The sequence below is a fragment of the Anomaloglossus baeobatrachus genome, chromosome 2 (genome assembly GCF_048569485.1).
Source record: "Anomaloglossus baeobatrachus isolate aAnoBae1 chromosome 2, aAnoBae1.hap1, whole genome shotgun sequence".
NCBI classification, from domain to species: domain Eukaryota; kingdom Metazoa; phylum Chordata; class Amphibia; order Anura; family Aromobatidae; genus Anomaloglossus; species Anomaloglossus baeobatrachus.
Window position 1 is genome coordinate 282,583,863 of NC_134354.1, and position 144,179 is coordinate 282,728,041.

Here is a 144,179-nt window from a genome sequence, read left to right on the forward strand (position 1 = left end):
CCATTAATTGGAACAAGTGATAAAAGGCATTTTTCCTATTTGATTTGCTGCCTGGGACTAGAGATGAAATGTTAATTCGGCCTGTAAGCAAATCTTGGAGACATCTTGGAGTTGAACTCCTTGGCAGGAGTTAGGAGAGAGCTGGACATTTAAGCTGTTTTGTTTGTCCTTATCTTGATTTGTATGCCGGAGAAAGTCCATTTGTTTTTCTTTTTTTTTTATTGGAGATTTATGGACTATAATAAATTTACCTGTTTTGAACCAAGCAACTTAGCTGCTGCCAGAGTGACACTGCCCCCTTACAATGTATGTATGGATATGACTGCCAGGACCCAACAACCACCATTTTTCCCCCCCTAGAAAGACACAACACCGTTCTCTTATAAATTAAAATACTTTTATTTGAATTTTCCATTTTTTGGAGAGAGGTATGGGGAAAAAACCACTCTCATCTTTTGGCATAAAATTTGGTCGCAGCTTTTAACCAGGCATTAACTTGCCAACATCACGGGGTTCAGGCAAATGTACCGCCATCCGGCCGTCCGGCGCGGGTATTTCACCAACACTTTTCCTACCCCTTCCGCTGCTGCGACTTAAAACACAGTAAACTCCAACAAACTTGGAAAACAAAAGGGAGGGAGGGTGGGAAACAGGTCCGGGTCCTGCAGCCGAGAGGCTGGAAGCTGGGCAGCACAGTGATATGTATCCAGGAGGCGGGGCTTAGGCCAGTCACACCACAGGAGGCGGGGGCGGCAGGTCAGTGTCTTTCCAGGGGGGAGAACTCTATTTTAACATGCAGAGGGGCCAGCAGTCAGGGGGCAGCATCTCAAGTTTCTGGCTGCAGTGCCCCTCAGACTGCCAGGACCCAACAACCACCATTTTTCCCCCCCTAGAAAGACACAACACCGTTCTCTTATAAATTAAAATACTTTTATTTGAATTTTCCATTTTTTGGAGAGAGGTATGGGGAAAAAACCACTCTCATCTTTTGGCATAAAATTTGGTCGCAGCTTTTAACCAGGCATTAACTTGCCAACATCACGGGGTTCAGGCAAATGTACCGCCATCCGGCCGTCCGGCGCGGGTATTTCACCAACACTTTTCCTACCCCTTCCGCCAAGGAGCAGCACCGCGCCAGCAAGCTGCGACCCCCCCCCAAAAACTGAAATACCTGAGCCGTCCCAGGCATTTCCGAAACCACCATATCCATAACATCATCATTTTGGGGTGTACCCATCCGAGCTTAAGGACAGCCAAATATTGCCTTCCAGCTGGCGGTGCCAGACCAACAACCTCTTTTTTTTTTTTTTTTTCTTTTTAAAAAACACTTTATTAACAGCACAACTTGGGTAGGCCCTGATCGACCATGCGCCAGGAGAGATCCTTATCACATTCTTCCATAGCTCCAATCCCCCTGGGCCAGAGGGTAACCTTCGACCGGATCGTTGTAACACTCCGCACTAAAACAGGGAAACCTGTACCTCTCTGACCAGATAAGGGTAAGAGGCCTAGCTAGACGGCCTTGGACCAGCTACTTGAAGCCTATGTGTATCACCAAGTCGGTTGTAGAAAAGAGAGGTCACGCAATCTTGATCGCCTCTGATAGACCCACAGCTGAGCCAAGCTCCGGCAACCTTTCCAATTACTTTCACTGTAACAGGAACCAAGAACCGACCACCAAGGCGAAGAGGCGAAGATCCGCTCTCCTCGCAGACAACATACATGGAAGTAACCTCGGACCCAATCACTGGGCCGACTTGGATCTGAAAGGCAGAAACACTGTCAGAACAGGGAATTCTCGTAACCATCAAACACCTCGTCTCTCCAAGGTGGTACTGACAAAAACCCACAAAAATTTTTTTTTTTTTTTTGGATAAACAAATCACAATCATGTCATTTTACATTAGCCCTGTACGCTGTTCTGAATCTCCTTACGTGTCGAATAAAACCCGATTTCAAAAACCAACTCCGACCTGACGTCCCTCATAATGCATTTCCATTGTCGTTACCTGATCCACTGAAAACTGTGCTCATGTATGCTGGCTCCTGAAGCCTTGTAGCACCCCAACTCTGGGAGAGTACGTGCCGGGTACCACGGCTGGCAAACACCAAAATAACGAGTAACCGTCGCATTACCAACCAAAAACCAGCCCACAAAATGGAGGACCAACTACGTAACGCTAAAATGAAGGGCCGTCGTCATGGGTAAAAACTGGTCCCATACACCCGCTCGCCTAAGAGACATAAACGACAACGTCGGGACACCCGCCGAGTGAGGGAAAAAGATCCAAAATATCAATGTATAGATTTGCAATGGGGCGAACAATCCAAACCCCCACTTTTTTCTTTTTCTTTTTTTTTTTTTTTTTTTTAAAAAACAAAACAAACAATCTTCGGCTAAAAAAGAATAGGCCTACTGTGCTCCACTCGCTTACCATAATCATCCAACCCTTCAATACCTTTCACCCCACAAGACCCTCATCGCTTCAGTACCGTTCCGCAATTTAAAAATGGGAAGACCGACCTCGTAACAGTTTGCTTGCAACCGAAATTGGTGCACATTCGCTGAATACTGCAGGGCGTGTATTACTAGAGGGTGGCTTGTAAAATCGTCACGCACATCAACCACCAGAGCAACACCCGCTGAATAACGTACCATCGAACCGTCAGGTCAATGCAAAATGGAGGCCCGGATCATAGGCCTAACTTCACCGAGCACCCCACCATCTAGCTGAGAACTCCAACCTTGATCCTGCTGGTGGGTTGAGTTACCAAAATACCTGAGATTGAGATTGCAATAAGGTGCCCGATACAAACCCGGAACCCAGATGCCTGTTTTGCCTTCAACCCTGCATTGACCCATAATCATTCCAAGCCACAAAAACCTAATCAGCCTGATTACTTATTCGAGGAAAGGGCTGTAGTTGGTTAAGGCTTTTACCCACCGGCATCGTCGGACCACTGGTCATTCTCCTATTTCCCAGTCCACCCCCCTTTTTGTGTAGCCGGAACCGAAATAGGGGGAAAGGCGCAATCAAAGTTAGGTTAATGGACCATGTCCCCCCGGGCCCAGCATAAGGAGCATTTTTTTTTTTTTTTTTTTTATATATAACTATATAAACACTTTGTATCGCAAATGATCCCAAACAGCTGGCCCTGCAACGCCGTAATACTCCATCTACAAATCTGTCTGTTCCTGCTCTTGAAACTATTATGGCATGGCACGGTGGCTCAATGGCTAGCTGCAGCCCTGGGGACCTGGGCCCAAATCCCGCCAAGGACACCATCCGCAAGGAGCCTGTACGTTCTCCCCGTGACTGCGTGGGTCTACTCCGGGCACTCTAGCCTCCTCCCACACCCCCATAAACATACAGATAGGGAATCCAGACCGTAAGCCCCGATGGGGCAGCGTCCCCAATCCATGCAACGCACACAAAAACTAAAAGTGACTTTCTACCTTTTAGAATATGTATGTGGAAGTAATTGTCCAGAAAATATTAGCGGGCATAATTATTCTGCGAATAGCTAACATTGCCGGTTTTCCCATCTCACTTGTTTATTTCCGGTTCTTACGGTAAGGAAAACCAATTAAAACATACGTAATTAACCAAAGAGGGAAAATCTAGTACAAAAGGATGAAAATTACTTCACTACAAAAAAGAAGCAGTTTTAGAAAAACAATCAAACCATGCAACTGTACAGAAATATACTTCTCACATTTCGATAAAACTAACTGTGGCCAATATCGATCCCTTCTTTCAATTACAGCATGACATTAGGGGTAAAACAGGGGGGTTAGATCCCGTGATCCCATCATATTGTCACTAATCACTAAATCACTTGAAGGGTCAGTTAACCGGTGGCAACCAGATTATTACAAGGAATGGAGGCCGCCTGTATTAAACTAAGGTTGAAAAATTAAGATATGTTTAATTTTTGAAAGACGTCTCAGAGGATATCTCATTTGTACCTCTTCCGACAGGCCTACAAGCTGCCGTAACCCTCAGTCTGATACAGCGCCGCACAATCAGCTCTGCCCTCATCTACTGTATCCTCACCTATCCCCTGTAGACTGTGAGCCCTCGCGGGCAGGATCCTCTCTCCTCCTGTACCAGACTGCGCCTTGTATGGTTTATGATTATTATACTGGTACCTATTATGTAAAACCCCTTTCGCATGTAAAGCGCCATGAATTATATGGCGCATAATAAATAATAATAATTTGTATAAATACCCTCGTGGTCAATATAAATAAACTGCCACCAAACTTAATCCTCCGAAATAGGGAAGGCTTCTTTACAGTTAGAGCAGGTAGATTGTGGAATGCTGTCTACAAGGGGTAGGAATGCTAGATACCATCACAGCTTTTACCAGAAAAAAGGGGGAGGGCGATTCCCTCAGCACCAATAACATTGTTTGTTATAAATAACTTAGTGACAACATGTAGAGCTGGGCGGGAAGCCTGTTACCTGTGACATCACATTATCCTCCCTAGGGGCACTTATCCCACCCCGCACTCCCCATCAGGGTACTCACCTGGTGATTCAGGAAATGACAAGACGACTGGATCTAGATCTACCCACGTAACGCCTGCTACGACGACGCTCACACCTATCCAAGGGTTAAGATGACAGACTCCGGACATGGTGGCTACCCATGCCAAAGCTTGCTACCGTGACCCCTGCACATGACCGTACAACGCGATAGTCGGCACCGCACCCACCGCCGCCATAACATGCTGAAATCCACTGTGTGACAACGGGGCGGGGCAGTTAACAGTCACCATTGTCATAATGTCAAATGGAGTGTGTTTTGGCCTGGGAGGAGGCTTGGTGTAGGTGTGGTATCAGCAGGAGGGAAAACACGCCACCTGCTGACTGTTGCTTCTTGCCCCTGTTCACTACCAGCCCCCCTCAATTTGAACATTGAAGTCCTAACAGAATCCCTTAACCCGCCCGCTCACTGGGAGACCCACATGGTCCCTGCTTCATTCCCAGGCTAGCCCCCTTGGCATTCCCGGGGCATACAAACGGAGGGGAGGGGAAGTTCAGTGCGTGTGGGATGGGATGATTTGAGCTCTTGCAGGTTAGTGCCTGCATACTACATTCCCCCCCAACGTGCCTCCAACCTGCGCTGTGACAGGGACTGCACTGAGTCTGCACTTCAATTAGGCTGTGTGCGTAATTCATGCGTCGTTCGTCCCCTGCACAGTCTATGGAGACTGTGCAGAGGCCGTACGCACGTTGCATAGTAGAACGCAGCGATTCAGCTGTTGCCCGAATCGCTGTGTTCTAAGAAGTGACATGTCACTTCCGTGCGCTTTGCCGGCAGCTCCTGCTCTGTCTATTGCAGGAGCTGCAGGCTGAGCGCACGTTCTCTACCGGCACCATGCGCCTCAGAACGGAGCTTTTCAGCTGCGCTCTGAGGCACACCTTTTAGGTGCCGTGCAGAGCGCACACAGCCCTACCCAGCTCCTCCTCGGCACTGGCGACGGTGTCTGGTCGGCGGTGGCTGGGCGGCGGGTGGGCGGGGCCAATGACAAAGAGCGCGAAGCGCTCTTTTTCAAACTTAATGGCGGCTCAAGCTGACCGGCGGGCTGGTAGTTCCCTCAGAACGCCGCTCGCCGGCGCACGTAGCTTGAGCCTCAGCAGGGAGGGAGCTGCTCACAGCAAACAGCGCCGTGAGCAGAACGCTTTCCTCCATGCTGATTTTAGGGGAGGAGGGGGGGGGAGGTGAGGGGGGGTGAGGGTGTTAAATAATGGCGAGCACAAGCGGACCAGCGGGCGGGTAGTTCCCTTAGAACGCCGCGCTCACCGGCACACATCGCTTGTGCCTCAGCAGAGAGGGAGACGCTCACAGCTAACAGTGCTGTGAGCTGAAACGCTTACCTCCCTGCTGATAGCTCTCTTACCGCCTCCAGGAGCGGGTCTCTGTGTCCGGCTGCCCAAACAGGTCCGGGTCCTGCAGCCGAGAGGCTGGAAGCTGGGCAGCACAGTGATATGTATCCAGGAGGCGGGGCTTAGGCCAGTCACACCACAGGAGGCGGGGGCGGCAGGTCAGTGTCTTTCCAGGGGGGAGAACTCTATTTTAACATGCAGAGGGGCCAGCAGTCAGGGGGCAGCATCTCAAGTTTCTGGCTGCAGTGCCCCTCATTATATACACAATTTGTGTGTGTGTGTATCTGTGGCGCCCCTGAGGCTTCCGTCGCCACAGGTCATTGCACCCCATCAGCGGTGTGATGCCCCATTCTGGGAGAGGAAGAGAGTGAACTCCGGTCCCCTGGTAAATCCACACTACGCCCATTGTTAGGTACATACTGGGACCAGGGAAAGTGGCAGGCGGCAACCCTCCCATGCTGCATGCTGAGAGGGGCTGTAAGACCCATCCCTGCTCCCATAGGGTGGTAGCTTAGCAACTGGGGAGGTGAGAGGAGCCACCAGAGAGCAGATAGAGAAAGGAAGGTCAAGTTAGTTTCAGTTTACCTCAGGGAGTGAGAGAGTGAGCATGTAGTTGGAGAAGAAGAACGAGAGAAAGGAGGGAGGAGGAGGCCTGCTGGAGGCAGGCAAGGAGTAAGAAAGAAAGACAGGAAAGAAAGCTCCAAGTCAGACAGGAGCAGAGAACCAGAAGGAGATGCTTCCTGGTGAAGATCCTGGGGCCCAGAGGTCCAGGTGACACCACGCAGAGACAGAAGGAGTCGCAGGGCCACGGGTAGTCCTGGAGGTACCACGAGCAGTCCTTGTTAGGTACCGAAGAGAGGGCCTAGAGGCGCCACGGGTAGTTGCAGGCTGCGGTGGCCTGTTCCACATTAACATCGGTGGAGTGATTAAGCTGCGACAGGGGACGGTCCCTAGAGACTGGAGGAGTGCAAAGACAATCTCCAAACAGTAAAAACCGAGGCCCAGGGAACGTTGTAAACTCCCAGGGCCAGAACCCATAGCAGATCTTCAGAAAAGGGGTAATCAGCCGACAGGTGACCCCCCCAGCCTGGAGGCTGTAGTGGAGGCCGAGCCAGGTCCACCCTAACAAAGGCAAGGCTAAGGGAGACAGCAGAAGAAAGACACTAAGAGAAGGGCACCGGCATTCACTCTCAGAATCACCCAGAAACGGCGGAGGTCCCTGACAGTGGTCCCAGCAGCCCGAGGGTCCCTGCAGAACTGTGAGTAAAGAACTTGAACTGCTCCCTTGAAGTGGTCTCTGTTATTTCAGCTGCATAGACATTCACAAGCACCAACTGTGCCCCGGGCATTGCTTCACCTGTGGGGAGCAGTATCACCATTGCTGCCATAACACCATCCCGGAGGCCTCACATAGCAGCGGCGGCTTAATAGCCGCATACCACAGGTGGCGTCACGAACACAACCTTTATTCACCTAGCCACATATTCCACTGACACCCACCAGGGTCACGGAGCCGGGCCCAGCCACCACTGACTACCACCGGATTAGTCCGGCCCGGCACCGGGTGTCCCATAGCCCTGGGGTGGGCGAGTCATATCTATAAAAAGTTAGGAATTTTTGGCTTTCGGTTGAAATTTCAGGATGATCTTAACATGCACTGTAACCTTTTCAGGTGAACTTAATGTGACCTCCAAACATTTGAATACACTTGTACAACTTTCAGTGTTTCAGTACATTTTGCACAACTTGCTATTCTTTAACAAGGAGCTTAATTAGAATGGTCACAACAGGTGTTTAATCCATGAATAGCCCAATACATTTTGGGGTTCAATTATAATTGGTTTTTAAACAGTCCTCCTCATCATGCTGTTCACATTTTGACATCGTAAGACCAAGACGATACCTAACAATTGATCAACAGCACCTCGGTATTGAGAGACTTCAAGCAGAATGTTCTCAGACAGAAGTGGCCACAGAGCTTAAAGTGTCACACAGTGTCATCAGCAGGTTGCAACAGAGAAACAGAAAGACTGGGAGAGTCACAGAAAGCCATAGAAGTGAATGTCCTTTGGCCGCATTCTACACTGATGACCGCTTCATTGTCAACAATGCCCTTCAGAACTAAATGATGAATGCCACACAACTCCAGGAAGTGGAATTAAGGGAGGTGAGAGGCACCCAAGTGTCATGGCAGAACATTTGAAATCATCGTTTACATCAATGGTGGTCTGTGTGCTTGAAGACCTGCAAGGGTACCTGACCACACCAATGCCTTTAGGGGTAGTGGTGTGGGCAGGTGTGTCTAGTCAATACAGAACTGCCTATACTTTGTGAATGCTACAGTGACAAGCCCCTACTACTTGAATAACCTGATTAATCCAGTCATTGTGCTTCACAAACAAGCTGTAAAATTTGTAAAACAGCTTGTAAACCATGCCAATGCATTCTATATCCATGAAATCTTTCAAGGAGGGTAGGCAGCATTTCCACTCCTTTAGACACCCTCCAGAAGCACAGTTTGATGACCCTACATAACCCCCCACCCCGCAAAGTATGATACCCTTACAGTAACCCCAACACAATATGATGGCCTCAACACAGCATTCCATACAGTATATTGGCCCTTACACCTCTCCACAAAGTATGATGACCCCTACACACAGTGATGGTCTTAACACAACACTTCACATTGTATAATGACCCACAGACAGTATAATGGACCCAACTAGCCCTCCAAACTGTATAATTGCCTTCATATAGTTCTCCCAACAATCTAATAGCTCACACATAGCCCTCCAAATAGAAAGATGGCCACACATAGCTCTCCAAATTAGGATAATGGATCCCACATAGCCCTCGAAACAGTATAACAGCCCCAAATAATCCTGCAAACAGTATAATGGCCCCCATACAACCCTGAAAACAGTATAATGACTACTACAAAGCCCTCCAAGCAGTATAATGGCCCAACATAGCCTGCCAAACAGTATAAATGGTTCCCACACAGCCCTTCAATGGCCTCCATATAGCCCTCCAAACCATATCACTCCGCTTACACAGCCCTACTCTATAATGGCCCCCCACATAGCCCTGCAAACAGTATAATTGCACTAAAAAATAAATCGCTCGCCAAATAGTATAATGGCCCCCACAGCTCTCCAAACAGTATAAAGGCCCCCAACATAGCCCTCTATATAGTACAATTGCCCAACATAGTCCTGCAAACTGCATAATGCCCCCACTTATCCCTCCGATATATATAACGGCCCATACAAAGCCCTGAAAATTGTATAATGGCCCACCTGTAGCACTGAAAACTATATAATGGCACCCACATAGTTCTGCCATCTGCATAATGGCCTCCACAAAGCCCCCAAATAGTATAATGGCCTCACATAGCCCTGCAGACTTTTTTAGGGCGCCTACATAGCTCTGCAAACTGTTTTAGGGCCACCACATAACCCTGCACACTGGGGAGGAAGGAGTGTCAGCTGACAGCTCACGTTTCCATTATTGCTTTCAACTGTATTGGCATCCAGGATGTGATATTGGTCATCAAAGTAAGAAAAAAAAGAGCAAGCAATCTGTGTGTGTTAGGAGAAGAATGTAGCCTATAGAGAAGCCTTAAATCAGGGGTGGCGAATTTCTGGCCCGCGGGGCCACGATGTTTTTTTCTGCAGCCCCCAGGGAAGATTTCTGAGCAGGTAGCCACATTTTGCGAGCTGCTGGCCCTTTAAACCCCCATGTGCACTGCAATGACACGCACCCAGTGTTCACTGATGAACGCTGTGTACGCATACCATTAGGTCCTCACTCTGGCCAGTGCCAGCATGCTGAGGATGTACTTTGTGGGTGGGGTTTGTGCAAAAGAGTAGCAGCCTCACCATTCTCAGTGCTGTACATGTGCTGTGAGATACCCCTCAGTGCTGTGTACCCCAGTGATGTCCATGCTCCCCTAGTGATGTCAGTGCTGCACAGTGATATTTGTGTTTCCCCCAATGTTGTCTAAGGCCCCCATTGTTGTCTATGCCCCTCAGTGATATCTGTGCCTTCCAGTGATGTCTGTGCACCAACATCTCCTGTGATGTATATGCCTCCAGAGTCTCCTGTGATGTTTGCTTCCCTAGTGTGCTGTATATTCTCCCAGCCCCTCCTGTGATGTATATGCCCCCAGCCGCTTCTGCAATGTGCATGCCCCAGCCTCTCCTGTTATGGCTATGCCCCAGACTCTTCTGTGATGTATATACTGTAGCCCCCATGTCTCCTCTGATGTATATGCCCACCTGTGATGTATGTGCCTCAGCATCTCCTGTGATGTCTAAGCTTCAGGCTCCCCTGTGATCCCTCCAGTGATGTACAGTGGGTACAGAAAATATTCAGACCCCTTTAAATTTTTCACTCTTTGTTTCATTGCAGCCATTTGGCAAATTCAAAAAAGTTCATTTTTTTCTCATTAATGTACACTCTGCACCCCATCTTGAAAGAAAAAAAACAGAAATGTATACATTTTTGCAATTTTTTTTTTTTAAAAAACGGAACTATCACATGGTCATAAGTATTCAGACCCTTTGCTCAGACACTCATATTTAAGTCACATGCTGTCCATTTCCTTGGGATCCTCCTTGAGATGGTTCTACTCCTTCATTGGAATCTAGCTGTGTTTAATTAAACTGATAGGTGTGTGCCTTTCCAATTCAAGTCCTATCTATATAAGACCTTGCAGGTCACAGTGCATGTCAGACCATATGAGAATCATGAGGTCAAAGGAACTGCCCAAGGAGCCCAGAGACAGAATTGTGGCACAGCACAGATCTGGCCAAGGATAGAAAAGAATTTCTACAGTAAAAAAGGTTCCTAAGAGCACAGTGGCCTCCATAATCCTTAAATGGAAGACGTTTGGGACCACAAGAACTCTTTCTAGACCTGGGCGTCCAGCCAAACTGAGCAATTGTGGGAGAAAAGCCTCGGTGAGAGAGGTAAAGAAGAACCCCAAGATCACTGTGGCAGAGCTCCAGAGATGCAGTTGGGAGATGGGAGAAAGTTGCAGAAAATCAACTATCACTACAGTCGGGCCTTTATGGCAAATTGGCCCAACAGAAGCCTCTCCTCTGCCCAAGACATATGAAAGCACGCATAGAGTTTGTTAGAAAACACATGAAGGACTCCCAGACTATGAGAAATAAGATTCTCTGGTCTGATGAGACAAAGATAGAACTTTTTTGTGATAATTCTAACCGGTATTGTAACGCCTGCCTGGATCCACAGACTCAGACGGGCTGTAATGGACAGGCTAGAGGGAAACCACTTCACCAAGCAGGACCCCCAGAACCCTGAAACCCTTTAACCCCTATACAGGGATTTAGAATTACACAGGGCCCTGGAGATCACTACCTGTGGAAGGCAACAGTCCGAGAAAGTAGTCGTCAGGATGGGTCAAACCAGGAATTGCAGAACAGGAACAGAATCGGTAGGCAAGGACGTAATCAGAAAATGTAGCAGAGGTCAAATCCGGATTGGGCAGCGAGTTACATAAACAGCAGGCAGGAGAGGTAGTCAGGAAACAAACAGAAGTCATAACACCAGAATCACAATATAGCACAGGGCAGAACAGGAGCCAGAATATCAGAACTATCTCTGGCAGTGGTCAGCAGACAGGAGGGGAATTAAGAAGGGTGTGGTGTCTTCCTATTGGTTGTAGCTGAATGATGGTAACTTCAGCTGGAAGACACACGTCACCTATAGTCAGCCAGTGGTACTGCAGATCCCAAGGAAACCCAGCCCAGTGGATGAGTGGAGCCTCTGCCCACCGGCGCCGCTGGCATCGACTCCTCTCCCATCACCAGCACCATCCATGGTAGGAACACGGCATTGCCTGGCGATCGGAGTAGATGTCGCTGGAGTGGACTCCGGTGGTGACGTAACAGGTATGTGTGGAGAAAACCAGGCACTGCTCATCAGCTGCCCAATACAATCCCAACAGTGAAACATGGTGGTGGCAGCATCATGCTATGGGGGTGTTTTGCCGCTGCAGAGACAGGATGACTGGTTGCAATCGAAGGAAAGATGAACGCGGCCAAGTACAGAGATATCCTGGAAGAAAACCTCTTCTAGAGTGCTCTTTTCCTCAGACTTGGCTAAACGTTCACCTTCCAACAAGACAATGACCCCAAGCACACAGCTAAAATAACAAAGGAGTGACTTCAGAACAACTCTGTGACCATTCTTGACTGGCCCAGCCAAGCATTGACCTAAACCCAATTGAGCATCTCTGGAGAGACCTGAAAATGGCTGTCCACCAATATTCACCATCCGACCTGACGGAACTGGAAAGGATCTGCAAGGAAGAATGGCAGAGGATCCCCAAATCCAGGTGTGAAAAACTTGTTGCATCATTCCCATGGCTGTACTAGCTCAAAAGGGTGCTTCTACTCAATACTGATCAAAGGGTCTGCATACTTATGACCATGTGATATTTCAGTTTTTCATTTTTAAAAAAATTGCAAAAATGTTAACATTTCTGTTTTTTTCTTTCAAGATGGGGTGCAGAGTGTACATTAATGAGAAAAAAAATGAACTTTTTTGAATTTATGGCTGCAATGAAACAAAGAGTGAAAAAATTAAACGGGTCTGAATATTTTCTGTACCCACTGTATGTGCCCCAGCCTCTCCTGTGATGTCTATTCTACATGTTCTGCTGTTGTGTTTATACTGTAGCCCCCATATCTCCTGGGATGCATATGCCCCAGCCTCTCCTGTGATGTCTATGCCCCAGCTTCTCCTCTGATTTCTATGTCTCCAGCCTCTCCAGTGATGTATAGATGCCCCAGCTCCTCTCGGGATGTATATGTCACAGCCTCTCCTGTGATTTATATTCCCCAGCCCCTCCTCTGATGTATATGCCCCCAGCATCTTGTGTGATGTATATACCAGCAGCCCCTCCTGTGATGTGTATGCCCCAGACCCTTCTTTGATGTGTATGCCCCAGTCCATCCTGTTCTGTATATGCCCCAACCCCTCCTGTGATGTAGTTGCCCCAGTATCTCCTGTGATGTATATGCCCTCAGCCCCTTCTGTGATGTATGTGCCCCTGCATCTCCTGTGATGTTATGCTCCAGGCTCCCCTGTGATGTATATGCCCACAGTCCCTCCAGTGATGTATGTGCCACAGCTTCTCCTGTGATGTCTATGCTTCAGGCCCTCCTGTGAAGTATATACTATAGCCCCCATATCTCATGTGATGCATATGCCCCAGCCTCTCCTGTGAGTTATATGTCCCAAGCTTCTCCAGTGATGTATATATGCCCCAGCTCCTCTTGTGATGTATATGTCCCAGCCCCTCCTGTGATTTATATGTCCCAGCCCCTCCTTTAATGTGTATGCCCCAGCCTCTCCAGTGATGCATAGATACCCCAGTCCCTCCTGTTCTGTGTATGCCTCAGTATCTCCTGTGATGTGTATGCCGCAGCCTCTCCTGTGATGTCTATGCTTCAAGCTCTCCTGTGATGTATACAGTCATATGAAAAAGTTTGGGCACCCCTATTAATGTTAACTTTTTTCTTTATAACAATTTGTGTTTTTGCAACAGCTATTTCAGTTTTATATATCTAATAACTGATGGACTGAGTAATATTTCTGGATTGAAATGAGGTTTGTTGTACTTACAGAAAATGTGCAATCTGCATTTAAACAAAATTTGACCGGTGCAAAAGTATGGGCACCTCAACATAAAAGTGACATTAATATTTTGTAGATCCTCCTTTTGCAAAAATAACAGCCTCTAGTCGCTTCCTGTAGCTTTTAATGAGTTCCTGGATCTTGTATGAAGGTATGTTTTACCATTCCTGTTTACAAAACAATTCCAGTTCAGTTAAGTTTGATGGTCGCCGAGCATGAACAGCACGCTTCAAACCATCCCACAGATTTTCAATGATATTCAGGTCTGGGGACAGGGATGGCCATTCCAGAACATTGTAATTGTTCCTCTGCATGAATGCCTGAGTAGATTTGGAGCGGTGTTTTGGATCATTGTCTTGCTGAAATATCCATCCCCTGCGTAACTTCAACTTCGTCACTGATTCTTGCACATTATTGTCAAGAATCTGCTGATACTGAGTTGAATCCATGCGACCCTCAACTTTAACAAGATTCCCGGTGCCGGCATTGGCCACACAGCCCCACTAAACCTCCACTAAATTTTACTGTGGGTAGCAAGTGCTTTTCTTGGGATGCCGTGTTTTTTTGCCTCCATGCATAATGCCTTTTTGTATGACCAAACAACTCAATCTTTGTTTCATCAGTCCACAGGACCTTCTTCCAAAATGTAACTGGCTTGTCCAAATGTGCTTTTGCATACCTCAGGCGACTCTGTTTGTGGCGTGCTTGCAGAAACAGCTTTTTTTGCATCACTCTCCCATACAGCTTCTCCTTGTGCAACAAGCGCTGTATTGTTGACCGATGCACATTGACACCATCTGCAGCAAGATGAAGCTGCATGTCTTTGGAGGTGATTTGTGGATTGTCCTTGACTGTTCTCACCATTCTTCTTCAATGCCTTTCTGATATTTTTCTTGGCCTGCCACTTCTGGGCTTAAGAAGAACTGTATCTGTGTTCTTCCATTTCCTTACTATGTTCCTCACAGTGGAAACTGACAGTTTAAATCTCTGAGACAACTTTTTGTATCCTTCCCCTGAACAACTATGTTGAATAATCTTTGTTTTCAGATCATTTGAGAGTTGTTTTGAGGAGCCCATGATGCCACTCTTCATAGGAGAACAACTTGCAAGTGGCCACCTTAAATACCTTTTCTCATGATTGAATACACCTGCCTATGAAGTTCAAAGCTCAATGAGGTTACAAAACCAATTTAGTGTTTTAGTAAGTCAGTAAAAAGCAGTTAGGAGTGGTCAAATCAAGAAATTGATAAGAGTGCCCAAACTTTTGCACCGGTCAAATTTTGTTTAAATGCAGATTGCACATTTTCTGTTAGTACAATAAACCTCATTTCAATCCAGAAATATTACTCAGTCCATCAGTTATTAGATATATGAAACTGAAATAGCTGTTGCAAAAACCCAAATTGTTATAAAGAAAAAAGGTTAACATTAATAGGAGTGCCCAAATGTTTTCATATGACTGCATATTGTAGCCCTATGTCTCCTATGATATATATGCTGCAGCCTCTCCTGTGATGTTTATGCCCCAGCCTCTTCAGTGATGTATAAATGCCCCAGCTCTTCCTGTTGTGATGTATAAGCCCCAGCCCCTCTTGTGATGTAGTTGCCCCAGCCCCTCTTGTGATGTAGTTGCCCCAGCCCCTCCTATGATGTATATGCCCTCAGCATCACCTGTGCTGTATATGACCTCAACCCCTCCTGTGCTGTATATGCCTCATTATCTCCTGAGATGTGTATGCTCCCAGCATTTCCTGTGATGTTTATGTCCCCAGACAGTTCTGTTATGTGTATGCCCCAGCCTCTCCTGTGATTTCTATGCCCCAGGCTCTCCTGTGATGTATATAATGTAGTCCTATGTCTCCTGTGATATATATGCTCCAGCATCTCCAGTGATGTATATGCTGCAGCCTCTCCTGTGATGTTTATGCCCCAGCCGCTTCAGTGATGTATAAATGCCCCAGCTCTTCCTGTTGTGATGTATAAGCCCCAGCCCCTCTTGTGATGTAGTTGCCCCAGCCCCTCTTGTGATGTAGTTGCCCCAGCCCCTCCTATGATGTATATGCCCTCAGCATCTCCTGTGCTGTATATGACCTCAACCCCTCCTGTGCTGTATATGCCTCATTATCTCCTGAGATGTGTATTCTCCCAGCATTTCCTGTGATGTATATGCCCCCAGACAGTTCTTTTATGTGTATGCCCCAGCCTCTCCTGTGATTTCTATGCCCCAGGCTCTCCTGTGATGTATATACTGTAGCCCTATGTCTCCTGTGATATATATGCTCCAGCATCTCCAGTGATGTATATGCCTTCAGCCTCTCCTGTCATGTCTATGCTCCAAGCTCTCCAGTGATGTCTATACTGTAGCCCCCATGTCTCCTGAGATTATATACCCCAGCCCCTCCTGTGATGTATATGCCCCAGACCCTAGTGTGATGTACACTGGAGATCAAAATTAGATAACAACACACAATTTCCTAAATGATAAAGTCAGTGTAGTCCTATGTGATTATATCCTAACATGAGTAAACTAGCAGTATTTTAAGCTTATTTCATAAGTTTAATTTATTGAAAGCACATAATAAAAATGTAAATGATATAAATGAAAAAAAACACTGATCAAAATTAGACAACACTTTCAGATATCTGGAAATTATTGGTATCTGGCAACTAGTGCTAATTTCCTTAATTATCTGACAAACCCTATTTAACTGGCAGCAAAAATGGTGTGCCATTCCAAAGTGACTGAAACTCTTCAACAGCAGGTTGTCCAGATCAAGGCTAAAGGGATGACCCTATCAGCCATAGCAAGAGAAGTTGGTCATTCCAGGTCTGTGATTTTGAAAATATTTCATCTTTACAACATCACAAACTCTTTCAAGTCCCCCAAGAAAGCTGGTCACCTCGAAAGACAAATGCAAGAGAGGACAGGATAATGCGGAAAGTCTCCATGGGTAATCGTTTCAACCCTGTAGCTGAAATTGGTCGCCAGTTCAGTACTGAACAGGGTAAGGACCTGTTTCGTCATACAGTGTCACAACGTTTAAGAGCATGTGGACTGAAAGCCGTGGCCAAACCTCTCATTAGCAGAAAGAATCAAAAGGCTAGACTCACCTTTGGTGAGGATCCTGTTGTGTGGACAGAGGAGAAGTGGTCCATAGTTGATTTTAGTGATGAAAGCAACTTTAATTTATTTGGGTCTGATCGGAAACATTATGTTCATCGACAGACTGGGGAAAGACTGAACCCAAAGTGTGTTAAGAAGTCAATGAAAAGTGGTGGACACAATGAAAGGGCCAGCCCAGAGTCTTGATCCTAACCCAATAGAAAACCTCTGTATATGCTCCAGCGTCTCCTGTGATGTATATGCCCCAGTTTCTCCTGTGATGTGGCATGAGCCATGGAGCAATGAGAGAAGGTGGTTTAACCTAATTAATCAGACTTTCTTCTTTAGTGTATAGCTTTGCTCTTAATTGAAACATTCTCCAACTGAAATGGCAGCAGCAATGAAGTCATGACTACACAAGACTGCTGCAGCCAATCACTGGGCTCAACTGTGCCATCTACCTTGGCATGACTACTGAGTCTGGTGATTGGTTGTGTGCCGCCCCTGCAGCGGTCGAACCGCTCGGATCCGGGGGTGATTACTCGTGGCTCGAGGGTCTCCGGACCCGGGTACTAGGGGCCACACTCAAATGAAGAAGGGGGTATTTACAGGGAAAGATATAGATAGTTCGTGACGCCACCCATGGTGTGCAGTAATAGGAAATACCGCCACTGCCGTTAGGAGTACCCGGGGGTGATGGAGTGGGGCAGCTAGAAGACGTTACCCTCCATGGGTAGGGAAAGACCCCGGGACCCCAGATCATGGGATAAGGGTGCAGGGGGAGTGCAGGCTCGTTGGTTGCAGGGGTTAATCAGGTACTCACTCAGCAAGAAAGCAGATGCTGAAAACGTAGTAAACCAAGTCTCTGGGTGCCGCTGCCCTCTTGGGGAGCTCCTCCGGGTCCCGTCCCCTGCAATACCGCCTGGTGGTCAGTGGCCTGCCTCCTGGCACCGTATTTTAGAGTGTCCTTTGTGGCCCATCAGCTTGGAACTTTCTGGGCCCCACTCCCTGCTATGAGTATCAAGGGGAGCTTGCTCTCAGGAGCTCACGCTTGGGATTTCAGTGGCCTGCTTTCCTTGGAAAGCCCTATCCCCCTTATTGTGCTAGTGCCTCCGATCTCTGAGCTTCGTGGGAACAACCCATATAGGCCCTGTCCTCCGCAGGTTAATTGCCAGGTTGCTTGAAGCTTCTCCCCGACCTAGGGTCCATGTACGCCGACGAGCCTTCAGTCCCACCTCGGCTATTGAACTGTGGCTGCTGGCTATCCTCCAAGACTAGCCAAGCACCCAGTCCCAATCTCCCGTGACCGGGTCTCCGACTACTCCGGGTCCAGACCACCGCCTGCGATATAGTCTCCTTTTCCCCTGCGAGCTCCAACTCCCAGCTTCCACACACTTCGCTCCCCTGGAGCCAACTCTGGGGAGCTGCTACTCCCAGCTCCTCACTCACTGGGAGCTACTTCTGTTCTCTTTGCTCCCCTGGAGCCAACTCACTTGTCACCTCGCACCTCCCTGCCTGACCACTAGGTGGGCGGCCCTATTCCAGCTTAAGCAGCCCACTGGTGTGCCTGACAGGTGTTGTTTGAGGTGTAACTAGAATTTGTGAATGCTGGTAGAGGCAGTAGCGCAAGATGGGGACCCAGAACCATGGGGGTTTGAGCCCTGCACGGGAAGAGAAAGATTGTGCAGAACCCTGTGACGACCTGACTAGTCCAGGGCGTCACAGTTGCAGCATCACATTGTGTAAATGTGATATCGCCACTGCAGCCATGTCAACAGAAATTAAGGTATGGGCTTAGAGGCAGCATTGGTTCACCAGGGGGTAAGTGAGGCTTGGATGTCTAGAATGGCTAGAGCAGTTTTGGTGGCATGGTGGAAAGTTATTTTGTTACAGCTGTTTGATTTGTATACCAATGAATAAAACTAAAATTTACTCCTCCCAACTCCTGTGAAGTTGAATTTAGCTAAAAGAATAAAAAAACATACACCATAAAAATGTTATATAGAAGATACAAGACATGCAGTGGCTAGCATATATGTCTATATGGCAGCACATATCCAGTGGTATCTGATTTAACATGGTATTGAGGATAAGTACAAAACAGTTGGTGGTGCCTGGGGCACTAATGGGTCTGTGACATTTTTACTGTTACCCAAACAGCTCTGATTTATTCTGAAATATTCTTGGCCTCAGAATATGTTTACACAGTTGCTTCGGTAGACCTTGTCTCATATATTGAAGATGACAGCTATTCTCCTAATATGCAATGCATTTGTTAGAAGAAGATATTAGTCTTTAATGTTTAATTCATTGCTTGATATTTTCCAAAGTAAAAACAATAACATACAGGAATTATTTCAAAATTCTATTATTTAAATGTCTTTATTAAGCTTTTTATTGTTTGGAAGAAAAAAAACCTGTTACTTTTATTTAAATGAAGGCTCTCAAGACAAGAATGTGCTATTAAATTTCCAAGGTCTATAATAAACTGTACAATCATTCCTTAGACACAAACACAACCACACATTCTAGAATGGTTAACGTGTTTATTCATCTGTTTGCCCTACCCTCATAGACTTTGCCATCTGGTATCTGCATTTAGGGTGAGATATAGTGAATCATCTGTTAGGGCAATCACTGTTAACTCCTTGCCCATGGTTACACTGCCCTTTTCTTCCATTGAAAACTTCCTGGTATGAATATTTACCTTCTGAATGTATTTTATCTTATTTTAGGGTTCTAAAGTCCACATGTAAATTGACCATTTCACGTCACAACAATTTCAGCAGAAAAGTGAACAGAAAAAGAATATACAACAATATACTACAGATAGTAGAAGTAATAAAGTCAGGAAGAAACAAACTCCTTATTTCAAAAAAACAAATACATTCAGTGATCTTTTCTGTAAAACCGTTGTTTAGCATGTGGTGGAACACGTACGATGTGAGTCGCTTTAGTGGTTAAAAAGTTTATAGGGTGATTGAGGAGTTAACATCCATAGCCGTCAACAAACGGATGAGAAAGGAGACTATGTCTGGAAAGGGTGGAGATTTCCTTGTGTGACAAGCACACACATTCACACTTTGCACTATGACACAGTAGGTAACTTATTGCACTCTCTCACGCACTCACACTGTACTTGCAACCATCTTTGTAATCCCCACAAAAAGAAACAGGTTTTGGGTCTATCCCATATTACCTGTCCTTTCATGTACATCTGGAAGATGTGATTCCTAGACGGTTTGAAGACTCCTTCTGCAACAGCTGTTTGAGGTGAGAAGTATGTCTGTGTGTGATTTGTCCGATATGTATGTGTTAACATTCAGCAATGGCGAGTGCCTTTTACTGCCCGCTGTCAGATGACATATTAGCTTATTCCGATATGTGGATAACATTGGAACGTGACATTTTATTTTTCCTTATTACACAAGGATTTATTCTTTGATTCTGTCTGTTGTGTCTTAGATAAGAAATGTCAGGTGCTTGTTTAGTGTTTTATTTTCTATAGTATAAGTTTCTCTAAAGTTTCCGTGTATTTATTCTTACTTTTCTGCCAAATCACAAACTATAGCTAAATTCATCCTGGGCTCAGCTACCATTTAGCTGGTTGTGGCCTGGCATCTCGTGGAGACTTGTATCTATTTCTGGCTGTCTCAGATGTCTGTATTTTTAGATCTCTAAATTATTGGTTGGATAAGAATACAGTCAACGTGTAATATGTGTGTGCGTGTGGATATAGCTGTCATCATATTATGTGTGTGTGTGTGTGCGTGTGTGTGTGTGCGTGTGTGAAGTTTGGTACAAGTAGCTGGTATAATTATTGTCACTTGCTAGAAATTGGCTCAGATGTGTTTACTGCTTTGGGTAGCATCTTTGATAACGCTGAAAAGGGTTTGCCTTCTGTATAAAGTTCATTTTACCCTTATGTATCTAGGGAAACCTAGTTGAAAGCTACGGTATGTAGACAAAGCATTTTCCTGGCTACCTAATTAAATTTACCAATAGATATTTTGTTCTACATAACATCAGGTATCCATGTCATCCACTTCTCATTTTGTAACTTCTATCATGACTGCTGAAAAAATTAAAATTAGTTACATTTTATATATATATATATATATTTAATTTATATATATATATATATACACACTGTGTGTGTGTGTGTGTGTGTATATATATATATATATATATATATATATATAGCTATATATATATTATATATATAGATAGATAGATGGATATATACAGTGCCTACATGTAGTATTCAACCCCCTGCAGATTTAGCAGGTTTACACATTCGGAATTAACTTGGCATTGTGACATTTGGACTGTAGATCAGCCTGGAAGTGTGAAATGCACTGCAGCAAAAAAGAATGTTATTTCTTTTTTTTTTAAATTGTGAAAAGTTTATTCAGAGGGTCATTTATTATTCAACCCCTCAATCCACCAGAATTCTGTTTGGTTCCCCTAAAGTATTAAGAAGTATTTCAGGCACAAAGAACAATGAGCTTCACATGTTTGGATTAATTATCTCTTTTTCCAGCCTTTTCTGACTAATTAAGACCCTCCCCAAACTTGTGAACAGCACTCATACTTAGTCAACATGGGAAAGACAAAGGAGCATTCCAAGGCCATCAGAGACAAGATCGTGGAGGGTCACAAGGCTGGCAAGGGGTACAAAACCCTTTCCAAGGAGTTGGGCCTACCTGTCTCCACTGTTGGGAGCATCATCCGGAAGTGGAAGGCTTATGGAACTACTGTTAGCCTTGCACGGCCTGGACAGCCTTTGAAAGTTTCCACCCGTGCCGAATCCAGGCTTGTCCGAAGAGTCAAGGCTAACCCAAGGACAACAAGGAAGGAGCTCCGGGAAGATCTCATGGCAGTGGGGACATTGGTTTCAGTCAATACCATAAGTAACGTACTCCACCGCAATGGTCTCCGTTCCAGACGAGCCCGTAAGGTACCTTTTACTTTCAAAGCGTCATGTCAAGGCTCGTCTACAGTTTGCTCATGATCACTTGGAGGACTCTGAGACAGACTGGTTCAAGATCGAGATCTTTGGTGCCAACCACACACGTGACGTTTGGAGACTGGATGGCACTGCATATGACCCCAAGAATACCATCCCTACAGTCAAGCATGGTGGTGGCAGCATCATGCTGTGGGGCTGTTTCTCAGCCAAGGGGCCTGGCCATCTGGTCCGCATCCATGGGAAGATGGATAGCATGGCCTACCTGGAGATTTTGGCCAAGAACCTCCGCTCCTCCATCAAGGATCTTAAGATGGGTCGTCATTTCATCTTCCAACAAGACAACGACCCAAAGCACACAGCCAAGAAGACCAAGGCCTGGTTCAAGAGGGAAAAATTCAAGGTGTTGCAGTGGCCTAGTCAGTCTCCTGACCTTAACCCAATTGAAAACTTGTGGAAGGAGCTCAAGATTAAAGTCCACATGAGACACCCAAAGAACCTAGATAACTTGGAGAAGATCTGCATGGAGGAGTGGGCCAAGATAACTCCAGAGACCTGTGCCGGCCTGATCAGGTCTTATAAAAGACGATTATTAGCTGTAATTGCAAACAAGGGTTATTCCACAAAATATTAAACCTAGGGGTTGAATAATAATTGACCCACACTTTTATGTTGAAAATGTATTAAAATTTAACTGAGCAACATAACTTGTTGGTTTGTAAGATTTATGCATCTGTTAATAAATCCTGCTCTTGTTTGAAGTTTGCAGGCTCTAACTTATTTGCATCTTATCAAACCTGCTAAATCTGCAGGGGGTTGAATACTACTTGTAGGCACTATATATATATATATATATATATATATATATATATATATATATATATATATATATATATATATATACTGTATATAGATAGATATATATAGTGTAGTCAAACAATGTAAAAAACATTTTTCCTTATCCCCTCTCTCTTTATAAAAGGTTATATATTCATCTTGAACCTATTCTATGATATTGTACCATCTGTAAACCCTTTTTGTGATTGTCTTTGATATACAGATCTTGCTTGTTGCAGGATGTATTTTTCATATCTATATGTACAACTATCTTGTTGCAGTTGTCCTATATCATGGTTTATTTATTATTAAACATACGAATTATTTGTCTATGTATAAAACATGTTCAATATATGTACAGTATTTATCTAACAATACTCTTGAACTGAGTCTCAACCATCTACTCAGCTGTTTTTAATTGGCCTGTTTCACTGCTTTTAATTAAGGGTCATTTGAATATGTTCCACAATAGAGGATATATTGCCAGTGTTGGAGCTCAGTTTAAGTAGGACCGTGAAGAAGGCACATAGTGCTGAAACATGTAGTCCCTTGCTGGAGTGCTATTATTTGATTGGAGTTCCTTATACTTTTTTTTATGACATAATGGATCAATAAAGCAGAAGTTTTTTATAAAACTTGTGAAATTTCATCTTTTTGCTGGATCCCAATCCTCCTACATTTCTATATATATATATATATATATTTTTTTTTATATACACTGTGTGTGTGTGTGTGTGTGTGTGTATATGTATGTATATATATATATATATATATATATATATATATATATATATATATATATATACATACATACATACATACATACACATATATATATATATATATATATATATATATATATATACATATACACATATATATATAATATATATATATATGTATATATATATATATATGTGTATGTATGTATGTATGTATATATATATATATATGTGTGTGTATATATATGTCATGGCTGAAAGTGTTGGCACCCTTTGTTCCAAAAAATTGAGTATTTCTCCAAGAAAATTATTGCAATTACACATGTTTTGTTATATACAATTACGTGTGTCTCGGTGCAACACAAAAAAAACATAGAATACAAGGCAAATTGAACATAAATTCACACAAACCCCCAAAAACGGTTCGGAGAAAATTGTTAGCACCTTTCCAATATTGTGAGTAAACAACTTTATTTCAAGCATGTGATGCTTGTTTAAACTTACTGTGGCAAGTTGTTACGATTGAACCCTAACACTTGCACATGGATGGACAAACATGGGGAGATGTAAAATCCAAATTCTATAGGTCCCAAAACGGCCTACTTCTTGCCGTAGACCTGACCCCGATTTGTCCCTGCCTGAGAGTGGAGGTTGGCACCCAAAGATCTCGTAATGACACCCCCATTCATCGATGACCCTGAGTGTCCTTAACTGCACCCTACGCTATAAACTAAGTGTAACACAAAAATAGCAATAAACATAAATGAAGTGCACACAAGCAGAGGGTGAGACACAGGGCTAGGAAAATGCTAATACAGTCATACAGGGATGATGGAATAAAAGAAACTAAAAAGAATAACAGAATAAATGGAAACCATCGCAAACGTAAAGTAAAGAACATAGGAGATAACTTGGAAGGGATTCATACAAACTGCAGGGAATATCAATCACAATGTTTCAGTAAGAAAACCTTAACAGAGGAGCTGGTACTCTAGACAACTATCCATCCAGAAATATAGCCAGCACTGAGGCATGTGAGTAGTGAGTATAAATAGCCCCTCCCAAAATGTGATTGGGAAAACCAAACAAGAAAGTGCACACACCTGAATAGAAGTGAAACAGAAAGTCAGAAAATAAGAACAAGAGACAAAAGTTCCATCAGCAGTTGGACCAACACAAAACAGGCTGTAGTCCAACCAAGTTGGAAATCGACACACTAGACATTGCCAGTTTGAAGACCGGAGAGGAGCCATGACACAATTAACAAGTGTGGGCAATATAAAAATCTCATCTGAAACCAGATAAAAAAATCTTTGCATTGTGTGTGCCACACTAAGCATGGAGAACACAAAGAGGAGGAGAGAACTGTCTGAGGGTTTGAAAACCAAGCTAGTTGAAAAATATCAACAATCTCAAGGTTATAAGTCCATCTCCAGAAATCTTGCCAACGGTGCGCTACATAATCAATAAGTTTACAACACATGGCACTGTAACCGTGTAGCTAATCTCCCTGGCAGAGAAAAATTGATAAAAGATTGCAACACAGGATACTTTGCACATAAAAGAAAAGCTAGACTGCCCTTTGCCAAAATATTTGTGCGTTAAGGTGGCTTTACACGCTATGAGATTGCTAAAGCAATCTCGTTGGGGTCACGGAGTTTGTGACACACAGCTGGCCGCTTTAGCGATGTCGTTGTGTGTGATACCTATGAGCGATTTTGAATCGTCGCAAAAACATTCAAAATCGCTCATCGGTGACATGCCCCCCTCTTCCCAATTATCGTTGCTGCTGCAGTAACGATGTTGATTGTCATTCCTGTGGCAGCACACATCGCTGTGTGTGACGCCGCTGGAACGACAAACATCTCCTTACCTGCGGCCACTGTAAAAGGAGGAAGGAAGGAGGTGAGCGGCATGTTCCGGCCGCTCATCTCCTCCCCTCCTTTTTTATTGGGCGGCGGTTCAGTGATGCTGCTGTGACGTTGCTGTGATGATGAACGAACCGCTCCCTTAGAAAGGAGGCGGTTCACTGGTCACAGCGACGTCGCAGAGCAAGTACGTGCATGTGATGCTGCCGTAGCGATAATGTTCGCTACGGCAGCGATCACCACATATCGTGCCACCGACGGGGGCGGGTGTTATCGCACGTGACATCACTAGCCGATGCTAGCGATGTCGCAGCGTGAAAAGTGGCCTTTAGCCAAAATCCTTTTGGGAAAGCATCTTGCTCACAGATGAGACCAAGATAGAGCTTTTTGGTAAATCACATCATTCTATAGTTTATCAAGAAGGGAAGGAGGCTTACAAAGAAAAGAACACAGTACCTACACTCAATTATGGAGAAGGTTCAAAGATGTTTTGAGGTTGTATTGCTGCCTCTGTGTCACGACCTCACTGCCAGCAGATTCAGGAAGATGGTGAGTCTGTGACAGTAGAGGAGTGGACCCACTGGACCACTGGGGGAACCCAGACTTACTCTTTTGCAGAGGGAGGGGCTCTACTAAGCGCCTGCCACAAGGCAGGATGCCAGGTTCCACTCTCAGGGCAAACGACTGTGACAGCTGAGCAGGCCAGGGTGACAGCTGGACTGGGGAAGCAGAAACACAAAGCAGGGACCTGAACAGGAACAGGCAGGGTAAGCATCAGCAGACATCTGTTACGTCACCACCGGAGTCCGCTCCATCGACTTCTACTCCGTTTGCCAGGCGACGCCGTGTTCCTGCCGTGCATAGTACTGGTGATGGGAGAGGAGTTGATACCAGCAGCGCTGGTGGGCGCAGGCTCCACTCATCCACTGGTCTGGGTTTCCTGGGGATCTGCAGTGCCACTGGCTGACTGTAGGTGGCGGGTGTCTCCCAGCTGAAGTACCATCATTCAGCTACAGCCAATAGGAAGACACCACACCCTTTTTAATGCCCCTCATGTCTGCTGACCTCTGCCAGAGATAGTTCTGAAAATTCTGGCTCTTAGTCCGTCCTGTGATTTCGTGTGCTGATTACCGCTTGTTTCCTGACTACCCTCCTGCCTGCTGTTTTTGTATCGTGCTGCCCGATCCGGTTTTGACCTCTGCTTGTTTCTGATTACGTTCTTGCCTGCCTATTCTGTCCCTGTTCTGCAATTCCTGGTTTGACCCTGCCTGATGACTACTCTCTCAGACTGCAGCCTTCCACAGGTAGTGATCTCCAGGGCCCTGTGTAATTCCAAATCCCTGTATAGGGGTTAAAGGGGTTCAGGGTTCTGTGGGTCCTGCTTGGTGAGTGGCTTCCCTCTGGCCTGTCCATTACAGCCTGTCTGAGTCTGTGGATACTGGCAGACGATACAACATCAGGCACAAGACACCAGGAGTATGACCTCAGGCATTGGTCATCAGGCATAGGTCATGGACATTGGGTCAGACCCCTGATATCAGGTAGAAGTCATCAGACACAGGACATCGGGTAAGGCTCCAGACATCGACCAGAGGTCATCAGACATTGGGTACAGCAGGCACGAACCACAACAGAGCAGTGCAGACACAGGCGTGGACCACAGCAGATTGATGTCAGCGCAGCAGGTACATCCAAACTTTAGGTTACATAAAACACGACTTTATTCACAGGAAATGGATGGACTTCGGGTACATCAGACAGCAGGATAACAGGTAACACAGCAGGGCATCAGGTATATCACACGGCAGGATATCAGGGTACATCACACAGCAGGAACACAAATATAGGACACAGGACCAGACTGGAGTCCAGGGGGAGTGCCAGTAACCAGATACGCCGGTCCCTAAATATGCAGATACCCGAAGACCCGAGACAATAGTTAACCGGACTGCAAACAGGATAACAGCTTCAAACAGGTGACCGGACTCAGGGAGTATACAGGACTCCGGAACAGAAGACATCAGCCCTTCAGGAAACAGATATCAAGACACATACACTGTGTGCAGAATTATTAGGCAAATGAGTATTTTGATCACATGATAATTTTTATACATGTTGTCCTACTCCAAGCTGTATAGGCTTGAGAGCCAACTACCAATTATGTAAATCAGGTGATGTGCATCTCTGTAATGAGGAGGGGTGTGGGGTAATGACATCAACACCCTATATAAGGTGTGCTTAATTATTAGGCAACTTTCTTTCCTTTGGCAAAATGTGGCAGAAAAGAGATTTGACGGGCTCTGAAAAGTCCAAAATTGTGAGATGTCTTGCAGAGGGATGCAGCAGTCTTGAAATTGCCAAACTTTTGAAGCGTGATCACCGAACAATCAAGCATTTCATGGCAAATAGCCAACAGGGTCGCAAGAAGTGTGTTGGGCAAAAAAGGCGCAAAATAACTGTCCATGAATTGAGAAAAATCAAGCGTGAAGCTGCCAAGATTCCCTTTTGACACCAGTTTGGCCATATTTCAGAGCTGCAATGTTACTGGAGTATCAAAAAGCATAAGGTGTGCCATACTCAGGGACATGGCCAAGGTAAGGAAGGCTGAAAAATGATCACCTTTGAACAAGAAACATAAGATAAAACATCAAGACTGGGCCAAGAAATATCTTAAGACTAATTTTTCAAAGGTTTTATGGACTTATGAAATGAGAGTGACTCTTGATGGGCCAGAGGCTGAATCAGTAAAGGGCAGAGAGCTCCACTCCGACTCAGACGCCAGCAATGTGGAGGTGGGGTACTAGTATGGGCTGTTATCATTAAAGATGAACTTGTGGGACCTTTTTGGGTTGAGGATGGAGTGAAGCTCAACTCCCAGACTTACTGCCAATTTCTGGAACACATCTTCTTCAAGCTGAGGTACAGGAAGAAGTCGATATTGTTCAAGAAAAACATGATTTTCATGCAGGACAATGCTTCATCACATGCATCCAACTACTCCACAGCATGGCTGGCCAGTAAAAGTATAAAAGATGAAAAAATAATAACATGGCCCCCTTGTTCACCTGATCTGAACCCCATAGAGAACCTGTGTTCCCTCATAAATTTTAAGATCTACAGGGAGGGAAAACAGTACACATCTTAGAACAGTGTCTGGGAGGCTGTGGTGGCTGCTGCATGCAATTTTGATCGTAAACAGATCAAACAACTGACAGAATCTATGGATGATAGGCTGTTGAGTGTCATCATAAAGAAAGGTGGCTATATTGGTCACTAATTACTGGGGGGTTTGTTTTTGCATGTCAGAAATGTTTATTTCTAAATTTTGTGCAGTTATATTGGTTTACCTGGTGAAAATAAACATGTGAGATGGGAATATATTTGGTTTTTATAAAGTTGCCTAATAATTCTGCACAGTAATAGTTACCTGCACAAACAGATATCCTCCTAAGATAGCCAAATCTAAAAATAAAAAAAACCCACTCCAACTTTCAAAAATATTAAGCTTTTGGGTGGATTGAGAACATAGTTGTTCAATAATAAAAAAAAATCCTCAAATACAACTTACCTAATAATTCTGCACACAGTGTAGAAAAATGATACAAAATCCTCTGCACCTCCTATCAGGGGGGAGGAGCCTAAAAGAGCTGGTGCCTCCCAGCAATAGGCTGGGGACACCTTAGTAAAGTGCTCACAACTCCCTAAAAAAGATGAGGAAGTGTGCGCATGCGCCCCCTAGGCTGGAGAGCAAGAAACTCCACACAACACGTGCAGAGCCTGCAGCCTATGTGGGAGCAGAGACGATCGTCACGTGGGCATCCACCGGGAACAACAGCCGGAGACTGCACTTATACGTAGACTGCAGAGAAGAGGGAAGCAGGTACACTACACAAGGTACAGAGGGACGCAGGCATCCGTACTATGCCGGCATGACACTCTGGCACTGGCAGTGTGGAAGACATCATGAAATCTGAAGATTACCAAATAATTTTGGATCACAATGTAGTGCCCAGAGTCAGAAAACTGGGTTTGCGCCCTAGGTCATAGGTCTTCTAGCAAAAAAATGACCTAAACACACTTCCAAGAAGCACCCAGAAATGGATGGAAACAAAGCGCTGGTGAGTTCTGAAGTAGCAGCAATAAGTCCAGATCTAAATCCCATTGAACACATGTTCAAATGTTCAATGGAATGTTTAAAATTGTTGTTGGAAGAAGACAGCCTTCAAATGTTAGAGACCTGGAATAATTTGCAAAAGAAGAGTGGTCCATAATTCCAGTTGAGAGTTGTAAGAAGCTTGTTGATAGTTATAGGAAGCGATTGATTGCAGTTATTCATTCCAAAGGGTGTCCAACCAAATATTAAGTTGAGGGTGCCAACAATCTGGCCTAGTTTGGGGGTTTTGTGTGAAAATATTTCTAATTTGCCTTCTTTTCTTTGTTGTTTTTTTGTTTTTTTGTTATTCCAATAAACAAAGGAAATAAACAAGTCTATAACAAAACATGTCTAAATACAAAAATTTTGTGGCAGAAATACTACAGCTTGACTTAAGAGTGCACTATGTTACGAATTTTGAAGATTCATGATTCATGATGCAAGCAAAAATGTGAGTTATGAACAGCTTATACTCACCCTCTTTCTGATTCCTCTTAGCGTGGCATCCTCATCTCATGCAGGCAGCTGATCAGCTGTCTGCATCATGATACACACTTAAAAAAAACTATTATACTCACCATTCCTCCGATCCCTCTCAGTGTGGCATCCTCATGTACCAGAATGGTGGGGAACACATACCAGGATGGAGAACATGTACCAGGATGGGGTATCATATGTACCAGAAAGGGAGGCCATGCACCAGGATAGGCGTCATGCACCAAGATGAGGAGCCATGTACCAGGATGGAAGATCATTTCTACCAGGATGGGGGATCATATGTACCAGGATAGGGGGAACATGTATCAGGATGGGGGATCATATGTACAAAGATGGTGTGCCATGTACCAAGATGAGTAGCTATGTACCAGGATGGGGGTCAAGTACCAGGATGGGGGAACACATACCAGGATGAAGGCCATGTACAGGATGGGGGATCATATGTACCAGAATAAGGAGCAATGTACCAGGATAGGGTGACATGTACCATGATGGGAATCATGTACCAAGATGAAGAGCCATGTACCAGGATGGGGGGTAAAGTACTAGGATAGAGGGTCATATGTACCAGGATAGGGGCCATGTACCAGGATGGGAGGCCATGTACCAGAATGGGAGGCCACATACCAGGATGGAGGGGCCATGTACCAAGATGTGAGATCATATATACCATGATGGGGGCCATGTAACAGGGTGGGCGATCATATGTACCAGGATGGGGGCCATTTACCAGGATGGGGGATCATATGTACCAGGATGGGGTGCCATGTACCAAGATGGTGGTCACGTACCAAGATGAGGACCATGTACCAGGATGGGGAGCCATGTACCAGGGGAGGGGCAAAGTATCAGGATTGAGGATTATATGTACCAGGATGGGGGGGGCATGTAACAGGATGGGGGCCTATGTAAGAGGATGGATGGCCATGTACCAGGATGGGGGATCATATATGCCAGGAAGCAGGCCATGTAACAGGATGGGGATTGTATATATCAGGATGGGGCCATGTAACAGGTTGGGTGATCATATATACAGTACCAGGGTGGGGGCCAGGTACCAGGATGGAGGGGCATAAGTGGGGTATGGAACAGATTAATAGCATTTCAGTGTACATGGTCCCCCATGTAAGAGGATGGGGGGGCCATGTACCAGGCTGGAGGATCATATCTACAGAGATGGGGAACATATATATCAGGATGGAAGCCATCTACCAGGTTGGGGGATCAAATACACAGTACCAGGATGGGGGCCATATACCAGGATGGGGAGCATAAGTAGGGTCTGGAACAGATTAATAGTATTTCAATTAATTTTAATGGGGAAATTGAGTTAAGAGCTTGGTAACAGAACAAATTATATTCGTAAGTCAAGGTAGTATTGAATAACATAAATATAACATAAAATATATGTATATACATAGTATATCACAAAAGTGAAAACACCACTCACATTTTTGTCAATATTTTATTATATCTTTTCACGGAACAACACTGAAGATATAACACTTTGGCGCAATGTAAAGTAGTCAATGCCCAGCTTTTATAACAGTGTATGTTTGCCATGTTAAATGTATATTACTATTAATATTTGTATAAATGTATATTACCTATATTTTACAGCTGCTGTTCTTAACGAGATTCTGGCAATCCATGACTGACCAAAAATTACCATGACACCAGTGGTGCACCTTGTACCTCACAGTGGATCCAATGGGAGGGTAACCGCATCTGACCGTCTTGAGGCAGATAAAGCCAAGTATGTGAAATCTCCACAAGTAATTCACCGCAGGCAAAACCCTGCCATCAACACGAACTTCACCCCTGTGCTGTCAAGGAAATCAAAGGTGTTACCTTGTAGTTTACAAATGCAAAGTGAAGACACTTTTAACAATCTCCGTAGCTCAACTGAACAACAAGAATCCCAAAAGCAAAACTACTTGAATTTTGATAAGTGTAATGAAGAGTTTCAAACTTGTGCATCAAAGCCTTCCTTGCTGGAGCAAACGTTTAAGCCGAAAACTGTCCTTTCTCATTGCAGTAGCCTGTCTCCTAGCATGCCGAAAAAGCAAGCACACCTTGAGCCTAAGAAAGAACAGATAAGTAGTCCATATGACAAATATCCTTTATCCCAGAGTTTTTTAACATCCAATAATGACAATAACCCACAAAAAGCTCCCAATTCTCCAACAGACAAATCTCACTGTTTAAGGAGATTGAGTGGTAAAAGAATGAACCGACCGGACTCCCTTATTATTTATAGACAAAAGCGTGATGTGGCATCATCTAGCAAAGAAAACAATAATGAGGAGGCAGGACTGGTCATTCGACTTCTCCAAGGGACACCACTCTTAAGAAGAAGCGCTCGCTTCTCACAAAATCCAGCACAAAACAACCATCCGGAGGAGCCAGTATCACCTCGGTTGCAAAGAGTAAAAGATAAAACATTTGTTTGCCCGACTCCTAGCCCCCCATCCTCTAATGTGAAGGAGATCTCATTAGCAGAGCAGATGACTTTTACTGATTTGGAAGCTCAACATTTTTTCGAGAGCTGTGGGCTGGAAGGTAGTTTGTTGAACTTGCTTAACAGCTACCAAAAGGGAGAAAATACACCAATGGGTAGCCTGGAATCCATGGATAGAGCGAGTTGTGCTCTTGGTGTTGCAGAAGAAGAGAAAGAAGATAAAACCCCTGTATCTGTTATTGAGCGAAATGCCCGTGTGATAAAGTGGATATACAGTTGTCATCAAGCGCGTAACATTGGAGGGCAAGGAAGCAAGCAGCTGACAAGGGAATCTACAGTTTGATATGGTTTATGACCCAACTGAATGCTATTACAAGCTATTGATAACTCTAATGCGGGCGTCACACGGTACAATATATCGGGCGATATGTCGGCGGGTCACGTTGTAAGTGACGCACATCTGGCATCGTTTGAAATATCGTAGCGTGTGACAGCTACGAGCGACGGTGAACGAGCAAAAATACTCACCTTATCGTTGCTCGTTTACACGTTGCTCGTTTTCAAAAAGTCGTTTCTTCTGTGTGACGGTTGTTCGTCATTCCCGAGGCAGCACATATCGCTGCGTGTGACACCCCGGGAACGACGAACACAGCTTACCTGAGTCCCGCCGGCAATGCGGAAGGAAAGAGATGGGTGGGATGTTTACGTCCCGCTCATCTCCGCCCCTCCGCTTCTATTGGCCGACCGCTGTGTGACGTCGCTGTGACGCCGAACGTCCCTTCCCCTTCAGGAAGAGGATGTTCGCCGCCCAGGGCGACGTCACTCAGCGGGTAAGTGCATGTGACGGAGGTTAACGACTTTGTGCGACACGGGCAACAAATTGCCTGTGACACACAAACGACGGGGGCGGGTACGATCGCTCGTGCGATCGCACGATAGATCGTACCGTGTGACGCCGCATAACATTCTCTGAACTGAAAAGTAAACAACTGTAACTTTTTACTCTCTACCAATTCTGCTTTAAAATCTTATCAAACGTTATGAAAATCTTATCAATAGTTTTAAAAATGAAAGTTGAACCTTTTATACCAGTGATTCCCAATCTTACTGCTACGCTTTAATGCCATTTTCTGCCTCAAAGAAGTTGGGTGTAGGTAACAGATAGATTCATTGTCCTGTGCTATAATTTGGCTCAGATATGTTTATTGCTTTGAAAACATCTTTGAACAGGCTGAAATGGGTTTGCCTTCTGTATAAAGTTCATGTTACCCCATGGCTTAAGGAAACATTAGTTAAAGAAACCCCATAAATATAGACAAAGTATTTCCTGGCTGCCTAATTAAAATTTATGGCCAGCTATTTTACATCACATCTCATCTCCATGTCACCTACTTGTGTAACTTTTATCGTGGCTGCTGGTAATATTAATGTATTGTCAAAGTCAAAATGTGCAAATAAATCATTTTTATAGAATTCTCCATGTTCATAGGATATGTAAAAAATCTATTTTGATTAATCTGGTTATTTATTTTTTAGCCAATTATCCATTTTGCAGTTTCGTTTGTTATCTTGAGGGCCACATTGATGATGGGTACAGATGAACGGACTCATTGAAGTTCAGTTCAGTGGGTTCAACCAGACTTTAGATAAAGTTCGGATCAGGACTCGGACTTGACCTGAACCCTTTTGTAAGTCCCGGACTGGGCAGTTTGAGTCTCCGCCCACATGCAGCCAGCCATACACAGATCACTTCCAGAGGAGGGAGGACGGGTTTTTTTATTTTCTTGTGGACAATTGCACTGAGTAGAGGAGGGCACCACAAAAATAAATACAGGGGATCTAAACCAAATAGTACATCCTGGAACACATGGAATGACAGAGAAAGAGCAAGTGGGATGTGCAAAAGTATGGGGCCACCCAAATATATTTAAAATGAAGTTTTATTAAGTAGATCATAATACAGAGAAAAATGGCACACAATAAAAACACTTAAAAAGCTAATATATAATAATCAATATTGCACCTACAACCGAACCCCAAACATAATAACAAAGTTTGACTCACCAATCTACATAAACCATAGAGACATGGGGAAGGAAAATACCATAAAAGGTGTGATACCACATGCAATAAGATGGACAATTGGTATATAGAAAAAAAGCATGCAGATATACACAGAAAATGCAAGTATCATCAAAGCAAAATTATAATGCACCATATGAGACATTGAACCAGGCTTTTACTACTACCATCTTTGACTCCTTGTTCAATGGCCCACATTTGGGGTATGCATGTTTCCTCATGCCCTTTGTTGCATTCCAGCCCTGATAGGTTTTTGTCGTCTCATATGGGGTATTATACCTTTGCTTTGATGATACTTACATTTTCTGTGTATATCTACATGCTTTTTTTCTATATACCAATTGTCCATCTTATTGCATATGGTATCACACCTTTTATTGTATTTTCCTTCCCCATGTCTCTATGGTTTATGTGGCTTGGTGAGTCAAACTTTGTTATTATGTTAGGGGTTAGGTTGTAGGTGCAATATTGATTTGTATACTCTGTGTGCAGAATTATTAGGCATATTTTTTATACATGTTGTCCAAGCTGTATAGGCTTGAGAGCCAACTACCAATTAAGTAAATCAGGTGATGTGTATCGCTGTAAGGAGAAGGGGTTTGGTGTAATGACATCAACACCCTATATAAGGTGTGTTTAATTATTAGGCAACTTCCTTTCCTTTGACAAAATGGGTCAGAAGAGAGATTTGACGGGCTATAAAAAGTCCAAAATTGTGAGATGTCTTGCAGAGGGATGCAGCAGTCTTAAAATTGCCAAACGTTTGAAGCGTCATCACCAAACAATCAAGCGTTCATGACAAATAGCCAACACGGTTGCAAGAAGTATTGGGCAAAAAAGGCGCAAAATAATTGCCCATGAATTGAGGAAAATCAGGCGTGAAGCTGCCAAGATGCCATTTGCCACCAGTTTGGCCATATTTCAGAGCTGCAACGTTACTGGAGTATCAAAAAGCAATAGGTGTGCCATACTCAGGGACATGGCCAAGGTAAGGTAGGCTGAAAAACGACTACCTTTGAACAAGAAACATAAGATAAAATGTCAAAACTGGGCCAAGAAATATCTTAAGACTAATTTTTCAAAGGTTTTATGGACTGATGAAATGAGAGCGACTCTTGATGGGCCAGATGGATGGGCTAGAGGCTGGATCAGTAAAGGGCAGAGAGCTCCACTCCGACTCAGACGCCAGCAAGGTGGAAGTGGTGTACTGGTATGGGCTGGTATCATCAAAGATGAACTAGTGGGACCTTTTCGGGTTAAGGATGGAGTGAAGCTCAACTCCCAGACCTACTGCCAGTTTCTGGAAGACAACGTCTTCAAGCAGTGGTACAAGAAGAAGTCGGTTACATTCAAGAAAAACATGATTTTCATGCAGGACAATGCTCCATCACATGCATCCAACTACTCCACAGCGTGGCTCGCCAGTAAAGGTCTAAAAGATGAAAAAATAATGACATGGCCCCCTTGTTCACCTGATCTGAACCCCATAGAGAACCTATGATCCCTCATAAATTATAAGATCTACAGGGAGGGAAAACAGTACACCTCTCGGAACAGTGTCCGGAAGGCTGTGGTGGCTGCTGCACGCAATGTTGATTGTAAACAGATCAAGCAACTGACAGAATCTATGGATGGTAGGCTGTTGAGTTTCATCATAAAGAAAGGTGGCTATATTGGTCACTAATTTTTTGTGGTTTGTTTTTGCATGTCAGAAATGTTTATTTATAAATTTTGTGCAGTTATATTGGTTTACCTGGTGAAAATAAACAAGTGAGATGGAAATATATTTGTTTTTTATTAAGTTGCCTAATTATTCTGCACAGTAATAGTTACCTGCACAAACAGATATCCTCCTAAGATAGCCAAATCTAAAAAAAACCCACTCCAACTTCCAAAAAATTAATCTTTAATATTTATGAGTCTTTTGGGTTGATTGAGAACACAGTTGTTGATCAATAATAAAAAAAAATCCTCTAAAATACAATTTGCCAAATAATTCTGCACACGGTGTATATTATCTACAATTTTGGGGTCTCCTTAGCTTTCTAAGTGTTTTTATTGTGTGCCATTTTTCTCTGTCTTATGATCCACTTAATAAAACTTCATTTTAAATATATTTGGGTGATCCAATCCCACTTGTTCTTTCATAACCTCCTTTGTGGGTGGCTTTTAAGGCCATGATAATCGCTAAGTGTTTTCCTTTATAAAACATCAATAAAAGTATTTGAGTCTGTAGATGGAAAAAAGTTTTGGGAAGATTCACGTTTTTAATGTCTATTCTGTAGTTAGACAAATATGTGTTCTAGATTGTAGATACAAGCCATGGTCAAAAAAATTGTAAAAGTATTTGCTAGCAAGATTGTTTTTATATAAAGGGCGCGGAGTGGCTTAATATATAAAATAACATAAACGATACTCACTCTCAGCAATCCCCTGAAAATCCCATTCTGACACTTATCCTGGGATTTCTTGAATGTAGAGAAGGAATTATAAAGTAGAGCCCACCGTAGACTAGAACTGGAGCAGCGGGGAATCATTGAGGATGGGTATCGTCTTTTTATGGGGTTTTTTAACCACTCTGAGGCCTTTGAAAAAAAATAAATTCTGTAACTGCTTTTAGTGGATTAAGAAAAAATTGTTACCTTTATTTTAGAAGTTACAAAAAAATTGAGACAGTTGCAATTCCAACCCTGGTTATATCACACAGTTCTGTTAAGGTAATATCTGTTCAGTTTGGGGACAGAATGATAAAATACAGAGTTCCTGAAGAAAGCATCTCTATGTTCCTTTAGTTCTAGTTTTTACTCATTCTTGCTTCTTAACTCTGATATTTTTTTAGTGAGGAAACTCCACTTAAATGGTGTCTCCTCGACATGCTGAGCTTCGTTGTATTCTTCTGGAGGCTCTGCCAGGACTCCTCTTGCTTCAGAGCGTTGCACAGTACTCTGTTGCCACCTACTAGTGAATACATTCCAGAGTGGTGAGGAACTTTTCTGTGGATGATTGTCTGAAGTGCATGAAGATGGTGTCCTGCAAAAAAGCAGTAAACCTTGTTAGTCGTCCCAACCATTACCAACAATGATTTACCTTAGTCATATCCACAAAAATTAACATTTACTGTTCAGTTGTCATCTCCGGTTCTTGTTCAACTCTCTGATCTGTTCCATGATCTTCTTCTTTAGTGAACAACGAAGTTACAGTTTTCCAACCAAATGTTCCTTGAACCTGGAAACAATATGTACAGTACTGAAACATTCATCAATATATAATATATGAACGCCATACTGCTGGCAAACATTCACATCCACATTGGGCTAAATTCACGTCATGTAGTCATCCATTAGAACGGATCCATTGCGAAACTGATTTCTGATCTATTCTAATCAATTTTTTTAACATGGGAATTTATGGACAACGGATTCATTTACGGATGTTATTTAGCCATCCGTTGTACTTGCATTTGTTTTATTAACGGATTGATTACAAATGGACGATAAATAGCAATCCGTTAACGGATCTGTTGTCGGTAGACTCCACATGTTACAAACGGATCAGGCCGACATCCGTTATTTAACAATGCATAAAAAAAATTGTGTTTGCACAACTTTTTTGCACACAGATCTCTTACGGATCCGTGATAATGGATGACTGCAGGACATGCGAACCCAGCCTTACTGCTTTAATCTTAAAATAACACCTTGCCTCAGTTTCCATCCTTACTGTTATAATCTTCATTGTGTGTACAAATTGTATGTTTTTTTAAAGATATCACCAAGAAATTGTCAATAAATTTTAAATGGAGACAAAAATTAAAGACAGAATAAGACTTAACACTTCCACATACTGATCTGTGAATATGTAATATGTAAATAGTTATTCTTGTAAGAAAAATCACATTTCAGCTCTATATCAAGTCACTGGGTAACACCTTATAGTTATAGTCTACTGTGCTATGGAGACAAATTAAGGCCCCCATAAACATAAACCCACTTTTATTGGCTAGATTGCCAACAGTCTAATGTATATGATGCCTCCCAGTTTATTGGCTGATTGTCTAATGTGATTGAGGCCCTCCAAATGTTTACCGAACAGATGATATCATGTAGAAAATTTAAGTGGCCCATCCATTTGTTCTCCTAGAAGACTAGAAGATAAGCCGGGCCGGAAGAGCCTGCCAGTGGCTCTGTGATAGAGAGCAAGGAGCATTCTCTCGAGACCAACAGTTATCTAATGTGTATGACGTAGTTTTTTATAAGTTTACAACAATATGCATGACTTGTCACTGAAAGGACAACCATAGCCCATTTGTTCTCAAGCCCTTTCAGACTGGGCCAATTTTTATTTTGGCACTTGTTTTGGCCACCTCTTCTTCCAAGAATTATTACATTTGTCCTCCATCGAAAAAGCCAAAAGAGTTGTTAATTTTAAGGTTGCAAGAAAATACAAAATCCATCACGTTCAACATATACTCATGGGGCAGATACTAAATGACCCATATTAGGGGAAAAATTATTTTATGACTCCACATATAGTAATCTGGATAATTTCCAGGATCAACATCCCATTATAGAATTTAGTAACTTAAATCTGTAATATTATATTTTGCCAGAAAGACAGCTAGGTTCACCCTGTACTTTTTTAGTGAATCCACCATTACATCATCATATGGAAGAGAGTTCAATAATCTCATTGCTCGCAAGGTAAAGGACTGCTGTCTGTGATGATGCTTAAACCCTCTTAACCCTTTTACGACATATAACCTATATTTATGTCATAGGTCGTGTCCATGCATTTGATGCGGGCTTGCACTTAGAGCTCACATTTTGCCGTGCACATATCGGTTGATCTGATTAGCCAACATGTGCCTCTAACAGCTCGGAGATATGCCCGCTGCCGTTAGCCGTATTTAACAGGCGCCGGTGGGATGCGCGCCATTCCCTGCTCCCATCAGCAGCCCGGTGATATGATTGTGGGGCGCTGATAGGATGTCATCAGGGCCGGCGTCACCACCCGACACACCCGGACAAATGCCGGGGCCCCGGAGAGTCGGTGGGCCCACTCGGCCTCATGAGTTCTGCTGGCCCCGGGCCGAGTTCCGGGGACCGCAGTCCTCGGCAGGAATCTGTGGCTGCCCCTTTAAGGCGCGCAGAACACAGCGCGAACGGTCTGGTTTGAACTTCATCTGTGGGCTGAGCTACCGCACGGCATCTTGCTCAGTCCCACAGATGAGTAGGCGCAGTGCCAGCCAGCGACCCCCAGCACAGCGCTTCTCTACAGCACTGTGTGGGCCCTCTCTCCTCTGTGATCGAGCGGTATGTGCTACACCCCCCCTCCACCCTTCCACCCTCGATCTGTATGTGCCCTCCCCGCCCCTGATTTATGGGCCCCGGTGAGCTGTCTGGGCTTCTCCCCCCCCCCGAGATGTATGCCCTGCCCCCCCGGAGCCGCGTGTGTGGGCCCCGCAGAGTCACATGTGTGGGCCCTGCAGAGCCGCGTGTGTGGGCCCCCCAGAGCCACGTGTGTGGGCCCCCCAGAACTGTCTGTGTGGGTCCCCCAGAGCCGCGTGTGTGGGCCCCCTAAAGCCATGTGTGTGTCTGTCTGTATGTATGTATGTATGCAGAGCAGTGTGTGTGTCTGTATGTATGTATGTATGCAGAGCAGTGTGTGTGTCTGTATGTATGTATGTATGCAGCAGAGCAGTGTGTCTGTCTGTATGCATGTATGTATGTATGTATGCAGCAGAGCAGTGTGTCTGTCTGTATGCATGTATGCATGCAGCAGAGCAGTGTGACTGTATGTATGTATGCAGCAGAGCACTCTGTCTGTATGTATGTATGCAGCAGAGCAGTGTGTCTGTCTGTATGTATGCAGCAGAGCAGTGTCTCTGTATGTATGTATGCAGCAGAGCAGTGTGTGTGTCTGTCTGTATGTATGTATGCAGCAGAGCAGTGTGTTATGATCCGGACCATGGAAGACCACCATAAATCATTGTTAAAGGTGACAAGAGCATTGGCTACTAATCTGGCCCCCATCCCCTTACTAACCATCAACACTAGTAGTTAGGCGAGGGGTGAACTAACATCCTGTGCACCGCGAACCCAGCTGGAGAACTAGCTATCCTAAAGGAGGGAAAGATGATTAACTCTCTGCCTCAGAAAATAGATAAAGAATAGCAAGCCCCCCACATTCAAAGACTGCGGTGATATAGGAAAACACAATACACAGACATATGATAGGATTAGCAAAAGGTGAGGCCCTACTGACTAAATAGGACAGGATAGGAAAGGGACTGATGGTGGCCAGAGAAAAACCCTGCAAAAATAAAAAAAAACCTGATAGTACAAAAAGCCCTCAGATCGCTAGATCTGAACTCCGTCCTATATCAGGCGCTCTTGTCATACCAATGAACAGAAAGCAGGAATCATCACAAATTCAAGAAGCAACAAACACATGGACTAAAAGGAGCAATACTCCAAACATAGCTGCAGGGAGCTTCCCTGCTAAGCAACTGAGAGGGAAGATCCCTGCATGCAAATAAACTGAAAACAACCACAGCAAATGACACACTCAGATAAGAGCAAAAAAACCAAACAAACAACAAATAAAGAGCCAAGCACTTATCTGGGGTAGATGTGGTGTGGAGCAGGATGAAGCAGGCTGGTGTACAAAGAACAACTGACATCCGGCATAGCCTGCTATCAGACCAGGGTTTAAATAAACAGAGAGTTAGCAATGGAAACGCCCATTGCGCAACACACCTGGTCTCTGACCAAACCATTCCTGGCCACAAGAGGGAGCCCCACAGCAGCAGTAAAAGCATAACTGACACTCACAACAGCAGTGTGTCTGTCTGTCTCTATGCATGTATGTATGTATGTATGTAGGTAGGTATGTAGCAGAGCAGTGTGTCTGTCTGTATGTATGTATGCAGCAGAGCAGTGTGTCTGTATGTATGCAGCAGAGCAGTGTGTCTGTCTGTATGTATGTATGCATGCAGCAGAGCAGTGTGTCTGTATGTATGTATGTATACAGCAGAGCAGTGTGTCTGTCTGTATGTATGTCTGTATGTATGCAGCAGAGCAGTGTGTCTGTCTGTATGTATGTATGCAGCAGAGCAGTGTGTCTGTCTGTATGTATGCAGCAGAGCAGTGTGTCTGTCTGTCTGTATGCAGCAGAGCAGTGTGTCTGTATGTATGTATACAGCAGAGCAGTGTGTCTGTCTGTATGTATACAGCAGAGCAGTGTGTCTGTCTGTATGTCTATGTATGCAGCAGAGCAGTGTGTCTGTATGCAGCAGAGCAGTGTGTCTGTATGTATGCAGCAGAGCAGTGTGTCTGTATGTATGCAGCAGAGCAGTGTGTCTGTATGTATGCAGCAGAGCAGTGTGTCTGTATGTATGCATGCAACAGAGCAGTGTGTCTCTGTCTGTATGCATGCAGCAGAGCAGTGTGTCTGTCTGTATGTATACAGCAGAGTAGTCTGTCTGTATGTATGTATGTAGCAGAGCAGTGTGTGTGTCTGTCTGTATGCATGCAGCAGAGTTGTGTGTGTCTGTATGTATGTAGCAGAGCTGTGTATGTATGTATGTATGCAGCAGAGCAGTGTGTGTCTGTATGCATGCAGCAGAGCAGTGTGTGTCTGTCTGTATGCATGCAGCAGAGTTGTGTGTGTCTGTATTTATGTAGTAGAGCTGTGTGTATGTATGTATGCAGCAGAGCAGTGTGTGTCTGTCTGTATGCATACAGCAGTATGTGTTTGTCTGTATGTATGCAGCAGAGCAGTGTGTCTGTCTGTATGTATGCAGCAGAGCAGTGTGTCTGTATGTATGCAGCAGAGCAGTGTGTCTGTATGTATGCATGCAACAGAGCAGTGTGTCTCTGTCTGTATGCATGCAGCAGAGCAGTGTGCCTCTGTCTGTATGTATGCATGCAACAGAGCAGTGTGTCTCTGTCTGTATGCATGCAGCAGAGCAGTGTGCCTCTGTCTGTATGTATGCAGCAGAGCAGTGTGTCTGCATGTATGCAGCAGAGCTGTGTGTCTGTATGTATGCAGCAAAGCTGTGTGTGTCTGTATGTATGCAGCAGAGCTGTGTGTGTCTGTATGTATGCAGCAGAGCTGTGTGTCTGTCTGTATGTATGCAGCAGAGCTGTGTGTCTGTCTGTATGTATGCAGCAGAGCTGTGTGTGTCTGTATGTATGCAGCAGAACTGTGTGTCTGTCTGCATGTATGCAGCATAGCTGTGTGTGTCTCTGTGTATATAAATCCAGCAGAGATATGTGTGTGTGTGTGTGTGTGTGTGTGTCTGTCTGTATACAGTAGAGCTGTATGTCTGTCTGTCTGTATGCAGCATAGCTGTGTGTGTCTGTCTGTCTATATGAAGCCAGCAGAGCTGTGTGTGTTTGTCTGTATGCAGCAGAGCTGTGTGTGTCTGTCTGTATGCAGCAGAGTTGTGTGTGTCTGTATGCATGTATGATGTGTATCTATGTATGTCAGTGTATATGACTATAGATTTGTCTGTTTATATGTATTTTTGTGAGTTTGTCTTTAAATATGTATATGTACATATACGTATCTGTGTATCTGTGCATGTCTATGTGTGGATGGGGCCCACTGGGACTCTTCCGCCCAGGGCCCACAAAAACCTGCAGCCGACCCTGGTTGCCATCATGACAGCTGGGGATAAGCTGATGACTCCTGTATCTGTCATGACAATCTTCCTGTGGGCACCACCTGCATGCCAGTATTCATAGGAAGACATGATTTCTGCTATACTAGGAAAAACAAAAAGCGGGGAAACAAAAGTTTAAAAAAATCTGAAAAAAAAAATCTCTAAAGTTCAGACCACCCCCTTTTTTCCCCACTGAAAATAAAGAAATTTAAAAAAGATAAAAATACACATTTTTGGTATCACTGCTTTCAGAAATGCCAGATCTATCAAACTATGAAATAAATTAATCCAATTGACAAACGGCATAGCGAAAAAAAAAAAAAATCTAAATGCCAGAATTAAATTTTTTTGGTTGCCACAACATTGCAATGAAATATTAAAAAAAAATGGGCAATCAAAACATCGCGTCCTCTACACCAAAATGGTATAATTAAAAACAGCAGTTCAGGCTGCAAAAAAGACCCATAACTTAGCCCCAGATGCTGAAAAATAAAAACGTTATGTGTTTCATAAAATTGCGCCATTTTTTTTTTTTTAAATTCTGATTTTTTTTCACCACTTAAATTAAAAAAAAAATAAACATTTTTGATATCTATTAACTCATACTGGGGAATCATATTGCCGGATCAGTTTTCCAACATAGGGAACATGGTAAATATAAAAACACAAAAAACCCATTATGAAATTGCACTTTTTTTTTTTTTCAATTTCACCCCACTTCTAGAATGAATGGTGTCATTCAAAAGTAAAACTCATCCCACAAAAAAACAAGACCTCATACGGTTATGTTGACGGGAAAATAAAAAAGGTATAGCTCTTGGAAGATGGGGTGAAAAAAACGAAAATGAAAAATCGCCAGGTGGTGAAAGGGTTAAAGGGAACTTATCATAAAAATGCAGTCCAATCTATAGACATCTGTGACGCTCTGGCGCTGCCAGGTGGTCACAGTGAAACAGTACACCCCACACAACACCATCCCACATCAGGTACCATCTGCCACAAAACCCTAGCCCCTCAGGGTAGGAAGGACACACCAGTGGGCGGGACCAGGCGGATTGGGAGCGCCCACCTAGGGGTCTTGAAGATCCGGGGGAGGGAACCAAAGAGGAGAAAAAGAAGAGTGGAGAGAGTTGGAGTGGAAGAAGAGAGTGGCGTTGGAGTCAAGTCTGAGCCTAGTGAAGGGTAGCCAGGATAGTGGCCCTGGTCTACTGGCTAGGTGGCAAGCAGTGGACCGTGTCCAAAGGCAACGGGAGTGTGGTCGTGGGAAATCCAAAGTGGACCGGTGCAGGGTTGGAGCCCGCCAGTACCGACAGTGGAATCCGGTCCGGAAACTGGACCTGGACCCTAGTTAGAAGACGGTTGCATGCCCCTTCTCTAATTAACCAGGCCGTGGACAAGGTTGCAGACGTTGTTCCAGTGTGTTAGCCCAGATACAGCGAAACAGCAGCCCACCGTGGGGGATAGGGTATCCTTAACAACCCACTGAGTTCCCACGGGTCAGTTTTCGCGGGCACATCTCCCAACCAAAACAGAACCAGGAGAGGCCTTTGCCATTCCACACGAGGTCGTCCAAAGGAGAAAAAGTACATAGTGCCGGAGGAAGGGACATTGGTACACCAGCCGGGTGTGGGAACAGTATACACCCGGAAGTGGCAGCCGGCCACTGACAACTTGGTTTACCAGCGGACTTGTGTGCAATCATTTAATTGTGAGTACACTAACACCCTCCGGTCCGGCCCGGCACACCACCACCGGCAGCCATCACCTCCCGTGTTCTGGACACTGAGCCCCGGGGCATCCACCCCTACCCATGGAGGGGTCAAACACCTAGCTGCCGCTCCATCGCCCCCGGGTGCTCCCCAACAGCAGCGGTGGTACTCCACCTTACCACACACCGTGGGTGGCGTCACGAACTATCTACAACAATCCCCTGTACATATTCCATCCCTTTTTTGAGTGTTCGCACGACCCCTGAGTCTGGAGACCCCTCGAGTCACTGCGGATCCGGATCCGAGCAGCTCGGCTGCTGACGTGGGGGCGGCACACATCATGTTATAAAGCAGGAGGAGCTGAGAATGTTGATATATAATCTACAGAAAATAGTGGGGACCACTGGGTAAAATGTAGATGTACTATGTAATAACAATTGCTGGTAGGGCAACAGGCCCTGTGTGTTGTTCTGTTAGTGATAGTAATAAAAAAAGATGTGTTCGGTTCTGCTGCGTTATTACCAATATGATGACCCATACACCTACAGTGGGGTGTAGTGGTGCTATTAGCAGACAATAAAGCAAAACATCCTCTTGTCCCCACTAAATACGCTCAAAACTCCACTCAGTGCAAGACGTACAAGTAGAGCACAATTCATTGCAATGTAACAATTCACAACCTAGTCATAGCTCTCTTCCAACCATGTCTCTGATATCCCCACAACATCATAATTGTTTTCCAATAATATTAATTCTAATTCCTCTATCTTGTTGGTGAGGCTTCTGGATTAGTGTACATACACTTTATATATTTTTATGTACCTCTATTCTTCCTTAGTGTATTGACTGTCCTAACCCCTCCCCCATTCCACCCCAAATTTCATTACTTACAGTATGCCCAAGTCACCATCTTTCCCTGCTGTATAGTAGTTGCCCTACCCCCAGTGCCTAGTTTAAACACTCCTCCAACCTTCTAGCTATTCCCCCTCGCTCAGTTGCACCCTCCCTATTGAGGTTGAAGGTGCAGTCTATCCCTAGTGTAGAGCCTGTAGCCAACAGAGAAGTTGGCCCAGTTCTTTCATCCTACATATTCCTGAGTCACTTATTTTTGCACGATAACATGTAATTTGACTGGGAATATTCACTTTACAATGTAATGTACAGAAAAACAGAAAAAAAAAGACTAGTGACAAACAAGCAAATCTGGCATTGTTTTTTATGCTTTTGTCTGTTTGGAGCACAGCTAAAATTGTAGAAGTTTTTTAAAAAGGAATTGGCTAGTGGTACTATTTTCTAAGATCCATAACTTATATCTTTCCATTAATGGGGTTCTTTACCAACTTGTTTTTTTTGTGGAGTGAGCTCTCATATGCCTTTTTTTATTGCTTTTTACTGCATTTTTTCGGGCGCCAAAGTATCCGAAAAAAACTCAGAATGTTGGATTTTTATTCTTAATGGCATTTACCATATGTGTTGAAACATTTTACATTTTGAAAGATTTCACTTTCAAAAATGCAGCAATACCAAATATAACTATTTAATAATTTTAGATTTGGAAAAGTCAGGGGTTATTTAAACTTTATATTTTTTTTTGTAACTCTATTTTATATAAGTTTAAACCTATTTTTAACCTGTGACTGATTGCTTATACAGTATACTATACTGCTCAACATGGAAATTGCAACACCAAGAAGAAAAAGTAATTGAAATATGGAAATCACTTGACTAATATACATGCTGATTGTATAAAAAATATGAAATCATGGGAACATTTTTTAAAACATTTCAATTTATTCAGTATCCATGAGCAACATGAGCAGAAATACATGCAGTTCACACCTTGTCATGCTATCAATGAGTTTCTTATTGTTAAAGGTTGTCTGAGGAATGTTCTGCAGTGCTGACTGCTGAATACAGTTGGACACACAAATCATCAAGATCTACTGCTGGCAGCTCACTTTACATTTTCCAACAGATGATGTCTCAGATCTTGTGATGTTGTAGGCCATGGCAGCCTGTTTATACCATGCAGATTGCACACATTAACATAAACAACATGTGGTCTGACGTTGTTTTCAAAAATGTCTTCTTGGACACTTACATGTGCTGCCAATGAAATTTGGAGGTCAACTACAAAGCCTAAGGAATGAAGCAGTGTCTACACAAGCCATTAAAAGGCATTTGCATGACATTGGGCTACATCTCAGATGTCCCACTCTATGTGATCAATTGACTTCATGCCACAGCTCTCAAAGGATATCATTGTACAAAGAAAAACAGCAATTGAAGCTGGAATGGATATTTTTTTCAGCTGAGTCCCGCATTTGTCTTGGACACAATGACAGCTGGAAATTGGTCTAGTGTGGGCAGCACCAAAAAAGCCCTTCTCAGGGGACGTCATGTCGGTCCCACCCACTTATGGTAGCTGAAACCCCCTAGTCTTCATTCCAGGTACATCACATACACTAACTGCTTGATATTACATTTGGTGATTTGGTCATAAAATCGGTGGGAAAGCCGTTTCCCCAAAATTTTCAAAAAGACGTTTTTCACATGACTTTGCCAGGCCACATGTTATTTGTGCTACAATGAACAGCCTGCAGAGCTTAAAGGGAACCTGTCAACCGTTTTTCAGTATTAAACCAAAAGTATCACCTTCTGCAGATCCTGGGCTGCATTCTATGAAGGTGCACCTTGTTGCTGACTCCCCTTGCAGACCTCAGACCTATAAAATCTGACCACCACGTATGCTAATGACCTGTTCGGGTCAGATGGGCGTGCTCATTTTCGGCTCCTGTCGCTCCTTCTGGCCTTGTTCGCCGTCCTCCTTTCATGATTGACATGGATGATGCCTCCATCATCATCCATGTTGCTCTGCCAAATCTCGCGCCTGTGCAGTGTTATTCCCGGTTCCCGCAGGCTCAGATTGCTCTGCCCCATTGCATGCCGAGCCGAAAACATAGTTACTTTTGCGTGAGCCAGTGAGGTCTTTGCGCAGGCGGGAGATTATGGTCATGCATAGGCTATAAGAAGACTGCCAACACCCTGAAACTGCGCTACAGCATGGTGGCCAGGATCATACAGTGGTTTAACAAGACAGATTGCACTCAAAACAGGCCTCATCATGGTCGACTAAAGCAGTTAAGTGCAGATGCTCAGTCACATATCCAGAAGTTGCCTTTTCAAACTAGAAGTATGAGTGCTGCCAGCATTGCTGCAGAGGTTAAAGGGATGTGGGGTCTACATGTCATTGAGCAGATCATATGCCGCAACTGCATCAAATTGGGCTGCAAGGCTGTCGTCCCAGACTGAAGCCTCTTCTAAAGATGATGCACAAGAAAGCCCGCAAACAGTCTGCAGGAGACAAGCAGACTAAGGACATGGATTACTGGAACCATGTCCTGCGCTCTGATTAGACTAAGGTAAACTTATTTGGTTTAGATGGTGTCAAGCATGTGTGAGTGGTGTTCAACCAGGTGAAAAGTACAAAGACAAGTGTGTATTGCCTACAGTCAAGCATGGTGGTAGGAGTGTCATAGTTTGGGGCTGCATAGGTGCTGTCTGATGTGGGGAGCTATAGTTAATTGAAGGAACCTTGAATTCCAAGATGAAATGTGACATATTGAAGCACAGCCTCCCTTTAGAAACTGGGCAGCAGGGCAGTATTCCAACATGATAATGACCCCAAACACATCTCCAAGATGAACACAGCCTTGCTAAAGAAAAAGAAGGTAAAGGTGCTGAACTGTCCAAGCTTATTTCCATACCTAAACCCTATTAAGCATCTGTGGGGCATCTTCAAATGTAAGGTGGAAGAGGGCAAGGTCTCTAACATCCACCAGCTCCATGATGTCATCATGGAGAAGTGGAAGAGGATTCCAGTGGTTCCTGTGAAGCTCCAGTGAACTCCATGCCCAAGAGAGTTAATGTATTGCTAGAAAATAATGGTGGTCACGCAAAATATTTACACTTTTGGCACAATTTGACATTTTTCCTTAGGGGTGTAATCACTTTTGTTGCCAGTGGTTTAGACAATAATGGATGTGTGTTGGCTCATTCAGGGGGCATACCGAATTTTTATTACATACAGTATATACATACTGTACACTGACTACTTTATATTTTATCAAAGAGTGTTGTACCATGAAAAGATATAATAAAATATTTCCAAAAAATGTTGGGAGTGTACTCACTTTTGTTATATACTGTGTATGTAATAATAGATACTTTCCCTCAAGTATATATTCCAGACTGCAGTTTTCTGAATTATTGTAATTGCTCATATTTTCTTAGTTAATCAGACTGAACAGTGCCCAGCTTTTTTAAAAATATGAAAAATATAGGATTTGTAGGATGCTAGTTAGAAAATACCATTTAAAATGACAGTTGCCCCAGAAGTAACTGTGTGGAGCATTAATTTTTTGTTGAAGAACTTTTTACCTGAACTTATCAAAATAACATAACTTAGCATGTGTATGGTTGACACACTACCACCGGATAACATTTAGCAAACGTTGCATTTTATGAAAGGTAGCCTGTAAGTCAAAAACACAAATGAAATTCTGAAGTGCAGAAAATCCTTGAGAATCCAGAGACCACCCAGGCACACTTTTTGAATTTTTTTAGCTTGAAATCAGAGAGCAGCATGATGTAGATATCGAGGCTCTGATTCCGATGATGTGTTACTTACTGTCGTGGGTCGCTTTGGATAATTCGATCCAGTGAGCTGTTGTTGCATGGTTGTATGGTTGGTTCCTTTGTCTGCTGAGCAATAGCTTTTTCTTGCCTGTCCAAATGCTGACAGTTCCAATTGTGAAAGGGCCAAAGCCTCTAATCAATTTCCAGTTGGTTATCTCTTGCTTAACGATTTTCTGTTGCAGCCTTTGACCCACTTTTCCACAGATTTTATTACTGACTTGCTTAAGTCTGGCGGTCATGCAGTCGTATGGTTAATGTTGGTTCTTTTTAATAAAATGGTTCATTTGGTCCCACTTCAAAAGTTGCCAACCACTGAGAGCTTAGCAACTTTGTTCATTTCTCATATCATTAAATTGCATGGTGTTCTCAAAAACATTATTTCTGATAGAGGGACTCAATTTCTAGCTAGCTTTTGGTGTAGTTTTTGATCCAGGTTGGGTATCAAGCTGTTTTTTTCATCAGGTTATCATCTCGAGACTACGGCGAAAACAGGAAGGATGAACCAAGAAGTAGAGCAGTATTTGAGATGTTTTGTTTGGGTGTAGTTTTTATCTCTTGCCGACTACCAAGACCTAACCTTTATTGTCTGCAAAGGTTTTCATCCAGTTTCTGGGAACTTTTTATAGTTAAAGTCCTCTGTGCCAGAGAAGGAGGGAATTTCTTCCTGATTAATTAAGGTCTGGGAAGTGGTCGAAAGCGGTCTTTTGGTATTTAGTCAACGGACCAAAAAGAGATGCTGACTTCAGACGTAGGAAGGCTCCTGATTGTCCTCCAAGAAACTACACTTAAATGTCACTTCTAGGAAGTTTACTCTTAAATTTGTAAGTCCTTATAAAAATTTTACAATAAATCCTGTGATGGTTAAGTTGCAACTTCCTATTGCTGGGAGGATCAATAATTCTTTTCATTCTAATAAAATTTGAGGGATCACCTGGTTCGCAAGGCATAATTCTGGTGGATTTGGAAGAGGATCAGGAGTATGAAGTAGTGCGAGTTCTTAGTTGCAGGTGGATCAGTCACTGTCTACACTATATCGTAAAGTGGAAAGGATATGGTCCTGAAGATAAGTCCCGGGTTGATTAGAAGGCTTTTCATGCGGATCGCTTGTTGCAGGAGTTCCGTCGCAACATCAGACAGTAGGGGATTCTGAGTGTCCAGTGGCCCCTCGTAGAAGGGTGGGTACTGTCATGGCTCAGTTTGGGGATTCGACACACATCACGCTGAAGTAGGCGCTGGGGTCACTGGGCCCCCCTGAAGCACAGGCTCAGTAGCAAGCTCTGCGACTGTGATCATTATGCCCCTGATGCGCACCGTAGACAGTGCTGTGACCTAACACCTGACTGGTAGAGAGAAGTGGTTGGTGGTGTCGGGTAAGGGCTGCCTGTAATAAAGTCACCCTTACATAGTATAATAATAAATTCCTTCAGATTCAATCATAAACCTCCAAATCATTGCAGTAATCTCACCCCTGATCCCCCTACCCTGTTATTGTATAATAATCATAGCGCCCAGCATCCCTCTTCCTTCAGGAATATAGTAATTTCCCCCTTGCAATTACTACACACCCATATAGAATAGTAATGATTACTGTCCTAACCACATACTCCATTGCAGGAATCATCTTCCCCAGAGGAATTTTAATCCATACCCCATCGCATAAATTAGCATCCCCTTCCCCTATCACAAAGGATCTAGAGCGATGCTGCCAGTGTAAGCCAACAACATGCTCACTGACAGGAGCGCTCTTCAACTGTACAATGTTCTCACCTTGCTCTTCCATCACATCAGGCCTAGACTATGGACAAATGAAGAGGCATTTGCTACGGCCCAAGTCTCCTGAGCGATCAAGCACTCCTCTCCAGGGAGTAAGAGAAAGGCATGTCAAGTACAGTGTGCCTCTACATGGACAAGCCTTAGGGATTCTGATACGGAATTAAGGGTACAGCACTACTATATCGCCCAGCGGCCGTGGCCACCAGGTGCTTTAGTGGTGCTGTCCCTTTCAATCTCCTGTGGCCGCATAACAATTTATAAGATGTGCTGCCACCTTTTACTAGTGATTTAAAAGTACAATATTTCTAATGCATCAGGCGGCCCTGAACTGTTGTTAAGGGACCGGCCTGGGGGCATGTATCTTAAGCCCGCTTTACACGCTGCAATGTATCTTACAATGTGTCGGCGGGGTCACGACGTAAGTGACGCACATCCGGCATCGTAAGGTACATTGTAGTGTGTGACAGGTACGTGCGATTGCGATTGAACGGTAAAACGCTCATCGCATGCACGTCGTACATTCCTCATAAATTAAACGTGAGGTTGTTCATCGTACCCGGGGTAGCACACATCGCAGCGTGTGACACCCCGGGAACGATGAACAGATCTTACCTGCGTCCTGCGGCTCCCGGCCAGCAATGCAGAAGGAAGGAGGTGGGCGGGATGTTTACGTCCCGCTCATCTCCGCCCCTCCGCTTCTATTGGCCGGCTGCCGTGTGATGTCGCTGTAAAGCCGAACGTCCCTCCCACTCCAGGAAGTGGATGTTCGCCGCCCACATCGAGGTCGTATGGAAGGTAAGTACGTGTGACGGGGGTTAATTGTTTGTGCGGCACATTCAACAAAATTGATTGTGCCGCACATACGATGGGGGCGGTTATGATCGCATACGATATCGTATGCGAAATCGTAACATGTAAAGCAGGCTTTAGCCTATATACAACAGGATCCAGTGTATATATATATATATATATAAAGACCAAGGCTCTATTATGCATAGTAGGAGCACTAGAACCACATAAGTTAGGCCTTAGATCCAGACAGGCAATATGTGGGGAGAACTTGAATTGTAAAGACCAGAATTTCTCTTAGCAGAGGACAATCGTAATCCTGTCTAAAGCACCAGTCCTTTATAGTAATGGATGAAAGAAGAAGTTGTCACATCAGCTCACCAACTCCATGTGGACATTTTAGATGAATGCGGTGCCCAGAAGAGTCCAAGGGCTGGCTCCCAGGGAATCAAAGAATAAAACAGAAGAAAAAAATCCAGTTACATAGTTACATAGTTACTTAGGTTGAAAAAAGACCTAGGTCCATCTAGTTCAACCTTCCTCCACCAGTTCTACATTTAGTCACTAAGTCATTTATAACCAACAATGTTTTGTGTACTGAGGAAATCATCCAGCCCTTTTTTAAAAGCTGTTATAGTATCTGCCATTACTACCTCTTGTGGTAGGGCATTCCACAGTCTGACCGCTCTAACTGTAAAGAACCCTTTCCTATTTAGGTGTCGGAATCGCTTTTCTTCCACTCGCAGTGAGTGCCCCCTGGTCCTTAGTATTGTTTTCGGAAGAAATAAGTTATGTGCCAGTCCTTTATATTGACCACACATGTATTTATACATATAAATGAGATCTCCTCTGAGACGTCTTTTTTCTAAGCTAAACATATCTAACTTTTTCAATCTGCCATCATATGGGAGGCCTTCCATTCCTTGTAATAGTCTAGTTGCCCGCCTTTGAACTGACTCTAACTTCTGAATGTCCTTTTTAAAATGTGGAGCCCAAAACTGGATCCCGTATTCCAGATGTGGCCTTACAAGTGATTTATAGAGGGGTAACAATACGTTGGGATCACGGGATCTAATCTCTCTTTTTATACACCCTAAAATCTTGTTTGCTTTAGCAGCTGCTGCTTGACATTGAGTGCTGCTGCTCAGCTTATTTGTAATGAGAATACCCAAGTCCTTCTCCTGATCTGTAGTCCCGAGTTTACTTCCATTTAATGTATACGCAGCTATAGGATTACTCCGTCCTAGGTGCATTACTTTACATTTATCAACATTAAATCTCATTTGCCAAGTATCTGCCCATTCTGACATCTTATCCAGATCTTTTTGTAATATTGTACTATCCAGGTCAGTTTTTAATATCCTACATAGTTTGGTGTCATCGGCAAAGACTGACACTGTACTATCAATCCCATCCACAAGGTCATTAATAAAGAGAGTAAAAAGAATTGGTCCTAGCACAGATCCCTGCGGCACCCCACTGCTGACTATAGCCCATTTAGAGAATGTAGCATTTATGACTACTCTTTGTTTCCTATCTTTTAGCCAATTCCTTACCCAGTTGCATATTGTGTCCCCTAGTCCTTGCTTCTGGAGCTTTAGTATAAGGCTATTATGTGGTACAGTATCAAATGCCTTTGCAAAGTCCAAATAAATCACATCAGTTGCATTACCAATATCCAGGTTTGCACTTACCCCCTCATAGAACCCCAACAGGTTGGTTAGACACGACTTATCTTTCATGAATCCATGCTGTTTGTCAGTTATATTATTTTCTGCAATATATTTTTGCATGTCATCCCTTAAAATGCCCTCAAAAACTTTGCATACTACTGATGTCAGGCTTACTGGACGGTAGTTGCCTGGATCTACCCTCTTACCTTTCTTAAATATCGGTACCACATCAGCAATCCTCCAATCCTGAGGCACCAACCCTGTTACAAGTGAGTCTAAAAAGATGAGATACAGCGGTCTGTCGATTACGGAGCTCAATTCCCTCAATATTCGTGGATGAATGCCATCTGGCCCTGGGGATTTGTCAATGTTTAATTTACTCAGACGTAGGCGTACTTCATCTTGTGTTAAATTAATTATATCGGGTGGTGGACTTTGATTTTTCACTTGTTGAATGATCCCTGGTACAGTCAGTTCCTTGGTGAATACAGATGAGAAATGCCTATTTAATATCTCAGTCTTTTGTTTGTCCTCTATAACTAACTTGTTATTATATTTTAAGGGTCCGATACTATCCTTTGTTTTCCTTTTGGCATTAATGTATTTATAAAAGATTTTGGGATTTATTTTAATGTCATTGGCGATTTTTGTTTCAGTAGCTAGTTTTGCTTGTTTGATTTCTTTTTTGCATTGCCTATTGATATCTTTATACTCCTGCAATGCTATTTCTGTATTCTCAGCCTTTAAGATTTTAAACGCCCTTTGTTTTTGTTTTATTATTCTTTGTACAGTCTTATTTATCCATAGTGGTTTCTTTTTATTCCTGGACATTTTATTACCAGAGGGTATACGTTTTTTACAGGACTCTAGTAGTATATCCTTAAACTTACCCCATTTATGTTCGGTATCCCCAGTTACCATGACTCTGTCCCAATCTACACATTTAAGCTCTTCCCTTAATTTGTTGAAATCAGCTTTCCTAAAATTCCAGGTTTTAGCATTCCCCCTTTGAAATGTTCTATTGAATATTATGTCGAAGCTTACCATATTATGATCGCTGGTGCCCAAGTGCTCCCGGACCTGTAGATCTGAAATTGTATCCGGTCTATTTGACAGGACCAGATCTAGCAAATTATCTCCCCTGGTCGGTTCACCTACCATCTGAGAGAGGAAATGGTCTTGAATGGTAGATAAGAACTTACAGCTTTTAGCAGAACCAGAAGATTCTATGTCCCACCGTATGTCTGGATAGTTGAAATCCCCCATAATAAGAACCCGATTATTATTATTAGCTGCCTTTTCAATTTGTTCCAGCATTTCACCCTCTATTTGTTCAGGTATGTTAGGAGGCTTATAGCAAACTCCAATTAGCATTTTTCCATTATTCCCCTCCCCATGTACATTTACCCATACTGACTCTACATTGTTGCTGTTCCCCTCAATGTCATCATACAACACAGGTTTTAGGTTAGATTTGATAAATATACACACCCCACCACCTTTTTGGCCTTTCCTGTCCTTCCTAAATGTACTATAACCCTGTATGTTTGTCACCCAGTCATGGCTTTCATCCAGCCAGGTTTCCGTAATGCCCACCACATCATAATCCATGGTTGACATAAGAGTCTCCAATTCATTCATTTTGTTTGCAAGACTTCTTGCATTTGCCAGTAGACATTTAATCCTATTAACACCTTTATTACTCCTAGCCTCCCTACGTTCCTTGTATGTCCCATCCCCCCCTAATCCTTCATTGACCCCTACCGTCTCCCTGTCTCTATCTGCTCTATCTATCCCCTTATTTGCTCCACTACCCTCCCTCCCCCCCGATCCTAGTTTAAAAGCTCCTCCATCCGTCTGACCATTTTCTCCCCCAGCACAGCTGCACCTTCCCCATTGAGGTGCAGCCCGTCCCTACCGTAGAGCCTGTAGCCGACTGAGAAGTCGGCCCAGTTCTCCATGAACCCGAACCCTTCCTTCCTGCACCAATTTCTAAGCCACATATTTATCTCCCTAAGCTCCCGCTGTCTTTCTAGTGACGCTCGTGGCACCGGTAGTATTTCTGAAAACACCACCTTGGAGGTCCTGGACTTCAGCTTCTCTCCTAGTTCCCTGTAATCATTTTTAAGGACCTTCCACCTGCCTCTAACTTTGTCATTAGTACCAATGTGCACCATGACTGCTGGGTTTTCCCCAGCCCCACCCAGCAATCTGTCTATCCGATCCACAATATGCCGAACCCGAGCACCCAGCAGTTCTTGCAAAAAAAAGTGGTGAATTATAAAAACATAATTTTTATTGATATACTTTAAAAATCATTGGATAAAAAGAAGAGAATGAAACACTTTCCTATGCGTTTCGGGCAATAAACCAAAGTGAGAGGGCATTCACCTTGATGTTTTTTTGCACAGTCATGTAGATATGAGTGTTCATTCCAATCTTTCTTTGCTATGATTAAGTATCTGTTTATTGCTCGAAACACGAAGAACAAATATTTCATCCCTTTATTTTTATTTAAAGATTTTTAAATAGGGATGATCGAATACCTCAAATATTCTGCTTCAAGAATATCCGATGAATAGGTCGTCGCTATGCTAATATTTGATGCGCAATGTAAGTCTATGGGAAGCCCGAATAAACTCGGTGCAGACTTATTAGGCAAGTTGTATTTTAGCAGTTTTTTTTATTATTGATCAACAACTATGTTCTCAATCAACCCAAAAGACTCATAAATATCAAAGCTTAATATTTTTGGAAGTTGGAGTGTTTTGTTTTTTTTTAGATTTGGCTATCTTAGGAGGATATCTGTTTGTGCAGGTAACTATTACTGTGCAGAATTATTAGGCAACTTAATAAAAACCAAATATATTTCCATCTCACTTGTTTATTTTCACAGGTAAACCAATATAATTGCACAAAATTTAGAAATAAACATTTCTGACATGCAAAAACAAAACCCAAAAAAACCCCAAAAATTAGTGTCCAATATAGCCACCTTTCTTTATGATGACACTCAACAGCCTACCATCCATAGATTCTGTCAGTTGTTTGATCTTTTTACGATCAACATTGCATGCAGCAGCCACTACAGCCTCCCAGACACTGTTCTGAGAGGTGTACTGTTTTCCCTCCCTGTAGATCTTACATTTTATGAGGGACCACAGGTTCTCTATGGGGTTCAGATCAGGTGAACAAGGGGGCCATGTCATTATTTTTTCATCTTTTAGACCTTTACTGGCCAGCCATGCTGTGGAGTAGTTGGCTGCATGTGATGGAGCATTGTCTTGCATGAAAATCACGTATTTTTGGAATGATACCGACTTCCTGTACCACTGCTTGACGAAGTTGTCTTCCAGAAACTAGCAGTAGGTCTGGGAGTTGAGCTTCACTCCATCCTCAACCCGAAAAGGTCCCACAAGTTCATCTTTGATGATACCAGCCCATACCAGTACACCACTTCCACCTTGCTGGCGTCTGAGTCGGAGTGGAGCTCTCTGCCCTTTACTGATCCAGCCTCTAGCCCATCCATCTGGCCCATCAAGAGTCACTCTCATTTCATCAGTCCATAAAACCTTTGAAAAATCAGTCTTAAGATATTTCTTGGCCCAGTCTTGACATTTTATTTTATGTTTATTGTTCAAAGGTGGTCGTTTTTCAGCCTTCCTTACCTTGGCCATGTCCCTGAGTATGTCACACCTTGTGCTTTTTGATACTCCAGTAACGTTGCAGCTCTGAAATATGGCAAAACTGGTGGCATATGGCATCTTCGCAGCTTCAAGCCTGATTTTCCTCAATTTATGGGCAGTTATTTTGCGCCTTTTTTGCCCAACACGCTTCTTGCGACCCTGTTGGCTATTTGCCATGAAACGCTTGATTGTTCAGTGATCACGCTTCAAATGTTTGACAATTTCAAGTGTGCCGCCCCTGTGGCAGCAGCCGGCGCTGCTCGGATCCGGGCCTTCAGGGGTGGAGGCTTGAGGGTCTCCGGGGGTCTCGCGGACACGCCGAATAAATGGGGGGACGTATATGTACGGGCTGGGCCGTATTAAGTTCGTGACGCTACCCACAGTGTGTGGTGAGATGGGACACCACCGCTGCTGTTACAGGGCACCCGGGAAAGATGTTGTGCAGCAAGTTGTTAACCCCTTCGTGGGCAGGGATGGTGGCCCTTGGACCCGGTTGGTGCGTGAAGGGGATGGCGACCGTAGGGGGTGCTGGTGTACTCACAGTTAGTAAAACACACAAGTCTCTGGTAAACCAAGGTATCCTCTCCCGGCTGGATGTGGCCTGAGGAGCCGTGCTCGCAGACGCTGGCCCGTGGGATCTATGGGCCCTGGCGGTAACTTCTTATCCCTAATCGGTGGGCTGTTGTCTTCTATGAGGGACTTTGGGTGGGACAGGACCTCTAGTCCTGGCCTCAATCAGTTAATTAACCAGCTCCAGTTGGTTCTGGTCCTGGCTTCAGGGTCCGAGTACCCCCCTTTGTGCTATGGTTTACGGGTTGGTTCCTCGTGTCGGTATCGGCAGGCTACAACGTGTCCCGGTCCACCTCGGTTCCACCGAGCCATCTTCCCATCACCTGCTGACGGAGACCACCGTCTGCCTCCTAGCCAGTGGCACTAGGGCTCCTGCCCTGGTACCATTCAACTTGGACTTCACTGCTGAAGCTACCCCTAGCTCCAGCCCACAATCCTCTTTGACCTTGACTCAACTGACTGTTTTTCCCGCCCCGTGCTGTCTGGACTTCTGGGTGGGCGTGTCCCAACCGCCTGGTCACGCCCATTGGTGTGTCTATCTTTCCCTAAGGGCGGGTGGCTAGGGTTTTATGGTTGGCTGTGTGTTTCCTAATGAGGGAAGGTGTTATGCAGGGGCCTAACTGTGACTACCTGGTTTTGCCAGGGCGTCACACTCCCCCTTGGTTAAACACAGACCGTTCGGGGGCTGTCCGACCACCACCGTTTATTGAACTAGAAAAAGGGGAATAAAACGGGTAAAACATTTTACAATTATAATAACATATTTACATTAAGCAGTTTTGTTTTCTTCCCTTACGGGAGGCATGTTACTTACACGTTGCACATATAAAACAACCGGGACGGGACGGACCGGGTCCCTTTCACTTAACCCACCCAAAACAAACTATCCCTGATGCCACCCCTAAAACACAGGTTGACACCCCTTGCCCAAGTCCAGGATAGGTCCGGGGGTTGCCCAAACGGGCCAGGTAAAAAGTTCCTTACCCGTCAGTCTTTTGAAGGGCCCCACATCCAGGGGACCCCTGACCCGGAGGGTAGTCACCGGTTTTGCTGGTGACAGGGCCTCGGCCAACTCTACCGCAGGCCCGTACTTCAATCAGCCTCTCCAGAGACTGTGGCTTGGTGAAAAGGTTGGTCTGGGGCTATTTACAAAACCCAAAGGTTTATGGGCTGGCTCGCAAGTTCTAAGCCATTGTCTTTTTTTTTTGAACTTTGAAACGGGAATCACAGACAGTCCCAACGGGGAACTTTAACTTTTTGGTAGCCGGGAACCACTACCTAACTTTCTTAATCTGGTGACGACCTCAGTTGATTGGCATTTATTCACACTCATATTTACACAATGAACAGACACCACCCACTAGATTGCGGTCTCTCTGTACCTAAGTGGTGGCTGACCCAAGTTAGGGCGTGTGGATCTTCTAAGCACTCTAGGTTCACATGGGACCGGTGGGGGAGAGGGAAGTATAGCCCCCTCTTCCCCAACGTCGGGTATGGCTGGCAGAGACCTGCGGGGGCGGGATGTAGGTGCATCCCTGGGTGCTGGTGCTGGTGTGTTGCTGATAGGCTCTTCTGGCTCCACATCTTCCATGGGTTGTGGGAACATGATAACGGGAACAATCACCGCTCCATTCTGCTTATGCCAGTCAGGAAAATCATCCATCACAGTGTGGATCACCTCCTTCTTCCGTTCCACATTCGGCGCAGGAGGGAAAACCTCTTCCACCATCTTCAGGGGTTTTGGGCACTTCTTCAGGTGGTCCCTGGAAACAGTGGCCATAGTCCTTCTCTGATCGCAACTAACAAGGTATGTTTTCTGGTCTTCCCATCCAGTGGGTTGGATGACATAAGGGGTCCTCTCCCACTGATCATCTAGCTTGTGCGTTCTTCTCTTCCTCTTTAAGACTACATTTCTGGGTCCAAAAGGGGCAGCCCGAGCTCGCTTGTTGAAACGTTGTTCTTGCCTCTCCTGGCTGGCTCTGGCGCAGGTTCCTTTCTACATATTCCTGGATCTGCCGGTACTGCTTCTGATGCTTAACGTCCCAACTGGAAGTGGGGGGAATGGTTTCAGGTACCTCTGCGTCTAACTCTAGATCCACCGGCAACTCCCCAGGCTGGGCTCTCATCAGGTATGCAGGCGTGCATTTAGTGGAGCTGCAGGGGATATTATTGTACATATCTACTAAGTCGGGCACCTTCTCGGGCCACAAGTTTCGTTCTTCCAGGGGCAGGGTCTTGAGGAGGTTAAGAACCAAGTGATTCATTTTCTCACACATCCCGTTAGTCTGGGCATGGGAAGCCGTGGTCCGGATCTTCTTGCACCCATACAAGTTTCAGAATTCTCGAAAAACCTCTGCTTTGAAGGCCGGGCCCTGGTCCGTAAGCACCTTTTCCGGGTAGCCATGCGACCGGCAGAAGTACGCCTCGAAGACCCTTGCTGCCATGCGGCCCATTAAGTCCTTGACGGGGACCACCACCATGAACCTGGAGTAGTGGTCTACGATGGTCAGGGCGTACGTATATCCACTTCGGCTAGGCGTGAGCTTGACATGTCCAGGGTGACCAACTCCAACGGCTGGCGGGTGACAATCGGCTGCAGCGGGACTTTTTGACTGGTTTTGTGCCGTCTTCTTAGCACACAGGGACCACACTCTCTGCACCAGGCCTCTACGGACTCTCTCATACCGCTCCAGTAGAAGCGCTCTCTCAGCAGCAGCTTCTTCCAGATGAAAAGTCCGGCCCCGTCATGATAAGCCTTCAGGACCATGGGCACGTATGCTTGTGGCACCACCAGTTGGCGGACCTTCTCGTGCGTTTTCGGGTTGATTAATCCGCGGTACAGCTATCCCTGTTGCAAGTGGAGGCGGACCCTTTCCTTCCATAACCGCTGGGCTTCAGAGCGGGCAGTAGGTTCTAACCTGGAAGCATCTTGAGAAATCATCGTTTTGACTAGCTGGACCGCAGGTTCCAGATCTTGAACTTCTCGCCACCCTTGGCGAGGTAACGGGTCAAAGTTCGCTTGTTGCTGGCCAACATAAGGTCTTTCATCCCTTGGCTGATGGAACGCGGGCAGCTCAATCTCCTCCAAGCCATCTTCCTCCACCCTTTCATCGGATAAGCGCGGCATCTGGGACAATGCATCCGCGTTGGTGTTCTTGTGGCCGGCCCTGTACTTAATGGTGAAGTTATAGTTGGCTAGCCGGGCTACCCATCGTTGTTCCAGGGCCCCCAATTTTGCCGTGTCCAGGTGTGTCAAAGGGTTGTTGTCGGTATAGGCAGTGAACTTTGCCGATGCCAGGTAATGCTTGAACCTCTCCGTTATCACACAGACGAGTGCCAAGAACTTCAACTTGAAAGAGCTGTAATTCTCGGGGTTTCTCTCCGTCGGCCGGAGCTTCCTGCTTGCATAGGCAATCACCTTTTCCCTGCCATCTTGCATCTGGGACAGGACAGCACCCAAACCTACATTGCTGGTGTCCGTGTAGAGAATGAATGGGAGACCATAGTCGGGATAGGCCAGGATTTCTTCTCCAGTTAGGGCCGACTTCAGGTGCTGGAAGGACTCCTCGTGCTTCTCACCCCAGGCAAATGGGGGTCCGGAATTTCTGCCATTCTTGGTCTGTCCCACGAGGAGGTCTTGCATGGGTGTGGCCATCTTGGTGTATCCCTTGATGAAGCGGCGGTAGTAGCCCACCAGGCCCAAGAATTGCCGCACCTCTCTAACCGTGGTAGGCTGTAGCCAGCTCTGGATGGCAGTGATTTTCTCGGGATCCGGGGCCACACCTTCAGCACTCACCACATGCCCAAGGTACTGCACTCTGGGTTTCAGCAGATGGCACTTAGAGGGCTTTAATTTCATCCCATACTTGGAGAGGGCTGCAAACACTTCTGCGAGGTGTTCCAGATGGGCTTCATATGTCTTGGAATAAACAATTACATCATCCAAGTACAGCAGGACCGTCTCGAAATTGCGATGTCCCAAGCAGCACTCCATGAGCCTCTGGAAGGTTCCCGGGGCATTACACAGCCCAAAAGGCATGCTGTTGAACTCGCAGAGTCCCATCGGGGGAGCGAATGCAGTCTTCTCGCAGTCTTCCTCCGCAACCGCCACCTGCCAGTAGCCACTAGTAAGGTCAAGGGTAGAGAAATAATTAGCAGTCTTCAGCGCGGCCAATGACTCTTCAATGCGAGGAAGAGGGTACGCATCTTTTTGCGTTATCTGGTTAATCTTCCGGTAATCCACACACATTCTTATAGTACCATCCTTCTTCTTTACCAGGACCAACAGAGCTGCCCAGGGACTACAACTATCAAGAATGACCCTGCCTCCTTCATGTTCCTCAACATATCTTTGGCGCACTGGTAGTGTGCAGGTGGAATCGGCCTGTACCTCTCTTTAATAGGTGGATGTGTGCCAGTGGGAATATGGTGCTGAACCCCCTTAATGCTCCCGAAGTTTAACGGGTGTTTACTGAATACCTGCTCGTACTCTTGCACTACCCAGTACACCCCCTCCTTGTGATGTGCAGGTGTAGATTCGGTGCCGACATGTAGCTCCCGGCACCACTCCTCTAGCTGTGCGGGTGGGGTGTCACTGCCTGACTGTGATGCGGTGATAGTGGAGGTTGCTGCGTGAATAGTGTCTGCATCTACAGTAAATAATTTAGCAACGGTGTTCATCACTCTCACGGGCACCTGTCCTTTTTTGACATCAATCACCCCTCTGGCTGCCATCACTGTGGGCCAATGCTCGGATGGCAGAGGCTCTACTACTGCCGGGAAATCCTGTCTATGGGGACCCACTGCTACTCTACACCAGATCATCATTTCACTCCGCGGAGGCACCACTAGAGGCGCCACATCCATCACTCGCATGCCACCAATCTCTCCACCTGACATGTTCACTTGTTGACGCTGCAGGAGGGCCCGGATTTCACGTTGCACAGCCCTCTGTTGCCCTCCTCCTGCTGTGACAGACATTTGTTCTAATAGGTGGAGCACTTCCCCCATGCAGTTCTCAATCACGTTGGTCCCTTGGGCCATTTTTGGGGTACGGTCACTGGGGTCATTCTGCACTACAATTAGCCCTTGATGTTTCAGATCTATCCTCCCCACCTTCAAGGTTACGTCCTTAAACCCCACCTGGGTCATAGGGAGTCCATTAGCTGCAATGATAGTCAAACTGGGGTCCGGAGGGGGTGAGCTCACTATCAGACCAGTATTGCTTGTACAGTATATAGGGCATAGTCGTTACCTGCGAACCGGTGTCAAGAAGGGCGTAGGTCGGGATACCGTCCACGGCAAGGGAGATGATGGGGCGACCTCCAATATATCGGTCACGCCAGTCAGCTGGGCCTTGAGGGTCTATTCCTGAGGATTGGCCCGTGGCCTCAGGGGTTGCTCGTTTAAAGGGCACCGGCGAACATAATGGCCAGTCTTATTGCACTTGTAGCAGACGGGTGGTCGATACCGGCTGTCGTTGTTCTTCCTCCGCTGCATCCGCGGGACCTCCTCCGGGCTGTCGGCAAGCTGTATCTTCTCTGCTGGCTTGGCTTTCGATGATAGCTTTAAGGCAGCGAGGATCCTAGCGACGTCATCACTCAGGTGCTGGACTTGTGACGACAGATCCTTCGGGGTCCCAGCTGCTGCTGCGGGGGCTGGCAGGGCCAACAAAGGGGCTGCTACGGAGACGGAAGCGGTGTCAGCGGGCCAGGATGGTGGGTCGGGGGCACCAGCATCGACCATCTGTAGTGCTTTAATGGCACGGTCTTTTAGAACCGTGAAGTTCAAGTCCGGGTGCTCCAGAGACCACAGCCGTAGTTGTTTACGATCTTCAGCGGACCCTAGCCCCTGCAGGAACTGCTCTACCAACATTTTGTTGCACTCGGCCTCAGCAATAGGGTCCACCTGCTTCAGAGTGCATAGGGCCGTCTTCAGCCTCAAGGCGTAGTCTCGAATGCTGTCTTGCGGGTGCTGTCGGCAGTTGTAGAACTGCATCCGCAACTCCGCTTCAGTGCGGGTTTCGAAAGCGACCTGTAGTTTGTCAAAGATGGCGGTTACTGAGACCCGATCGGCGTCTGTCCAGGTCTCCACCTCCTGCTCAGCGGCGCCGGTCAGCTGCCCGAGTACCACAGATGCCCACTGCCTGCCAGTCATGGCATACAAATCAAGGATAGGACAGATTTTCTTCCAGAACATCTGCAGGGCATCAGGTTTCCCATCATATTGGGGTAGCCAGGCAGCACCGGGCACATAGGGCAAGGAGATCGGCATTACCTGGGTGACCGCTGGAGCCACAGCTCCCCCCGCTCCTGCGACCGGAGCGGGAGCCGCCACATTTCCAGCATCTGCCGAATCTGCGGGCACCGCCGCTCCAGCGGCCGGCGCCCCTCTGCCATCAGGGTTAGGTCCGGACATCTACCCACTGCTCCCCCTTGGTCTTTTGCTGGCACTTCATTTTCAAGCCTGTAAGTTTAGTTTTGCGACTTCCAACTCGCTTTCCGGCCACGTTCCCAGGGGGCGGGGCTTCGGCTTTCGCGCCCTTTTCTCGGGGAAGAAGACGCTGGGCTGTAGTTTTTGCGCCCAAAATGGCGGCAAGATGGCGACTTCTGAAAATTTGGCAATGGATCACCGCTGACTGTCCAATACAAGGCGCACTTCCACAAGGTAAGTAAATGGGTAAGTATCCTGTTCGTGTGACGCCAAGTTTCAGGGTGTGCCGCCCCTGTGCCAGCAGCAGCTGCTCGGATCCGGGCCTTCAGGGGTGGTGGCTCGAGGGTCTCCGGACCCGGGGGTCTCGCGGACACGCTGTATTAAGTTCGTGACGCCACTCATGGTGTGTGGTGAGGTGGGACACCACCGCTACTGTTACGGGGCACCCAGGAGAAATGTTGTGCAGCAAGTTGTTAACCCCTCCGTGGGCAGGGATGGTGGCCCCGGGACCCAAATGGTGCGTGCAGGGGATGGCGACCGCAGGGGGTGCTGGTGTACTCACAGTTAGTAAAACACACAAGTCTCTGGTAAACCAAGGTGATGGTGGCCGGTGCCGCGGCCGGTTGCGTTCTGGTCCCCCACCCGGCTGGTGGTCGCTATCCTTTTCCTGCACTGCTGTATGTAAGATGGACTTTCCTAGTGTTAAACTCAGGAGTCCGCTCCTGGCTGGATGTGGCCTAAGGAGCCGTGCCCGCAGACGCTGGCCCGTGGGATCTATGGGCCCTGGCGGTAACCTCTTATCCCTAATCAGTGGGCTGTTGTCTTCTATGAGGGACTTTGGGTGGGACAGGACCTCTAGTCCTGGCCTCAATCGGTTAATTAACCAGCTCCAGTTGGTTCTGGTCCTGGCCTCAGGGTTCGAGTACCCCCGTTTGTGCTACAGTTTCCGGGTTGGTTCCTCGTGTCGGTACGAGCGGGCTACAACTGTGTCCCAGTCCACCTCGGTTCCACCGAGTCCTCTTCCCGTCTCCTGCTGACGGAGACCACCGTCTGCCTCCTAGCCAGTGGCACCAGGGCTCCTACCCTGCTACCGTTCAACTTGGACTTCACTGCTGGAGCTACCCCTCGCTCCAGCCCACACTCCTCTCTGACCTTGACTCAACTGACTGTTTTTCCTGCCCTGGGCTGTCTGGACCCCTGGGTGGGCGTGTCTCAACCACCTGGTCACACCCACTGGTCTATCTATCTTTCCCTAAGGGGGGTGACTAGGGTTTTCTGGTTAGCTGTGTGTTTCCTAATGAGGGAAGGTGTTATGCGGGGGCCTAACTGTGACTACCTGGCTTTTCCAGGGCGTCACACAAGACTGCTGCATCCCTCTGCAAGACATCTCACAATTTTGGACTTTTCAGAGCCCGTCAAATCTCTCTTCTGACCCATATTGCCAAAGGAAAGGAAGTTGCCTAATAAGTATGCACCCCTTATGTAGGGTGTTGATGTCATTACACCACACCCCTCCTCATTACAGAGATGAACATCACCTGATTTACTGAATTGGTAGTTGGCTCTCAAGCCTATACAGCTTGGAGTAGGACAACATGTATAAAAATTATCATGTGATCAAAATACTAGTTTGCCTAATAAGTCTGCACACAATGTAGTTCCAAATAGTTGTTATTCGGGTTCCCCACAGACTTACATTGGGCATCGAATATTCGCGAATAGTCGAATAGCGGCGACCTAGTCGGCAAATATTCGCGAATCCGAATATTTGAGGTATTCGATCATCCCTATTTTTAAAGTATATGAATAAAGTGATGTTTTTATAATTCACTGCTTTTTTTTCCAGGAGCTTTTTACTTCTATTTTATTCAACTATATCGTAATGTGCCTAGCTTCACAGCCAATTTTGCCAGCAGACTTTCCCGCTTGGGTGTATCGTCTTAATATGATGCGCTCTGCTCTTATGTCAAGGTGCAGCCCATGGTGCCACTGTACTTTCAAAATGTCTGTGCAGATTTTCTCACCAAAGGTAAGGTGGTAATGGGTCCCAAATTTCCCCACTAACTCTGACAGAGCTTGTCCTCAGGGTAGTAGCTCTAGTCCTTGGTTGGGGATCCAAATGGGAAGAAACACTAGAAACAAGTGCCAAAGTGTGCTGGTGGTAAGGCTGGGGTGAAACTGGCATATAGCATTCAATGCGAGAGCATCAGATGCGATATGCTAATGACCCTCGGCTCCCACTCTGCTGCGAGTGTGAGCTGAGTATCATGCAACTGTGATCCGATCCTGAGATTGGATCACAGCTACGAAGGAGGGGGAGGGAGTTGCAGAGGAGAGAAAGGGAAATCTCCCCATCGCCTCCATTGTCAGCCTGTGCATATATCGCACTGCACTTGGATGACATTCGAGTGCAGTCCAATGTTTTTCTTGCACCCATAGACTTGTATCGGTGCGAGTAATATGAGACTCACAGACATTCGCAGCATGCTACCATTTTTGAGGAAAACCTAGCAGATCTGAGCTGATATATAGTCTTAAAGGGAACCTGTCATCAGAAATTTAGCTTGAAACCTAAAAGTTTCCCCCTCTGCAGCTCCTGGGCTGCATTCTAGCAAGGTTTCTATACTTTTTGTGGCCCCTTTTAAACCAAATTAAATACTTTATAAACTTGTACCTTTTGCTATGTAAATCTTGTAAATCGTCCATGGGGGCGGGCTCTCTGGTGACCGCTGCTGTTCCTCCAGCACATTGACGCCGTCCCCCCACGCTCCATTTCATCCATGAGGACGCCGCTCACTGCGCCCGAGATGCCGCCCATGCCAGGATCGCTGGTGACGTGTGTCACAAGCACGAGATTATGGGCAGCGCTGTGATTGCATCGCAAGTGCCCGCCTATAATCTCGTGGACGCGCTTTCCCCCACTGCCTCCAGCGTTCTGCGCAAGCGCTCGCCGGCCAAATTACCTGACGTCACCTCCTTCCCATCTTACCCTGCAGCAGGGCAAGATGGGAAAGAGGTGACGTCGGGTCATCTGGCCAGCAAGCGCTTGCGCAGAACGCTGGAGGATGAGGGGAAACTGCGGTCACGAGGTTATGGGCGGCACTTGCTGATGACACTCACATCGCCGCCCATAACCTCGTGCCTGCGCAAAACGTCACCAGCGGTCACACGTGCACACAGTGCCCAGTCCCGCTACAGTCGCACAGCGCATGCGCGGGACCACGAGCGCCCAGGGGCAGCGTCCTGAGATATGAAATTCAGTGTTGGGGGGGCGGCGTAAATCTGCTGGAGGAACAGCAACGGTCAGCAGAGAGCACGCCCCCATGGACGATTTACAAAATTTACATAGCAAAAGGTACAAGTTTATAAAGTATTTAATTTGGTTTAAAAGGGGCCACAAAAAGTACAGGAACCTTGCTAGAATGCAGCCCAGGAGCTGCAGAGGGGGAAACTTTTAGGTTTAAAGCAAAATTTCTGATAATAGGTTCCCTTTAATTGGGGCCAAGTACAATGCCAGATTTTCTCACATTCCACTCGTGCAAGTCATACACAAGTGTGACTCTACCCTACTTCAGAAAATAGCCTCTGCAAGTAGGCAAGTAGTGTAGAGTCACACTCTACAGATAGGAGCCAGAGGTACCTCAGAAGGCAATCGGAGAAGTATAATGCAGGATGAATAGGGATTTTAAAACTAGTACTGGAACAGCTTAGCAGAAACCTGGTACAGATTTTGTTCAGGCAATGCTGTTACTGTAGCGCCCCACAGGGCAGGTGTTTTAACCCACTCGTTGCTGGGTCGGGGGTGCAGATCCTCTGCGTTGCCATGGGGTGCCCTGGCCCAGTTCTGTTACCCCGAGGCGTACAGGAAGGAGGATTGGAGGGTGGCAGGGAGGATGGAGGTAGTAGGCGGAGGTTAGGAAAGTCTTTTAAGGTGATAGTGACGCCTCCTGTGGTACGCGGCCAGGGATGGGGGCCGCCGCTGCAGGGTCTCTCGGTGGGGCAGATGTTAAGTGCAGCCGGGTTGGTGTTGCTCCCCACAGGCAGAGCGGGATTATCCCGGGGAGGATGGCGGGGGTGGTGGTAGTCCCCGTAGGCGCTGCAGCACTGGGCGTCAGCGCCGGTAAAGGAGAGGTAGAGGCAGGGGTTGCGGTTCCAAGTGTTTTTACTCACAAGTCATTCAGACGCTGACCGAGGTACTGTCCTCTGCCACGATGGGCTCCAGCCGATCACGGATCCGTCGGCGGTCACCGCCGGTGCCCATGCAGGTTTTTAGTGAAGTGTCCCTCTATAGCTATTTGGAACCCGGGCCGAGCCTCCTGCTCCAAGCCACGGGTCCACGAGCAAAGAGGAAACACTGACTTCAGTTGTCAGTGCTAGGTGTTGTCCCAAGCTGTGCCGAGTAAGGTTCTGTCTAAGTGTGATGGTTGCTACTGCTTGTACCTGATGTGTTGCCCGCTCCCGGTGGTTGTCCTAGCCACTGGGGAAGTCCCATGCTTCGTGATGGCTGGCTACCCTGTCTGCCCTAGTCCAACCCCCTGTGAGTAAGCACCTGCTGTTGATTGTGTGTGTTTTGTGAAGATAACGGCAGGTTAACACCCTCCTGATAGATGTTACCCCTGAAAAGTGGTGTAATGTGTAATGTAATGTGGCGCCTGAAGCCCAAGGGTGCCACATTACCATTCTGTGTTTTTAATGTTTAATCAAACTATAAAATAGAACGTCGAAACAAAAACACTATTACTTGGGCAAAAATCTGTGCTGCTTTCATAACTAAACAAAAAAAACATTAAATACTTGAGCAAAATATTCAATAAACACACCATTTCAGTTTTTGGCAGACCTTAACCTTAATAAAGTGCAAATAAAGGAAATTTTTAGGACACGCCCCCTAACCACACCCATTTCACAGTCACGCCCATATCCACTCCCCATCCACACCCATTCAGCACAAACACGCAGGCAGCCGGCGGGCCTCCAGCACGGACACGCAGGCAGCCAGCGGGCCTCCAGCACGGACACGCAGGCAGCCGGCGGGCCTCCAGCACGGACACGCAGGCAGCCACAGTGAGGCGGCCGGTCGCCTTCACAGACAGGCGGCCGGCCGCCTTCACAGACAGGCGGCGGGCCGCCCGCACAGAGAGGCGGCCAGCCGCCCGCAGAGAGAGGCGGCCGGCCGCCCGCACAATGAGGCGGCGGGCCGCCCGCACAGACAGGCGGCAGGGGGGCGCCCGCACAGACAGGCGGCAGGGGGGCGCCCGCACAGACAGGCGGCAGGGGGGCGCCCGCACAGACAGGCGGCAGGGGGGCGCCCGCACAGACAGGCGGCAGGGGGGCGCCCGCACAGACAGGCGGCAGGGGGGCGCCCGCACAGACAGGCGGCAGGGGGGCGCCCGCACAGACAGGCGGCGGGGGGCGCCCGCACAGACAGGTGGCGGGCCGACCGCACAGACAGGCGGCCGGCCGACCGCACAGACAGGCTCCGGCCGGGGGTGAGGGGGGAGGGAGGGAAATCAGCGCTGGGGAGATTCGTTTACTGTACCAGCAGCAGCACAGGCAGCGCTCCTCTCTATGCCACGTCTACTAGGATGGTAGGAGGGAAAAGCAGGGAGGCGGAGAGAGAGTGGGTGGGCGGAGCCCGGGAGCCGGCCGTCCCGCCCGTGGCAACGGGACAAACAACGTAAAGCGTGAAAGTCCCGCTGTATCCGGGACGGTTGGGAGGTATGCAGCATGTTAGAATGTGTACATAAGATCCCGCTGGTGGTGGCCGCAGCTTATAGGCCCCAAATCTGGTGACAGGTTCCCTTTAAAGTGAACCTGTCAGGTGCAATATGCACTCAGAGCCAGGAGCAGTTCTGGGTGTATATTGCTAATCCCTGCCTAACTGTCCCTGTATACACTAGCATAGATAAAGAGATCAAGAACAAATATTTTTAAAGATCTTATATCTTATGCTAATGAGCGCGGGGACTAGTCACAAGGGCGTTACTTCACTTGGCTAGTCGGCTCGCATAGCATGTTAGCATGTTATTACGCCCCTGTGTGAGTACTAACACGCTATATGAGCCGACTAGCCAAGTGAAGTAACGCCCTTGGGACTAGTCCCCGCGCTAATTAGCATAAGATATAAGCTCTTTAAAAATACTTTTTCTATAGATGCCTTTATCTATGCTAGTGTATACAGGGACAGTTAGGGAGGGATTAGCAATATACACCCAGAACTGCTCCTGGCTCTGAGTGCAGATTGCACCTGATAGGTTCCCTTTAAAGGGAAACTGTCACCAGAAATTTAGCAAAAAAAATAAAAGATTCCCCTCTGCAGCTCCTGGGCTGCATTCTGGAAAGGTTCCTGTTGCTATTGTGCCCCCTTTGAGACCTAAAAAAATACTTTATGAAGTCTTACCTTTTTGTATGCAAATCTGTTTTTATGGTCACGGGGGCGGGCTGCCTGGCGTCCGTTATTCCCCCTCCTGCCGTTGTACGCCGTCCCCCATTGCTCATTTCCATACATGAGGACGCCTTCCTCATGTAACTGTCCTCCTGAAGTTTTGTGCATGCCCAGTGCCACTCTCGCGGGAGTAAGCACTGTGCAAAGTGTGAACGCTTTTGAGGTGATTGCGCAGGCGCGAGATTATGGGCGGCGCTGTGATTGTCATCAGCAGCGTCATCCAAGTACCCGCCTATAATCTCGTGCCCACGCTTCTCACTCTGCCTCCACCGTTATGCGCAAGCACTGGCCATATGAACCACGTTACCTATTACCATGGGCGCGAGATTATGGGCGGCGCTGTGATTGTCATCAGCAGCGTCATCCAAGTACCCGCCCATAATCTCGTGCCCGCGCTTCTCACTCTGCCTCCACCGTTATGCGCAAGCACTGGCCATATGAACCACGTTACCTATTACCATGGGCGCGAGATTATGGGCGGCGCTGTGATTGTCATCAGCAGCGTCATCCAAGTACCTGCCCATAATCTCGTGCCCGCGCTTCTCACTCTGCCTCCACCGTTATGCGCAAGCACTGGCCATATGAACCACGTTACCTATTACCATGGGCGCGAGATTATGGGCGGCGCTGTGATTGTCATCAGCAAAGTCATCCAAGTACCCGCCCATAATCTCGTGCAAGCAGTAATAGGTAACATGGTTCATATGGCCAGCACTTGCGCATAACGGTGGAGTCAGAGGGAAAAGTGCGGGCACGAGATTATGGGCGGGTACTTGGTTAACGCTGCTGATGACAATCACAGCGCCGCCCATAATCTCGTGCCTGCGCAATCACCTGAAAAAGCGTTCACATGCGCAAAACTTCGGGAGGACAGTTACATGAGGAAGGCGTCCTTGTGTATGTAAATGAGCAATGGGGGACTGCGTAAAGCGGCAGGAGGGGGAATAACGGACGCCAGACAGCCCGCCCCCGTGACCATAAAAACACATTTGCATACAAAAAGGTAAGACTTCATAAAGTATTTTTGTAGGTCTCAAAGGGGGCACAATAACAACAGGAACCTTTCTAGAAGCAGCCCAGGAGCTGCAGAGGGGAATCTTTTATTTTTATTGTGAAATTTCTGCTGACATGTTCCCTTTAACTGGTAGAGGAGCCAGGATAAAGCAGAGCTGAAGCTGTTGGGAAGCTAGGACCCAGCAGCTCTGCTCCACAGGCAGGAGACCACTGATCGGTAACTAATAGAAGCCTGCAGATGCCACTCTGCATAGGTTATTACTGGCCAGTGCTATCTGCAGGAGATAAGTGCTGATTGCACGGTCTCCTCAGCTTCCTGATTCCCCGCGTGTCTGCAGCAGTGAGAAGCCGCACACGGGGAATCAGAGAACAGCTGCAGACAAACGCAGGCTCCGGGACTGGGGGGGGTCGGCTCTGGTGCAGGGGCGGGGGGGGGCTCTGCTGCAGGGGGGGGTCGCTCTGCTGCAGGGGGGTCGCTCTGCTGCAGGGGGTGATTCATACCTCAGCAGCAGTCACAGGAGTAGGTGCGCGCTCGGCTCTGTAATGAATAGTAGAAGGGAGAAACAGCGAGGCGGGGCTACAGTGGGTGGGTGGAGCCCGGGATAAACAGCCTCACGGGCGGGACCCGGGATCAAAGGCTCAGAAGAGGGACTGTCCCGCTGTATCCGGGACGGTTGGGAGGTATGGGTATACATGCAACATGAAAGCCGCATGTTCACACTGGCCATATAAGAAAGAAAACGCAAGGGCAGAGAGTTACTGGGTCCCGACTTTGGGCTGAAGCAATGGATGAAATGCCCAGCTCAGTGAGAAGGTGGCCACTGAGCTGGGCATTTGATCTATGGTGCTTGTCGCGGTGGGATGGCTTTACAAGTTTTTGATCAAAAATAGTGCTTACTAAGTACCCTATGTTTATTTATATGCATTATGCTATTATTTAGTTACGACAGGGTATATGTTCATATTATTTTCATCCTTTGTTTTTCTTTTCTAAAATGGTAGATGGGGTTGAGCAGGAGAGTGCATTGACTAGTTCTGTCCAACAGATTCACTATAATTTAAGCAAGAAAACAAAGTACCAAATGCCAGTGGGGTATCTACGGGGGCGAAAGGGGCATTTGCCATTGGCACAGCAAACAGAGGGGAGGCCTGTCGAGCTGCCTGATGTGGGGTTCCAAGTTGTCTCCCCAGCGGCTGCATTTTGCCACCCCTCTAGTGGGAGTTGGCCGTTCTCTGAGATGGCTGACAGCCGACTCAGAGAAGGTCAAGTGCACAGACTCCCAGTGATCAATTTCACTCATGTATTTCAGGCATGAGTGCACTCAATCTCTGACCGCTGGCACATCTGAGTCAGGGTGAAATCAGCAGCATGATCAGGTCATCTGATCACACTGCTGACGTCACTGCACGACACAGCATAGGTGGTACAAGTTTGATGCGGTAAGTGCACCAATGGAGCTGAAGACAAAAAATGTATTGTAATTAGGGGGAAAGAAATTTGAGTACACAGTATAGGGAGAGAGTGTGGGGGGAATGTATACAGTAAAGGGAGTGAGGGGGGAGTATATGTTCATACGGTAAATGGAGCAAGTTGGGGGAGTGTATACGTATGCAGTATGAGGAGCATCTGGGAGGAGAAATTTGAGGATAGAGTATGGAAAGCGAGGTGGTATTAAGGAGACAGTATGGGGAGCAAAAGGGCGGGATGGGTGCGGACACAGTATGGGAAGCGAGGGGTGATCGGTGTGGAGGAAGTGAGGAGACAGTATGGGATGAGAAAAATGAGTGGGCACATAATAAAGACTGGGTAGTGTAAGGAGGTGGTATGAAGAGGGGGCAGCAGGGGACAGTGCAAGGCCACAGTAAGGAAGGGACAGTATGTCTGTGAGGGTGAGTGTGATGAGGGAGCCCAATATAGAGACTGGGCAGTATAGTGGGACACAGTGTGAAAAGACATTGAGAAGATGGGCCACTGTATGGAAAGTTGAGGGTCGTGTAGAGGGCATGTACCAAAAGAGGGACAGTGTGCACATCCTATTTTGTGCAAGGAACACAATTAGGAGCAATTATTTATTCAGGGGAACAGCATGGGGCAAACATTTTTATTCAGAAGCATTATAATGACAACTATTTTTAAGGGTATCGTGCCAGGATGTACTGCACAACACTGGAGAAGATGCAATTCTGCAGAGATGACCTGTGGCTTTGAAAAGTCATTATGGCATCTGGATAGGATGATGAAAATAAAGAGAACAACTCCGGTCATCGACAATGTCATCTATAGGGTACCCTGATGTAAAGGTTTATTTGTGATACTGACTAATGCTTATCTGTACTGTGGTTCCTGTATGGTCCACAGTTTGATGATGACTGATAACAATTTCCAGTATCTCTTTATCATTGCTGTGGATGTACTGGAAGCTCATGTGAACAAATGTATATGGGTCTCACTTGACATTACAATTAAGGTGACATGTACTGACAGTGGTTTTGGGTGGTGTGTTAATGTACTGACAGTGGTTCTTGTGATGTATTCAAGTACTGATGAGGGTTTTGATGCTGTGTTTCTGTATAGATGGGGGTTATATGGATTTATTTATGTGGGGCTGATGGTTCTGATTCTAAATTTCTGAACTGCGGGTGGTTCTGATGATGAATTTCTGTACTACAAATGGTTCTAAAGATGAATTTCTGTACTGCTGGTGGTTCTCATGATGTATTTCTGTACTGATGACAGTTGTGATGCTGTGTTTCTGTACTAATGGGAATTCTAATGATGTATTTCGATAGTGCTGGTGGTTCTGGTGATGTACTTTTGTGCTGTTATTGGTTCTGATCCTGTACATATGTAACAATCCGTAAATTGTAAGATTCATGACTATGTTAATAAACTGTTGTGCTGTCTGACAAATTAAGTGCTTTGGATAGGTTAACAAATTCTAATCAGCCAGGGTCCAACATTAGGCTCCCCTGCCAATCAGCTGTTCACAGTTTTGGCGGCGGCAGCAGGTGACTAGAAATGCTCAGTTGCAGAGCTGCTCCATCTTCTGATGGTGGCCATGGCTGGGTACTGCACATTCACCTCCTATTGATTTGAATGGAACCAAAACATTGACAAATAGGCAACAAAAGCAGTTTTCACTTTTCTTGGAGTGCTGCTTATTATTTCTATTTACATCCTATTGGACTAAAAGGGTAAATGTCCAAAAAGCCCCGCATTATAATATTTTTGGCGCTGCCCGATTATATATTTTTTTTTATCTAATCATCCCTCTAGCTATCTATCTATCTCCATACATCGACCCATCTATCCATCCATCTGCCATTCAGTGAGGGGAAATAGGGGATAATCTTTATTGTCAGCTCTGATGTTCTGGTGCTTTGTGCATTACATGGATTCCCTGTAATAATGTCTTGTACAGGAGATTGTGCTGATGTGTGTGTGACACTGGGGGAGGAGTGGGAGGGGTTTAGTATCTGTGCTCATTGTTTACTTGCAGCCCAGCATAAGGAACGATAGGCAATGCAGTTAGAAGACAGTAGACAAATCTGAAGTGGAAGTGATGGCTGTGACAACAGAGATAGGCTATGTGCACACGCTGCGTTTTTTTGACGCTGCGTTTTTGTGCGTTTTTGGCCGCTAAAAACGCACAAAAACGCACCTGCGTCAAAAAAACGCGGCAAAAAACGCACGCGTTTTGCCGCGATTTGGTGCGTTTTTTTGCTGCGTTTTGCTGCGTTTTTGCTCACTGTGTCCTTATGCGTTTTTTATCAGTGAACAAAAAAAAAAAGGTCTGATGTCATTTCCTTCTTCAATGTGTTCTTCATTCTCCACTAGTGTATGCAGAAGAGCAGACAGCTGCAGAACTACAAGGCTCAGCATCCTCGATCCAATAGTGTATGCAGGACAGCAGACAGCAGCTGTCGAACTACAAGGCTCAGCATCCTCCATCCAATAGTGTATGCAGGAGAGCAGACAGCAGCTGTCGAACTACAAGGCTCAGCATCCTCCTTCCAGGACTGTATGCAGGATTTCTCTGCCCCCCCAAAAAAAAAAATGACGTGGGCTTCGCCATATTTTTGTATGCTAGCCGGGTACAGCAGGCAGGTACGGGCTGCCCCCAACCCCCAGCTGCCTATTTGTACCCGGCTGGGAACCAAAAATATAGGGAAGCCCTTTTTTTTAAATTATTTCATGAATTTCATGAAATAATTTAAAAAAAAAAAATGACGTGAGCTTCGCCCCATTTTTGAGTCCAGCCGGGTACAACTAGGCAGCTGGGGATTGGAATCCACAGTGCAGGGTCCCCATGCTTTCTGGGCACCCCCGCTGTGAATTGCAGTCCCGCAGCCACCCCAGAAAATGACGCTTTCATAGAAGCGCCATCTTCTGGCGCTGTATCCAACTCTTCCGGCTGCCCTGATGCCAGGTGGCTAGCCAGGTAATAATGGAGTTAGGGCTAGCTGTATATTATCAGCTAGCCCTAAGCCCGAAATTCATGGTGTCACGCCAATATTAGACATGGCCACCATGAATTTCTAGTAAAGATAAAAAAAAAACACAACACAGAAAAATATTTTTATTAGAAATAAAACACAACACAATTAGTGACTCCATCTTTATTGAAATAAACCCCCCTCCGCAGTAATCCTGGGTCAGGGTCCCGCGCCGTCCAATCAGGATCCAATATCATCTGATCGGTTTGCTGGAAGGCAAAGCGATCAGATGATGTGTCAGGTTAAAGGATGTGAATCCCATCACACATCAGCTGATTGTATAAAAGCCGATTATACAATCAGCAGATGCATCAGTAGAAAAAAAAAAAAAATAATACTCACTTATGTGCTGAATTACCGGCAGCTCCCGGAGCGATGGGGCGGGAGACTGATCCCGTCCGATCGCTGCAGCAGCTGCCGGTAATCAGGGATGAAGTCTCCTGACGCATCCGCTGATACCGGCCGGGCGCCCGCGTCAGCCCGAGACTCGATCAGCTGATGCGTCAGGTGACTGCATCAGGTGATCCATCGCCAGGTCCTGCAAGCAAGGTCCTGCCCCGGGGAGACTGCACACAGCCGGAGCGGGAGCGACGATACCGTGAGAGGAGATGGGAGCGGGCATGGCACCGGGAGTCTGCAGACAGGTGAGTATAACTTTTTTTTTTTTTATTCTACTGTTAACTTTTGTTTTCGCAGCCGCTTCCACCTCCTGCCTGTACATGGCGCCGCACGGCAGCATACATGCACAGGACGGGAGGTGGACGCAGCGGTGACGGTACCGGAAGGATTCATGCTTCTGTCTATACTGACAGAAGGAATCCTCTTCCTGTACACGTCACTTTACTACCCACCTCCTGCGCTTATAGCTGCGTTTTTGGTCTTAGAAACGCACCAAAACGCAGCTATTTGCGTTTCTCATTGCGTCTTTCAACATCCCATTGAACTCAATGGATGAAAAGCGCAGTGAAAAACGCGGGAATAATTGACATGCTGCGTTTTTGTGGTCACCACAAAAACGCAGCTGAAAAAAAACGCTGTGTGGGGACAGCAAAAATGAAAACTCATAGACTTTGCTGGGGAAGCAAAGTCATGCAGTTTTGAGGCCAAAAACGCACCCGAAAAACGCGCAAAAACGCCGAGAAAAACGCACCGTGTGCACATAGCCTTAATGTCAGACTTCAGGAAGTGCAGCACATGGGCAAAAAAACCCATAAAACTTGGCAGAAAACATATATGCAGTGTGTGATATGTGTATTGAACACCACCAATTTTCTAAGAAAATATATTTCTAAAGGTGCTATTGACATGAATTACTCACATGATGTCGGTAACAACCCATCCAATCCACACAGGCAAATAAATCAAATCATAGATGTCCATAAATGTAGTTATGTGTAATAATGAGAGATGACACAGGGAGAAAATATTGAACACATGAAGAAAGATAAGAGCAAAAAGCCATGGAAAGTCATGACACCAGCTGTAATCTATCAGTAATTAGAGAGCAATCCTGTCAGTTAGTGAAAAATAATATCCGCTAGTTCAACTGTTGGCGTATAAAAAGGTGTCTCATTACCAAGGTGCCACACAAGACACATGATGGGTAAAACCAGTGAGCTGTCTCAAGTTATTTGCAACCTTATTGTTGCAAAACATACTGAGGGCATTGGTTCCAGAAGAATGTCTAATCTACTAAAGGTTTTAGTGAGCACTGATGGAGCCTTAATCTGGAAATATAAAGAACATTATTTTACCCCATAGAGGCCACGACCAGATGCTCCCCGTACGATGTCAGACAGACTAGTGAGAATTAGCAGAAAAGTTGTCTAAGAACCACCTGTGTGGAACTACAGAAACACCTGGAATCATCAAAAACACTTATTTCAGACAATACAATAGGTAATGCACTCAACCTCCACGGCCTGTATGTACGCTCACCATGCAAGACTGCCGAACAAAAAGCAAGGTCAAGCATATTTAAAGTTTGCTCAGCAACATATAGACAAGCCTGGGAAATACTGGGAGAATATTGTCTGGTCAAATGAGAACAACATTGAACTCTTTGGATGCCATAAGATACACCTTATTTTGAGACCAAAAGGCACTGCATATCACCCCAAAAACACCATACCAACAGTGAAGTTTAAAAGTGGGAACATCATGGTGTGGGGCTGTTTTTCAGCATACTTCACTAGTAAACTTCATGTAACTGAAGGAAGGATAAATAGCCAAATGTAATGAGACATTCTAGATAAAAATCTGCTGCCACCTAACAGGGTGGACATTTCAGCAAAACAATGATCCCAAACCCACGGCCAAGGAAACTCACCATTTATTTCAGAATAAGAAAATAAAGCTGCTAGAATGGCCCAGACAATCACCTGGCATGAGGCTAATCGAAAATTTATGAAAGGAACTAAAGCTCAGAGTTCATTATAGGGCATGTCAGTAATTGACTGGATGCACCCTGACTGCTGTGCCCAGGCAGTACAGGGTTAAGCATTCTTCCCATGTCCGATTTAACACACCCTCCCCTTATAGATTTTGCCTCTCCCCTTATAGATTTTGCCCAATGGGATCGTTCCCAGAGTTCCATAGTTTTCCCCTATATAAAGTCCCTCTCTTCCTGATTCCGGCCTCTCCTCACTGCGTGAGAACCGGATTAAGCTGGTGAGAGATGACTGACATGCTTGGTGACGCTGTCAGGGACAGGATCAGGAGGGAAGGGGATGCATGGCTTGCTGCAATTCTAGGTGAGCAGCGTCCCCTCCCTCCTGAGGCACAGACACTACAACCGGTGGCTAGGCGGCCTGCCCGTTCAATCCGCCCTCCGGAGCGTCTGAGCCCCTCTGCAGGAGCGTCTCAGCGCAGGCGCGGGGGGCGTGTGCGCGCCTCGCGCTCGGGACGCGCGCGTTCACGTCCCTCATGTGAAGCCCCGCCCACCCGCCCAGCTCCAACGCATGCAGCGGCCGCAAGCCTTACCTGTCCTGCAGGCAAAGCGGCGCTGCCATCTTTACAAGTAACGCTCCCTGCTCTGCTTCCGTCGCCTGTCCCCCAAACGCTGCAGCGCTCTGCACCTCCTCCACCTTCTGTAAGGCCTATTCCCTCTGCTATGGGAGGCCATAACAGCCGCAGCAGCTCCTCCTCCTCCTCAGCAGAGGAGTGTGCTGCACAATCAAGGCCCCCAATAGCAGTGGCTTATCCTTCCCTCACACCCTGCAATGCCTCAGAAGTATGCAGGGTGGGATCTGTGTCAGAAGCCACAAATGTAGCACCCCAAACACTGCCACAAATCATTAACAATCAAAGGGGGATGGCTGCTCATCCTGCTATGGCTGCAGTGATGGCTTGGCCTCCTGCAGCATCTGCGGTGATGGCTTCGCCTCCTGCAGCACCTGCGGTGATGGCTTTGCCTCCCCCTGCATCACCTGCGGTGATGCCTTGGCCCCCTGCAGCACCTGCGGTGATGGCTTTGCCTCCCCCTGCAGCACCTGTGGTGATGGCTTTGCCTCCTGCAGCACCTGCGGCGATGGCTTTGCCTCCTGCAGCGCCTGCGGCGATGGCTTGGCCTCCTGCAGCCCCTGCGGCGATGGCTTTGCCTCCTGCAGCGCAAGCAATGATGGCCTTGCCTCCCACAGCGCAGAACGTACCCCAGCCCCCTCCTACTCAATCTGCCCCCTGGGTGGATTATGCAGCGGGTGCTGGAAGCACGGCCCACGGTCGGCGACGCCGTGGGCGCGGTAACCGCTCTGCTGCCTCCTCAGCCTCTTCGCATTCCCGAAGCCCTTATAGGCGTAGTCGCTACGATAGGGATCAGGATCGACATACCAGATATTCTACGTGCCGGTCCAGGTCCACTCGCCGACGGCATCGTTCACGGTCCTCAAGATGGCGTTCGCCTTCAACCACGGCGGAGTCGTCAGATGAGTCTGGAGGGTCTGGTAGGCCCTCTCGACACAGAACCAGCCGCCAGAGGGACGCCGAGACATATATGGACCAGGCGCACGTTTCAGCTGCTCCACAGATACCGCTTAATCCTACAGATCCACCTGCTGTCGGTGAGTACAATTATTCGGGGGCTTGGGCAGGGCCTGATACAACGGCTATGTCATTACAAACACTGCTAGCACATATTAATACCCCGGGTAATAAGATATTAGTTAACCCTTTATTACTTGGCCAGCCTAAACAGAGACCCGACCCCCCTCCCCGTGCAGATATACATAGGGATACGTTTTTTTGTGGTATTTCCCCCTTGGGTTCGCACCTTGATACCGAGACTACTAATAAAATATGGGCCAATGACTACATTGACATTTGGTCCCTGGTATCCACTGAACAATTCACAATTGACAAAGAGCGGCGGTCTGCTGAACGGCCTTTTGAGAGGAAACCCAGAGTCGCGAAAACAATTAACAATTGGCTGCAAGCCTTTTTTGTCATGGGTTGCGTTATGGGTCAAAAGCACCCCGAACGTTGTTCTGAGCTCTTTATATATGCCGATTCAATTTATAACTCTTTCAAAGCGCATGGCGGCTCGGCCTGGTGGCGCTATGATGAAGACTTTCGGCGCCGTTTAGCACTCCAACCCCATTTAGGCTGGGGAGTAAAAGCTACGGACTCATGGTTGCGTTTCATGATGACACCAAAAACCCCCTTTCCGTCTGCGGCCTCTGGCAACTCCGCCGGTTCCAGTTCAGTGGCCGTGCGTAGACCCGGCACGTGCTGGTTGTTCAACGAGGGTCACTGCCGATTCTTTGGCCTCTGCAGATATAAACATGAATGCTCCAATTGTGGAGGCACACATGCTGCAGTCAAGTGCTCTCGACCTTCTCCAAAATTGCCAGCTAAATCGTCGTCAACTCCGTCCGACCAGAAAGACCCCAGTGAGCGTAGCCACGATGGGGCCGTGGCTCGACCGTTACCCCAATAAAGAGGCGGCCGCGCAGTTGCGCTTTGGATTCAGTTTCGGGTTCTTCATCCCCTTCAACTTTACCAGACTCCCTCTTTTTGCTCAGAATCTTAAGTCCGCGTATGAATTCCATGACGTCCTGCTAGACAAGCTTAACACTGAGTTAACAAAAGGCAGAATGGAAGGCCCTTTCCTTTCACCACCATTTTCCAACTTGCGGGTGTCCCCCCTTGGAGTCATACCAAAAAAAGAGCCTGGAAAATTCCGTTTGATACACCACCTATCTCACCCTAGAGGTTCTTCCGTTAATGACGGTATACTCGAGTGTGAGGCGTCGGTGACTTATGTATCTTTCGACAGAGCCGTTGAGTTAGTCAGGAAGGCGGGTCCGGGTGCGCTCATGGCCAAGTCAGATATTGAGTCAGCTTTCCGCCTCCTGCCGGTCCACCCGGATTGTTACCATTTACTTGGTTGCTTCGTAGATGGTTATTATTACTTTGACACTTGCCTTCCTATGGGATGCTCAATCTCATGTTCCTATTTTGAATTATTCAGTTCGTTTTTGGAGTGGGCGGTTAAGGTTGAATCCCGTTCCCAATCTGTCATTCATTATCTTGACGACTTCCTGTTTGTGGGCCCTCATGGCTCCTCCCATTGTCAAGTCTTATTGGATACGTTCTGCACCCTCATGGCCAGATTTGGCGTTCCGTTGTCTGAGGACAAAACTATCGGTCCTTCCCCAGTCCTGTCTTTTCTAGGTATCGAGATTGACTCAAACGTAATGGTCTTCCGGCTTCCAGATGACAAGGTGTCGAGGCTGCTGTCCATGATAAAGGGGTTCTGCGCTGTACGGAGTGTGACCCTACGTCAGATGCAGTCGTTGCTGGGCCTATTAGTATTTGCCTGTCGGGTCATGCCAATGGGCAGAATTTTTTCCCGTAGGCTCTCACTGGCTACAACAGGTGTTCGGCTCCCCCATCATCGTATCCGGATTACCTCCCGCTTGCGTGAGGATTTGGCCGTGTGGGAAGAATTTCTTTCCAGGTACAACGGTCGCACTTGTTTTCAAGACAGTTTCGTGTCCAATACAGAGCTACCACTTTTTTCTGAAACAGCTGGGTCGTTGGGTTTTGGCGTTATCTTTAAAGACCAATGGTGCGCGGAGCGATGGCCTTCCTCCTGGCATACCAATGGTTTCATTTCCGATATAACGCTCCTTGAGTTGTTCCCCATTGTGGCAGCGGTGTCTATGTGGGGCCCCGCTATCCAGAATAAGCGGATTTTATTTTGCTCGGATAACTCGAGCGTGGTCCACGCGATTAATCACCTGACTTCGTCTTCCCTGCCTGTTATCAAGCTGCTGAGATTTTTGGTTTTTAAATGTTTGGAGCTCAACATTTGGTTAAAAGCTCGCTATGTTCCTGGTACGTGTAACATGATAGCTGATTCCTTGTCCTGTTTTGACTTTCAGAAATTCCGACACCTTTACCCTCATGCCCAAGCAGAGGGACTCTCGTGCCCATCCAGCATGTGGGACCTGCTGGACTGCAGTTGATGCCGTTGGTGACATCCTCCGTGGCCCCGGTGACATGGCGTTCTTACGGTAAGGCATGGGCCGAATGGTTAGTTTTTGCTGCCATGACGATGTTATTTTGACTAATCTGGGTTTACGTATTCGCATACGTAAATCCAAGACTGACCAATCCGGTAAGGGCTGCTGGATTCCCTTATTTTCCATATCCGGACCAGTGTGCCCCGTTGGATTAGTTCAAAATTATATGTCGGTCCGCCATGGGGAATTTTCCTTCCTAGTTCATGAAGATGGTTCCCCTATGACGAGATTCCAGTCCCTGTCGGTTTTTCGGAAATGCCTCAGGTCCTTGGGTTTTTCTCCATTGGAGTTTGGCACTCATTCCTTTAGGATCGGGGCTGCAACGGAGGCAGCCCGGCTGGGATTGCCCGATGAAGTTATTCAGCGTATTGGCCGCTGGCGTTCGGCTTGTTTTGCGCGCTATATCAGACCGGAACTACTGCTTCATTGATAATTTCCTTTGCAGGTTGTCTGTTAAAATGCCAGTTGCTGTTCCCGCACTAACGGTTTTTTACTTTTAGGCGCTGCTAAACCGGTGATTTGGCTGCTCGGCCATTCCTATATTTTCTGGGCGGGACAGCGAGCCGAGAATCGACCTGGCGGACGGGCCCTTGGATTCCGTGGCTTTGAGGTCAACTGGAGAGGAATTAGGGGTCTTATCTGGCCTCAGGTTCTCCCTGAGGTAGTCGGGATCGCTAGGTCAGCCCTGTCACCAGTGGTTCTTGTCATCCATGCTGGAGGAAATGACCTCGGTTCTCGTCGTTTGGCGGAGCTCATTACTACCATGCGATCGGACTTGGATAAGCTTCACGCATTTTTTCCAGAGCTGGTCATCGTGTGGTCCGAGGTAGTTTCTCGGGTGGTATGGCGGAGGGCCCAGGGTGCTGCAGCGCTCGAGCGCTCTCGCCGTACGCTCAATTCGCGTACATCGCGATTTGTGCGTTTTAAAGCGGGAATTGTGGTTCGACATCGGCAATTAGAAGGGGACAATTCGCCCCTCATGATTACGGATGGCGTTCATTTGAACGAAATTGGTTTAGACATATTCTTGTCTGGCCTACAAGACGGCATAGAGCAAGCGCTGTGTTTGATGGGTGGGGGTCGGAGCGCAGCCTAAAGTCTTTGCTCCTCCGTGGCGGTATTTATCCAAAACTGGTATGTTTGTTAAGCTGAAGTGCGCCGGGAGTCCGGCCTGGCACAACGCTTCGTTTTGGAAGTTGCTAATAGTGATGGTTATCTTTGCTGTGACCGACCTACCTCCACAAAAAAGATGAGAGTATATGAGTGTTTTTTGATAAAGCTCTCCAATAAAGTTTTATATTTTGGTTACATTGGTGTCGGTGTGTTTAATCGGACATGGGACGTGTTGGTTGGGGTTCAGGGTCTCAGCAGTCAGAAGGAGCCACGGAACCTACCAGGATATGAAGAGTGTTTGAAGATTGGGCCAAAATTACTGCTGAGTAATGCATATGACTAGTTTCTCATTACAAGAGGCATCTTGAAGCTGTCATAATCAACAAGGGCTTGTGTATGAAGTATTAAATACATCTCAGTAAGTGTGTTCAATACGTTTTTGCTGTGTTACTTCTCATTACACATAACTTAATTTATGGACATCTATAGTTTTATTTTTTTGTTTTTGTAGATTGGTTGGGTTGTTGCCAACATCTGGTGAGAAATTCATGTCAATAGCACCTTTAGAAATATATTTACCTAGAAAATTGGTGACGTGTTCAATACTTATTTAATCTGCTCTACGGATCTTAAAGGGAACCTGTCACCGGTTTTATGGCCTATAAGCTGTGGTCACCACCAGTGGGCTCTTATATACAGCATTCTAACATACTGTATATAAGAGCGCAGGCCGCTGTATATAAGAGCCCACTGGTGGTGGCCGCAGCTTATAGGCCATAAAACTGGTGACAGGTTCCCGCTGCAGCACCACATTTCAAACAAAAGACATCCAAGACTAGTAATAAATTATATAAAAAAAAACTCTTAATATTTAATTTGCCAATTGATTATGAAACAAAAAAAAAGGTTTGGTTAATCTTTAAAGGAGTGCTCCGAAGCTCTAATGATGCTTTGTTTGGGTATCCCAGCATGCACTGGAAATTTGGAAATTGAATAGCACTTAGAAAGATAGGACATTTTTATAGCAAGTATATCAGAAAATAGCTTAGATTATGGCATCAAATAGATAGGGAGTTAAGAGGAAAATTAGTTTTCCTTCGGGCCACCCCTTCAATGAACTTGGCATATCTTACTCCAGTGGACTTCTGATTAGGACGTGTAAAAAACACGAGTTTTGATGAACTCCCTATTTGACTATAGAAATGATACGCTTTTCTCACATTTTTTACACTGCTGTGTTGATGCAGTTACCAGAAATATGCAAATATACTCATAGTTTGGTTTGCTCTGCTGTTAAAATATGTAGAAAAACCATACACCAGGCCGATGAAGTTATAGAATGATCTGAGCCTTCAAAAAGATATATAAAGATCACCAAACAATATTAATCATTCTACCATTAAGAGATCACGTATAAGTGGAGAAGATGGCAAACTGCCAGGGCCTTCCCAACAAGGTTACACAATTGAAAGCAGGTAGTGCAGGAGGGGTTCATGGACATGACCTTGGGCTATCTGCAACATTTGTGAAGCAGAAGGTGCTTCAAGAAAACCTTGGTGTTGTTTTCCCTGAAGCCACTTTTCTGACTTCTCTCTGGACTTCTTCTGCTTTGCCGAGGACGCACATTCAGCTAAAGTGTATTTCTGAGCAGAGACCCACCATCTCTGAACTGCAATACATGCCACAGGCCAATCAAATGCCATCAGTTCACATTGGCGAGCATGTCACAGGCTATGCATTGCAGGGATGTCATGGCTGGAGTGTTGAAGACAGCTGCTGGCTGTTCTGCTGGCTATAGAGTATGCCAGGAGAAGGTGAGAAGAATTGTTTGTTTTTTAAATGTGTTGTAAAAGAGCAACCGAATGGGTGACATTATAATAGGAAGGGGCCCAGGTTGGGAGACATTTATTGCAGGATGCGGGCCTGGTTGGAGACATTATTATAGAAGGGGCCCAAGGATGGGAGACATTTCTTACAGGATGCGGCCCAGGATGGGGGACATTTCTTACAGGATGCGGCCCAGGTTGGAGACATTATAATAGAAGGGGCCCAAGGATGGGAGACATTTCTTACAGGATGCGACCCAGGATGAGGGACATTTCTTACAGGATGCGGCCAGGTTGGAGACATTATTATAGAAGGGGCCCAAGGATGGGGGACATTTCTTACAGGATGCGGCCCAGGTTGGAGACATTATAATAGAAGGGGCCCAAGGATGGTAGACATTTCTTACAGGATGCGACCCAGGATGGGGGACATTTTTTACAGGATGCGGAAAGGTTGGAGACATTATTATAGAAGGGGCCCAAGGATGGGGGACATTTCTTACAGGATGCGGCCCAGGTTGGAGACATTATAATAGAAGGGGCCCAAGCAGGGCCGGTGTCAGCAGCCGGCATACACGGGCAAATGCTGGGGCCCTGGAGAGCTGGGGGGGCCCACTCGGCCTCATCACTTCAGCTGCCCCCGGTCCCTGCCCACTCTCCTTCAGTTCTGCTGTCCCCGGGCCGAGTTCCCGGGGCACACATCCCGACATCACCGCACACATCCCGACATTACCGTACACATCCCGACATTACCGCACACATCCCGACATTACCGCACACATCCCGACATCACCGTACACATCCCGACATTACCGCACACATCCCGACATTACCGCACACATCCCAACATTACCGCACACATCCCGACATTACCGCACACATCCTGACATTACCGCATACATCGCGACATTACTGCACACATCCCAACATCACCGCAGACATCCCGACATCCCCGCAGACATCCCGACATCACCGAACACATCCCGACATTACCGCACACATCTCGACATTACCGCACACATCCCGACATTACCGCACACATCTTCACCGCACACATCCCTACCTTTACCGCCCACATCTTCACCGCACACATCCCGACATTACCACCCATATCTTCACCGCACACATCTCGACATTACCGCCCACATCCCGACATCCCCGCACACATCCCGACACTACAGCCCTCATCATCACTGCACACACACCGGCACTACCGCACCCATCATCACCGCACCCACACACCGGCATTACCTCAATGACATCCCTACTGACAGCGCGATTCACTTCAGTTGCTGCGTGGAGCTCACAGGAATGGCGGTGTTCTACTGCAGCTCCTGTCAGCTTCATGTAGCAGAACTGGATGCGGAACCTCGTGTGGATTACGACGGACCTGGAGGGGTATTTGGGGATTTTAATAAAGTGGTGAAAGAGGGTGTTTTTTTTGTCTTTTATTCCAAATAAAGGATTTTTTCGGGTGTATGTGTTTATTTACTTTCACTTACAGTTTAATCATGGAATGTGTCTCATATACGCCTGCCATGATTAACCCAGGACTTAGTGGCAGCTATGGGATGCTGCCATTAACTCCTTATTACCTCGATTGCCACCGCACCAGGGCAATTCGGGATGAGATGGGTTGAGTCCCGGGACTGTCGCATCTAATGGATGCGGCAATTCCGGGCGGCTGCTGGCTGATATTTTTAAGCTGGGGGGCTCCCCATAACGTGGGGCTCCCCATCCTGAGAATACCAGCCTTCAGCCGTGTGGCTTTACCTTGGCTGGTATCAAAATTGGGGGGAACCGCATGCCGTTTTTTTTTAATTATTTATTTATTTATTGTACTGCACGATATAGACCCGCCCACCGGCGGCTGTGATTGGTTGCAGTGAGACAGCTGTAACTCAGCGTGGGGGCGGGTTTGACTGCAACCAATCATAGGCGCCGGTGGGCGGGGGAAGTAGTAAATACGAGATTGAATAATGGGCTGCCGGCTTTTTCAAAAGAGGAAAAGCCGCCGGAGCAGTGTGAGTGTGTATGTATGCAGCAGAGCAGTGTGTTTCTGTATGTATGCACCTGAGCTGTGTGTGTGTGTGTGTGTGTGTGTGTGTCTGTATGTATGCATCAGAGCTGTGTGTGTGTCTATGTATGCAGCAGAGCTGTGTCTGTATGTATGTATGCAGCAGAGCAGTATGTGTGTGTCTGTATGTATGTATGTATGCAGCAACAGTGTGTGTGTGTCTGTCCGTATGTATGCAGCAGAGCAGTGTGTGTGTCTCTGTATGTATGCAGCAGAGCAGTGTGTGTGTCTGTATGCAGCAGAGTTGTGTGTGTCTGTCTGTAGGCAAGTATGATGTGTATCTATGTATGTCAGTGTATATGACTGTATAGATTTGTCTGTTTATATGTATTTTGTGAGTTTGTCTTTAAATAAGTATATGTATGGATCTGTGTATGTGTGTGTGTGTCTGCTTGTTTATGGGGCCCACTGGGACTCTTCCGCCCGGGGCCCACAAAAACCTGGAGCCGGCCCTGGGCCCAAGGATGGGAGACATTTCTTACAGGATGCGGCCCAGGATGGGGGACATTTCTTACAGGATGTGGCCCAGGATTTTATAGGAAGGAGCCCAGAATGGGGGACATGATAACAGGCAGGGGCCAAGACAGAGGACATTATTACAGGGGGGTGAACACATATGTCTAGAATGCTGCAAGGGGTCATATATCTGACTAACATGGAGGTTGGGGCCCAGGTTCAAATTTTGCACTGGGGCCTATCAGACTCTAGTCACGCAACTGTAGAAAAATACATGCCTTCTACGGAACCTGTATTCTGCTCTGTGGGCATGCTCACACAAGAACTGTACACTCTTGACTCCTGAGCTGTGCACTTCCCAAGGGCCTTTAGAGTGATCAGTGGGGGGGCCTGAGAACCCAAACCACCACCGAACTAACGGGAATTAAAGGGACAAAAAAATATAAATTTCTTTCTGAACATTTAGTCACTCTTTATCATGATGGGGTAATATGAATATGGTTAGCAAATCTTTAATTGTAACAAACTTGAAGCAATTATGGTTTAGGTGGTTGGTTCCCATCTTCACATGTATACGTGAATGTCTCTGATAAGCACAAACAAAGCCTGTACGTCTATATAAACAATAAATCATATTCCACTTACTTTTTTTGCAAAGTGGGACATGTTTATCCCTTCATCTCCATTTTCTGGATTTTCAGGCTCAATAATCTCCGTGCTGTCGCTCTGAAATATAAAATTCATATTGCTTTAACTTTTGTGTACTCATATTCTAGAAACGTATTATCACATAAATTATTAAAATCTGAATATTTTTAATTTGGTGTACTCATATGTGAAAATCATATCATAACATAATTTATTAATATGTGAATATTTTCATTTTTAAAACCAAGTCACTCCTAAAACAGTAATTACCAACTGACACAGTTACTTCATTTTTTTCCCTTGCATTCTTTGTGTCAGCTATGTAGTAGATTGTCAAAGAGGCAGGGGCACACTGGAAATATTGGAGACCACACTGCAGTGCCTTAAATCCTTCATTGGACTGAGGTATCTAGCGCCCAATAAAATAATTCTGAAGGTCTACCATCCATCTACTATTTACAAGATATGTGCACTTCTGCGGGTACATGTCTTCATGGCAAAAGCAAATATTCAACTGTTGCCTTCCACTAGAGCTTTGTTGTGTCTGACTCTGACATGATCTCAACATACCACAGTTCCTGGCCAGGGGAGGAAGCAAAAGAGAGTATATAGATAGCACAATTGCAGCTGCTCATTTCTGTGAGGTAAAACATTTTCCCACCTGTTTAAAAATAATGTTTTACCTCCCAGAAAAAAAATATTTTACCTCCCAGAAAGAACCAGCTGTGATTACATACATACATACATATTCAAGATCTATTGATTAAAATTTATTATGTTCATGAGACAACTCTTTAAGTGCTAACACATTATCTATTGCATCTTTCTCTTTTGTTTCTAATACCTTCAGTGCTTACCTCTTCCATTGTTTCTTCCTCGTGGTCTGCATTGAATGTTTGCAGAACTTTTGTCTTATAAACTTTCCAAAAGCCTTGGCTCATGGTAAAAAATGCTGGGTCTGATGTAGAATAGAATGACTATTTGAAATATCTGGGAAAGTAGTCTCGTGCATACAACCTTTCTGAGATCAGTCAAATCTGCTTCCCAGTAATGACTGTTGGCAATATGTGGAGCAGATCCAGGTTTGACTTTCATCCAGGTTTGCACACTAGATGACAAGTAGTCTTCAGTTATACATCAAGTCTTCCGACATGTATTGTCTCTTGCTTGGTCAGCTGAGTATCTAACGGTTTGCAAATTTAATTTGGGTATGTGTGGCATCTCACAATATGCAAAACATCTCAGGTGCACCGCTCTTTGGCCTCATTGGCTCAGACACTCTGGAGTTTTGTGACCTCATTAAAGTTGCAGGAAGTTCTTCATACGGGGAAATTTAATAGGTGACATGTGAAAGGCTGAACTAATGCAGTAACAGACAAAAAGAAACCGATTAGCTCTGACATTTTCTATCAAGGAGCCTCACATGTATCTAATGTATGTTTGCGGTCATGATATATTTACCTGTATTTACTACATTACACTGCTCAGATATTATGATACTAATTAAATTAATTAATTCATGTTCTTAGGTCTTTAAAGGGTGTACATTGGAAATTTACAGGGTATCTGTCAGCAGGTTTTTGCTACCTCATCTGAGAGCAGCATGACGTAGGCAAGGGGATTGTGAATCAAATAATGTATCACTTAGATTACTGGGTTCAGCCATTCTGACACAATCTGAATTTTTAGGTTTAATGACATAGCTAAGCCCAGGGAGCTGTCCCCACCCACACCAGGATCTGTATAGAGATTGTACATTGACAGTGAGGTGTCAGTCACAGTAGGAGGCGTGCTGGACTGCCATGCAGTGACTTAAGGTACCGTCACACATAACGAGATCGCTAGCAAGATCGCAGCTGAGTCACGGTTTCTGTGACGCAATTACGATCCCGTTAGCAATTTTGTTATGTGTGACATCTACCAACGATCAGGCCCCTGCTGTGAGATCTCTAGTCATTGCTGAATGGTCCAGGCCATTTTCTTCAAAGGCGATGTCCTGCTGGGCAGGATACATCCCTGTGTTTGACACTGTGTGACAGGGTCACAGTGACTGCTGAGATCGTTATACAGGTCGTTACTGCGACCTGTATCATTCCTGCATCGCTGGTAAGATCTGACTGTGTGACATCTCACCTGCGACCTCCCAGCGACTTACCTGCGATCCCTATCAGGTCGCATCGTTTTCGGGATCGCTGGTAAGTCGTTGTGTGTGACTGGGCCTTTAATAGTCCTGTAATGTTAAGTTTCCTCCTGCTTAAACAAACATAGCAAATAAACAAAAGGTCGGACTGTGACAAGACAGGCTTCCTAAACTTTCTGTGCTAATCGTTGCAACATGCTGACTTCAGCTTACATAGCAAAACCTGCTGACAAAATTCCCTTTAATGATGTCCTGGCAATGGGCAGCACGTAATACAGAATGGCTCATTACAAAAGGTTATGCTTTAGGGCTCAGTCACATTAATTACTGTGTAACATGGACGATGATAGCATCACAATGGACATTCAATCTCTAGCACAATATAATGTAATACTTCTGTAAAAGGTCACCTTTTTAAAAGTAGCACTCTGGATTTGTATTAGCTACCCCCTTAGCCATAAGGTAAGTCTTATGAGAGCCTTGATGTGAGTCATAGACTTGCACAGAAAATGCTGGGTGGCCTAGCTAGTCAAAACAGTCGTGATGTGGTGCAGAAGAGGATCAGAACAGAGCAGCAAACAAAAGAAGACAACGATCAGTGAGTATTTTATACAGGGTCTGTGCATATATTAAGCACTGCCAGGGTCAGGTACAAGTGGTTACTAGAGATGGGGAGACAGAAAGCGCAAATAGGGTCTTACCCGATATAACTTGAATGATAAGGAGAAAAAATATACACTCACCTGATATGGTTGTGCAAGTCACAACTCCTTAGATCGCTTATGAGTGTCAGCAAGGTTAAAAGCAGCGGCCCCGAAAAATAGAAGTATATGGAAAAGGGGGGAAAACGGGTTTAAACCGCGCTAAAAACCACAATGCAGGATTAATGAAGAAGTTTATTTTTTATTGCAGCATTCCAACGCGTTTCGGAGACAAGGACCGTCTCCTTCCTCAGGGAAAAAAAGAATCATATACATGTCTACAGCCTGCTGCTTTATAATAGAATACAAGCTGCCACGTTAACAGACATGACGTCATCCACCCACTTAATTGCAGGGCAATGACTCATGGACACGTGGAGAAGATGCAGAGAAAAAAAGAAAAAAGAAAAGAAAAAAGGAATCACATTTTGGTATATTAAACATCGCAAAAATACAAATGATCATCATGAAATACAAATAAAAATTATTAAAAAACTTTTTGTGGTTCATTTATCAACATATATAAAATTGCAGACATGATTTGGATAAAAAGAAAAAAAGGGGGAAGAAAGGAGATTGAAAGGTAGAACCTGTGGGCAGATACTGATATGCGGAGGAATTAACCACCACACTATTGCTCCAAAGCATCTGATAGGCTTAGTAGAGATGGGGATGGGATATTAACCAATAACTTGGACTTTTAAAACAGTTTTACAAAACTTCCCTAAACATTCATTAGAAATATATTAAAAAAAAAAAAATTTTTTAAAAGTGAGAAAATCAACGTAGTAAGTGCAAGTGTTTATTTTTTATAAAAAACTATTTGAAGCATTAAACTTGTCGAGTTGAAAGAATATTATTACATAAGTGCAAGGATAAGTGTTTGATCTGACAGGAATCAGACAGGGCTAGTGTAAGAGAAATATACAAGATCGCACAAAAGGGAGCAAGTGCCAGGACTATCGGGGTGAAACGGGTTCAGACCGTGGGAAAAAGAAGGACTGCGCAGGCGTGCAGGTCTGACATCACCTCAACTAGGGTAACAATAGGTCAGACGACAGTAAAGTTGCGTTAAGTGAAACAGTGTAGTGGATAAATACACACATAAAGGTGCATATAAAGGTGCGTTGTGCAAAAGGGAAGAATGTACGGAACTGAAAATATAGAGATGGTTAATGAATATCTGAAAAACAGGAAAAAATGGGGGGGGGAGTTCCTGATAAAATTTAAAACTATTCTATGGGTAATCATATATGTAATTGTAGACATAATTTTGATGAAAGAAGGATAAGGAGATTGAAAGGTGCAAACCTGTGGGCAGATATTATTATGCGGAGGAGTTAACCACCACACTATTACTCCAAACCATCTGATGAGTTTAGTAGAAATGGGTATGGGATATTATCACATAACTTGGGCTTTGATTCTAAAAAATCATAAAAAACTACCATGGACATTCCTTAAAATATGCTGAAAAATCTAAGTGAGAATATCAACGTAGTTAGTGCTAGTGTTTAGATGTTAAATCCATTCTAGCCTTTTGAACTTGTCAGGTTGAACGAATATTATTACATGAGTGCAAAAACAAGTGATTATTTTGACAGAAATCAAGCAGGGTTAGTGTAGGAGGAAAAACAAGATGGCACATAAGGGGTCAGGGTGAAACGGGTTCATCCCGTGAAAGGAAGAAAGACTGCGCAGGCTTATAGATCAAACATAACTCAGCTGGAGTAACACTAAGACAGACCGCAGTGCAAGTATATTCTGTGCAACAGTGTGATAGGTAAATACACATATAAAGATGCATTGTGCAAAGGGAAGGATGTACGGAACAATTAGTTATATTAATAAAGAAAAAATATATATATAAATATGTATATAATAAATAAAATATAAATATTGAAATAGTTATTGGATATCTAAAAAAAAGGGAAAGGGAAAAAAGAGAATATAGAGTTCCTGATAAAAAATTTTAACCTGTTCAATGGGGATTATTATGTGGAGATAAATAAAGATATAGATATATTCAAAATTAAAACTAAAAAGGAGTGGTCCGATATAATGTATTGGGATATTTTGGAAAAGGAGTTATCAATTAATAGTTATTATTAACAATATTAGTTGTTAATATTATCATTATCACCAATTTTCATTGTTATTTTTTAGGGAAAAATTAATATATATAAAAAAAATTTTTTTAGTCCTTATATTATTATGTATATAAAAAAAAGGGTAGAAACACACTGGATAAAAACTGGAACCATAAATATCAAGTAAAATAATATAAAATATCATATAAGAACATATAGTGATACATAGAAAAGAGTTTTTTCATATATCATATAATGAATATTATTTAATCTTAAAAAACTCCCGTCCCATTAAAGATGGGTCATAAATAAATGCCTATGACTAGCAGACCGTTAAAAGAACTACATGGGCCCATGATGTGACATAAACACTGGAATTAAAAATGAACTGCCAAAGGACCTTCAGGAATAGAGACACAGATATGAAGCATGAACCCGAACATATGAACATGATGAACCAATAAATTAGTATAACAGCAGATTAAAAGGTTAGTAAAATAGATCAGAGACTTCATTTAAGCCAAAAGGTTTAAGGGTATTCAATTTGTATATCCAGAAGGTCTCTTTCCTACTAAGGGCTTCAACCCTATTGTGTACAATAGGGTCAATTTGTTCAATCGGTGTTATCTTGAAGTCTGAATTTTTGTTATGCTCTAAAACACAGTGTTTGGAGAGACCATGTAGAAGGAAGCCCGTTTTAATATTATACCGATGCGAATTTAATCTATTATGTAGTGCTTGGCTCGTTCTGCCCACATACTGTTTGCCGCATACACAGTCAACCAGGTAGATGACAAAATTTGATTGACATGTCAAACGATTTTTGATCTTAAAACATTCATTCCCTTTGGAAGAACAAAACGTGGTTCTCCCATGGTGAATAATTTTACAGCACAAACAATTCCTGGATCCGCATCTGAAAGCTCCCACCAAGGCTGGAAAGTGGTCTAGGGTAGGCTTTGCCCTCAATTTACTTGGGGCTAAAATGTTTTTAATAGTGGGGGCTCGCCTGAATGTAACACCCGGAGTGGGGGGGAGTATAGGGCTGAGAATGGGGTCATTCAATAAAATGCCCCAATGTTTCACCAAGATATTTCTAATCGACATATTATCACTGCTAAAGGTAGTAATGAGATTAAGGCTGAAATCTTGCTCAGTCCTTTTTCTCATACACTCCTTTTGATTTGCATTTACCGTAGCATTAGGGCTTTTTTCTCTTTCCTGTCCCGAGGAGGAAGTTCTCATCCGGGTTTTGATGAGATCCATTTGTTTTAATTTAGAGGATTCCTGAAAAGCCCTCCGGATTAGAGGTTTAGGGTATCCTTTCTCCTCAAATCGTTGTTTCAGTACTACCACTTGTTCGTTAAAGTCAATATCCTGGGTAGACCTAGTCATCTTCCATCAGGATTACAAAATATTGACTAAAACCCACTTTAAGAAGGTGGATGCCAACAGTTATATTGATTTTAATAGTGAACATTACAACAAGTGGCTGCAGAATATCCCTCTGAATCAATATAAAAGGGTTAGGAGGAACTGTACCCAGGATATTGACTTTAACGAACAAGTGGTAGTACTGAAACAACGATTTGAGGAGAAAGGATACCCTAAACCTCTAATCCGGAGGGCTTTTCAGGAATCCTCTAAATTAAAACAAATGGATCTCATCAAAACCCGGATGAGAACTTCCTCCTCGGGACAGGAAAGAGAAAAAAGCCCTAATGCTACGGTAAATGCAAATCAAAAGGAGTGTATGAGAAAAAGGACTGAGCAAGATTTCAGCCTTAATCTCATTACTACCTTTAGCAGTGATAATATGTCGATTAGAAATATCTTGGTGAAACATTGGGGCATTTTATTGAATGACCCCATTCTCAGCCCTATACTCCCCCCCACTCCGGGTGTTACATTCAGGCGAGCCCCCACTATTAAAAACATTTTAGCCCCAAGTAAATTGAGGGCAAAGCCTACCCTAGACCACTTTCCAGCCTTGGTGGGAGCTTTCAGATGCGGATCCAGGAATTGTTTGTGCTGTAAAATTATTCACCATGGGAGAACCACGTTTTGTTCTTCCAAAGGGAATGAATGTTTTAAGATCAAAAATCGTTTGACATGTCAATCAAATTTTGTCATCTACCTGGTTGACTGTGTATGCGGCAAACAGTATGTGGGCAGAACGAGCCAAGCACTACATAATAGATTAAATTCGCATCGGTATAATATTAAAACGGGCTTCCTTCTACATGGTCTCTCCAAACACTGTGTTTTAGAGCATAACAAAAATTCAGACTTCAAGATAACACCGATTGAACAAATTGACCCTATTGTACACAATAGGGTTGAAGCCCTTAGTAGGAAAGAGACCTTCTGGATATACAAATTGAATACCCTTAAACCTTTTGGCTTAAATGAAGTCTCTGATCTATTTTACTAACCTTTTAATCTGCTGTTATACTAATTTATTGGTTCATCATGTTCATATGTTCGGGTTCATGCTTCATATCTGTGTCTCTATTCCTGAAGGTCCTTTGGCAGTTCATTTTTAATTCCAGTGTTTATGTCACATCATGGGCCCATGTAGTTCTTTTAACGGTCTGCTAGTCATAGGCATTTATTTATGACCCATCTTTAATGGGACGGGAGTTTTTTAAGATTAAATAATATTCATTATATGATATATGAAAAAACTCTTTTCTATGTATCACTATATGTTCTTATATGATATTTTATATTATTTTACTTGATATTTATGGTTCCAGTTTTTATCCAGTGTGTTTCTACCCTTTTTTTTATATACATAATAATATAAGGACTAAAAAATTTTTTTTTTTATATATATTAATTTTGCCCTAAAAAATAACAATAACAATGAAAATTGGTGATAATGATAATATTAACAACTAATATTGTTAATAATAACTATTAATTGATAACTCCTTTTCCAAAATATCCCAATACATTATATCGGACCACTCCTTTTTAGTTTTAATTTTGAATATATCTATATCTTTATTTATCTCCACATAATAATCCCCATTGAACAGGTTAAAATTTTTTATCAGGAACTCTATATTCTCTTTTTTCCCTTCCCCTTTTTTTTAGATATCCAATAACTATTTCAATATTTATATTTTATTTATTATATACATATTTATATATATATTTTTTCTTTATTAATATAACTAATTGTTCCGTACAGCCTTCCCTTTGCACAATGCATCTTTATATGTGTATTTACCTATCACACTGTTGCACAGAATATACTTGCACTGCGGTCTGTCTTAGTGTTACTCCAGCTGAGTTATGTTTGATCTATAAGCCTGCGCAGTCTTTCTTCCTTTCACGGGATGAACCCGTTTCACCCTGACCCCTTATGTGCCATCTTGTTTTTCCTCCTACACTAACCCTGCTTGATTTCTGTCAAAATAATCACTTGTTTTTGCACTCATGTAATAATATTCGTTCAACCTGACAAGTTCAAAAGGCTAGAATGGATTTAACATCTAAACACTAGCACTAACTACGTTGATATTCTCACTTAGATTTTTCAGCATATTTTAAGGAATGTCCATGGTAGTTTTTTATGATTTTTTAGAATCAAAGCCCAAGTTATGTGATAATATCCCATACCCATTTCTACTAAACTCATCAGATGGTTTGGAGTAATAGTGTGGTGGTTAACTCCTCCGCATAATAATATCTGCCCACAGGTTTGCACCTTTCAATCTCCTTATCCTTCTTTCATCAAAATTATGTCTACAATTACATATATGATTACCCATAGAATAGTTTTAAATTTTATCAGGAACTCCCCCCCCCATTTTTTCCTGTTTTTCAGATATTCATTAACCATCTCTATATTTTCAGTTCCGTACATTCTTCCCTTTTGCACAACGCACCTTTATATGCACCTTTATGTGTGTATTTATCCACTACACTGTTTCACTTAACGCAACTTTACTGTCGTCTGACCTATTGTTACCCTAGTTGAGGTGATGTCAGACCTGCACGCCTGCGCAGTCCTTCTTTTTCCCACGGTCTGAACCCGTTTCACCCCGATAGTCCTGGCACTTGCTCCCTTTTGTGCGATCTTGTATATTTCTCTTACACTAGCCCTGTCTGATTCCTGTCAGATCAAACACTTATCCTTGCACTTATGTAATAATATTCTTTCAACTCGACAAGTTTAATGCTTCAAATAGTTTTTTATAAAAAATAAACACTTGCACTTACTACGTTGATTTTCTCACTTTTAAAAATTTTTTTTTTTTTTTAATATATTTCTAATGAATGTTTAGGGAAGGTTTGTAAAACTGTTTTAAAAGTCCAAGTTATTGGTTAATATCCCATCCCCATCTCTACTAAGCCTATCAGATGCTTTGGAGCAATAGAGTGGTGGTTAATTCCTCCGCATATCAGTATCTGCCCACAGGTTCTACCTTTCAATCTCCTTTCTTCCCCCTTTTTTTCTTTTTATCCAAATCATGTCTGCAATTTTATATATGTTGATAAATGAACCACAAAAAGTTTTTTAATAATTTTTATTTGTATTTCATGATGATCATTTGTATTTTTGCGATGTTTAATATACCAAAATGTGATTCCTTTTTTCTTTTTCTTTTTTCTTTTTTTCTCTGCATCTTCTCCACGTGTCCATGAGTCATTGCCCTGCAATTAAGTGGGTGGATGACGTCATGTCTGTTAACGTGGCAGCTTGTATTCTATTATAAAGCAGCAGGCTGTAGACATGTATATGATTCTTTTTTTCCCTGAGGAAGGAGACGGTCCTTGTCTCCGAAACGCGTTGGAATGCTGCAATAAAAAATAAACTTCTTCATTAATCCTGCATTGTGGTTTTTAGCGCGGTTTAAACCCGTTTTCCCCCCTTTTCCATAGGGTCAGGTACATGGTATTTGTTAAGAGCCGTTGGATGCTTGGATGGGCGCAATTTGATTACTCAAGTATACTGGAAAGCAATGGGAAACTCAAGCATTTTTCTGGAAGAGTTCCCGAAAAAATGTTCAAGTTCCCCATTGACTTCCAATATATTTGGGTACTCAAGTTGTACCTGTGACGCCCTGGACAAGCCAGGGGTTACAGGTAATGACACCACCACACCCTACACCCCGGATAGGCACATCCAAGCTAGACCCAAAAATCCTTGTTGCCTTCCTCCAGGGGCTGATGTTCACACCAGGGGGTGGGCCAGGTGGTTGGCCCCGCCCGCCGAGGAGGTCACAGTCCTGGAGGCGGGAAAACCAGGCAGATTAGTTGTGGAGGTTGAAGTAGAAGGAGGAAAAGTAGTAAAAGAGGAGCCTGAAGTTGGTCCGGGTGTGTGCCCCGGACAGAGACAGCAAGGTTAGCAGACGGCGGTGACCGTCTGCAGGAGTGGCCTATCGGAGTTGCCGTAAGGACCGTGGACGGGTGGTGGCCCGGCGGTACCGGACCGGTACACAAGGAGAAGCCAGCACCATTGGCAGGGGCCTTTCGGATCCCGGCAAGGCTTGGAGTCGCCGTGAATTTGCCAAATCCGTCAGTGAAGGGGACCTCCGGGTCTACAAACAACTAAGTCCCGAGTGAAGGCAACAGTCCAACCGTATGAGAGAGACACCGCCACCGCCAAGGCACCAGTTTCTCAGGGCCAGCGCCTGCGGGCAAAGAGGGGCTCCTCCGGCCCATATCCAAGTCGGGGAGCGGGTTACCGGTGGGAACCCATCGCAACCAACAGAAGTACTAGGTGCAGGGAAAGAGACAGTCACCGTTAACTACCGGGGAAAAGCAACAGCAGCCATCCGTGGGAACCGTCTTTCCAGCCGTGTGTTTTACCGAGAACTGTGTCAACGTCTCAGGCTGAGTGAGTACCACCGTGCCGTGTGGCACTGCGCTGCTCCTGTGACCCTGCACCTTACCAGGCCCCGCACCCAGCCTGCCATCCACCCCTACCCCATCACCGGGCCCCGGGACAACCAACCCCCTACCCACGGAGGGGAGGAATAACAACAAAGCTGCTCCCTGTCACCACTTCCGGGATCCCCGTCCAGAGCAGCGGTGGTGTCCACACAATCACCACAACCGTGGGTGGCGTCACGGACAATAAATCCCCAAAACCAATCCTCTTTTCACTCACGGGCGAGGAGTGCTGCTCGAGTCCCCGGGATCCGGCCCATCGCTCGAGCCACCACTGAGCAGCAGCGGCCGCAGCAGCAGCGGCCGCAGCGGCAGCTGGACCCGAGCAGTGGGAGAGCGCAGCATCTCCTCCTCTGCCCGCGACAACTTGGCATCACGAACAGGATCTTACCGCTCTGCCGTCTGGTAGAGGTGCGCCTTGTTACCGCCGGAGGTGTCCGGCCAGAAAATTTCAGAAGCCGCCATCTTTGGCGCGAAAAGTTCCCGCTCGAGCGTCTCCTCGAGTAGTGGAGGCGCGAAGGCCAAAACCCCGCCCCGATAGAGGAGGAGCCGGAAAGAGGCTAAGGGGGACGAAATGGCGGCTGGTCGCATGTGAACCACGGCTGTGGAAGCAGGGACACCAGGACTCTGCAGCAATACTGGGTTCCTGGAAGGCTTGATTGCCAAGATGCACAGTCCGACAGCCAACGAGGACGCTCCCGCACCCGGCACAGCAATGTGGCTGAGAGACCGGACTGCCCCGTTAAATAACCGTCTGCAAGCCCATATGCAGCTCCTCCTAGAGGAGTGGGAGACCGACATGGCGGACGTAGTGGCTGCTATGCGGAGACGCGAGGTGGAAGAGGATTTGGAGGAGCGGGTAAGAGACCCACGCCCCTGTATTCCCTAGGGATCGGCCACTGAGGCTGAGGAGCCCGGCCTGCCTCCGCTCACCCTGCCTCTCTCCCCGCTACCCGTGTTAGCTGCTGCCGCCCCGCCACTAGGCCCGCTACCTGCCCAACCGGTAGCGATACCCTGCCAATCCGCCCCGGCGGACCAACCGGCTGCAGACGCCCAGGACGTCCCTGAATCACTCCCGGGGGAACCGCTAGGACCGCGGCCCCTTAATAAAAAATGTGCCAGAAGTCCCGGCAGTGATTGCGCCAGACCCCGAGCCCGGGACCGTGGCATGGATGAAGGCCCGGGTGATTAAATTCCACCAACGTCAACAGGATCAGATCTTCCGGATGATGGAGCAGTGGACCAATGAGGTGGAGATGCTGATTGCAACTGCCCCGATGTACGGGAGGGGAACAGATGTAACAGAGCTGACTGGTGACCCACGTCCCTATGTCCTACCAGGACCGGCCGCTGCGGCTGAGGGGCCCGGCCTAGTCTTGACCTATGCATCACCCTTGCCGTTACTTATGGGGCGCCTCAGTGTAAACTCGCCTGACCTGCTGCTCCGTGCTACTGCAGAAGGATCTGATGTGCTGGATGCTGGAGGCCAGGAAGCTGCGGCAGCTGGCGGCAACCCGCCTGACGCAGATGCAAGTGAAGGTGACTCCAGCGACTGCAGCTCTGGGGCTGAACCCACCCTTGAAGGTGAGGAGGCAAGTGAGCGTCTCCGCTATGTGGGGGAACCGGTAGTTTATTACACCGCGCGTAATGGTGGGAATGGATACCGGGCGCCCATGTCACAGCAAGCCTGTCACTGCATGTTCGATATGCTGGTGGCCGAGGACCCAGCAGACACAGAAGAGTCACAGTAAGGGCAGCGGAGCACCGTTGCACCGTCCCCGTTGGGACCACCTGCATGTGTGGTTAAGGTTTTGAAAGTTTTGAAAATGATGAAAATGAGTGATCAACCGAAGTTCATCTGATTGTCTGCTACTGTGATTTGAACCGGCCGTTGCCGGCACCGTTGTCCCCGTGGGGACCGTCTACAGTTTTACATAAGAAACTACTTATGAACAAGCCCGTGAACTTGCAGGGCAACCACAAACTTGTGGAATGTAAATAATGTTGTTGTTGCAGCTTCCACCGTTACCGCCTCCGGAGAGGCAGATTGGAGGGAGGGCCCGCAGTGGAGCAGGCTGGGGCCCAGCCACCACCAGAACCGTTGGCTACCCTCTGGGGGTTCCAGGGGCTCCCCATGGATGTGGGTCCCCTGGAAAGGACAGATCCCGCTCGGGTAACTTGGTGCAGGACTGGGGTCAAGGGGTGCTGCCTGTTTTCTTAGGGACAGCATCAGAGCCAGGTTACTTGGGTGGGTGAAAGTGGAAGCCGTAACCATTTTAAACCGTTTGCAACGTTTAAGTAAGAGTACCTCCCGATGTGGGAAGATGTTATTTTAATTGTATGTCTGTTACCGTTTTCTTCTCTTTCTACAGAAAAATAAAACCAGTGTTAGACGGGCAGCCCGCGGACGGTCTGCATTTTGCTAAGGGGGAATGTGATGCCCTGGACAAGTCAGGGGTCACAGGTAATGACACCACCACACCCTACACCCCGGATAGGCACATCCAAGCTAGACCCAAAAATCCTTGTTGCCTTCCTCCAGGGGCTGATGTTCACACCAGGGGGTGGGCCAGGTGGTTGGCCCCGCCCACAGAGGAGTTCACAGTCCTGGAGGCGGGAAAACCAGGCAGATTAGTTGTGGAGGTTGAAGTAGAAGGAGGAAAAGTAGTAAAAGAGGAGCCTGAAGTTGGTCCGGGTGTGTGCCCCGGACAGAGACAGCAAGGTTAGCAGACGGCGGTGACCGTCTGCAGGAGTGGCCTATCGGAGTTGCCATAAGGACCGTGGACGGGTGGTGGCCCGGCGGTACCGGACCAGTACACAAGGAGAAGCCAGCACCATTGGCAGGGGCCTTTCGGATCCCGGCAAGGCTTGGAGTCGCCGTGAATTTGCCAAATCCGTCAGTGAAGGGGACCTCCGGGTCTCCAAACAACTAAGTCCCGAGTGAAGGCAACAGTCCAACCGTATGAGAGAGACACCGCCACCGCCAAGGCACCAGTTTCTCAGGGCCAGCGCCTGCGGGCAAAAAGGGGCTCCTCCGGCCCATATCCAAGTCGGGGAGCGGGTTACCGGTGGGAACCCATCGCAACCAACAGAAGTACTAGGTGCAGGGAAAGAGACAGTCACCGTTAACTACCGGGGAAAAGCAACAGCAGCCGTCCGTGGGAACCGTCTTTCCAGCCGTGTGTTTTACCGAGAACTGTGTCAACGTCTCAGGCTGAGTGAGTACCACCGTGCCGTGCGGCACTGCGCTGCCCCTGTGACCCTGCACCTTACCAGGCCCCGCACCCGGCCTGCCATCCACCCCTACCCCATCACCGGGCCCCGGGACAACCAACCCCCTACCCACGGAGGGGAGGAATAACAACAAAGCTGCTCCCTTCACCGCTCCCGGGATCCCCGTCCAGAGCAGCGGTGGTGTCCACACAATCACCACAACCGTGGGTGGTGTCACGGACAATAAATCATCAAAACCAATCCCCTTTTCACTCACGAGCGAGGAGCGCCGCTCGAGTCCCCAGGATCCGGCCCATCGCTCGAGCCACCATTGAGCAGCAGCGGCCGCCGGACCCGAGCAGTGGGAGAGCGCAGCGTTCCTCCTCCGCCCGCGACATACCCGTCCAAGCATCCAACGGCTCTTAACGAATACTAAGCACCTGAGCATGGTAGTGCTCTCTCATCACTAATTACTATAGCTGTTACGGTCACCGAGGACCATGCATCAGACTCCCCTGAAGGAGCAACTAGCAGCGAACCCCTATACAGGGATTGGGTGGCACTCCAACAGAAGGCTTAAATGCATGGCAACCAAGGGCCTGGGGAGATAGTTTCATACGGATGAGATTAGTCTTTTAAAGTTCGCTGCAGGTGTGCTTGGCTGTGGCAGCATGGTGATGGTCACTCCGACTTGGCAGCACAGAAGTGATGGCTCTGACGAGGCAGCACGGAAGTAGTGGCTCGGATGTGGCAGCACGGAGGTCGTAGCTCAGACGTGGCAGCACGGAGGTGGTGGTAGAGAGCAGGCTGTAGGATGAGACAGAGGTTAGACACACAAGACTTGTAGTAGGAGTAGACACAGTAACTTACAGGGACCTGAAAACTAGCAACACACAATAGACAACATTGCTGAGGCACCACCTGTCAGGGGATGCAGACTTAAATACCTTTAAGGTAACAGGTGACCTCTGGAATAACTTCTGGGTAATGGGACGCCAGCCCTTTGGGAGCAGGAGGAGGCCACGGCAGTCCCCAGGGCAGGAGAGAAGTGAATGGAGCCGCCTGGCAAGAGAGAGGGAGGATGCCCCTGCTGGAGCCTGGGACCGGGGACATGCGTGAATACTGTGCTGGAACTGGGCAGATGAGAGAGAGGGCACCCCTGCCGGGACCTGTGAGCGGGGACATGCAGGGATACTGTGCCGATGCCAGGACCGGGCGCTACAATAGCTGTGGTGGTAAAATTTCTATTCTTGCATCATTTTGGTTTTTAAAAACATCACAAAGTGAAGTTGCCATTTTTTTCTTCCCCTAAAGGGGTTTCTGATACTAGAAATGTGGTCGAGGCTCAGCAGCCTCAGATTTCTGCTTTGTAAAGTTGTGGCTAATGTACTTGTTCTATTTGTACATATTCTATGCTAAGTACATATAACACCCAGAAAGTACCCTCCTTTTTTCCCTCATCCCTTTCACTTGGTACCAGTTTTAGTATTGGTCTCGGTATTATGGGTAATCGGCATCATTTTCTTTTGTAATGACTGATGGCTTGAACTCATACTTGGTCTGGACCTTGTTTTCTGGTATCTTTGAGGTATCTCTACATGCAAAACCCTCTCTCCCCGCCTTCATGTAAGAGTTCTGGTTTCATGTGTAACTGATACACATGAATAGGAGCTCACTCTGTGTGTGGTAATAGTATCAGCAAATAAATAATTTCTCACATCTCCCTAAAGCTAAACAGCTTCCTATAGTTATCCAGGAAACATATACATAGACACACTGCACTCATAAATGTGGAACCATCACGTTCAGTTTGTGCCGCACATCAGGAAATAGTGAAATAGATGCTATTGATGATAGAACAGATTTCAGTTTCCATTTCTCAAATATCTTTTGACTCCCAGCTTTTCACCCTTTAATGCTTGTTAAAGAATCTGTCCTTCGCCTTTCAGGTTGCGTCTGCCTAGCGGCCACTAACCAATGGGGCGCACAAAGGGAAACACAAAGCTAGCCAAGACAGAAACGGAAGGGCAAACCAAAGTTTACATCCAGAGATTAATCAGAAGAATGGTCAAGTGAAAAGCCAGGATAGAAGTGTAACGCCCTCACAGGGTTACACCAAGCCGACAAAACCCTAGTCACCCCCCTAGGGTAAGAAAGGCACATCAGTAGGCGGGACCAGGCGGAAGGAAAACGCGGGGCGGGAAAGAGTTCATTTGAGTTGGGAGTTGAGTTGAGAGTTCAGTGGAGTGCAGCTCAGTGGAGGAGAGGAGAAAGTGAGCGGAGTTGAAGTGGAAGCCAGAGAGGAAAGGCGTCGGGGTTGGAACCCCGGCGTGCTGGCTAGGTGGCAGACGGTGGTCCGTGTCTGTCAGGAGACGGCTGACGGAGATCCGAGGTGACAGGGTAGGAGCCCGCCGGTACCGACATCGGAGAACCGACCCGGAAACCGTGCACAGAGGGGGTACCTGGACCCTGAAGCAAGGAGCGGAACCACCGGCTTTGTTAATTCACCAGTTGAGGACAGGATTATAGGTCCTGTCCCACCCAAAGTCCCAAAAGAGCAGACCAGCAGCCCACCGTGGGGGAATAGGGCATCCGCCAGGGCCCCTTTAGATCCCAAGGGTCAGCGTCTGCGGGCAAGGCTCCCACCCATAGTTCTGGGAGCGGACTGCTGTGTTCTATAACGAGGAGTCCAAAGAGAACAAAAAACCGTGCAGAGGCAAGTGACACAGACCATCATCTCGGGTGAGGGACCAGAACACACCCGGCCGCGGCGGCCGGCCACTAGCACCTTGGTTTACCACAGGACTCGTGTGATTTCTTTGACTCTGAGTACACTAACATCCCCCGGTCCGATCGAGCGCGCCGGCCCCTGCAGCCACCATCCTTCGCACAGAGACACTGGGCCCCGGGGCATCCATCCCTACCCACGGAGCGGTAATATCCAGTTGCTATCCCATCGCCCCCCGATGCTCCCCAACAGCAGTGGTGGTGCTACATCTCACCACACACCGTGGGTGGCGTCACAAAGAGCTTACAGCAATTCCCCATACATATACATCCCCTTTCATTTGAAGTGTCCGCGCGACCCCCGGGTCCAGAAAATCTTTCGAGCCACACTGCGGACCCGGATCTGAGCAGCCCAGCTGCTGGCGTGGGCTTGGCACACCTCAAAACCTGGCACCACGAACAGGATTGTAACCCATCCACCTACCTGGTGGAAGTGCGCCTTGTTCTGGACTGTCAACGGTGCTCCACTGTAAAAATTTTGAAAAGACGCCATTTTGCTGCCATCTTTGGGGGTGAAAAACAACAACCCAGCATCTTCTTCCCCAAGAAAGAAAGCAAAGTTGAAGCCCCGCCCCCTGGGAACGCGGGCGGAAGGAAGTGACTCCGGAGACTGGAAGAAAAAGAAACCAGTGAGACGCGCTAAGAGACTGCTCCTGAATAACCATGGGGGAGGTCGGAAACTGCGGCATGTGACCCGAGGAGATAAGAGGCAGGGACACCAGGACTCTGCTATCTTCCGTTCCTGGACACCACCAAGAGAGGATGTCTCACCGGTCCGGCAACCCGACCAAGAAGGAGCCTGCTCCCGGGACTGCTGACTGGGTGGAAGCCCAAACCGCACGGATGTGCCAAAAATCCAGGCCCAAGCCAACTACCTGCTGGCCAGATGGACGGCCAAGATGGGGAACTTGGCTGCAGCAGTTCGGGCACACGAAGAGGAGATGGCCTCAGAGAAGCGGGTAAGCAACCCACGCCCCTATGTTCCACCGGAACCGGCCCAACCAGCTGAGGAGCTCGGTCTGCCCCGTCCGCCACGTTGCCTCCCTCGCCGCCCACACCTGTAGCTAGTGCCCCGATCGGTCTGCTGCCCCAAGCTACGGCAGTGTAACCCGTTGCCCCAAGCTACGGCAGCAGAACCCGTTGCATCTGCCTGTGAGGTCCCAGCAACAGGGACCTCAGGCCACGAGCATGCCACCACTCCAGCATCCGTACCAGCCCCGCGCCAGACCAAAGCCTGGAAGACATCCCCTCCGGCCCCGAGCCCGGCCGCGCCTAAGATGACTTACCCCCGGCCTCGAGAATGGCCGTGTGTATGATGACACCGGCCCTGGCAGCCCGCCCGGCCGCATCAGAGGCAGAGCCAACCCGGAAGACAGCTGCAGCAGCGACCCAGACTGCCGACCCGCACCCGGTCCCGGCTGTGGGGCAGCTGGGATATACCTGCAGGGGAGCAGAGCAGGCTAATGTGGAGCGGAACCCTCAACCGAGAATGGAGCTAGTCGTAGCCGGCAGTGAGGTTATCCGCGTGAGCCGAGCTACCGAGCAGGGGGAGGAGCCCGAAGACCGCGCTCCGTACTTGGAGTGGCAGCAGAGGCAGCTCAAGAAGGAGATAGCTGCCCGGGAGAAAAGAAAGGCAGAGGTGTTGTCCCGGACAGATCAGGAGAAGGACCACCTCCGGTAAGCCACCTTCCGGGTGCGGGGCCCGACTTACCATTGGCAGGTCCGCCATTTTAACCCCCAAAAGGGGTGGGGGTTCATTTATGAGCCGGGCATGGATGCTGAGATTTTCATGTCCTGGAGGGATGTAGCCCCTCACCTGCTCACAGTACTCCAGGATCGAGACCTGGAGCCCGGAGATATGCTCTCATACACCCGACACTGTGGAGAGAGGGGGTGGTTCGCCCTAGACGTGAAGAAGTGGGTGAAGATTGATGGGCAGCTGTGCCTCCACCCCCCTCCACCATCTCCAGTTGCAGAGAGAGAGTAAGGTAGCGGTTTCCCGGCTACCACAGTTGTTGTTAACCCCGTTGTCAAATGCTACAGTTTTATAATGGACCAAGGCTGAGAACTGGCAAGCCAATCCAAAAACTATTGGGCCTTGTAAATACCCAAACCACTTTCTTCTTGTGCACTGGCACGGCCTCTGGAAAGGTTGATTGGAGGAAGGGCCTGCAGTACAGTAGGCCGAGGCCCAGTCACTACCAAATCCGGTGACTAACCTCCAGGCCAGGGGTCCCCGGACTATGGGACCCTTGAGAAAGACTGCCGGGTAACGAAATTTTTACCCGGCCCATGTGGGCGCCACCCTGAAATGTTTTGGACTTGGGAAAGGGGTGCCCACCAGTTTTAGCGGTTGCACCAGGGAACACGTTTTCTTGGGTGGCGGATGCAATGGGAAAGTGGTCCGGTTGTTGCAACGTTTAAGAAATGTGCCTCCCGAAAGGGAAGAAATGTTTTTAGATGTTTTTATATGTTATCCCCTTTTTTCCCATTTGCACTTGCAGAAAAAAATAAGTCATAATGTCAGTGGTCGGACAGCCCGCGGACGGTCTGTATTAAACCAAGGGGGAATGTGATGCCCTGGCACCGCCAGGTGTCACACACCAAGTAGACCCCCACATTTCACCATCCCTCACAGGGTTACATCAAGCCGACAAAACCCTAGTCACCCGCCCCAGGGTAAGAAAGGCACCTGACGGAAGGAAAACACCCACCTAGGGGTCTGGAGAACCCGGGGCGGGAAAGAGTTCAGTTGAGTTGGGAGTTGAGTTGAGTGGAGTGAAGTGCAGTTCAGTGGAGGAGAGGAGAAAGTGAGCGGAGTTGAAGTGGAAGCCAGAGAGGAAAGGCGTCAGGGTTGGAGCCCCGGCGTGATGGCTAGGTGGCAGACGGTGGTCTGTGTCTGTCAGGAGACGGCTGCCGGAGATCCGAGGTGGACCGGGACAGGGTAGGAGCCCGCCGGTACCGACACCGGAGAACTGACCCGGAAACCGTGCACAGAGGGGGTACCTGGACCCTGAAGCAAGGAGCGGAACCACCGGCTTTGTTAATTCACCAGTTGAGGACAGGATTATAGGTCCTGTCCCACCCAAAGTCCCAAAAGAGCAGACCAGCAGCCCACCGCGAGGGATAGGGCATCCGCCAGGGCCCCTTTAGATCCCAAGGGTCAGCGTCTGGGGGCAAGGCTCCCACCCATAGTTCTGGGAGCGGACTCCTGTGTTCTATACGGAGGAGTCCAAAGAGAACTAAAAACCGTGCAGAGGCAAGTGACACAGACCATCATCCCGGGTGAAGGACCAGAATACACCCGGCCGTGGCGGCCGGCCACTAGCACCTTGGTTTACCACAGGACTCGTGTGATTTCTTTGACTCTGAGTACACTAACATCCCCCGGTCCGATCGAGCGCGCCGGCCCCTGCAGCCACCATCCTTCGCACAGAGACACTGGGCCCCGGGGCATCCATCCCTACCCACGGAGCGGTAATATCCAGTTGCTATCCCATCGCCCCCCGATGCTCCCCAACAGCAGTGGTGGTGCTACATCTCACCACACACCGTGGGTGGCGTCACAAAGAGCTTACAGCAATTCCCCATACATATACATCCCCTTTCATTTGAAGTGTCCGCGCGACCCCCGGGTCCAGAAAATCTTTCGAGCCACACTGCGGATCCGGATCTGAGCAGCCCAGCTGCTGGCGTGGGCTTGGCACACCTCAAAACCTGGCACCACGAACAGGATTGTAACCCATCCACCTACCTGGTGGAAGTGCGCCTTGTTCTGGACTGTCAACGGTGCTCCACTGTAAAAATTTTGAAAAGACGCCATTTTGCTGCCATCTTTGGGGGTGAAAAACAACAACCCAGCATCTTCTTCCCCAAGAAAGAAAGCAAAGTTGAAGCCCCGCCCCCTGGGAACGCGGGCGGAAGGAAGTGACTCCGGAGACTGGAAGAAAAAGAAACCAGTGAGACGCGCTAAGAGACTGCTCCTGAATAACCATGGGGGAGGTCGGAAACTGCGGCATGTGACCCGAGGAGATAAGAGGCAGGGACACCAGGACTCTGCTATCTTCCGTTCCTGGACACCACCAAGAGAGGATGTCTCACCGGTCCGGCAACCCGACCAAGAAGGAGCCTGCTCCCGGGACTGCTGACTGGGTGGAAGCCCAAACCGCACGGATGTGCCAAAAATCCAGGCCCAAGCCAACTACCTGCTGGCCAGATGGACGGCCAAGATGGGGAACTTGGCTGCAGCAGTTCGGGCACACGAAGAGGAGATGGCCTCGGAGAAGCGGGTAAGCAACCCACGCCCCTATGTTCCACCGGAACCGGCCCAACCAGCTGAGGAGCTCGGTCTGCCCCGTCCGCCACGTTGCCTCCCTCGCCGCCCACACCTGTAGCTAGTGCCCCGATCGGTCCGCTGCCCCAAGCTACGGCAGTGTAACCCGTTGCCCCAAGCTACGGCAGCAGAACCCGTTGCATCTGCCTGTGAGGTCCCAGCAACAGGGACCTCAGGCCACGAGCATGCCACCACTCCAGCATCCGTACCAGCCCCGCGCCAGACCAAAGCCTGGAAGACATCCCCTCCGGCCCCGAGCCCGGCCGCGCCTAAGATGACTTACCCCGGCCTCGAGAATGGCCGTGTGTATGACGACACCGGCCCTGGCAGCCCGCCCGGCCGCATCAGAGGCAGAGCCAACCCGGAAGACAGCTGCAGCAGCGACCCAGACTGCCGACCCGCACCCGGTCCCGGCTGTGGGGCAGCTGGGATATACCTGCAGGGGAGCAGAGCAGGCTAATGTGGAGCGGAACCCTCAACCGAGAATGGAGCTAGTCGTAGCCGGCAGTGAGGTTATCCGCGTGAGCCGAGCTACCGAGCAGGGGGAGGAGCCCGAAGACCGCGCTCCGTACTGGGAGTGGCAGCAGAGGCAGCTCAAGAAGGAGATAGCTGCCCGGGAGAAAAGAAAGGCAGAGGTGTTGTCCCGGACAGATCAGGAGAAGGACCACCTCCGGTAAGCCACCTTCCGGGTGCGGGGCCCGACTTACCATTGGCAGGTCCGCCATTTTAACCCCCAAAAGGGGTGGGGGTTCATTTATGAGCCGGGCATGGATGCTGAGATTTTCATGTCCTGGAGGGATGTAGCCCCTCACCTGCTCACAGTACTCCAGGATCGAGACCTGGAGCCCGGAGATATGCTCTCATACACCCGACACTGTGGAGAGAGGGGGTGGTTCGCCCTAGACGTGAAGAAGTGGGTGAAGATTGATGGGCAGCTGTGCCTCCACCCCCCTCCACCATCTCCAGTTGCAGAGAGAGAGTAAGGTAGCGGTTTCCCGGCTACCACAGTTGTTGTTAACCCCGTTGTCAAATGCTACAGTTTTATAATGGACCAAGGCTGAGAACTGGCAAGCCAATCCAAAAACTATTGGGCCTTGTAAATACCCAAACCACTTTCTTCTTGTGCACTGGCACGGCCTCTGGAAAGGTTGATTGGAGGAAGGGCCTGCAGTACAGTAGGCCGAGGCCCAGTCACTACCAAAACCGGTGACTAACCTCCAGGCCAGGGGTCCCCGGACTATGGGACCCTTGAGAAAGACTGCCGGGTAACGAAATTTTTACCCGGCCCATGTGGGCGCCACCCTGAAATGTTTTGGACTTGGGAAAGGGGTGCCCACCAGTTTTAGCGGTTGCACCAGGGAACACGTTTTCTTGGGTGGCGGATGCAATGGGAAAGTGGTCCGGTTGTTGCAACGTTTAAGAAATGTGCCTCCCGAAAGGGAAGAAATGTTTTTAGATGTTTTTATATGTTATCCCCTTTTTTCCCATTTGCACTTGCAGAAAAAAATAAGTCATAATGTCAGTGGTCGGACAGCCCGCGGACGGTCTGTATTAAACCAAGGGGGAATGTGATGCCCTGGCACCGCCAGGTGTCACACACCAAGTAGACCCCCACATTTCACCATCCCTCACAGGGTTACATCAAGCCGACAAAACCCTAGTCACCCGCCCCAGGGTAAGAAAGGCACCTGACGGAAGGAAAACACCCACCTAGGGGTCTGGAGAACCCGGGGCGGGAAAGAGTTCAGTTGAGTTGGGAGTTGAGTTGAGTGGAGTGAAGTGCAGTTCAGTGGAGGAGAGGAGAAAGTGAGCTGAGTTGAAGTGGAAGCCAGAGAGGAAAGGCGTCAGGGTTGGAGCCCCGGCGTGATGGCTAGGTGGCAGACGGTGGTCTGTGTCTGTCAGGAGACGGCTGCCGGAGATCCGAGGTGGACCGGGACAGGGTAGGAGCCCGCCGGTACCGACACCGGAGAACTGACCCGGAAACCGTGCACAGAGGGGGTTCCTGGACCCTGAAGCAAGGAGCGGAACCACCGGCTTTGTTAATTCACCAGTTGAGGACAGGATTATAGGTCCTGTCCCACCCAAAGTCCCAAAAGAGCAGACCAGCAGCCCACCGCGAGGGATAGGGCATCCGCCAGGGCCCCTTTAGATCCCAAGGGTCAGCGTCTGGGGGCAAGGCTCCCACCCATAGTTCTGGGAGCGGACTCCTGTGTTCTATACGGAGGAGTCCAAAGAGAACTAAAAACCGTGCAGAGGCAAGTGACACAGACCATCATCCCGGGTGAAGGACCAGAATACACCCGGCCGTGGCGGCCGGCCACTAGCACCTTGGTTTACCACAGGACTCGTGTGATTTCTTTGACTGTGAGTACACTAACATCCCCCGGTCCGATCGAGCGCGCCGGCCCCTGCAGCCACCATCCTTCGCACAGAGACACTGGGCCCCGGGGCATCCATCCCTACCCACGGAGCGGTAATATCCAGTTGCTATCCCATCGCCCCCCGATGCTCCCCAACAGCAGTGGTGGTGCTACATCTCACCACACACCGTGGGTGGCGTCACAAAGAGCTTACAGCAATTCCCCATACATATACATCCCCTTTCATTTGAAGTGTCCGCGCGACCCCCGGGTCCAGAAAATCTTTCGAGCCACACTGCGGATCCGGATCTGAGCAGCCCAGCTGCTGGCGTGGGCTTGGCACACCTCAAAACCTGGCACCACGAACAGGATTGTAACCCATCCACCTACCTGGTGGAAGTGCGCCTTGTTCTGGACTGTCAACGGTGCTCCACTGTAAAAATTTTGAAAAGACGCCATTTTGCTGCCATCTTTGGGGGTGAAAAACAACAACCCAGCATCTTCTTCCCCAAGAAAGAAAGCAAAGTTGAAGCCCCGCCCCCTGGGAACGCGGGCGGAAGGAAGTGACTCCGGAGACTGGAAGAAAAAGAAACCAGTGAGACGCGCTAAGAGACTGCTCCTGAATAACCATGGGGGAGGTCGGAAACTGCGGCATGTGACCCGAGGAGATAAGAGGCAGGGACACCAGGACTCTGCTATCTTCCGTTCCTGGACACCACCAAGAGAGGATGTCTCACCGGTCCGGCAACCCGACCAAGAAGGAGCCTGCTCCCGGGACTGCTGACTAGGTGGAAGCCCAAACCGCACGGATGTGCCAAAAATCCAGGCCCAAGCCAACTACCTGCTGGCCAGATGGACGGCCAAGATGGGGAACTTGGCTGCAGCAGTTCGGGCACACGAAGAGGAGATGGCCTCGGAGAAGCGGGTAAGCAACCCACGCCCCTATGTTCCACCGGAACCGGCCCAACCAGCTGAGGAGCTCGGTCTGCCCCGTCCGCCACCTTGCCTCCCTCGCCGCCCACACCTGTAGCTAGTGCCCCGATCGGTCCGCTGCCCCAAGCTACGGCAGTGTAACCCGTTGCCCCAAGCTACGGCAGCAGAACCCGTTGTATCTGCCTGTGAGGTCCCAGCAACAGGGACCTCAGGCCACGAGCATGCCACCACTCCAGCATCCGTACCAGCCCCGCGCCAGACCAAAGCCTGGAAGACATCCCCTCCGGCCCCGAGCCCGGCCGCGCCTAAGATGACTTACCCCGGCCTCGAGAATGGCCGTGTGTATGACGACACTGGCCCTGGCAGCCCGCCCGGCCGCATCAGAGGCAGAGCCAACCCGGAAGACAGCTGCAGCAGCGACCCAGACTGCCGACCCGCACCCGGTCCCGGCTGTGGGGCAGCTGGGATATACCTGCAGGGGAGCAGAGCAGGCTAATGTGGAGCGGAACCCTCAACCGAGAATGGAGCTAGTCGTAGCCGGCAGTGAGGTTATCCGCGTGAGCCGAGCTACCGAGCAGGGGGAGGAGCCCGAAGACCGCGCTCCGTACTGGGAGTGGCAGCAGAGGCAGCTCAAGAAGGAGATAGCTGCCCGGGAGAAAAGAAAGGCAGAGGTGTTGTCCCGGACAGATCAGGAGAAGGACCACCTCCGGTAAGCCACCTTCCGGGTGCGGGGCCCGACTTACCATTGGCAGGTCCGCCATTTTAACCCCCAAAAGGGGTGGGGGTTCATTTATGAGCCGGGCATGGATGCTGAGATTTTCATGTCCTGGAGGGATGTAGCCCCTCACCTGCTCACAGTACTCCAGGATCGAGACCTGGAGCCCGGAGATATGCTCTCATACACCCGACACTGTGGAGAGAGGGGGTGGTTCGCCCTAGACGTGAAGAAGTGGGTGAAGATTGATGGGCAGCTGTGCCTCCACCCCCCTCCACCATCTCCAGTTGCAGAGAGAGAGTAAGGTAGCGGTTTCCCGGCTACCACAGTTGTTGTTAACCCCGTTGTCAAATGCTACAGTTTTATAATGGACCAAGGCTGAGAACTGGCAAGCCAATCCAAAAACTATTGGGCCTTGTAAATACCCAAACCACTTTCTTCTTGTGCACTGGCACGGCCTCTGGAAAGGTTGATTGGAGGAAGGGCCTGCAGTACAGTAGGCCGAGGCCCAGTCACTACCAAAACCGGTGACTAACCTCCAGGCCAGGGGTCCCCGGACTATGGGACCCTTGAGAAAGACTGCCGGGTAACGAAATTTTTACCCGGCCCATGTGGGCGCCACCCTGAAATGTTTTGGACTTGGGAAAGGGGTGCCCACCAGTTTTAGCGGTTGCACCAGGGAACACGTTTTCTTGGGTGGCGGATGCAATGGGAAAGTGGTCCGGTTGTTGCAACGTTTAAGAAATGTGCCTCCCGAAAGGGAAGAAATGTTTTTAGATGTTTTTATATGTTATCCCCTTTTTTCCCATTTGCACTTGCAGAAAAAAATAAGTCATAATGTCAGTGGTCGGACAGCCCGCGGACGGTCTGTATTAAACCAAGGGGGAATGTGATGCCCTGGCACCGCCAGGTGTCACACACCAAGTAGACCCCCACATTTCACCATCCCTCACAGGGTTACATCAAGCCGACAAAACCCTAGTCACCCGCCCCAGGGTAAGAAAGGCACCTGACGGAAGGAAAACACCCACCTAGGGGTCTGGAGAACCCGGGGCGGGAAAGAGTTCAGTTGAGTTGGGAGTTGAGTTGAGTGGAGTGAAGTGCAGTTCAGTGGAGGAGAGGAGAAAGTGAGCGGAGTTGAAGTGGAAGCCAGAGAGGAAAGGCGTCAGGGTTGGAGCCCCGGCGTGATGGCTAGGTGGCAGACGGTGGTCTGTGTCTGTCAGGAGACGGCTGCCGGAGATCCGAGGTGGACCGGGACAGGGTAGGAGCCCGCCGGTACCGACACCGGAGAACTGACCCGGAAACCGTGCACAGAGGGGGTACCTGGACCCTGAAGCAAGGAGCGGAACCACCGGCTTTGTTAATTCACCAGTTGAGGACAGGATTATAGGTCCTGTCCCACCCAAAGTCCCAAAACAGCAGACCAGCAGCCCACCGCGAGGGATAGGGCATCCGCCAGGGCCCCTTTAGATCCCAAGGGTCAGCGTCTGGGGGCAAGGCTCCCACCCATAGTTCTGGGAGCGGACTCCTGTGTTCTATACGGAGGAGTCCAAAGAGAACTAAAAACCGTGCAGAGGCAAGTGACACAGACCATCATCTCGGGTGAAGGATCAGAATACACCCGGCCGTGGCGGCCGGCCACTAGCACCTTGGTTTACCACAGGACTCGTGTGATTTCTTTGACTGTGAGTACACTAATATCCCCCGGTCCGACCGGGCGCGCCGGCCCCTGCAGCCACCATACTCCGCACAGAGACACTGGGCCCCGGGGCATCCATCCCTACCCACGGAACGGTAATAGCCAGCTGCTATCCCATCGCCCCCCGATGCTCCCCAACAGCAGTGGTGGTGCTACATCTCACTACACACCGTGGGTGGCGTCACAAAGAGCTTACAGCAATTCCACGTACATATACATCCCCTTTCATTTGAAGCGTCCGCGCGACCCCCGGGTCCAGAAAATCTTTCGAGCCACACTGCGGATCCGGATCTGAGCAGCCCAGTGTGGGGGCAGCACAGAAGACAGAAACAGATATCTAGATAGATAAATTCTACAACTGGTCACATCCCTGCCTTTAACCCTGATTAGCTGTAACGCCCATACCGGGATCCCCGCTCTGTCCTGCTCTCCTTCCCCAGCAAGGATGTCGACACTCTCACCTTCCCGGCCACCCAGCGGTGTGTGCTCCATCCCCAGTCCATGCTGCTGTCTCCCAGGGCCTGCACATGACGCACATGCCTATTGGGAATACTCGTAGGGCAGGTGTGGATACGCCCCTTTTCTTAAAGGGACAGTATGCCCTGACCAGGAATTTTCTCTCAGCTTGGCTTAGAGGCATCAGGTATTTAAGGCATCTTCTCCTTAAGGGAGGTGCCTGGGCAATGAGTTCTATACAATGCTAGTTCTCAGGTCCCTTTGTGCTGCTGTTATTTTGCTGTTTGTTTTTCCTGATTCCTATCTGTGTTTCAGTGCATTACAAGTCTGCTGCAACTGTCCACGATGACACCTTCCACTATATCCACTGCCGCTGCTGCAAGTATCCACGCCGGCCACTCCCTACGTTATCAGCTGCCACTGTAGCAAGTATGTATGCTAGCCGCCTAATACGATATCCACTGCTGCTACTGCATCTGTGACGCCCTGGCCGGGCCAGGTAGTCACAAATAGGGCCCTGCATTACACCTGTCCCTCATAGGTAACATACAGCCAAACATTTAAACCCTAGTCAACCCCCTCAGAGCTTGATGGACACACCAGGGGGCGGAACCAGGCGGTTGGAAGACGCCCACCGAGGAGTTCGGAGAGCTTGGGGCGGGAAATAAACAGTGTAGTTTCAGAGTTCAATTTGGAGAGGTGTGTGGGCTGGAGCTGTGTGCAGCTGCAGCAGAGGAGAGAAACCAAATTGAGCAGGTGCCAGGGTAGGAGCCCTGGTACCTTAGGCTAGGAGGCAGACGGAGGCCTCTGTCTGCAGGAGCCGGGAAGACGGCTCGGTGGAACTGAGGTGGACCAGGACAGGGTTGTAGCCCGCCGGTACCGACCCAGAGAACCGACTCGGAAACCGGAGCACAAAGGGGTTACTCAGACCCTGAAGCTAGGTTCAGAAGCTACTGGGGGCTAGCTAATTAACTGATTGTGGCCAGAACTAGAGGTCCTGTTGTGACGCCCTGGACACCCCAGGGGTCACAGGTCACTACACCACACACACCCCCCTACACTAGGCAGGTAACACCCGTCAACCACAAAGACCTGATTGCCTCCCTCAGTGTTGGACAGGCACACCAGGTGGGCGGAGTCAGGTGGAAAGACACGCCCACCGAGGAGTATGCTGGCCTGAGGCAGGAAAACAGAAGAACAGTAAGAGAGTACAGTTCAGGAGTAGTAGAGTGAAGTGCAGTTCTGTGCGGGGCCTCGGTTGGAGCCTAGGACCCCCAAACAGTCAGGCAGGCAGACGGCAGGGGCTGCCTGTAGGAGACCGGGAACATGACCGGTGGAACCGTAGGGACCGGGACAGGGTTGGAGCCCGCCGGAACTGAACCGGGGAGCTAACAGTATACCGGAGCACCAGGACGGGTACTCAGACCCTGACTAGGCCATAGGCCACCACCATAGTCAAATTCACTGATTGAGGATCTGGACCTCCCGGGGTTCTTTCCCGCCAAAGTCACGATTGAAGAGAACAGCCCAACCCGACCGGATAGTAGCCACCGCCAGAGGCCAGAGATCCAAGAGCCAGCGCCTGCGGGCAAAGGAGCTCCTTTGGCACACCCGCCGGGGAATGGACCATCCGTGCCTAGGCACCGTGGTCCACTTACACTTAGGTGCAGGAGAAAGGGGGACCCTGCCAACCCATCTAGTGAACTGCAGCCGGCTGCGGGCCTCCCGTCTATCACCACGTTTGGTTTACCAGTGACTCTGTGTGCCTTAATCGTGAGTACAACCGCACCATCCGGCACCGTGCCGCACCGCAGCACTGCGCCCTGCACCATCTCCCCGCAACCGGGCCCCGGGACACTCCGCCCCTACCCACGGAGGGGTTAACACCAAAGCTGCGCCCTTACACCACTCCCGGGAGTCCCTCACCTATACCGCAGCGGTGGTGTCCACCATCACCACGACCCGTGGGTGGCGTCACGAGCAATCACCCCGACACCCGAAATCCCCACATCCCCCGCGTGTAGCGCCAGCCTCCCTTACAGAGCGAAGTGTCCCCCGGGTCCGTAAGAGGCTCGAGCCACCAACCGCAGAACAAACACGGATCCAAGCGGCTCGGCGGTCGCAGCCGAGGCCGCGGGGCGGTACACATCGACTCTTCTGGCGTCACGAACAGGATCAATCCAGTCTACTCACCCATAGAAGTGCGCCTTGTAGCTCCCGTCAGCGGCGTCCCGCTGGAAAATTTGAAGATCCGCCATCTTGGGCGCGAAGAGTTCCCGCTCGAGTCGTCTTCGCCGAGCAGTAAAGGCACAAAAGAGAGACCCCGCCCCCAAAAGAAGGCAGTGCTTGAGAGAACCAAGGGGGGACAGAAAGAAGATGTCTGCACCCATCGGAGACAGCGCAGGGGCGCTAGCTGCGGGAGTAGCGGCACCCGATGAGGGGAACGTGGCAGCCCTCGCCCCAGCCGGAGGAGCGGAAGGGGCCGTAGGCCCGGCGGTCACCCAGGTAATGCCGATCTCCCTGCCGTACGTGCCCGGTGCTACCTGGCTACCCCAGTACGATGGGAAGCCTGACGCCTTGCAGGTGTTCCGGAAAAAGATCACCCCAATCCTGGACCTGTATGCAATGACTGGTTGGCAGCGGGCGGTGGTGGTGGTACTCGGGCAGCTGACCGGTGCGGCCGAGCAGGAGACGGAGACCTGGACCGACGCGAACGGGCCTCAGTGGCCACCATCTTTGAAAAACTCCAGACCGCCTTTGAGACCCGAACCGAGGCTGAGTTGCGGATGCAGTTCTACCAGTGCCGGCAGCGGCCCGCAGACAGTATCAGAGACTATGCCCTGCGCTTGCAAACGGCCCTCCGGACCCTGAAGCAGATGGACACCATCAGTGAGGCCGACAGCAATAAAATGTTGGTGCAGCAATTCCTACAGGGGCTGGGGTCCGCTGAGGATCGCAAACAGCTACAGTTGTGGTCTATGGAGCACGCCGACCTGGACTTTGCAGTACTAAAAGAATGGGCCATCAAGGCCCTGCAGCTGCTAACCGGTAATGCTCCTGACCCGGCCCCCTGGCCGGTTGAAACCGCTCCTGTCTCAGTGGCGCCCCCTCCCTTGGCGCTGCCGGCACCTGCCGTGCCCGGTGGGACCCTAGAAGTGCTGACCTCGCAGGTTCAACGGATGAATGAAGACCTGACCCGAGTCCTTGCTGCGCTCCAGCTCCCGACGAGAGGCAAGCCCCAGGAGAAGATTCAGCTCGCCGACAGCCCAGAGGACGTCCCATGGATGCAGCGGCGGAGGAACCCTGAACTTGGGACACCCGTGTGCTACAGGTGCAACCAGTCTGGCCATTACTCCAAGCGATGTCCATTAAATGAGCAACCCCTGAGGCCAAGGGCCAATCCTCAAGAGTAGACCCCCGTGGCCCGGCCGACTGGAGGGACCGGTTCGTAGGAGGCCGCCCCATCATCCCCTTGGCGGTGGACAACGTCCCGATCACGGCCCTGTTGGACGCTGGATCCCAGGTAACCACTATGCCTTATTCGTTATACCTGCGATATTGGGCCGATATCGAACTTGCCCCTCCCGATGATAGCATGACCATTATTGCAGCCAATGGACTCCCTATGACCCAAGTGGGGCTGAAGGAAGTAACCCTGAGAGTGGGGTGGACCCAGGTGAAACGCCAAGGGATGATTGTGGTGCTGAACGAGTCCAGTGGCCATAACCCGAAGGTAGTCCTAGGGACCAATGTGATCGAGCACTGTATGGGTGAGGTGTTGAATTTGCTGCAACAACTGTCTGCCACTCCAGGAGGAGGGCGGCAGAGGGCCTTGCAGCGTGAGATCCGGGCCCTCCTGCATCGCCAGCAGGGGAATCTGACAGGTGGAGAAATTGGTGGAGTGCGAGTGATGGATGCAGCCCCGTTGGTGATCCCGCCAAAGAGCGAGATGATGATTTGGGGCAGGGCAGCAGTAGGCCCCCAGGGACGGGATTACCCGGCGTTGGTGGAACCCTCGCCTTCAGAGCACTGGCCCACGGTGATGGTGGCCAGAGGCGTGATTGACGTCAAAAAGGGGAGAGCGCCTGTGAGAGTGCTGAACTGCAGGGAGGAAGAGGTTAGGCTCCCCCTCTACGCCACCATAGCTAAGCTGCTCACTGTTGACCCCCACACTACCCACGAGACCACCTCCACTACACCCACACCAGACCTGAGTAGTGACACCCCATCTCCACCCTAGCAGGGGTGGTGCCAAGAGTTACATGTCGGCACTGAGTCTACCCCGGCACATCACAAAGACAGGGTAGTCCAGGAGTATGGGCAGGTCGTCAGCAAACACCCGCTAGATTTCGGGAGGATTAAGGGGGTCCAACACCACATCCCCACTGGCACACATGCACCTATTAAGGAGAGGTATAGGCCAATACCACCCGCACACTATTAATGTGCCAAAGACATGTTGAGGAACATGAAAGAGGCAAGGGTCATTCGGGATAGTTGTAGTCCCTGGGCAGCCCCATTGGTGCTGGTAAAGAAGAAAGACGGCACCATGAGGATGTGCGTGGACTACTGGAAAATCAATCAGATAACACATAAGGATGCCTACCCTCTCCCCCGCATCGAAGAATCCCTGGCTGCCTTGAAAACTGCTAATTATTTCTCTACTCTTGACCCTACCTACTGATACTGGCAGGTGGCGGTTGCCCCAGAAGACCACGAGAAGACCGCTTTGCTACCCCCATGGGGCTCTGCGAGTTCAACAGTATGCCGTTCGGGCTGTGCAATGCCCCGGGGACCTTACAGCGGCTGATGGAATGCTGCTTGGGGCACCTCAACTTCGAGACTGTTCTCTTATATCTGGATGATGTGATCGTGTATTCCAAGACGTATGAAGCCCACCTGGAGCACCTGGCTGAAGTGTTTGCAGCCCTTTCAAAGTACGGGATGAAGTTGAAGCCCTCCAAATGCCACCTGCTGAAACCCAAGATGCAGTACCTCGGGCACGTGGTAAGTGCCGAAGGGGTGGCCCCAGACCCGGAGAAGGTCACTGACATCCAGGATTGGCCACGACCGACCACTGGTGAAAGAGGTCAGGCAGTTCCTGGGCCTGGTGGGCTACTACCGTCGTTTCATCAAGGGGTACACGAAGATGGCCGTACGCATGCAAGATCTCCTCGTGGGACAGAGCAAGAATGGGAAAGTTTCCAGCCCCCCGTTCATCTGGAATGAGAGCCATGAGGAGTCCTTCCGCTAGCTGAAGTCGGCCCTGACGTGCAAAGAGATCCTGGCCTACCCGGACTACGGTCTTCCGTTCGTTCTCTATACCGACGCCAGTAATGTGAACCTGGGGGCGGTCTTGTCCTAGGTGCAAGATGGAAAGGAAAAGGTAATCGCCTATGCCAGCAGGAAACTCCGGCCGACGAAAAGGAACCCCGAAAACTACAGTTCCTTCAAGCTCGAGTTCCTGGCCCTTGTGTGGGCAATAACTGAAAGATTCAGGCACTACCTTGCCGCGGCCAAGTTGACCGCCTACACGGACAATAACCCGTTGACACATTTGGACACGGCCAAGCTGGGTGCCCTGGAGCAACGGTGGGTGGCTCGACTATCCAACTACGATTTTACTATCAAGTACTGGGCCGGCCGCAAGAACACCAATGCTGACGCACTGTCCCAAATACCGCATTTTACTGATGACGGGGTGGAGAACGACGACCTTGAAGAGATTGAGCTGCCCGCATTCCACCATCCCCGAGAGGAGAAGCCCTGCGTTAACCAACAGCAGGTGAATTTTGACCCACTGCCTGGGCAGGGGTGGCAGGAAGTTCAGGATCAGGAACCCGCCGTTTAATTGGTTAAAACCATGATCGCGCAGGGCGCCCCCAGGATGGATCACGTAGCTCCCTCGGAGGCCCAATGGTTGAGGAATGAGAAGGACCGCCTGCACCTGTACCAAGGAAAGCTGTGCAGGGAAATGATCAATCCAAAAACTCATGAGAAGGTTCGCAAAGTGGTGGTCCCCCAGGGTAGTGTGCCCATGGTCCTGAAGGCCTACCACGACGGGGCAGGGCACTTCGGATGGAAGAAGCTGGAGATGCTGTTGAGAGAGCAGTTCTATTGGAGAGGAATGCAAGAGTCCGTGGAGGCCTGGTGTCGGGAGTGTGGCCCCTGCACCTTGAGGAGACGGGACGAGGCCAGCCAGAAGGCCCCCCTTCAGCTGATCGTCACTCACCAGCCATTGGAGTTGGTTGCCCTGGATCATGTCAAGCTCACACCCAGCCAAAGCGGGTACACCTATGCCTTGACTATTGTGGACCATTACTCCAGGTTCATGGTGGTTGTCCCGGTTAAAGATCTGACGGCCCGCACAGCGGCTAAAGCCTTCCAGGCCTACTTCTGCCGACCGCATGGCTACCCCGAAAGGGTGCTCACCGACCAGGGCCCGGCCTTTGAGGCCGAAGTGTTCCAGGAGTTCTGCCATTTGTATGGGTGTAAGAAGATCCGGACCACACCGTACCATGCCCAGACTAATGGGATGTGTAAGAAAATGAACCACTTGGTCCTAAACCTCCTCAAGACCCTCCCGCTGGAAGAGAGAAACCTGTGGCCCGAGAGGCTGCCTGACCTGGTGGACATGTACAATAACATCCCCCGCAGCTCCACCAAGTGCACACCTGCGTACCTAATGAGAGCCCAGCCAGGACGGCTGCCTGTAGACCTGGAAATGGACATTGAGGTGCCAGACGCCCTCTCTCCCACTCGCCACTGGGACGCCAAACGGCAAACGCAGTACCGACAGATCCAAGAATATGTGGAAAGAAACCTGCGCCAGAGCCGAGAGAAGCAGGAGCAGCGGTTTAATCGGCGGGCCCCTGCTGCCGATTAAAGAACCCCATATGTTGTGCAACCCACTGGATGGGAGAATGAAAAGACGTATCTGGTTAGTCGCGACCAGGGGAAGACCACGGCTACTGTTTCCAGGGACCACCTGAAGAGATGCCCGGATCCCCTGAGGCTGGTAGATGAGACCCCGGCTACCGTGCCGAGCGTGGAGAGAAAGAAAGAAGTGATCCATACCGTAATGGGCGACTTCCCGGCAGACTGGCCCATGCAGAATGGCGTGGTGATTGTTCCCGTGTTACCATTCCCACAACCCGTGGAAGAAAGAGAGACGGAGACGCTCGCCAGCGAGCCACCGGAACTAATGCACAGGGATGCATCTGTACCGCGTCCCCGTAGGTCTCTACCTGCCACACCTGACACCAGGGGAGAGGGACTTGTTGTCCCCTCTGTCCCACTACCTCCCACTGACGACACTGGTCCCAGACGGTCCACAAGCCCTAACCTAGCTAGGCCCCCACTTAGGTACAGGGAAACTGCTATTTAGGGGTGCGATGTATTGATGGTGTAAATATCTGAATGAATGAGCGCTAATCACCTGAGACTTTCACCTGATTCGCACAGTTAAAGTCCCCATTGGGACCCATCAGCAAGTCCCCGTTGGGACCTACAGTGTTTGTGGTAGCCCGTTGGCTATGAAGCGCCCGTCCCCGTTGGGACTTGTGCTGTCACCTTTGTCACCCTTTGTCACCTTGCCCTGTTTCACATGAGCGACTGCCATGAACAAGGCCGAGAACTAGCAGGCCAACCCAAAAACTATTGGGTCTGTAAATATTGTCCCTTCCTGCCCCCGCCATGCCCTTCCTGCACTGCCAGTCTCCGGAGAAGCTGGTTGGAGGAAGGACCCGCAGCAGAGTAGGCTGGGGTCCGGTCACCACCTGAACCGGTGACCATCCTCCGGGGCAGGGGTCCCCTCGGACGTGGGGCCCCTGCAAGACTGACCGGGTGCAAGGCACCGTACCCGTTCCCGCTTGGGTGGCCTGGGCCAGTTCCCGTTTTCCGGACTGTGGAAGAGGGGTCCTGCCTGTTTCTTAAGGGCAGCATCAAGGTCTAGGTTGCTTGGGTGGGGAAGTGGAAGGACATGGACCCGTCCCGTTTGTTATTAAAAATGTTTTCCTGTTTGTAACGGTTCAAGTAATGTGCCTCCCGTGAGGGAAGAAATGAAAATGCTTTTGAATATTTATATGTTTTTATCTTTTCCAGTTTACAACAAAAATAAATCGGGGTGGACGGGCAGCCCGCGGATGGTCTGCATTAAACCAAGGGGGAATGTGACGCCCTGGACACCCCAGGGGTTACAGGTCACTACACCACACACACCCCCCCACACTAGGTAGGTAACACCTGTCAACCACAAAGACCTGATCGCCTCTCTCAGTGTTGGACAGGCCCACCAGGTGGGCGGTCAGGCGGAAAGACACGCCCACCGAGGAGTCTTCTGGCCTGAGGCAGGAAAACAGAAGAACAGTAAGAGAGTACAGTTCAGGAGTAGTAGAGTGAAGTGCAGTTCTGCGCGGGGCCTCAGTTGGAGCCTAGGACCCCCAAACAGTCAGGCAGGTAGACGGCAGGGGCCACTTGCAGGAGACTGGGAACACGACCGGTGGAACCGTAGGGACCGGGACAGGGTTGGAGCCCGCCGGAACCGAACCGGGGAGCCAACAGTATACCGGAGCACCAGGACAGGTACTCAGACCCTGACTAGGTCGTAGGCCACCACCATAGTCAAATTCACTGATTGAGGATCTAGACCTCCCAAGGTTCTTTCCCGCCAAAGTCCCGATTGAAGGGAACAGCCCAACCCGACCGGATAGTAGCCACCGCCAGAGGCCAGAGATCCAGGGGCCAGCGCCTGCGGGCAAAGGAGCTCCTTCGGCACACCCGCCGGGGAGCGGACCACCCGTGCCTAGGCACCGTGGTCCACTTACACTTAGGTGCAGGAGAAAGGGGGACCCTGCCAACCCATCTAGTGAACTGCAGCCAGCTGCGGGCCTCCCGTCTATCACTACGTTTGGTTTACCAGTGACTCTGTGTGCCTTAATCGTGAGTACAACCACACCATCCGGCACCGCGCCGCACTGCAGCACTGCGCCCTGCACCATCTCCCCGCAACCGGGCCCCGGGACACACCGCCCCTACCCACGGAGGGGTTAACACCAAAGCTGCGCCCTTACACCGCTCCCGGGAGTCCCTCACCTGTACCGCAGCGGTGGTGTCCACCATCAGCACGACCCGTGGGTGGCATCACGAGCAATCACCCCGACACCCGAAATCTCCACATCCCCCGCGTGTAGCGCCAGCCTCCCTTACAGAGCGAAGTGACCACCGGGTCCGTGAGAGGCTCGAGCCACCGACCGCAGAACAAACACGGATCCGAGCGGCTCGGCGGTCGCAGTCGAGACCGCGGGGCGGTACACTGTCCCACCCAAAGTCCCGACTGAAGGCAACAGCCCAACGAGGGGGATAGAAAGCCACAGCCACGGCTCAGAGATCCCACGGGCCAGCGTCTGCGGGCAAAGGGCTCCTCAGGCAACCACAAGCCGGGAGCAGACTCCTGAAGTTGCAAGCGCAGGTAGTCCACCATCACAAATAGGTGCGGGAGAAAGACAAAGACCACCAGCCGAGTGGGGGACCACACTGCAGCCGGCTGCGGGCACCGACCATCATCACCTTGGTTTACCAGAGACTCGTGTGTTTACTAATAGTGAGTACAGCAGTGCCCTCTGCCCGCCCATCTCCCTGCACCGCCAAACATCCCCCCAACGGGTCCCGGGCCCACCATCCCTGCCCACGGAGGGGTTAACAACTTGCTGCGCAACATCTCCCCCGAGTGCCCCGAAACTGCAGCGGTGGTGTCCATCTTCACCACATCCCGTGGGTGGTGTCACAAACTTAACACGGCTCCGGCCGTACAACTCCGTCCACAAACCACAAACCCCCTTTTGATTGGAGTGACCGTAGGACCCCCTGAAGGTCCGGACCCGAGCTCGGCTGCCGAGCACGGGGCGGTACACATCCATCCATCCCGGCCGAATCCACGACACCGGCTGCAGCTTCTACCATCAAAGAATTTCCTGCGTCCTGGTTTCACACCTGCAGCGCAACAGCCACACCATCAAAGGCTCTGGAAAACCAGGTGTGGATCCATAGTCAAGCCCCTTTAGGTTTTCTCTGTGCTGTGGCCCAGTGGGTCCACTAATCCCTTGCCTGCAAGTGAAAATCACTGGAGTATATGGAGGTAAGTTTATGACAGTAATTTAATATGTGGATAAAATTTTAAAATTTTCCCTGCAACCACTGGCAAAAATACAGTTTCAGCAATCCCTCTTTAGGTGATAGAATAGACAATATCAGGTCGTCTGTGGCAACTGGTCTTCACTTCTGTGCCTAGATTCCTCGACCCAACCTCCTGGGACCCTCTGGAGAATATTAAACCTCACACAATGTGATGTCATTGTAAGACCCAGTAAAGTCCAGAGTCGTTCAGGATGCTGGGTGCAGAAATAGACAATAATAACAAAATGTAACAAAAATATTATATAAAAATCATATATTAAAAAAAAAAATGTATACAGGAAGAAAACATTTCTGCCTATAATGCTGACCGTAGACATTATGACAAGAACCCCACAGAGGTACAAGCTTTCTCTATCAAGTCATCACTTAAAAAATTCCATCTCAATCTGACATATTTAACCAAACAATATTTGTCTCACATCTGGTCTGCCACCAAATTTTCCTTGAAACCACAGTAGTTAAAGAGGACAGGTCAAAAGTGGCAAGTTTTTGCTCTTATTTTAATGCTATTCAGTTTGGGGGTTTTTTTTGTTTTTTTTTTTATAAACCGCCATACACTTCTAAAGTTATTGGCTTTTTTATTTTGGGCTAATTTTTATGGCCTTTACCATGGATGCATTACTCGCAGGGTGATAATGTAGAACAGACTGAAAACACGCTCACAGAGAATTCAGTTAGCACTGCCCTCTTGTATAGCAATACAAGTTAGTATTAATAAAAAGGTCCTTCACTATGGAACAAAAGGTAATACTCAGTGGAGTATCCAGAACTAAATAACAGAAAGAACTTGGCACTTTTGACCTGGTGACGGGTTATCTTTATTGTGGCTTCTAACATTGCCCATAACTTCTTAACCCCTTCACAAATCAGTAAGTTTCCATTTTTGCATTCTCATTTTTTTGTTCCATTCTACCCAGAGCCATTAGTTTTATTTTTCTGTCGACATAGACATATGATGGCTTGTTTTCGAGAGAGGAATTGTACTTTTGAATGACACCATTCATTCTGCCACATAATGTACTGAAAAACAGTTAAAACATTTCCAAATGGGGAAAAATTGGGAAATAACACATTTATGAGATTTTTGGGGGAATTGTTTCTACGGTCTACATTTTGTGGTAAAAATGAGCTTGCAATATAATTCTCCTCATAAGTGTGGTTATGGTAATTCCAAACATATAACATTTATTATTTATTACTTTAGTGGTGAAAAATCCCCCACAGAATTTTGCAAAAAAAATTTGGGGGGTTGTGTCGCCATTTTCCAAGACTCTTAACATTTTCATTTTTCGGTCAATTTTGCTGTGTGATGGCTTATTTTTACGAGACGAGACAATGTTTTCATTGATACCATTTCAGGATAGATATGTCACTAAAATCACTTGTTATAGCATTCCTTATGGTATTGCAGCAACCAAAAAACATTATTTTGACGTTCTTGAATTTTTTTGTTTACAGTGCTTGCCAATTGTGTTAATTTTTTTCAAATGTTGATAGATTGGACTTTTCTGAACGCGATAGATCGAACTTTTCTGCATGTGACGATTCCACATATGTGTTTTCTTTATTTTTAACTGTAAAAGAAGGATAATTTTTACTTTTTTTAAAAATTTTTGCATATTTTTTAAAATATTTTTTTCACTGTTCTTAATAGTCCCCTTAGAAGACGTTAACTTTAGATCATCTGATTGTTTGTGCTATATACAGCAATGCTACACCATTGCTGAATATAGTCAAAATCAGTCTCCTTTGAAGCCCGGCCATAGGCTGTAATAAGAAGTTCAGACAAGTAGACCCCTTGCTATCATAGAAACCCATCATCGACCCGCGATCACATGGCTCGCTGATGGGCGCTTAGAATGATGTGCCCCCATACTAGCGTGTGTTAAATGTCATTGTCAGAGTTTGACAGCAGGATTTAACATGTTAACAGAACTCTGCCCGCAATTTTTAGGGGATGGTCCTGGCTGTAAAACACAACACAGCCATCACCTGCCGAGTATGAGGTGGGCTCAAGGTGTGAGGTCGCTTCATATACCCGCTTTCGACTTGCTCTGTACATGTATGGCGCATGTCGCTAATGAGTAAAACCATTCACAGGTAAATAAATAACATTACTGTCTACGGGCAAGTGTCATTTGTTGAGGGCTGGGTTGTATTTTACAGTAAGTGAACAGTAAGGGGCTGATTCATCATGGCTGGCATAGTGCTAAATTGCCCTGCCACAGTCTTGCTGGGATAGAAGGCGCCAAATTCATTAAGAAACGCATACCACTTTATGGACTCAGCGCCTTCTGATTGCCACACCAGAAATGACACTCCAGTCAGGCACTCGATAGCCATTTCTGGCATAGAAGAGGGTTCTTCACGGTAAGAGCAGTAAGGCTCTGGAACTCTCTTCCTGAGGAAGTGGTGATGGCCAACTCACTGAATGAATTTAAGAGAGGAATGGATGCTTTTCTTGATAGCAAAAGTATAGAATAAATATAAATATATGTTAGGACCAGGTGGACGGGCAGGCCCAGGAGGTGGATCCACTGGGCTGAACACCTCACCGAGGGCAAGGTGCCCGGTAGCCGGAGCACTACGGGTAGCAGGACAGTCCGTTCAGAGGAGTGGAGTGAAGAAGTCCCTGGGACCACGGAGTCTCTGAAGGTAGTCCGGGTGACGGAGCTCAGGTTCGGAGGCCGAGATGACGTCAGGCAGAATCCGGAACCAACGGAGCGAGGAGGTGGGTCACCACACTGATCCAGGGATCGGAGATAGTAGGGACTGATGGGATGGCAGACAGTCACCGTTCGGGGTTCGGGAATCGTCAGGACCGGTTGGCGAGACAGGAGCGACTCTACAAGAGAGATAGGTAAGTATGGCACAAGACACAAGGAGACCTGACTCCTAGCTTAGCAAACACGAAGAACAGGCCCCGCCCACTTGGAAAGGATCCCCCTATATACCCTGTACCTGATTCCTCAATATCCTGTTGGAGGACACTGGCCCTTTAAGAGATGGTCAATGACCGCGCGCGCGCCCTAATGCGCATGCGCGAGGCCCGGGTGCCAGAAGCCAGAGCAGGGAGCGGTGCACAGGAGGCAGGAGTGCCGGGCTGGCTCAGCGTTGCCGTTGGGCGCCGGGAGCGGGGACCGGGCTGCCTGGAGACCGCAGGTGATGGGGCTTGGAGGCTGTGGAGCGGGGGACCGGGAAACATGGCACGGGATTGACGGAGCGTGACCTGAGAGCGGGGAAGCGTGGCAGGGGAGCCGGTGAGCATGGCAGGGGGGCCGGGAAGCATGGCAGGGGAGCCGGTGAGCGTGACAATCTATATATATAATTGCCTTATTCATTCTGTCTGTCTGTCTGTCTGTCTTGCTCCAAAATTGTGTCCTTACGGTGACACAAACCTGATTGGCCGCTGGGCTCGCCATGGCCCCGCCTCCCCGCACGGATTGGCCGCTCGCCCAGGCTGTGCCCCCACACAGATTGGCCGGCAGCTCGCCCAGGCTCCGCCCCCCCCCACAGATTGGCCTCTCGCCCCGGCACCCTGCAGGCATTGGCAACTTGGCCACGCCCCGCCCCCTCACGCAATGCACGCTAGCTCTGGCCCCGCCCCCCCACGCATTCCCCGAACCGACACGGTCACGACTCCCAGGTGAGTACTGTACCCCCGGGAGCCCACATCAGCGTACGCCGCCAACCCAGCCGACACATACCCTCGCATTGCTGGTGCTGCCGGCGTATGCTGGTGTGGGCTCCCATGCGAGCGGGGGACGAGATATGCTGGTAACCATGGTAGCATAGTTACCAGCGCATCAAGGTCCTGCAGCGGCGGAACATACACACACGCACACACATAACAGCACACACACACACATACACACACACACATCAGATCACACTCACTCTCACACACACCTCACACACACATCACATCGCATCCACACATCAAGGTCCTGCAGCGGCGGAACATACACACACGCACACACATAACAGCACACACACACACATCAGATCACACTCACTCTCACACACACCTCACACACACATCACATCGCATCCACACACTCACAACATCCTGGGATATCGCTTGCTTCTCGGCGGCGATACTGTGCTGTGAGCTTCCAGGACCTGCCGGAGGATCACATGGCCAGAAGCATGTGGTATCTCCGGATGTTGTGAGTGTGAGCGCGTATGTGCAATATCGTCAATGTGTGTGTGCGTGAGTGTATGCGATCGGGTGTGTGTGAGTGTATGCGATCGGGTGTGTGTGAGTGTATGCGATCGGGTGTGTGTGAGTGTATGCGATCGGGTGTGTGTGAGTGTATGCGATCGGATCTGTGAGTGTCGGCAGAGGAGCACGGCGTGCTGGAGGAGGCTGGGAGGAGAGAGGCTGATCCTGGGGAAGGCTGGGATGGGGAGGCTGAGAGAAGAGAGGCTGATGCTGGGGGAGGCTGAGGCTGGGGTAGGCTGGGAGGAGAGAGGCTGATGCTGGGGACCGAAAAGGCTGATGCTGGGAGGAGAGAGGCTGATGCTGGGGGAGGCTGAAGCTGGGGTAGGCTGGGAGGAGAGAGGCTGATGCTGGGAGGAGAGAGGCTGATGCTGGGAAGAGAGAGGTTGATGCTGGGAGGAGAGAGGCTGATGCTGGGGGAGGCTGATGCTGGGGGAGGCTGAGGCTGGGGTAGGCTGGGAGGAGAGAGGCTGATGCTGGGGGAGGCTGAGGCTGGGGTAGGCTGGGAGGAGAGAGGCTGATGCTGGGAAGAGAGAGGCTGATGCTGGGAGGAGAGAGGCTGATGCTGGGGGAGGCTGATGCTGGGGGAGGCTGAGGCTGGGGTAGGCTGGGAGGAGAGAGGCTGATGCTGGGGACAGAAAAGGCTGATGCTGGGAGGAGAGAGGCTGATGGTGGGAGGAGAGAGGCTGATGCTGGGAGGAGAGAGGCTGATGCTGGGGGAGGCTGAGGCTGGGGTAGGCTGGGAGGAAAGAGGCTGATGCTGGGAGGAGAGAGGCTGATGCTAGGGACAGAAAAGGCTGATGCTGGGAGGAGAGAGGCTGATGCTGGGGACAGAAAAGGCTGATGCTGGGAGGAGAGAGGCTGATGCTGGGATGAGAGAGGCTGATGCTGGGGACAGAGAGGCTGATGCTGGGAGGAGAGAGGCTGATGCTGCGGGTAGAGAGGCTGATGCTGGGAGGATAGAGGCTGATGCTGCGGGCAGAGAGGCTGATGCTGTGGGTAGAGAGGCTGATGCTGGTGCAGCATGGGGGATGGAGCACGATGGGGGGGTGCGCAGCATGGGGGATGGAGCACGTTTGGGAGTGCGCAGCATGGCAGATGGAGCACGTTTGGGAGTGCGCAGCATGGCGAATGGAGCACGTTTGGGAGTGCGCAGCATGGCGGATGGAGCATGTTTGGGAGTGCGCAGCATGGTGGATGGAGCACATTTGGGAGTGCGCAGCATGGCGGATGGACCACGTTTGGGAGTGCGCAGCATGGCGGATGGAGCACGTTTGGGAGTGCGCAGCATGGCGGATGGAGCACGTTTGGGAGTGCGCCGCATGGCGGATGGAGCACGTTTGGCAGTGCGCAGCATGGAGGATGCAGCACGATGGGGAGTGCGGAGTATGGCGGATGGAGCACGTTTGGGAGTGCGCAGCATGGCGGATGGACCACGTTTGGGAGTGCGCAGCATGGCGGATGGACCACGTTTGGGAGTGCGCAGCATGGCGGATGGAGCACGTTTGGGAGTGCGCAGCATGGGAGATGGAGCACGATGGGGAGTGCGCTGCATGGGGGATGGAGCACGATGGGGAGTGCGGAGTATGGCGGATGGAGCACGTTTGGGAGTGCGCAGCATCGTGGATAGAGCACGTTTGGGAGTGTACAGCATGGTGGATGGAGCACGTTTGGTAGTGCGCAGCATGGCGGATGGAGCACGTTTGGGAGTGCGCAGCATGGGAGATGGAGCACGATGGGGGGTGCGCAGCATAGGGGATGGAGCACGATGGGGAGTGCGCTGCATGGGGGATGGAGCACGATGGGGAGTGCGCTGCATGGGGGATGGAGCACGATGGGAAGTGCACACCTCCCCCCAACACACACACACACGCGCGCGCACTGCACAACACACCACACACACACACTGGGAACCACAAACAACTGCCCTACACAGACACCCACACACACAGACAACGCTGCACACACATAACACCCAACACACAAACACCGCAGCACACACAAATATACGCATGTACCGCACAACACACACATTGCACAAAACATACCTCCCCCCAAAACACACCACACCCACACAAACCGCGCAACACACACACACACACAACGCGACAGACACCCAGCGCTCCACAAACAACGCAACACACGCAACACACATACAACACCGCTCTCACCCCCCGCCACACCCAGACAACACCCAGAACATGTACAGCGCCCTACACAAACACTTGGTAACTACACACAACAACATCTATATATATATATATATATATATATATATATATATATATATATATATAACAAAAATCATACATGAACTACACAATACGTAAATTCTAGAATACCCGATGCGTAGAATCGGGCCACCTTCTAGTATAGTATAAATAGCATAATATTACAGTTAGATAGTTGAACCAGCTTAGGAGTCGGGAAATAATTTTTTTCCCTATGAAGAAAACTGGCTCTGTGGGTTTTTGCCTTCCACAGGTTCAACACTGGAGAACAGCAGCACTAAAATAGGCTGAACTAGATGGACATAAGGTCTTCCTTCAGCCTTAGAAACTATGTAACTTCCTTGTGCAAAATTTTTGTGACTTTTCACAGCTTTTACACCACTTTTCTGGTATCACAGCTTTGCTGAATTGGCCCCAAAGTCCTTACAGTATGTTCACACAGTGGATCTTTTTTTTACCACAAAGATGCAGTGTTTTTGTCCGAAAAAACGCACCAATAACGCACCGCAGCAAAATCGCATAAAAAACCCTGCAATGCGGTTTTTGACGTGTTTTTACCGCGTTTTGCCCAACACGTTTTTTAAGTCTAATCTATTGGCTCAAGGGCTCAAAAACGCAGGAAAAAGTGCAGAAAGAATTGACATGCTGCATCTTCAAAAACGCAGCCAAGATGCAGACAATAAAATATGCCCAATGTGGACAGCAAAATAGAAATTTCATACACTTTGCTGGAGGAAGAAAATACATGCATTCAGGTGCATCTTTGTGACCTCAAAATGCACCAAAAACGCAGTAAAAGATGCCCTGTGTGAACATAGTCTTAAGGTTGATGTGTTAAGGCCCCGTCACACTAAGCAACATCGCTAGCAACATCGCTGCTAACGAACAACTTTTGTGACGTTGCTAGCGATGTTGCTGTGTGTGACATCCAGCAACAACCTGGCCCCTGCTGTGAGGTCGTTGGTTGTTGCTGAATGTCCTGGGCCATTTTTTAGTTGTTGCTGTCCCGCTGTGAAGCACAGATCGCTGTGTGTGACAGCGAGACAGCAACAACTAAATGTGCAGGCAGCAGGAGCCGGCTTCTGCGGAGGCTGGTAACCAATGTAAACATCGGGTAACCAAGAAGCCCTGTCCTTGGTTACCCGATATTTACCTTTGTTACCAGCCTCCGCCGCTCTCACTGTCAGTGCCGGCTCCTGCTCTGTGCACATGTAGCTGCAGGACACATCGGGTTAATTAACCCGATGTGTGCTGTAGCTAGGAGAGCAGGGAGCCAGCGCTAAGCATTGTGCGCTGCTCCCTGCTCTGTGCACATTTAGCTGCAGCACACATCGGGTAATTAACCCCGATGTGTGCTGTAACTAGGCGAGCAGGGAGCCAGCGCTCAGTGTGCGCTGCTCCCTGCTCTCTGCTCGTGTAGCTCCGTGCGCTGGTAACCAAGGTAAATATCGGGTTGGTTACCCGATATTTACCTTAGTTACCAAGCGCAGCATCTTCCACGTGGCGCTGGGGGCTGGTCACTGGTTGCTGGTGAGCTCACCAGCAACTCGTGTAGCGACGCTCCAGCGATCCCTGCCAGGTCAGGTTGCTGGTGGGATCGCTGGAGCGTCGCAGTGTGACATCTCACCAGCAACCTCCTAGCAACTTACCAGCGATCCCTATCGTTGTTGGGATCGCTGGTAAGTTGCTTAGTGTGACTGGACCTTTAGAAGAAGCAGATAAAATGTCCAAGTGTAATGTCCATAGGTTGACTATGCCAAGGACCAATTGTGAAAGCTAGATGACTGAGACAGAGCATCTCAAGTTCTCAGTGGTTAGTATCTATCAAAAGTGAACTGGAGACAGGTTCATCTCTGGTCCAACCCCACACAGGAAAAAACATCAGGTAAATACAGGCAGTTTATTATGGGCCTTCCACATGACACCACTGCTGCGGGCCATCTATAAAGACCGCGCGCAGCACCGGAGATATGGTGGATGAGTAATAGCCATTTTCTCAAGCCACAGAGTAAAAAAGATATTAAAGATAGGGAAGTTTGTAATGGATGATTAAAAAGAAAGTTTCAATGTTTTTTGTTGACTCCAAGCTGGAGTTCCACAATAATAAGCAAACATTTATTTTTTTTATGTAAGCCATCAAGGTATAGCACAAAATTGCGTCAGTGGTAGGTATCCTATGGAGAATTACTTTTTCATAAGGTTCTTCAGAAAGGGCGATCAGCTTACCCCAGCACAATAAGAGCCTTGTGGCTCACTTGTGTCACTATGGAGATGAATATTACTTATTCTGTTGCCATCTGCAATGAAACCTTAAAGAGACCGTCGGCAGGTTTATGCTACCTCATCTACTGGGAAGAGCAGTATAATGTGGAGCCAGAGACCCCAGCGATATGTCACTTACTAAAGGTTTGATAACATCACAGTTTTATGAGCCGTAGATTAACTAGTAAACCTCCAGCCACTTACTCCTCCATATTCATGAGCTCTTTATAGCAGGGCTGTGGAGTCGGTAAGCCAAACCTTCGACTCCGACTCCTCAAATTCTCTTGCACCGACTCCGACTCCGGCTCCGACTCCGACTCCGGCTCCGACTCCGACTCCTACATATATTGCTTAGTTAGGTGAAAAATTTATTGTAGTACATGAATATGTGTATGTGAACATCAGACATTTAATAATTTTTATGATACGATAATCAAGATATTTGGATAGAACATAAAATATATTTATTGGAATACAACTTTAGAACACAAAAAACTGTAATAAATTGTAAATATGTAATACACTATGTAATATACAGTAGATTACATATATATCTTGTGTGTGTATATACACTGTGTGTATATATATATATATATATATATATATATATATATATATATATATTACATATTTACAATTTATTAGTTTTTTGTGTTCTAAAGTTGTATTCCAATAAATATTTTATGTTCTATCCAAATATCTTGATTATTGTATCATAAAAACAATTAAATGTCTGATGTTCACATTGTACTACAATAAATTTTTCACTTAAATATAAGCATTATACTAAATGTTATTATTTAGTAAAATATTCAGCACATTCTGCATTGCACTCCTGTCCCCAATTTATTATATATTTTAGGAGTCGGAGTCGGTGCATTTTATACCGACTCCGACTCCGACTCCGACTCCACCAAAATGAGCTCCGACTCCGACTCCGACTCCACGACTCCGACTCCGACTCCACAGCCCTGCTTTATAGCCCAGATCCAACCACTGATTGGCAGCTCTCTGCCTATGCACAGTGCACAAAGAGCTACCAATCAGTGGTGTGACTGAGTAATACGGAGCTCAGCATTCAGAGAACTGGTAGATCTGCAGCAGATAAAACACAGACATATCAAATTTGTAGCAACCAGAACATAAAGTAAGTGACATATTGCTGGAATCAAGGTCTCTGTCCTTGCCTCATGCTGCTCTCAGATGAGGTAGCAAAAACCCGGTGACAGATTTTCAGCCCTCAACGACCAATGATGGACATAGCATATCATGAGTAGGTGTCAGTTCCCACATCATGACATGCTATGTTTATCATGGATTAAAACTGTCACTGTGTGAAAATACACAGTGTTAGCTCCATGCCGATAGTGGTCACTGCCGACCAGACATACAGGGATTCATTTCAGCAGTCCCGCACTCTGATTGCTATGATTGATCAGTCAATTTGACTGGTCCATCACACCATGATTGTGTGGGAGGTGCTGAAATATCAACACTTCCCTGCACCATCACTGCAGAAGCTTGGCTCAGCTGACAGTGGAGGTCCTGCAGTAACAGCCAAGGTTGGTGTAAGTGTGGCATCCTTGTCTTCAGGGTATTACACCACTTTTCAGGGGTAATATCTATCCCAGGTCATGAGGGGGTTAACCTGCAGGTGGCTTCATAAAACACACACAAACAACAGCAAGGTGCTTGCTCACAGGGGCTTGGAATAGGGCAGACAGGGGAGTTAGCCATCACAAAGCATGGGACTTTCCCAGTCGCTAGGACAACCACTAGGGGCGGGCACCACATGGAGTAGAAGTAGGCGCAACCATCGACCAGAATCTTCCTGGGGACAGCTTGGGATAACACCTAGCACTGACAACTGGAGTTACTGTTTCCCTCTCTTCGTGGGCCCGTGGTTTGGAGCAGGAGACTCTGCCCGAGTTGCAGATAGCAACCGAGGGAAACTTCACAACTATCTGGGATCGGCTAGAGCCCATCGTGGCAGAGATCAGTACTCTGGGGCAGGGCCTGAACTACTTGTGAGTAAAAGACCTGGAACCGCAGACCCTGCCTCTGCCTCTCCTTTACCGGTGCTGTTGCCCAGCGCTGCGGCGCCAATGGTGACTACCACTATCCCTTGTCTTCTTCCTCGAGGTAATCACGCTCCACCTGTGGGGAGCAACACCATCCCGGCAGCACCCAACATCTACCCCGGTGAGAGACCCTGCAGCAGCGGTCCCATCCCTGGCCGTGTACCACAGGTGGCATCACGATCATCTAATAGACTTTCCTAACCTCTAACTACTACCTCCATCCTCCATTCCACCATCCAACCCTCATTTCTGTATGCCTCAGGGTAACGGAACCGAGCCAGGCCACCCCGTGACAACGCAGAGGATCTGCACCCCCGGCCTGGCAACGAGTAGGTTAAAACACCTGCCCTGTTGGGTGCTACATAAGCACTGCCTTGGGCTGATTAACCCTCCAGATGCCACGATCCAGAGCGATTGGTTGTGAGAGAAGGCTACCTCTCTCATCTCCGTGAGCACCCCCATGGCCTGTTAGATCAAACCATAGACAGGGTCTAACAGGCATTCTGTCAGTGTAATCTGACAGGTCTCAAATACATGTCAATTCCAATGCAGAAGACTAGGGATCAGAATAATAGAAGTTAAAGTCGCACAGAGGGACTAAGTAAAAAATGGTAAGAAAAAAATTGCAAAAATTATTTTTTAAAAAAAGTCCACAAAATAAAGAACAAAAATATTACAACAATAAATACGAATATTTATGTAAAAACAAAAATAAACTAATAATGCACACATATTTGGTATTGCAGCATCCAGGACAACATGATCTATAAGGCTGGCACTGTATTTTACCCCTACAGTGAACACTGTAAACAAAAAAAAAAAATAAAAAAAAAATAAAAGAACAAATTTTTTTTATCATACCTCCGAATTGGAATAAAACAAAATGGAAACTGATAAAAAAAATGGTACAGCTGAAAACGACATTTTGTTCAGCCATAAACAGCGCTTTATGAGTAGATAAATAAAAAAAAATCTATCGCTCTCAGGATACGGTGATGCTAGAAAATAGTTTTTATTGTGTAAAAGCGGCAAAACATAATAAAATCTATAGATGTGGTATCACTGTAATCGTACCGGCCCGAAGCATAAAGATGTCTTATCACTTTTAACATACTGTGAACGGCATGAAAAAAAACCCCAAAAATTCTGAATTCCTGGCTTTTGCTCATGCTGCATCCCAAAAATTGGAATAGAAAGCAATGAAACAATATCATGTGCCCGAAAATGGTACCAATAATAATATCAACTTTATCTCGCAAAAAAATAAGCCATCCCATTACTCTGTTGGCAGAAATAAAGAAAAATTAGAGTTCTCAAAATAAGGTGATACAAAAACTTATTTTGTACAAAAAAAAATAAAAAAGCAATTTTTAGTGTGATAGTAACCAAACATAAAATAACTATATAAATCTGGTATCATTGCAATCACACCAACCCGAAGAATAAATCAATCTAATCACTTATACTTAACAGTGAACGGCATAAAAAATAGATAAAATAAATTCTTCACCTGCTGTTGATTTGTTCATTCTGCCTCCCAAAGATCGCAGTAAGGCTGGAAACACATCTATGCGAGTAAAATCGGTCCGACTGGGCTGAAAAAAACTCGTCTGATTTTAGTTCACGTTAGGTCTGAGTGCAATGCAAGTACGATGCTTTTTCTGAATAAATTAATGATTTTACTAGCGTGTGTAATGCGTGTGTAATGCGTATTTTTTACTATGTCATCTGCCATTCAGCGCTGCTACATGGCCGCTGACAGCAGACACAGACAGCCATGTAGCAGAGCTGAATGGCAGATGATAGCAGACACAGAGCAGCATGACCAGAATGAACTCGGGTGAACTTCACCCGACTTCATTGTCATGCTGCGGCTCTGTCTGTGCCGCGTCCTGATTAGCGGTCACCTGTGAAGGGCTCACCAGTGACCGCTAATCCCCTGAGTGACTGAAGTTAGCAGCCCTCTCTCATACTCACCGTTCCCCGATCCCCGGCGCGGCGCTGCACAGCATTCACACTGCTCCGGCGGCTTTTACTATTTTGAAAAAGCTGGACGCTCATTAAACAATCTCGTATTCCCTGCTTTCCCCGCCCACAGGCGCCTATGATTGGTTGCAGTGAGACACGCCCCCAAACAGGTGTCTCACTGCACCCAATCACAGCAGCCGGTGGGCGTGTCTATACTGTGCAGTGAAATAAATAATTAAATAATTTAAAAAAACGGCGTGCGGTCCCCCCAAATTTTAATACCAGCCAGCTAAAGCCATACGGCTGAAGGCTGGTATTCTCAGGATGGGGAGCTCCACGTTATGGGCAGCCCCCCAGCCTTACAATATCAGTCAGCAGCCGCCCAGAATTGCCGCATACATTAGATGCGACAGTTCTGGGACTGTACCCGACTCTTCCCGATTTGCCCTGGTGCGTTGGCAAATCAGGGTAATAAGGAGTTAATGGCAGCCCATAGCTGCCACTAAATCCTAGATTAATCATGTCAGGCATCTATGAGACACCTTCCATGATTAATCTGTAAGTTACAGTAAATAAACACACACACACCTGAAAAAATCATTTATTAGAAATAAAAAACACTAACAAATTCCCTGGTTCACCAATTTAATAAGCCCCAAAAAAGCCCTCCATGTCCGGCGTAATCCACGGACCTCCAGCGTCGCTTCAAGCTCTGCTGCATGAAGGTGACCGGAGCTGCAGAAGACACGGGCAAATCGCTGCCCATGGTGCACAACATCGCTAACCCCCGTCACACGGACTTACCTGCCCTGCAACGTCGCTCTGGCCGGCGATCCGCCTCCTTTCTAAGGAAGCAGGTCGTGCGGCGTCACAGCAACGTCACATGGCAGCCGTCCAATAGAAGAGGAGAGGCGGAGATGAGCGGGGCGTAACCTCCCACCCACCTCTTTACTTCCGCATTGCCTGTGGAGGCAGGTAAGGAGATGTTTGTCGCTCCTGCGGTGTCACACGTAGCGATGTGTGCTGCCGCAGGAACGACAAACAACATCGTACCTGTTGCAGCAGCGATATTAAGGAAATGAGCGACGTGTCAGCGAGCAACGATTTTTAATGTTTTTGTGCTCGTTGATCGTCGCTCATTTGTATTACGATGTTGGTAACGGCGATGTGCGTCACTACCGACGTGACCCCGACGATATATCGTTACCGATATCGCAGTGTGTAAAGCACCCTTTATTCAGCCTTTCCAGAGACCGGGCCCTATGCCACGTCCTTCTCGGGACCATTTCTGACCAGATCGTCCGAAGTCCTGGCACAGAAACCCACAGATGCAGTAAATCATGTTTGATATCCCTTATCAGTTCCCGGCCCTCCACCATCCGCACATCATTTCCCCCAACATGCAAAACCAGAATGTCTGGCGCCTGATCCAGCCGCATTGCCCTGTGCACCTCGGGCAACACCCTCATCCACCGCATGCCCCAGAAACCCAACCACCTGATGATCACCGCACTTCGTGCAAAGCCAAACTGGCGTCCATCCAAAGTACTGTTTGCCCGGATCGCTGCCGAGTGCACAAAGGAGTGGCCCAATATCCAAACCAATCGGGAAATCCCTCCTGCAAAAGAAGACAACAAAATATCACAGTACCATAACATAACCCAACAGCTCCAACAACTCCCCACATTTTTAAACATTTTTAAAGGCGCATGTAACTCAAATATCTCCTGGATTCCCACCGACCTATCCTCCGCACTACTTCCGGACTCAAATTACACACCGCCGCCTCCGTTGCCGCTCCAATCCTAAAAGAATGAGGTGCATAGCAACCAGGATCCAGGCCAAGACCTTCCACACACCTCTGAAAAATTGCCCGAAACTGATAATTCGATAAAAATGAACCATCTTCGTGACAAAGCAACGGACCGTCCACCCATGGCCCCAACCTCCAAAACTCCGGCAAACACCTTACCGGACACATCACCGACCCAGCCACGATACCCAGCACCACATGCAGCCCTCTGCCGGCTTGATCCGTTTTTGACCTCCGAAGCCAAAATTCCACGCCATTCTTGAATAAAAGCACATCCTGTGCCTGAATCCCCCCTGACCTTGCCGACTAACCGCCACCAGCTTCCCAATCCTGAGCGCTCCAAAAAACGTGAACGAAAACGCCAGATGGAACAAAATAACCTAAAAAAACGAACTGCACAACATACCCAATTGGGCCCCCAAGCGTTCCAAAAGAGCAAAGGACACTGGCCTCCTCCTATCTACACTGCCCCGCCCCCGACGAAACCCCTTCAATGCCTGCCGCACCAAAAAATTCTTTGCTAAATCCAGCCTGTTCCGCAACTTAAAACCAAAGGCCAAGCCCGCTACCACTCGACCCACCTTTGCCTGGGACCAACCCCATGCCGACCACCGCCCGATCCACAAGAGCAACACGCCTACCTGATCTTCCACCGACCGAATCAAACCAAAAGACTGAATCCAATCCTCCCATTGTTGCCAAGCCTGCTGATAAGCCGTCCAAGTCGCCTCCGCCAACGATCCCTTGATCAAGTGTCCAACGGCTTTCATACCCCATTCCAGAGTTTGGGAGGGCACTCCAATCCCACGGCCATAGCCCCCGGCGCCAATGCCCTGAAGCGGTCCCACTGGAAACGAGAGAGCGTCAGCAATAGAATTCAGCACCCCCGGCACATGAGACGCAGAAACACAAGCATTGATGGACAAACAAGCCAACACAAATTTCCGCAGCACCCTAATCAACGGGGGAGAATTAGCCGAAAAATTATTAATTGCCAACACTACCCCCATGTTGTCACAGTAAAACCGAACCATCTGTTCCGAAAACGCTCCCGCCACAGCGTAACCGCCACCAAAATTGGGAAAATTTCCAACAGCGCCAAGTTCTTCACCAAACCCGCAGACCACCAAGCCTCCAGCCACCGCTCCACACACCACTCCCCAAATAGGCCCCGAAGCCTTGACCCCCAGATGCACCAGAGGCTCCATCAGCAGTGACCGCCCATTGTAGTTCACCAGGAATTTTCCCCAGACCTCCAAATCCGCCTTAACCTCGGCCGACAGACGCACAAAATGGTGAGGTGCTAGCACCCCCACAGTGGCCATCGAAAGCCGCTGTGAAAAAATTCGCCCCATTGGCATCACCCGACACGCAAAATTTAGTTTGCCCAGCAATGATTGCATCTCATGCAGGGTGAGTTTTCTAACCCTCAATGCCCTTGCCACCTCCTCCCTGATGGCCACCACCTTGTCCGCCGGTAACCGAAATTCCCACCTGTCCGAGTCAATAGCAATCTCTAGGAAAGAAATACATGTCGCTGGACCCTCCGTTTTCCTCAGCGCCAAAGGGACCCTGAACCGCCGAGCCACCCACTCAATCGTCGCAAGCAAATTCTGGCAAACCACCGAGTCCCCCGGAGCAACGCAGAAAAAATCATCTAAATAGTGAATAACAGACTGCAAACCAGAAACATCCCTAACCACCCACTCCAAAAAAGAACTAAACGCCTCGAACAATGAACAAGACAACGAGCATCCCATGGGCAGGCATCTATCAACAAAATAATTCCCTTCCCAAAAACAGCCAAGCAAGCGCACACTATCCGGATGAACTGGCAACAGCCGAAATGCCGATTCAACATCTGTCTTTGCCATCAGGGCCCCCTTTCCACACCGCCGCACCCAATCTGCCGCCTCATCAAAGGACGTATACACCACCGAGCATAACTCAGGATCTATACCGTCATTTACCGATCCCCCCCCGTGGATAAGACAAGTGCTGAATAAGCAGAAACTTATTCGCCTCTTTCTTTGTCACCAACCCCAGCGGGGAAACCACCAGATCGGGAAAAGGCAGGGACCTAAAAGGCCCCGCCATACGCCCCAACGACACCTCCTGTTCCAACTTTTCCAGAACCACCTCTGGATGCTGGATTGCCGACTGTAAGTTCTTAAAACGCCCCTGTCCCTGACCCGCTCCCGAAGGAATACAAAACCGAATTCGAAACCCCTTGCCAGTAACTCTGCATCCTCCCTACTCGGGAACCTACTTAGATAGAGGAGCATCTCGTGAAGCTTCACCGGAGTCTCCCCGTTTCGAATTACCAGGCCCCTCCTTGACCCTGCTTCGCCAGAAACACTTCACCGCCCCGTGATTGGTTCCACTACAGTGCGAGCAGTGGTGCTTAAACTTTCACTGCTCCCCAAACTTGCACTGGCCCTCATTAAAGAGCCAGCAGAGCTCTGATTTTCGAGATCCCGAATGACCTGCGGCTCCCCCGCCGGACTGTTGCCCATACCGCCCCCCAGCCTGGCTGGAAGCCCCGACCTCCCCTGGAAAGGATTTCCCATACCTCGTCGGTGCCATTACCCGCGACCAGAGCCCAATATCCTTCTGGTCCCATCTTATGGACGGCCGAATAGCTTTCCGCTGATGAAACTGTTCGCCATACCGCAATCAGGCCTGCCCCCCATACACCCTATAGGCTTCCCCAATGGAATCCATCATCCAAGTGAATCCTGTCCTTGTCTTTCTCCATCTGCAACGAAACTGACACGGGATCGGACCCCCTAGTTACTCCCGCCGGACTCGCAGCCGCCACCCCGACACATGAGACCCTCGATCCCACCCATGCTGAGGCACAACCCCCGACACTCCTGCTCCCCTCCAACCGTGTCAACAACTGACTGACTTCAGACAAGACCTCCCCAACCCCTAATGACTCTGACGGAGCTGCCTGGCCCTGAGCCCCCATCCCAGCCCTTGCCGGACCCGCCACACTACCCGGAACATTAATAGCAAAAGGGGACGAACAAAACATAGAACTGTACTCACCAGGCTGCGCAGGTGCTGTGATCCCGCCAGCCGACAATCCTGAATCCTGCCATCCAGCCACTGCCACTGGCGCCGTGTAGCTCTCTTGCCTGCCGTCCTCCACTCGTCCGATCGGCGATGGTAACCTCGGATCGGTCGGTGCCGAACCCCATCCAGGT

At 48.1% G+C, this 144,179-nt stretch overlaps 2 protein-coding genes across 2 annotated transcripts; one reads left to right on the top strand and one right to left on the bottom strand.

Annotated features, from left to right (window-relative positions):
- Positions 1-19,727: 19,727 nt before the first annotated feature.
- Positions 19,728-34,226, top strand: LOC142289868 (uncharacterized). The gene is made up of 2 exons (XM_075333811.1): positions 19,728-19,947; positions 31,342-34,226. Exon 2 carries the CDS (start codon positions 31,392-31,394, stop codon positions 32,523-32,525), a length of 1,134 nt encoding a protein of 377 aa, XP_075189926.1. The 5' UTR covers positions 19,728-19,947; positions 31,342-31,391; the 3' UTR covers positions 32,526-34,226.
- Positions 34,227-36,907: 2,681 nt separating this feature from the next.
- Positions 36,908-89,803, bottom strand: C2H1orf232 (chromosome 2 C1orf232 homolog). Its single transcript, XM_075333813.1, has 4 exons — positions 89,720-89,803; positions 88,860-88,940; positions 37,383-37,489; positions 36,908-37,294 (listed from the first exon to the last, which is right to left on the bottom strand). The coding sequence occupies exons 1-4, from the start codon at positions 89,801-89,803 to the stop codon at positions 37,066-37,068; spliced, it is 501 nt and encodes a 166-aa protein (XP_075189928.1). The 3' UTR covers positions 36,908-37,065.
- Positions 89,804-144,179: the final 54,376 nt, after the last annotated feature.

Excerpts from the sequence above, each read along its gene's own strand:
- C2H1orf232 (XM_075333813.1), bottom strand. The coding sequence starts at position 89,803 with ATGAGCCAAGGCTTTTGGAAAGTTTATAAGACAAAAGTTCTGCAAACA. Across the intron at positions 37,490-88,859 it reads TGTCCCACTTTGCAAAAAAA|GTTCAAGGAACATTTGGTTG; the intron begins GTAAGTGGAATA and ends TATTGTTTCCAG. Across the intron at positions 37,295-37,382 it reads CCGGAGATGACAACTGAACA|GACACCATCTTCATGCACTT; the intron begins GTAAATGTTAAT and ends GCTTTTTTGCAG.
- LOC142289868 (XM_075333811.1), top strand. The coding sequence starts at position 31,392 with ATGACACCAGTGGTGCACCTTGTACCTCACAGTGGATCCAATGGGAGG.